Here is a 137,077-nt window from a genome sequence, read left to right as displayed (position 1 = left end):
TTGGTAAGGGAGGTTGGTAAGGGAGGTTGGTAAGGGAGGTTGGTAAGAGCGCCCTGGTTTTCCTACTAGTGTGAAGTTGGCTTACGCTTATGCAGTGTTTCCCAACTTGTTTTCAGAGTCCTAAAAAGGCCGTTACTGTGGGCATAAGAGAGCTCTCAGTTCTCTTATTCCTGACGCGACCTTCTAAAAGGCTTTACCGATGTCTTCCCTTCAGCATCTGTTCTGTTCCTGAGAGAGCATAATTGGGTGTGACCACAGTGGCAGTTTTCATCCCGTACTTTTTTATCATTTGCACCTGTGCCTTCTAACCTGGTTCTTACCCACGGGCGAGCTTGTTGGGTTCCGTCTGACAGTTCAGTCTCCACAAAGACTGACCTTTCACACACATGTGGTGGCTGTGCTTCTGAGGTTAAATTGCAAGCCCTTATGAAGATTGCCAGTTGTTCTTCTCTTTCTCTTTCTGTCTTCTTGAAGTATTTTATCATTACCTTCTTTCTTCCATTCTAATTTGAAAGCAATATGTTTTGTTAGTATCCTTACAGCTAGCGCTTTGGGAATTCCCAGAAGTACGCCTGGCATGTTTTAGGCCCACATGAGAATTCGTCTCAGCCTCGGTTAATTTCTCATCCATTCTATTTACTAACAGCAAAGTATTGTACAAAATCCAAGTTTACTTAGACATAGTTGGCTCCAGCCCACACCGCCACGTGTGAGCTCGGATGTCCAAAGTCCAGGGGACCTTTTTGAAATTCAAGAGAAATAATGACCTTTCTCCTAATTTTTTTGCCAAAAAAACGAGAGTGAACTGACATAGAACGTCATTAGCACTGAAAAGGATAAATATACACTTTGATATTTAAATATTGTAATCCTCTCCAAGTGATTGAGATACGAACCCCGAAGCACACATTAGTGCCCTAGAGCCACCATAATAAAACTCCAGACAGCCATGTTAGCCACAAAGTAGTCAGGAGGCTGCAAGTCTGAGAACCAGGTGCCTGCACGTTTCATTTCTTCTGAAGCCATTCTTTGTGGCTTTTCCACAGCAATGTCACATGGTCTGCTCCTCTGAGTATCCGTCTCTAAGTCCTAAGGAAAGCATACCAGCCACAGTGAACTAGGACCAACTGTAAAGGACCAAGATTAACTGTCTCTTTGAAAGGTCTTATCTTCTCACCCAGCCAGACTGAGATGATGTTTCCATGGCTATGGAAAAGCAAATGGCAGTAATAGCATGGTATCTCTTTGTCCATTGCTAGCAAGAGCAAGTATATGTATATTTTTTAATATTTGTTTTTCATATTAATTACAGTTTTCACTTTGTATCCCAGCTGTAGCCCCTTCCCTCATTCCTTCTCAATCCCACCCTCCCACCCTCATCTCCTCCCATACCCCTCCCCCAGTTCACTGATAGGGGAGGTCCTACTCCCCTTTCCTCTGACCCTAGCCTATCAGGTCTCATCAGGGCTGACTGCATTGTCTTCCTCTGTGGCCTGGTAAGGCTGTTTCCCCCTCAAGGGGAGGTGATCAAAGAGCCAGCCACTGAGTTCATGTCAGAGACAGTCCCTGTTCCCCTTACTAGAGTACCCACTTGGAGACTGAGCTGCCGTGGGCTACATCTGAGCAGGGGTTCTAGGTTATCTCCATGCATGGTCCTTGGTTGGAGTATCAGTCTCAGAAAAGACCCCTGGACCCAGGTATTTTGGCTCTGTTGCTCTCCTTGTGGAGTTCCTGTCCCTTTCAGGTCTTTCTCCCCCCTCCCCTTTTTTCATAAGATTCCCTGCACTCTGCCCAAAGTTTGGCTATGAGCCTCAACATCTGCTTTGATACCCTTCTGGGTAGAGTCTTTCAGAGGCCCTCTGTGATAGGCTCCTGTCCTGTTCCCTGCATTCTCTTTCTTCCAATGTCTGTGCAGTTTTGGCTCAGCCGTTGAAGGGTAGGCTCTCAACCATAAATATAAGAGCAAGTAATTTAAAGTCAGTCAGTTCCTAACAAAATGGGCAAAGATGTCAACACAATTGCCTCTTGTTTGTTTTTTTTTTTCCTTCTTTCTTTTCTAATTAATCACATGTGCTGTGACTTGAAACAGTCTTCTAGTTTCTAGAGTGCGCCCATCCCCAGTACTGGCTCTGTGTCTTGGGTGGCACCCAGGGTGGATGAATAAGGCCTTATTATTTGGATTTCTACTCAGTGAGACAAGTAAATGCAATTTGCTTTGCACACGCTCTATGGCTGTGGCAGCATTTTAGCCATGAATGCCCAAGAGGAATGTTGTGTTCTGACAGGTTACAGACTTCTAGAGGAGCCAGCCTAACTGGGGAACAAATTGTAAACTAATTACAAATGCTGTATTAAGAGTGCAAAAGAATGCAATTCAAAGTTGGAAACGTTTTCTCGGATGAGCCTCGGGAAGGGAAGTCCCAGAAGGAAGGGGTAGTGTTCAAAGAAATTGCTAACGTTTGCCCAAGACTTGATCAAACTGTGATACTCAAGGGGTGAGGAGGCTGAAGGGTTTATGAGAAACTCTTAGTTCTTAAATTTACGAATGCTTGTCGTTTTTAATTCTAAGCTGTTTTAGAACATGCTGGTCTCTAGGCCTTTGTTATTGAAAATGTGTGACAGGATTTGGTACCTGGTTACAGTTCCAGGCAAGGCTGAACTGCTGAGTCAAATCTTGTTTGACAAGGTCTCCAGGTAACAGCGGTGCAATAGTCCACACTGACAAATAAAAGCAATGACTTGGGAGACCCTGGTGTTCCTTTTCTGTGGTTTTTATGTGGGCAGGTTGGGATCCTGATGACTCACCGACGGGACAGCAACACCTGTCTCCCTGAGTCTGTTGTGCCTACTGAAAGAAACCTGGTTGAAACTGCATAGCCACTTTCTGTAAACCGACAGACCCCTATAACCTTGGACCACACTGTGTTAATCCCCTTCCTTGTATTGGATTAAAGGTGTGCCGGTGCTGTTTTTTGCCAGCATGACGCAGGCGTAGACCTATCAAACTGGAGGGGGGGCGGGGCGGGGTGGTTGTCTGTGGGCTTGTTTTTTGTTTTTTGTTTTTTTCCTGATTGCTAATTGAAGTGAGAAGCTGTGGACATTCCCCTAAGCAAGCTGAGGAGGCAGTGGAGACCCAGACAATAAGCATTGTTCCTGTGCATTCTCTACTTCAGTTGCTCCCTCTGGGGTCCTGCCAGGACACTCTTTTCTTCCCAGTTTGCTTTTTTTTTTTTTTTTTTTTTTTATAGCGTTTATCAGCGCAACAGGAAGCCAACTGCAGCAACAGGTGGCTTTAATGTTAATCTTCTGTCTCCTCCTCCCAACCCCTTCTTCATAATTTCCTCACCGCTTCCGCCTTTCTATCACAGCTTTTCCGTATTTTCCTGCCCTGCTGCAGGTTTTGTTTGTATACGTGTGTATGTCAGTGTGTGATTATTTCAGATGTTACCCTGGGTAAGATGGAGCCGCCAGCTTTGCTTCTGAGATCCAGTTTGTCAGCCAAGAAAAGAGTCAAAACTCTCTTGATATTTTTAAACTCCAAATTTGATTTTCAGAAGTTAGATCCTTGTTTGAATTATAGAATATTTTAAAATGCTTGTACATAAAAAAAAAACAGAGTGAAATTGAGAAACATATGTAATTGTTAATTTCAGGGTCCTGTGAAACAGAGATGTGGGTAATTATGGTAGGTTGTTCCAGGAGAATGGATCCTCTGTGCACCAAAACAGGCACTACTAATTAAGGCAGTGACAGTCTAGGTGGCTTGTAATTAAAAGCAGACGAGCTTGACTCAGAACTTGAAGATCTGGTTTGAACATCAAAGATTATTTTGGACCCAATAAAGCTTGGTGGTGCAGATCTATGTTTCAAGCCACTTGGGAACAGAGGCAGAAGGCTGGCTAATTCGAAGCTTGCCTGGGCTACAGAGCGAGCTGGAGGACAGGCAACTCAGTGGGACCCTGTCTCAAAAAGCAGCCGAGGACTTGGGTTAGCGCTTGTCTGTAGAGTGCCTGGCCTGGCATGTGTGAGGACCTAGGCTGGGTCCCCAGGACAGTGTCACAGGGTGAACAGGCTTCTGCCCATCCCCCGTCATGGTGCGCTGCCTCTCCACAGGACAGTCACTCCCAGAGCAGTGACTTAACCGTGTCCTGAATCCTCCAAACCTTTGCTCTTTAAAGCTGATCACCTCAGGTAATGGTTACCGTAAGAGAAAAACGACCAACACAGTCCGCCTTGGCAGACACAGAGCAACAAGGTCATTACAGTGTGTCCACACTGTGCTGCCTGGACAAAAGTATATTGAAACAGGTCCAGAGTAAAGTCTAGCCTGAACTCATTTCTCTTCGATACAAGCTTAAATATTTCAGGAGCTGGCTCGTCACTATAGCCTTCTCCCAAACTGTTCAGTGTAACTTTTGCAATGTAAGAAACTTGCCCATGCTTGGTGGCTTCCTACACCAGTGATTGTTTCTTGTTCTTCGATCTGACCCTTCTCTCATTTTTAGGTCAGGGTATTTAGTAACAGGTCAGATATTTGATCTCCTTCTGTTGGAGCACTTAATTTTACAGGTGTTCCTAACGTTAGATGCAATGATATCAATAAGGGACGGCTAGTGTGACCAATTTTGTTGATGCTCCATGAATGACCAGGGTAAATTTCAGTATTGGAGACTGTCTTAAATTATTTGCTAATCACAATGGTTCTCATGTTATAAATTAAAAAAAAAAAAATTAGTTAAGCCCTTCTGGAGGCAATCCCTCTTCCTGTCTTGGAATTTATGCAACTTAGAAAGAAAGTCAAGTTTCCTTAGCATCTCTTAATACAGGTCACTCCTTAGTAACCGGAGATTGGACCATTGCCGGAGCTTTAGTTTTACTTCTATCCTTTCTCCAGGGCATGACAAGGCAATAGTGTGTCATACATACACAATACTTTTTCCAAGTTTTGAAAGAGAGTTAAGAAAGACGCTTTATCAGATTGGCCCCAAGAGGATTGTGACATTCCTTGTCATCTGTTCTTTGAAGAGTCTTTATTAGCGTGGAAGGAGGACGAGTCTCTTCTTCCTATAGACTCCTGTGGGATCTCGGCCCCATCCCACCACACACCCTAGAGCCTTCTCACCCTAGAGATGCTGGAGTCTAAATTCACATGAAACCTAAGAATTGCCTCTGCAGGTGCAGCCTCACCAGCAGAGAGCCCTGTCCTCAGTGCAGAGAGCGTCACTGCACAGAACAAGGGCTCTTTCCTTCTGTTCATTCTCTTCCCAGAAGCTTCCTAAGACCCGATTAATGTTTTGATACGTGTTTGACAATTAGACCTTTTATCATGTTCTCCAGTGATAGTAGTGATGACCTTGGTGAATATCCAGGAGCTACAAAGTCCACTGGAGGCCTGGACTGCCAGTTTGTCTTCGCTTTGCACGAACCAGTTCCTTGAGCGTTAATTGCTCATCGTTGTGAGCAGATAAGCCGGTCAAAGAGTTGTTTTTCTCTGTCGGGAGTACACCGAGGGGCAGTAGGTTAAAGAAGCATGGTGTTTGATTTGTTTTGTTTTCTCTATCTGGGTGGTAGTTGCAAAAGTCGTTTTCTGTATTGTACTTCCCTAAAGGAAAAAAATAATCTGAGTGAAAATTTGTCACAGTTAAACACACCCTTTTTGTTTGTCCCTGTCACTTGTATTCACAATGGCTTTCACCACCTCAGTCCTGCTGACTCAGTCTCTACAGTTTGGCCCTGCTCTCTGAAGCTCTGTCTTTAATGTCACATGGTCACTTCGTATTTTCAAGGAATTTTGACAGTTCATCTTGTAAAACTAAATTCTCTACAACAATGGACTTACCTGGAAAGAAAGCAAAGGACACCTTGTCCCTTGCCCCTTTTGGAAAGTTTCCATATATTTGTATATGGACTGAATGAGAGAGAGAGAGAGAGAGCCTGGGTAGCAACACAATGAAATTGTGCACTTGGATGTGGAAACTGCCATATTGTGTGTTTGGAGGAAGCAGATTTAGAGCACTAATATGTGAAATTCTCAAAAAAAATGCTTTGAATGTGGTTCAAACAGCTTTAATGATCTATCTTCTTATGACCATATACAAACAACGTCAGTGTCTGCAATAGTCAGGATGGAAAAAGTGTGTTTCAGGAATTAGCAAAGCTGGAAATCTCGGTGACTTTCACGCAGTGAAGAGTGGCCGCTCATGCCACAATACGATACAGGCCTCATAGTGTTTGATGCTAATCCCCTAACGTGTGCACTAAGACAGGTTTCCTGTGATTTAACAGCTCTGTTTCACACTCTCTCACTCAAGCCATGGAGCTATAATCTCTTTGGGGCTTCCAAGCAGAATGAGGCATTGCTCTTTCTCATGGTCTGTTAGTGTGAATTAGTTACTTCACCCATTACTGTGCCCAGATGTGTGGGGCCTGGGGATTACTGAGCATCATTTAGAATACTGATCCAGGAATATTAACATTTTTTGATGTATTCATCTAGGAAAAATATGAACAACCCCTAGACTATTCTCTTACTTTATATTTTGCAATATATTAAAAATGTTATTTTCCATGTACAAACTAATTTATAAGATAATATATGATATATATGTATGAGAAACTCAACAAATTCTTATGGGACATAACAATAAATGATGCCAATAGACTAATGTTTTATATGAATATACAAGATACATATTAATAAAATGTCACAAAATATAAGAAAAGCAAACATTGTATCATGTTATATCTCCTTTATTCTATAAGCAAGTTATATAGATAACAGATATTTAAAAGATAGGAGCAATCACCCAGTACTGGCATAGGCAAAAATATTATGATGTTTTGTTTTAAAATTCTAGGGAGCTGGTTGACAAAGAAGTAATGATTTAGGGGGAAAAAAAAGGTGATGTCTGATGGAAAAGTTTGTGAACAAAGGAACAAATGTAAGCAATGAAAAATCTATATGAGAACGAGAAGGCCATGCATACTGGTTTGATGGTTGTGACGTCACTGTAAACAAAGCTTGTTGAAAGAATTCTGGAATTTGTGGGTAAATGACTTTCTGCCACCCAAGGATTTGGAATAGAGGAATTGCAAGCTAGAGATAGCAGGGCGCTCTAGTTCTTGCTCTTGTCCTCAAGCCCAGTCTAAATGTAGTTCTCATACCTAAGTCTTGTTCTCAAACAAAATGCTGAAGGTCTTGTCTGGGTCTGTGGACCTACTGTGGCTGGGAGCCGTGTTCATAGTCTGTGCTGTCACCATAAACCATGAGGAAGCTCATGATCTCAGCTCCTGCCGACCGTAAAGAGCAAGGAAGCTACGTTGGCAGTGATGTCAACGCACAACTGAAAAACAGGGAAAGGGAAGCCTTCTGTGACAACCCTCACCCCCACCTCAAAAAAAGTAACAGCCTAAAAAGGAAGCCATAAAGGAGAACTTTTAAAAATTGTGCTGGGATAGCTCTCCAGAATTGATGGCTCGGCCGGAGTGCAGCTGGGGAAGGACTCAGCTGGGAATGTGACCACGATCCAGTGACTGTATGGACAGCACAAACTGGACTCGACTTTGTTTGTTTGTTTGTTTGTTTTTGGTGGGGGGGTATATTTTTTTTTCTTTGTTGGGGTTTCATAAGGGTGGGGAGCAGTCATGGAAGGACTGGGATGTGGGTTTGATGGGACGTACAAGATGAAATTCCCAAAGAATAAATAAATTGTTTTTTTTTGGGGGGGGGGTTTCAATGGATGAAGGCACCTGCCACCAAGCCTTAGGACCCAGGTTCATTCCCCAGTATTCACATGGTGGAAGGAGAGAACCAACTCTCTTGCTATTCCTCCTTAACCTCACGCTTTTGTTGTTGTTGTGTTTTGTATTTTAATTGTTCTTTCCTCACAAGTCCACTCAGCACTGCCAGTATGTGTATGGGCTTAGAACCTTCACTGGAGAACAGGTAGAATCTTGGGGCCTTACCCATGGAGAAAGTTGAATCTCCTTCTCACAATGGCCATGGCTTGAGTGGGATTCGAGACCGTCGTCCTTATCCGTGATAGGTTTTGTCTGGCGTGATTTTACTCAGGTCTTATGCTTGCTGTCAGAACCCCTTTTCCTTTTCTGAGTCTTTGCTCATTCTTCAACTAACTCCCATATATTTCATACATGCAACTGCCCTTCTATGTTTGGTGCAGGACTTTTTTTTTTCTTTCAGTGTACTTAGACTCAAGCTTTGTTTGAGAAAATTTTGTTTGATTAATAAAAAGAATATCTACTTATAAGTGGACATTAGCCATAAAGTGCAGGATAACCAAACTACAACCCACAGACCCAAAGAGGCCAAGTAAAGTAACGAGCGAGGGCTCAAGGGAGGATGCTTGACTCTCACTCAGAAGGGAAAATAAAGCAGACATCTGAAGTAGATGGAGGGAGGGAGCTGGCTGGGAGAGGGAGAGGGAGGAGAACAGAGTGGAGATAAGGAGTGGGGAGGGGGAAGACTGGGCTGCCTCAGTGGCAAAGGATGTACTTAATTCTGTGATTTGATGTACCAGGGTGGGTTGGTACCCATGGGGGTGGGGGAGAAGCAGATGTAGGGGGATGGGAGAAGAGGTGTGAGAGTGGGACTGGGAAGAGAGGAGGGAGGGTGTGCTTCGGTCAGCTGTAAAGTGAATAAAAAAAAATAAAAGTTTAAAAGAAAACAAAAGACTTTTTCAAGTGCTGGCTGTGAAGTGACACCTTCTGGTGAAAATGGGTATAACTCTTTATATATTTGATAGTTTTTTTTTTAAGAATTCACATTTTCTTCATAACAGTGTGTTACATTTCAAAAATATACTATTAATATTATAATGACAATCATAATGTGTAAATCAAAGCGATTTTCTATGTTTTGTTATAATTACTGCACTTTGTAGTTAATGATTATATAGCTATTTAGAGTCATGAAATTCTACAGTGTGTATTTGTAATTTTTTGTGTTGTTTTATATTTACTGTGCATGGTACTTGGCTACACAGGATATGTTCATGCATCCGTATAATGTACTTTAAGCACACTCTCCACATACTCACTTTGCCTCATTTCCCCATTCCTTATCTGTTCATCTTACCTGGGTTACAGGATGAAGGCAGAGGCAAATACACGAATGTTGTTCCTAACGTTAGAAAAGAAAAGCAGTGCATGGCTGTTCGAGTGTATCCGTGTGCTAGGGCTGGCATTACAAAGCTGACAAATGTGTCACTGTGCTTGGTCCCTTCTGATGACTGTGTAGGAACCTGGCCCCTTGCTGTCCGCCAACTTCCCAGGGTTTGCTGGAAGTTTTCAGTGTTTCTTGGCCTTAATAAGCATCGTCCAGAATTCCACCTTCAAGTTAAAGGTCTAGATGCCTTGTTCCCTCTGTGTGTGTGTCTTTTCACAGACTTTTAAAGGCCCGTATTACTTGCTGAATTGTGCCTCTGCAACTGACATAGAGACCGATCAGAAAGCAATCAATGAAAAAAAAAAAACTTAAAGAACAAGATATATGAAAAATAGGACTTTATGAAAAGTACATATTACCTAGAAATAAAATAAAAAATCATCTGACTGGGATTTGTATTTCAAGAAAAACAATGTAAACTGCCACTGTCACGTCTAACTTTCTAACCTATATAGTGAAATGATAGATGATAATGATGAAGGAGAAGAAAGAAGAGAAGGAAAAGGGGGAGGAGGAGGAGGAAGAGGAGGAGGAGGAGGAGGAAGAGGAGCAGGAGAAGGAGAGATAATTTAAATTGGCACAAACTAGGGAACCTGGAAAGAAGGGAAGAGGGAACTGAGTTGAGGAATTCTGTCTATCAGATTGGCCTTGGCCATGGGGGAAGATTTTCTTGATTGATAGTTGATGGGGGAGGGTTGGGCACTCCCATTCCTGGTCAGTACCATTCCTGGGCAAATGATTGAGGCTGCATAAGAAAGCAGGCTGAGCAAGACATGGAAAGCCAGCCCATGATTATGATTCTTCTATGGTCTCAGCTTCAGTTTCTGCCTCCAAAAGCTTTGAGCTTCTCTGGCTTCCTGTATCAATGGACTCTAACCTGTAAGATAAATCAGCCCTTTGCTCCCGGAACTGCTTTCATTCATGTTGTTTAACACAGTACAAAGATCAAATTTGTAAATATTGTTTTTATTTCCTCAGGTGAGCAGAGGATATTCGTGCTGTTCCCAAGCCTTTCTAGCTCTTTCTGAACTCTCACTGGCTGGTTCAGCTCAGCTGTTCTGAACCAAACTCCTCTCCAAGCTGACTTATTCAAACTGGCTTCTTGTGACTTCTGACTGAATTGTTCTTCCTGGCCTCAGACTAATTTTGGCAATATGTTTTAATCTTCTGGCTCCTTCTCACTCTCTGGCTCATTCTGTCTTTCCCTGTGTCTACCTTGTTCTCTCTGCAACCCATCTCTGTAAAACTGTTCTGTTAAAAAGCTCTCCTCTCCCCCTGTACTGCTCTTAAGTAGCCACTCTTTCCTGTCCAGTTCTGTGAGGGTTGGGTGTATTCTATCTTTGACTCATTCTGTCAAATCTTTCTCTGATTTGTCAGTGGGTCTGCCTCTCAATTAACTATCACTTTCAAAGATGGCTGCTTCTTTCTATAAACTAACCTTACCTTCATTGTTGTAGTTAAAGGTACTAAGGGCCTATCTATATTGTAATCCAGGGTGTGTCTGCATTCCAGCCAGATCACATAGACCTAGAAGATCTTTGGATCTGATCCCTTGCCAGAGCATCCATGTTTCTGGATTAAAAATCCTCTGTACAACTAGCACAATTCCTTATCAAATGACTGTAGTCATAAATGACGATCTAAGCTTACATCACATCCCCGAAAATTTAGTGCAGAGTTCACCAAGGAAAGCTTGCAGAATGTGACCCTTCATAGAACATCTGCTTGATTATATACTTTTGTTGTCATAAAAGCTCCCATTTTTTTAGTCTTGTCTCCGAATGCTTTCCTTTTTTTTTTTTTTACATTCTTTCTTCCCCACCCCCACTTTCTTTTCAGCACTTCACTATGTACTAGACAAGGCTGGCCTGGAACTCGCAGTAACTTTCTTGCCTTTGTCTCCTGAGTGCGATTTATAGAAGTGCACCATCACACATAGCTTAAATATTTTGTCTCTGACTCTGGAACCTAGAGGGTCTCCTTAAACCACACCAGCCTTCCTCACCAGCAATGGATCTATTTCCAGATACACTTAACCCTTTTGTTACTGTGTTAATTCTTCTTAGTTGACACATAGTAATTATATGTATCTGTAGTGTATTTTGTAAAACTTCAATACATGCATATGATGTGTGGTGATCAGATCAGAGTAAGTGTTCTGTAGTCATATATGGCCAAGTAAATTGATGGGATTTGGAGGGGGAACAAAAACCCATTTCAGTTGGGACTTAGTTGTACACTACCAAGTTCAAGGTATCATATATTGCCTAGGAATCTTCCAGTCTTAATCACATTAAGGTTTTATCTTACACTTGATCTTTTTGGTTTTCCAAGACAGGATCTCTCTGTGTGTAGCCCTGGATGTCCTGGAATTCACTCTGTAGACCTGACTGGCCTCCAATTCACAGGCAGAGGCAAGCGCTGAGATTAAAGGTGTGCACCACCACTACCCGGCTTACTCATGATCTTTTATCTCCGAATTTTACTTGATAGATTCTATAATTCCTTCCTTTTCAGTTTGGTGCTTTCTCTCTTCACTTATAATAGAACTGATCCCAATCCTTTCCCTACCTGATATTTTTCTATCTTATTATCATATATGTATATATTATATACATAATATATTATATATTCATGCATATGATGTGTGGTGATCAGATCAGGGTAAGTGTTCTGTAGTCATATATTATACATATATGTTATACTATATGATATATTGAAAGATCCCCGGAGGGTATCTTCCGTCAGAGAGACCCCCTCCCAAAGAACAACGAGTCCATTCGGATGCAAACAGCAAGAGGCTTTTATTTTGATTCATGAGTACTCGGGGCAGCAAGGTCACTCGGGAAGCCCTTGCGCGCCCCCTAGATGGGAAGCTGGGGTTTTTATAGGGTTTTAGAGGCAGAAGCACTGGTACAGAAGCGAGAGGGCATGGTTACAGGGGGCTGATTGGTACGTTTACACGAGACCACAATTTGCGTCAAAGTTTGGCAGGGGCACCAAGATTCCAGGAACTGGGTGGTCAAGGGGGGTAGGATGACCCCTTGACGTGGCCCGCCACCTGTTATTTTGTTTTTCCCTATCTTAGCTGAAACAGTCTCACAGATATCTATGAGAGTGATTAACACAAACTGTTTTTAGTATGACTGGGGCAGCCTGACCACAGATATCCCAAGTGGGTGACACAGCTAGGATTTTTCAGTAATTTTCCAGTTTCTCATCTGGCCTTCAGAGTTTTACAAAACAGTGGTGTCTCACAAAATGGCATTAGCTATGTTTAACTTAGGGTGAGGCTGGGGTCTTTCAATATTATATATAAAATATATTACCATATATACCACAATATAAGTATATATGTATGTATGATCTATGCCTATGCCATTAAATCATCAGTCTGTATTATATAGAATTAATAATCAAAATTCCAATGTTTGCAAGATGGCCCAGTGGGTAAAAGTATTTTCTACCAAGCTTGAGGACCAGAATTCAATCCCTGGAATCCCAACGGTGTAAGAAGATAACCTACCCTTACAAGTTGTCCTCTGCTGTCTGCATACGTTCTATAACAATCATACACATGATAAATAAAATGTAAACAAACCACCAAAATCTCCCTTTCTCCACTGGAAAACTAAGCCAAAGAAATGAACCTCATTTTACATCTTAGAAAAATTCACCTCACTTGTAGGGTAACTGATGTGAGAAGCGCGTTCTTAGTAAGCCTTTGTCAAAGCACGCGTTGAAGTGTGAAAGCGCTTCAGAGCCAACGTTGGTATTCTGAAGGCCACGTGGCACTTCCTCTGGGCACTTTTTGTACACTCTGAGAGTCACTGCATGGGAATAAAACAGGACGTCTAGGTTTGTTAGAAGATGCAGCCTTCAGGCATGCCAAATGCACTGCCCACTAGGGAAGGAGGGACCGTGGTGCTGTTTTGATGTCAAGGATAAAAACAGGATGAATGCTCAGCTGGTTTAAGCAAGGAGAAATTAAAACATGAATTGAAGAATTCACCGATTGAAGCACAAATTATTCTTTACCAAAAAGAGCAAAAGTTATAAATAAGTTTGCTAGGCAGATTAAAGTTGTATCTTGTTGAGTCAAGGACTGAATTTATTAAAGATGAAATAGAAAACATTTGCAATAACACTGAATTCTAGTAGGTATAAACTGCTGCTGAAATCCACTCCTGGATGAGGCAACCCAGACTGTTTTATGTAATTTAAAATGTAACCATTCTACATTCCTACTTTAGGGGATTAAAAAATGAGGGGAACAAAGTAATCGTGTATTGATTACAATTAAACAGTCAGAGTCTCTAACTGTGGGGCAGGGGGGACAGAATCCCTAAATCAGTGTCCCAGCCTAGAGTGAATCCGAGCATATTTCTCTTGGTGGCATTATCAATGATTAAGTGGAGAGTGGTTTGATTCATTAATTTGGCAAGAAATAGCATGCCCCACTTTCACACACTGAAACTGTTCCTAGAAATGAAAGTGATGAAGCAGCTATGTCCCTAACATTTGTGGAGCTAAAAAACAGGGCTCTTAGGTTTATGATAAACTGAAGAAGATGAATTAACATTATTCTGGTCTCTTTCTGAGGTTGATATAGATTGTGTAGGCATCCAGATTGAAGCTACTAAGCTGTTGCAGGATTCAATCCTGACAGCTAAATAGAAGACGACGGCCAAGGTTATTGTAAATGCCTCTTGAATACTAAAATCAGGGATTGTCTTCATGTTCAGAAATACCTATGAGGAATTTATGTTTTTCACTTTAAATGAAATCAACCCAAGGCAAGACTTCTATGATAGGTATAAGAGTCGACGCTGACAGCTACCAATGTTGCCTCTGGGTCCCTAGAATCAGCATGGGCTCTGGGAAAGTGGAGGTCTCCTGCTGAAGTTGTGGGCCAGAATATGAAGCTCAGGTGATAGGGTGCAGTTTATGGCTATTGGGTGTTTCAAGGGGAGTTGGCAGGCATAGGGTGGGGTCTTACATGTGGCCCTGGTACTGGTGTGGCCCCCAGGAAATCAGCTGGAGTCATGGGCCAGAATATGGAGCCAATGGGATGGGGTTCATTTTACGGAATGTGCTTTAAGGGGCATTCCAATGAATGGAATCTTTTTTTTTTTTTTTTAAGATTTATTTATTTGTGTATTTGATGTATATAGGTGCTTTGTCTGAATGTACATATGCACATCAGAAGAGGGCATAATATTACATGGAACTATAGTTATAGATGCTATAAACTGCCAGGATTTGAACTCAGGACCTCTGGGAGAGCAGCCAGTGCTCTTAACTGCTGAACCATCTCTCCAGGCCCCTGATGAAGGGATTTTAAGACTGAGAGAAATTGTAATGCTATAGTGGGGTGCCATGTAAAACCCGTTTCTCCACCCTGGGAAGGCCCAGAAGACATGCCTTTCACTGATTCTACAAGACTCAAAATGAAAGGGGCAACCAGCACATTTGAAGAGCTTTGGTGTTATCCTTTTTTTTTTTTTTTTTTTTTTGTGCCAGACATCAAGGTTAGAGATGCTGCCAATAAGTTGAATAAATTAAATGCAAGAGGTTTAAATGGGCCCCAAAATAGCAGGGGCCAGGCGGCAGCACTGAATCACCAAAAGCAAGGTGATTGTAGTTACAGCAATGGGCAGCGTAGGCAAAGCAATGTCCATAGTGGCTAAACCGGTAGTGAGTAGCACAGGCAAAGGGAATTTTATGGTGGCACAGGCAAAGGGAATTTTATGGTGGCATGACTCAGATGGACCTTTGGTACTGGCTAATCAATCATGGTGTTTCCAGGCATGAAATAAGTAAGAAGTCGACTGCGTTACTGTTTGATCTATATAAGCAGGAAAGTTCTGAAACAAGCAAAAAGAAGGTTTATTGGATCACAGTAACAGGGAATCTCGGCCTGTGAGTCAATTTCCACTTGAGCCAGTTTGCAGACTCAGAACCCCTTGAATGGGGATAGCTGGGTTCCCCTGGGGAAGAACCTTGATACCATAACTCTTTTTTTTTTTTTTTTTTTTTTACTCTTAGCATTTCTCCAGTTCTACTCTGGAGGGCCCTACGGCCTTTTTCGTGTGTGCCTATACCCCAGGGGGAAGGTAACAATCATACTTTCTAGGATATATTGGACACAGGTTCTGAATTCACGCTGATTCATGGAGACCCTCAGAAAAAAACGTGGCCCTCCAGTTAAAACAAGAGTTCATGGAGCTTAGGTGATTAATGGAGTTTTGACTGAAGTCTAACGCATAGTAGGTCCAATGGCTCTCTGAACTGATCTTGTGGTTGTTTGCTGAGTCTCAGAATGTATAATTTGGATAAATGTATTTAGAAGTGAGCAGAATTTTCTCATTGACTCCTTGACCAGTGGGGTGAGGGCTCTTATGGTTGGAAAGGCTAAATGGAAGCCTTTAGGGTTGCCCCTACCAAGAAACATAGTGTCTTAAAAACAGCATGGCATTCCTGGAGAGCAGCAGAAATTAATGCCACCATCAAGGACTTGATAGATGCAGGGATAATGGTTCCCACCACGTCACTCTTTAACTCTCCTATATGGCTAGTGCAGAAGACAGGTGGACTATAGAGAATGACAATCGACTATCAAAAACTCAGTCAGATAGTGACTCCGATTGCAGCTGCTGTACCGGATGTGGTGTCCTTCCTTGGACTGATGAACACATCACCTGGTACATGGTGTACAGCTATTGATCTAACAAGTGATTTTTTTTTCTCAGTACCTGTCCATAAGGACCAACAGAAACAATTTGCTTTTAGTTGGAAAGTCCAGCCGTATACCTTCACAGTTTCACCTCAAGGATATATTAACTCTCGTGTCATGGCTTTGTTTGAAGGGATCTTGATTGTCTGTCTCTTTTAAAACAATATCACATTGATTCACTATATGGACATTTTGTGAATTGGACCAAGTGAGCAGGAGGTAGCCACCACTTTGGACTTGTTTGTAACACATGTGTACATCAGAGAATTGAAAATATATCCAATGGAAATTCAAGGGCCTTCATTTCAGTGACGTTTTTAGGAGTCCAGTGGCGTGGGGCATGCGGAGATGCTTTTTCTATGGTGAATGATAAGTTATATAAGTGATTGCACTTGGCCCCTCCCACCACCAAAAAAGAAGTGCAATGTTTCATATTCCTAACTGGATTTTGGAGACAGCACATTCCTCACTTGGCTGTGTTACTCGGGCCCGTATACCAAGTGCCTTGGAAAGCTGCTTGCTTTGAATGAAGCCTGGGACGGGAGAAGGCTCTTCAACAGGTCTGGGCTGCTGTGCAAGCTGCTCTACCACTTGAACTGCATAATCCAGCAGACCCGATGGTACTTGAGGTGTCAGAGGCAGAAGGGGATGTTTGGAGCCTTTTCAGGTGAATCACAGAAAAGATATTTGGGATTTTGGAGCAAGATTCTACCATCATCTACAGACAACAATTTTTGCTTTGTGAGACAGCTTGTGGCCTGCAATTGAGCCTTAGTAGAAACTGAACATGTGACAGTGGGACTCCAAGTTTCCATGGCTCCTGAGCTTTCCATCACAAGCTAGGTGTTATCTGACCTGTCATATTACAAAGTAGGGCATGCATAGCAGCAATCTACCATCGGATGGAAGCGGTATATACTTGATTGGGCCTAAGCAGGTCCTGAAGGTACAAGGAAGTTTCATGAAGAAGTTGCCCAAATGCCAGTAGTTTCTACTCCTGTTAGAGTGCTGTCTGCTGCCAAGCATGCATCTATAGCCTCCTGGGCTGTGCCCTATGATAGGTTGACAGGAGTGGACAGCTGCAGAATCACTGCCCCTTTCTGGGACAACTCTGAAAGACACCAGCGAAGAGAAATCTTCACAGTGGCGGAACTCTGGGCACTATATATGGCCGTACATTTTGTTTGAAAGGAGAAGTGGCCAGATATTCGATTGTTCACTGTGGGCCGTAGTGAATGGATTGGCTAGATGGTCGGGGACTTGGTTAGAAAACTGGCAAGAATTACTGGGGAATAAGTAAGTATGAGGATAGATCTCTCTAAATGGGTGAAGGATGTGAAGATGCTTGTGTCCCACGTATATGTTCATTGTCCAGTGGGCCCATGAAGAAAGTGACCCTGCTAGCAGAGATGGGGGTTATACATGGATTGGACAACATGGATTGCCATTCACCAAGGCTAACCTGGCTACAGCTGCTACTGAGTGCCAGACATACCAACAACAGAGAGCAACACTGAGCCTCGGATACGGCACCATTCCCCGGGCTGACCAGCCAGCAACTTGGTGGCTGCTTGACCGCATTGGACTGTTTCCTCCAGGAAAAGGACAATAATTTGTCCTTATTAGAACAGATACATCTTCTGGTGTGGATTTGCTTTTCCTACATGTAATGCTTCTGGCCAAACCACCATGTGCGGGCTCCCAAGCTCTGGTTCTTACCATCTTTCTGTGTCCTCTTCCGGGGTGGTCCCTGAGCCTTGCGGGGAGGGGCTGTGATATAGGTGTCCCATTTACGATGGGACACTCCTCACATACCTATTCTCTGCACTCTGGCCAGTTGTGAGTTTCCATATTAACCACTGTCCACCACATGACCACACCTCTGTCATGTGGTCTGAGAAGTATTCAAGTTTTGGAAACAGAGATATGAGTTTATAATTTATGAAGTTAGATACTGTGTTTATTTAGCATTAGGGCCGATGAGCTCCCGAACCATGGGCTCTTGTCCATACACACATTGTCAGACACGTATTTTCTCCTGTGGGGCAGGCTTGAAACGCTGTGTGATTCCGACTGTTGCCTTGCTGGGATCTAGACTCACCAAGGAGGCAGGTCTCTGGACATGCCTGTGATGGGTTTTCTAGGTTAGGTTAATTGAGGTGGGGAGATTTATCATCCCATAGGCTGGGGTCCTAGGCTGAATCAAAGGGAGAAGGCTTGCCGAGCAACCCCGTTCCTTCCTCTCTGCTTCCTGACTGCCACTGTGCTCCCCATCCAATGGGTACATCCCAATGTACCCTGAGACTCCAGGCCAGAATAGCTCCTTCCACCCTGAAGTTGCTTTTGTCAGGAATTTTGTTGCAGTAACAAGAAAACTGATATACCTCCAACCTGTTTTCTGAGCACTGTGGTTCCCCAATAAATATAATACAAAGGAACCGATGCATTTAATTTCTTGCATTTTTGCAAGAAATATTTAGTGGAGAAAGACAGGAGCACGGCATTTGGTGATCTTAGCTAATGTGAACCCATGCAGGTGGCAAGACAGACAATGGCAAGAGCTCAAAGGCTTCCCCAGGAGCAGCACCCGCTGCAGTAACCCTTGCATTTTTGACAGGATGAGCAACAGTGCAGAAAATTAAAAACACTTCTCCACCTAAATCAGGGTGCTTCGCTCAGTTCCCTGCTCCACGTGGAACAAGCTGTCCTTCCTTGCCGTGGCTGGGAGCTTAGTAATCATTTCTCCTAAATTCTGATAATTGTCCTGGTTGTTGAGAGTGCGAGTCATTTCTTTTCCTCATCATGAATCGATGGAGAACAAATGGGCAGTTGGGTAGTTCTGTGATTTACATTTCACATCCAACCTAAACATGTATTCCAGATAGGCTAAAGACTGGATATGGAAAGCAAAATTGAAAGTCAGAGCAAAGTATGAGAGGGCATCTTGGGATCTTGAACAACAAAAGCACATAAAGAACAAACCCTAAGAAGATTAATGAATTTTGTCAAAATGAAAACTTCTGTGCATCAGAAGGTGTTGGGGGCACAGGGGTTTATGTACTCACAGAGAGGCGCTGAGGGGACGTTAATCATGCAGGGGGCATCTCCTCAATGGAGGAGATAAACATCAAATACCTGCATCCCATCCAGAAAGCTGAGAGCAGAGTTTGTTAATGAGCTCTTTGCTTTCTGTGGAGGCAGATCTCACCCACTTTTTCTAGAGAGGAAGACCTTATCCAAATTCCTCAGAATGATTATCCCAGGCTTTTCCCTCCCCACACCGTTAGCCATCCTCAGGAGAGATGTCACATGTACCTATCTGCTGACCTCTGTGCTATCTCAGAGACCTCACTAGAGCCTAGGCCTTTTAGCTAGAGAACAGGCCCTCATGGTCACATTTCTTTGTGAAAGAGTTTCTAGGTCATCAAGCCTTAAGCTTTCTTGTGTACCTGGAATTGTACTGATTGGACTGATTGTTGCCTGGAAACCTTTCCCTTAATCGTACTGTGTTTTAAATATGCCGACAACGAACCACCTGGCATTAGACTCCCTGAAGTCTGATCCAGATTGATGAAATCAATCTGCACCAGGTTTTCATTCTTCCTTCTTTGCACAGCTGTCTGACAGCTTCAGGGAACCCCTCAAAATGAAACCGCAAAAATCTGAAAGAGCAAACAATCATTCAGCCTGGAGGTAGGTGGAGGTCAGCAAGTGGGAACTGATGCTCTGAAAGCTTGCTGACCGGGTGACGTCAGCACAGGTTGGAACACAAAACTGACACTAATCATCTTGATTCAGCAAGTGAAAAGAACCTAGTTATGGTTTTAAAGGACTTGTCAGCAATAAAGTCTCAATATCAAAGCAAATAGCAAGAGCCACATTTGTGCAATCGTGAGTAAGATTGTGGTGGTTCAAATGGGAATGACCTCAAATATTTGGATAGAGCCAGGTGCGGTGGCACACACCTTTAGTCCCAGCACTCAGGGAGGCAGAGGCAGGCAGATCACTGTGACTTCAAGGTCTGCCTCCTATTTGGACAGGAGCTGTGGCCTTTTGGAGGAAGTGCATCACTGAGGGTGAGCTAGGAGGTTTCAGATGCTCAGGCCAGGCCCAGTATCTCTCTTTCTCTTCCTGATGCCTGCAGATTTTAAAATGCTCAGTTCCTTCTCTAGCATGTCTGATGGCACCCCACCATGCTCCCCACCATGACAATAGTTGACTAGACCCCTGAACCTGTAAGCTAGCCCCAGTGAAACTATTTTTCTTTATAAGAATTGCATGGTATCTCTTCACAGCAGTTTAAACCCTGACTAAGACAAAGATTATCATGAGACAAAGGCAGATAGACCTGGAGCTGTCAGATCTGACTGAAGTAGCAGGAGGTGTGACAGAACAATTAAATTCTGACTCTTGAACTTAGGAAAAAGTAGAACTCTAATGAAGAAAAGCCACCTCCAAAGAGATATCTGGATGTTGTCCAGAGATGGACCACAGTGCAGGGGACAGAAGTGACAGGATCAAGTCACCTCTTGTATGAGAGGAGAACATAAGAAAGGCAGATACTATGTGAATAAAGGCATTTTGACTGCATATACACACAGTTTTGTAACTTTGGGTGATGGAGTCTCTTTTTGAACCAGCTTTCTCATTGTGTAGGCAGGATAATTCCAATGTTCGGTCTTAGCACAAGGAATGTTTATGTAGGTTTCTAGAAATTAATGTGGGGCAAAAAACTATTTCTACATGGCAGCTATACAATTCTTTTTTTGAAAATGTTGGTTACAGAAGGGGTTGTGTTGTCAATGCAACAACTAAGACATGATGCACAGTGTCTCACAGAACCTGTGTAACACAGTTCACTAGCCTTCTGTGATAGTTTACTTTGCTAGTTTTTCCTCTTTGGTTGCTTTCTAATGTCAAGCAGCCTGAGCTCATTTTCAAGTGATGTTTTGGACTTCGCCTGTAGTGTCTAGACAGTACCTCTGTTCCTGTTAGTCCAGGTTTATAATGATTCATTCTATAGTAAAGCTAAGAAACTAAAATAGTTGGAGTAAAGCAGAATGGAGAAAGAAGCATCAAGGAACAGGGAAGCTGTCCACAGCACTCATTACCCACAAGAACTGCTGTCCTGAATATAGTATAGGAGCACTGCAGATTAATATGGAAAAGGTCAGATCAAGAACAAAATGCACAAAGGGTTTGCACAAGCAATAAAGAGAGAGTCCAGTGGCTATCACACAGTTGAATACAAGACAACTTCAAACCTGTAATGTTAACAAATAAGGAAAATGTCTAAAGTATCAATGACTGGCAGATATAAACACAAGTATTCTTTATGATAAGTATGGACATTGGACTTACCCTGACTATGCAAAAAAAAAAATGTATTAAACATTGTTTAGGATGTGGACCTAAATTTGTTCTGATGAATAGAGACTGCTTGATTGCGTTAGAAAGCCATTTGAATATATTCAGTAAGGTTTAAGAGGCTCAGTCCTTCCTGTCGTTGGTAGATAGCAAAGAGTCTCCTACACACATTCAACATTTAAGATAACCTAAATTTCCATTAGCAGAAAAGCAAACAGTGGATTACGGTATAATTTTCAAATAATAGAGCGATATGTACTAGTTCAAATAAGCAAACTAGATGTACTCTGTGATACACAGAGATAAATCTCACAAACATGGTATGGGGGAAAAGTGGCAGAAGAGTTATAAGACATGGCAGGGGCATCACCCAGCTCTGAAGTGTGCTAGGATAGGAGGGAAGGTTGTGAATGATGCGTCAGTGCTATCAAAATTATTGTGTATCCTCGCAAAAATATGAAGGAAAGATTATAAACTTTGGTGAAGCTAGAGAAGGCATATACCAATACATATATTTTTCCTTTGTTTTGTTGTTGTTATTTTTTATTAATTACAATTTATTCACTTTGTATCCCAGCTGTAGCCCTCTCCCTCATCCCCTCCCAATCCCATCCTCCCTCTCTATACCAATATATTAAGAATGATGTTCAAAAGAAGCTAAAAGTCTTTAGTGTCTTACAGCCCAGATTTCAGAATGTGGCTGGCTCTGACACAGGTTGGCATTCTTAGCTTAGGCAAGTTTCTCAACCTTTTTCAACTTCATGACTTTACTTGCTTTTTGTCTGATAGTGTTTCTAAATTAATTTTATCCCTAACTAAAACACAGAATATAAAAGTTGTGCTTATTTACAGGACATGACATGATGTCTTTATAGATGTGTACCTGGACTAAATTTACATCAGGCTATATATACTTATGCCCTTAGTTATTCTTTACTTGTGATTATGAGAGCTTTTTTTAAAAAGAGTTATTTATTACATATACAATGTTCTGCCTGGCACCAGATCCCATTATAGGTGGTTGTGAGCCACCATGTGGTTGCTGGGAATTGAACTCAGGGCCTCTGGAAGAACAGACAGCACTCTTAACCTCTGAGCCATCTCTCCAGCCCATGAGAACTTTTACAAACCCTTTCTTCTGGCTTTTTGAATTGCGTTGTCCATTATCATTTTCTACCTATAATTACCTCACTCTGCAATGACACGCCAGAACGCCTTGCTCCTGTCTGACTGTACTCTGTACCCAATGACCTCTCTCTGTCCCCATTCATTGTTTCTCCTGTGATGGTCAGTCTCGTTGGCACAGTGATTGACTTTGGAATAGAGTATTCCAAAGAGACACACTGCTAGTTATGTCTGTGAGGGTGTTTCCAGGGATGTGGAAGGATGACTTGTCTCAGATGTGAGCACCTCCATCACATAGTCCGGAACTCGGACTTAATACAAACAGAAAAACCAAAACAAAACAACAAAAAAAAAAAAAAAAAAAAAAAACAGGGAAGAAGGCAGCTGAGAACCATCATCCATCAGCCTCTGCTTCCTGACTGTGGGGAGAATGTACCCAGAGGCCTGCTGCCATGACTTCCCTGCCTTGATGGGCCTCAAAAACAATGAGCCAAACAAAGACAAACAGAACCACCCATCCTCCCTTCCCGAGTTACATATTGTCATACACTTGATCACTCCTCTGGTCAGAAAGCACATCTGACCCCAGCTGGCAGCACCTCAGGGTCCCTGCGAGCTTGCCCACCTCAAAGAGTTTGTCCGTATGCCTGTATCTGTTACATTCTGATTGTTAAATGGTACCCTATTTTCCCCAGACGTTTTGTGTGTTTTTTTGTTTACTTGGTTCTGTGACAAGGGCGTGCCATACTGCTCTGGTTGGCCTCAAACTCACAATCTCCCTGTGTTAACCTCTTGAGTAGCTGGGATTACAGATGTGTCCACTGCTCCCTTTGAATGGTTCTTTTGTAGTACATCAGGACACAGAATTGTTAGGTGTTTATGCTGGCCTTTGTAATGGTTCTTTTGTAGTACATCAGGACACAGAATTGTTAGGTGTTTATGCTGGCCTTTGTAATCGGGTTTCGTGTGTTCCCCATGTTCCCAGATAACCTAAGCAGCCTGCTCTTTTCCGTTCCCTATTTCACCGGTAGGTGGTACCCTGAATCCTGGTTTTCTGTCAGTCTCTTCGTGTGCTGTCACTGTTAGCACTAGAGGGTGATCTAAGCCCAGACTTGTCACAAATAATCAATGAGTGTATTACTCAGCAGGAGCTGGCAGAGCACCTGAAGAAGGAAGTCCACCCTTGGAAGTGGGTACTAGAAGGCTCATCCTGGGGCTAGGTGAGCCTAGATGCCTCTCTCTAGCCAATTGCCTGCTGTAGGCACTGTTGGAGAATGCATGGCCCTGCATCACAATAGCAGGAGCAGCCCGGGCCCCCTATGTCACAAGGGCAGCTGTCAGTGCTGTGTCACTCCCTAGCATGACAGCCCACCAAGAGCAGTACAGCCCGGTCTCCCTACCGCCGAGATGGATTTGCGCCCCAGGCTGCCACAGTGGACACAGGTGAGGCAATCTCAGGTAGAAAACTGATCTACTGAAGCCTCGTGTCTTCATTTGCCAGGAGGGCTTCCCTAGAGACTTCATCTGCGGGTAGGCCCAGGGGCGGGGGCCACTCAGTGTTAGTTCTCACCAGTCCAAGCCTCATGCTAACCCCCTTGGTTATCCCCAGCCATTGGTGTCTGGCCCTGCCCCAGCTGCTGTTACACCCACACCATTTTGGCTGATGACACAATACAAAGCTTCCGTCTCTCTCACGAGGGTGCAGCTCCCCACTCAGCGCCAGAGTAGCTAGATTCTCTGTCGGCAGGCCCTGGCTTGGGGATTTCCCTGCCGCTCGGGGGAAGTGGGTGATGGGCAATCTGGTGCCGGACCCCTCGCTTTTACTGTGAGCTCTCACTCATGGCTAGTTAAGTGTTTTGAGTTTTTGCCAGTTTTGAAACTTTATATCTGGGGTTTCATGGAGGCCTGAATTGAAGATGTGTTCTTTCCAGGGGGGTGTGGATGTGTGTCTGCCAGCCGGAAGCCTAAGGACACTGCCAACCAGAGCCACTTTGAGTTCTGGCTCTGAGAAAGTGGGGCATGGGAAAAGAGGTATCCAGATTAAAAAAAAAAAAAAAAAATTTTTTTTTTTTTAAAGGCCAGTTGGCAGAAATACTGGCAACCCCTACCCTTGAGGGCTCACTGTAAGGTGCAGAGCATGCGTAAGCAAAAAACTATGTGATATACAAATGTGAGAGAAGGCGAGTGCTACAGAAATCTCTTATGGGAGATTGTGACACAGAGGGTCCATGGATTCTGAGCCTCAGACCTGTCTAATCCATTCCATTTTGGGGAGTGACATTCGTTTTCATAATTAAGCTATCTCTGTTTCTATAATCATACTTGTGTCCCTGGTCCAGTTCTTTGTTTTGGGGGGACACAAGAACCAGGAGAGATCAGAGAGAACACCCCTGGAATCAAACTCATGTCTAGCAAACTTTGATGAGGCCATTTTTGAGGATCAGGTCCTATTGCAAGGGCATTTTAAGACTGTAAGTTCTTACTGCTTTTGGTTTTCCTTTTCTTTAGCCAGCAGCAAGGTTTGGAACAACCAATTTTCGTTGTCTCTCCCTTGGAGAAGCTGGCCACTTCTAGCTTACTTCTAGTGGAGTTCTAGTGGAGTTGTGGCCCTGCAGGGTACCAATTTAAGTGTAGAAGATGTGAATCTCATTATCCTTCCTTTTACCTGGATTCTGGGACTCAGGCCCTGCCCTATAGCATTATCCCTCACTGTGTCCCTTTCCTTTGACTGCTAACTTCACGGCAGCAAGATAAAATGTTTTATTCTTTGTATATGTAAATTTTCCCTTTCACACACACCTTCGCCATGCCTGGCACACACTTGGTACCTTCTGAATACTCCTTGAATATGAAAAGGGAAGTCCCTTTGGAACTATAGATTTATGGAGCCTCGAATACGAAAGTGTTCTCTTTTCTTTGAGAAGAGGAACATTTTAACATAGAAACACCAGAGAGAAGCAATAATAAGAAAGAAATGCACTTAAAGTTTCTTATGCAATTATTGAATTCTTGGAAGTATAAAGGAAGGATGCTGCAAGGCCATTTTGAAGCAGAGGAGGGAGTATATCATTCTAATGTTTTCTCTGTGTGGTTGCCAAATAATTATGTTACAGAAGTCATTGCCCAGATGCTCAGATGCGGTGTGATTCTGAATCTCATTCAACTCTGCATTGGCAGTAGCTGTATAGAGCTTGTGTTTGACAGAGTAGGAGATTAAAGATCCACAAAGGCTAAGTGGGAAATAGTCACATATGAAAGTAATTTTACTTCTCAAGGTGATCTACCAGATGGTTGGGATACACAAAGACCAATAAGCACTGGAAACCCTGTTCTATTTCAACAATAATCAAGGCAAAGATAATTATACAGCATCATTACGCCCAGACTGAATAGTCAGTGCTCTACTGCTGTGAAGAGACACCGTGACCACAGCAGCATTAACGAAGGAAAGCACTTAATTAGGACTGGCTAACAGGCTCAGAGGTTTGGTCCATTATCCTCATGGCAGGAGCATGATGACACATGGGCAGACATGGTACCAGAGAAGGAGCAGAGAGGTCTACATCCAGATGCACAGGCAACAGGAAGCCAGTAACCTAGGCCTGACATGAGCATCTGCAAACCCAAAACCCACTCCTAGTGACACAATTCCGCCAATAAGACATCTCCCAAACCCTGTCAAGGAGTGGCGCTCCCTAGTGGCCAAACATTCATATAGTCAAACCACCACAGCAGATTTTTGTTTTAAATCAAAACATCCAATTTCTTGCTGAAGTTTGGAGCATGGTCACTTGAACACCAGTGCAGAAGATTCTACCAAGTAGGCAATTTAACAAAATTCTTATCTTAAAATGGTCCATGCCTCCCCCCCCCCATCCTGATAGTCAATAATGATTGTCAACTGAACAGGACCTAAAATTCCTTGAAGAGACAAGCCTATGAGCGTGTCTGTGAAAGATCATCTAGATTCAGTTAAAGAAAGTGGGCGACACACTCTAAATGTGGGTGGTACCATTCTGTGGGTTGGAGTTCTAGGCTGAACGAAAAAGAGAGCCAGCTCAGGATGGGTGGTCATGGTTCTTTGCTTCCTGAGTGTGGATGAATGTGAACTGAAACTGCTGTCACAGTGCTTTCCCTACCACAAGGGGCTTTCCTCTGAACTGTGAGCTAAAGCAAAGCCTTCATAAGTTGCTTTGGTCAGTTATTCTATCACAGCAATAAGGAAAGTGAAACACAATTCTACTTCTACAAGCAGAGTTAATGAAGTTGGTTTTCCAAAGATTTTGCTGAAAAAATGTTCCTTGCATCAAAATTGGACACAACCCAGATAATAGTAGTTTGCATTTCATGGGGCATTTACTGTATCCCAAGCACATGTCTAACACTTCATATAAAATAATTCCTTTACATTTCCTAAACAATCCTACAAGAGAAGGCCCTATTGTTATCATGATCTTAATAAGGTCTGGAGTGCAGAGCTAAGTGATAATCTAGTCATATGCCCAGAGCCTGGAGTAGTCAGCATCTCACCCAGCAGTCCAGACAGCATATGTTCCTAGCCATTCACTCTACTCGCCCTCTGACTCTCTGACCTAACAGCCAATGATGGGAAGTGTGTGGGTGTGAATGTGTATGTCAGACAGGAGTAACAGAACATACAGATAAGGACCTCATTGAAATATAATGGTCAATTAAGTACATTAAAAGTGTTCAACATTCTTAGCCACCAGAAAAAAATGCAAGTTAAAAATACTTTGAGACTCTATCTAATCCCAGTCAAGATGCCGCCATTAAGAAAAGCAAGAACAATGAAACTCTGGTAAGGATGAGGATAGCTAGAAGAAGTGTAACCTAGTACACCCACGGAAATCAGTATGAATGTCCTAAAACTATTAAAATCAGAACTACTGTATGACCCAGGTATGTCTCCTGGACATTCACCCAAAGGGCTTGTGTTCACGTCTATTGCATAATAGCAAGGAAATGGAACCAGCTTAGGTGTCTATCAGTAGACGAGCGGATAAGGAAGATGTGGCGTACATACACAGTTGAATTTTACTTGGCTGTAAAGAAAAATGAAATTTGTAGAAAAATTGATAGATCTGTAAAATGTACTAAGCAGGGGAACAGACTCAAAAACCAAGTTCTCTCCCATCACAGATTATCACTTACAGTACTTATATATGTGAATACAAATGGGTGTGATTGTGGCCTATACAACAAAGGGGGGGAATGGAAGGTGAGGAGGGCAGCAGGACACGTCAACATGAAAGAGGAAGGAGGCGCAGTGGTGGATGGCAGGAAGAAAATGCACTGGTATAGTCGTGCCTAGAGCAAAAGGGTGGTGTGAATATACATTTCTCACAAGCAATCCCTTTCTCCTTTAAATAAATGAATATTAATGTTTTTAAGTGCAGTGAGGATTTTAAGGAACAAGATTGTTACAGCCAACAGCCCAAGGTTGCCAGCATCCTCAAAAAATGTCCCAAGATTTGGGCTCCAAGGAAATTAGGCGACAAGTGTCCTGAAGAATGCTCTCCTTGGGAGCCATCCCAGCAGGGTAGAGGTGCCAGGGCCTCCTGGGGTTGGAAGCTGACTGTAGCTGAGGCAAGGAGGGCAAAGAGCAGAGTATTCCAAGTAAAGGGCTCATACAGTTGAAAGTACTCAAAAATGGAGACTTCATTTTTTTTCCAGACAAAAATCACGAAATGTTGGTGTGTAAACAACAAAACAACATAAATTTATCTATCTGTAGGCTTAAAAAATAGGAAGTGAGTAATGTCTTTCACATTCTCAAGTGTCCCTCTCTGAATCTGTTCCACTCCTCCACTTCCAGAAGTGACCACAGTTCGGACTTTTGTGTTAATGCTTCACTTGCATTATGCTTCATATGCATTATGCGTTTGCATACGAAATATGTATTCTCTATAGCAGTCATCTCCAAGCAAAGCAGGGGGCAGCCCTTCTCTTGTTGGAAAGCAGTCTAAGTTCTTCACATATGTTAACCCCAGTCTTCACAATGATCGTTTGAGGCAAATACTATTTCTGAGGAAAATTTGGCCCAGAAAGGTTAGGTGATCAACTCAAACCCTACATCTCTTAGATATAAACCTAGACAGTCTAGCTCTCACTTATGTAGCTCTAACCATGAAGCTATCCATCTCTTCTTACAATATGTTGCCAGTCTGCATGCAGTCCCAATGCATGCGCACTGGGTTTTGCTTATGTGGAAGCATGGCTTTTAGGGATGCTTAGAGGAGTAACCTATTACAAGTGGTTTATTTGGGTTGAACGAGTCACAGTCAAATTAGAAGACAGTGGGGAACTAAGATGGAAAAGGAGAGGCAGAGAACACGGGAGATATCAAAGAAGATTCGGAGTGAGAAGCTATGTCACATTAAGTAATTTTGAGAGACAAAGTAGAACCGATGCCTTAGAGTCATGCAGCCCAAGTGTGGAAGAAGCTACAAGGCCAGTCTCATTGTCTGGAGTCCCTAGCACCTCTAGCCTTCCTCTGAGCAGTTGCAGCAGAGTTTAGCAACAGAAAACCACCAGAAGTTAGGCTGGTGTGGGACCTGAAGAGATTCAGACTGGGTGAGGAAGTGTCCATGACCAACTCCATCAAATTTGCACCTTGTTGGGTTACTATTGCTCCTGATTATGGCTGCGAGAACCATCTTTGTTGGCATACTGATATGTGGGGCTGGTTTGTTCCTTTTCCTTGTATATTCAGCCACATGAATATGTTCCACACAGTTCTGGAGGCTAAAACCTGTGATCGGGGTGGCAGCATGATTAGATACTAGTGAGGGCCCCTTCCTGGCTCAATAGATGGCTGCTTTGCTGTATCCTCCATGGCAGAAGGATGATCTCAAGTTTCTTCTGTTATGGACACTGATCTCCTGCATGAAGGTTCCACCTTCACGGTTCAGTTGACCTAAAAGCCACATTTTTCAGATAGTTTCACACTAAGCTCTTTATCTTTTATCTTTACTGTATAAATTCTTGGAGGACATAAACATTCCATCTGTTGCAGTTACCAAAGTTTTGATATTTTATGAAACTTTACTCAGGTTCCTGAACTTTCTCCCACACCCACCTGTGTACTTCTTTGTAAAACCAGGTTTTAACAACAAACTCTGTTAATTAGTTTAATAACCCTCTAGCTTAGGTATCTAAGCTCCTCTTTGGTGGGTTCCTCATCCTTCAACCCTGAGTGATGTCTGATTAGCTTGGTCTGTCCTCAGCAAGAATCTATCCCAGTTTATAGCTGTTTTATCTATTTATTTCTGGCAATGTCCTTGGGAAAATTCTGCTCCTTAGCTATAAAATCCCTACTTCATAAGGCGTTCAGAACGGAGGCAAGTTTTTCCCTCCGACTGCAGAACCCCTTTATTGGTATGCTTGGTTCAGAATAAAATTTTCCTCTGGATGCTTTCCACAAGTGATTGGGGTTGGGAGCGCTGGAGGGGCTGGGGATTAAACTCAAGGTTGTGCGTAGGTTAGGCAAGCCCTCTGCTGCTGTATCATCTTCAGCCCCGTCACACAGCCACCATCACAGGACTGGAGTGGCAGGTCTTTGAGGAGGTCACAGTGTCAGAATACCTGTTGGTCGCAGTTGTCTGCCTTAGAGATTTAGAGACTGTGCTCATGTAGGTCTTAGGAGCAGGATGAGAAAACAGCATGCTGGGTAGAATAGATGAGGTTCCTCCCCTCCTGTATTCTCAGAGTTAATTCCTTTTCCCTAATTAAAGCTCAGGAACATATGTTTGCTCTCACTGTAAGTGAGTGATGCTAGTATTTTCATTACTAAGACGACAAATAACTTTAAAAAAAATTACGTATGCTGCCGCACTGATTACAAGATTATTTATTTATTTATTTATTTATTTATTTATTTATTTAGTGTGAGTGTGTGTGTGTACATGTCTGTGCAGGTGCCTGCAGAGATCAGAAGAGGCCATCGCCTCTCCCCGCCCCCCCCCCCCCCCCCCCCCCAGGAGCTGGAGTTAGAGGTAGTTGTGAGCCACCTGGTGTGGATGTTGAGAACTAAATTCTGGTCCTCTGCAATAGTAGTACATGCTCTTAACCTCTGGGATCTCTGCAAACACCACAGCCAGCAGAGCGTCAATCCTTGAGAGGCAAGAAGGAAGTCCAGTTCAACACGACTCAGTTTCGGGCACTGGTTCAAACGTCAAGAGTCTGACATTGGGTACTTTATTTTAGGCATATTTAAACACAGCGCAATTTGGACAGAAAGTCTCCTGGTGACAGTTAACTCAGTCTCCTGTATACAACAAAGCTTAAGACTTGGCTACACTGAAACTCTGTTATTTTTAACAAAATCTCAAACATTCAATTTTACCAGTAAAGTCTTGGGTGCCAGAAGCTGGGGTGAGATCCTGCTAGCTTAGAGAGGCAGAGAAAGCATCCAGCTGACCTTCCTCCTCAGCCAACATCCCCAAAGAAGGCCCTTTGCCATGCCATCTCAGAAAAGCCCTCAAACTTCTACTCCCTTTGCATCTCTTTTCATTGTCCTGACTTTCTCTTATTCTCTGTTTTTTTTTTTTTTTTGTGGTTTTTTTTTTCCTATATTCACTCTTGTCAACTGGCTGCTTGCTCTGCCTTTTAACCTAGGGTTAACTTCATTTAATCCTGTTTACAGTACTCAAACAGAAAGCTCTTGCATTAAAGCTGTGTGCTAGGACTGAGCCACACCACTTCTAGAAATAGTCCTCCCCACCCCCACAATCTCGGGGTTCACAGTGTGATCAAATATCCTGCAACAAAACTCTCACAGAGTACAAGTGCCATCTTCCAGAAAGGTAGGTTCTCTGGATGAACTGAGAAAGCAGACTCAAGGTAAACAATGCTCTAGATAAGAGGCTCAGGGAGGATAACACTGAGAAAGATTAACAAGCTCAAGATAAAGGTCTAGAAGTGGACCTGGTATGTCCTGGCCACACAGATAGGGCAGAGGTCACCAGGCTGTTAACCATCCATGTCTGCTCCCAGCCTCCTGGGTGGAAAACAGGTGTTAAAGCTCTCCCTTTGAGGAGGCAATAACAAAAGTTTAACACTCCTGGTCTCACAGACAAGCACAGACAAGCACAGGGGCGACAGGTCTACATTAACCCCTGAGCCACCTCTCCAACCCCAAGAGACTTTGTCTTTATGTTTTACTTTCCAATCTTCATATCATCCTTAAAAATTAAAAGCCTCTCAAAAGTTCTTCTTAGGAGGGAGAAAGAAACTGGCCTTGATGTTGTAATATTTTATTTATTCTTTTCTAAGAAGTCATTAGTAAAGATGGCAAAATGCTGAGTTTTCGCTCTGTTTTATTTTTCTGTATTTGTGTGTGTGTGTGTGTGTGTGTGTGTATCTGTATGTGCAAGTATGGAGGCCAGAGATCAATGGCAGGTGTCTTCCTCTGTTGCTCTTCACCTTAAACTTTGGAGCAGGATCTCTCACCGGTCCTAGACTGGATGGCTTGGCCAATGAACTCCACGGAACCTCCTGCCGCTGCCCCTGCCTCCTAGATGAGGTTATAAGCACGTCCCGCCACACTCACTTTTTATATAGATGCTAAGAATCAGAATTCAGGTCCTCCCGTTTGAGAAGCAAGCACTTTACCAACAAAGCCAACTTCCCAGGTGCTACTTCCTTGTATCTCGACACTTACAAAGTCAGTGAGCTGCACTGCGAGTCTGGCCATCTGCAGGCAGCCACAGATGAGTTCCTGAGCACAGCAACCTGGGGTGCTTTGCAGATGTCCTCCTTACTCCTTCCACACCTTTCTTCCAGCCTTATGGGTGGGGGAAGTGCTTAAGGAGTTCCACATAGAGCTGGGCAGATGCTTATTCTGTGCCCTTTGGCCCCACTGAACATCACAATTCGGTAAACAGTGCCATTTACTTCTTCGTGTTCATTTATATTTCACTATGAATGTTTTTTTTTTTTTCAAGCAATAAGGTTGTATTCCTGTGTCATCTTAAAAAATAAGCAGGTGGCATTATTCTAAGAAAAGACTTGTGACTGCACCATTGTTGTGTCTATTTGGAGAACAACTGTGTGGGAAGGAAAGGTTGCCTACAGCAAGGCTGTCAGGTTTGGGCTTCACTGTGCCGTTGCTGTGCTTCAGTACAAAAACATCAACTTATAATGGAGAAATTGCTTTTGAAAGAGACTTTAAACATGTGCCCCCTTCTCCCCCCACATACACACACACAGGGAAGAGAGGGGAAAGAAGAGCAGGGAAAGGGAAGAGAAGAGAGCACTTCTCTAAATGAGAAGAGTCTATTTGGCCATATCTGATAGTAAGACAGGGTAGAAGGAGGAGAAAGTCCCTCAGCCTAAGAGATTCAGTTTGCTTTTCCTAGTGGTGGAGAGTCAAAAAACTTGAATACGGCCAAGATTGCCTACAGAGATAATGTCCTCTTGTTATGCCCAGTTCATGAGACCCCAAAGACTATCAGGAATCGACTCTGCTGTAAATACATGAGGGGTTATTGTATATGTGTTTGAACACAAGTTACAAACTTCCTGTGGAAGCAGGAGAGGAATTCGGCCCCGAGCTCTAGGGGAACAGGGTTTTTAAAGGGAAAAACTGTAAGCTGAGAGTTTCCATGCCTTGGGTTTACAGGATTGGTTAAAATCATAGGGGTGATGTGAGCCTTTAGCTAAAGCGTACCACAATTTCTACTCTTCTTCTAAGCTATCTGAAAGTACATCTGGAACGGAGAATTTTACACCTTACCCAGATTGGCTGTTGCTAGGGGAGTTAACTCTGCTGAACTCTTTTCTGCCAAGTGTACATTCTGTGGTTTTTCCTGGAACCTGGGTTCAGCCCCCGGTCACAGGTGCACATAAGATGGTTCTTTTATTCAAAATGGAGTCATCTAGGCTAACTTAAGCTCTTCACTCTTTCCCAAATAACAAGGGAATTATGCTTACTTAGACCCAGATTATTTTTGGCCTTGTGTTTAATGTATATACATCTTCTCTCATCCCTACATCTAAACCACCTTACAGTTGCATTTTCAGAACTCACAGCTTGCTTAATTTTCAATCTTGTTGAAATTCCATTCTCTGAACGTGAAACCCGAAGGCATGCCTTGTCTGTGTGCTGTCTTGTATGTGTGTGTATCTCTCTCAGTGCCCTGGTATTCAAGTCTAAAGTCTGTACTATCACATAACCTAATGAACTTAATGATTTTGCTTTCCTCTGACTAATCCTGAAACTCTTCTGTAGCATAGTTCAGGACCTAGATTTCCGCAAGTGATGTCCCCCAGGGGTACTGCCACTGCTGGCAGGGCACAGGGCTGCATCTTTCCAATACGGCTGACAAGAGGACTGGCTTCAGTGAACATGTTTTAAAAGATCTAGTACCTCTGCAAACTTCAGTGTTTGACACGGCAGCTGGTTAGTGCTTGTGGATTTTATGTGTAGTGTCAGAAATAATGCTGATTAATTCACTCATTAAAAAATAATGAAAAATTGCTTTTCATCCATTGTGGCCGCTGGAGTGAGTAGCAGTTCACAGCATTAAAACCACACCTCACCTGCATTCCATTTAATTGGCACCACTGCCCGGGGAGAGAAGGGACTTTCCGTACTCTGAGAACTGTTCAGGGTTGTGGTTCTTAGCGTTCATCTGCCTCAGAGCAACAGGAGCTCCAGTCGAGTCTGCAGTATAGCTAGCAGGGTACCACTGAGCCTTAGCTTTGTTAAATGCCCTGCTGCTTCCTGAGATGCCCGTGTTTGGAGATGCTGGAGAAAGGGTTTGCTCGACTCTCTGTACTGCAATGTTATCTAAAGAGCAGTCCCTGAATTCTCATAGCACAGGAGCACACTTTAGATCTGGCTGGTTTTCTGTAGCCTTTCTTCTTAGAGATAAGAAAACTACTACCCAAGCAGATTGAAATCTTCCAGTTACTGAGCTGGAAGCTCAGTGGTTCCAGCCGGTGGTTGAGCACTTGCCTGCCGCGTGTCAGGCCCTGGCCTGACTACCAGCAATGAAGACGATATACATGATGAAGCTGCTTTTCCGAAAGCAGCTGCCTTGCTTGCAAGGCTGTGCAGGAGGCTCCCAGCCCTGCCTGCCTGTCTTCAGTTGCAGGCAGAGGCTGTATGTACAGGTTGTTGAGATGCCTATAACTCACTGCATCTGCTAGTCAGCTCTCCTGAACTGCCTTTTAATTTCCTATTCTTCTCTTTCTTGGGAATCCAGTGAGTGAGGCTGTGTTGGTCACAATCCTTGCAGAAAGGTTTTGAGACATTTTTGGAGAGCCACAGCAGGTTGATGAGAGAAGCCTCAGCACATTACCAGGGCATCCTTCAACACCAGGATCAGAGCAGGGTAGAGCGTTCACTTCTTCACAGCTGCTCTGAGTTGTGGTCCTGCCAAAATGCAGCTGCTTGATGAGGTTCAGTCACCAGTCAAGACTGTGGGTGGTTCCCTGGAGTTGCAGCTCAGTTGGTAGAGTCCTTGCCTAGCATGCATACAATCCTGGGTTTGCTCCCCAGCACTACCACATAAAGCTGAGAGTGGAAAGCCATGCCTGTAATTTTAGCACTAGGGAGGTAGAGTTAGGAGAATCAGAAACTCAGGGTCATCTTCAGCTACAAGATGAGTTCAAAGCCAGCACGGGCCATGTAAGAAGTTGTCTCAAGAAACCAAAACACACCACCACCACAACCAACAACAACAAAACGCAATAATTAAAAGTTAAAAAAAAAAAAAAAAAGAGGACAGATTTCATGTGGCCAGTTGTTCCTCCCCAGCGCAGTGGAACCCTCTTTACTGACAGGCATTGAGTTCCGACTTTTACTTTCACCCTGTATGTTCCCCTTCTTGGACTGACTCTGAGAACAGACTCTGCTTTTCCCTATCTTCACTTCAGTTTCAGTTTCAAAACACTTTGGCCCTTGACTATTGACAGGCCATATGATGTTACACAGGTGGATGACTTTATGAGGAAGAGGTACTTAGTCTGAAGCCTGTGAAGGTCGAGAATGCAAAGAAACCCTGTCTGTGTGGAGGTGGGCGAGCCTCTGTGATAGGCACATGCTAATGTTTGATGCAGAACTTCTCAGGATGTTTACGGAGGCTTCATCCTGCTAGTGATCACTACCAAGTCATCCCTGGGAGCTGCATACTTCTGTGACTGGGTTGTTTTCTTCTGGTGACCAGCACGGACACTGATGCTGCCTGTGTTCCCACCTGGAGTCAGCTGCTTAGAACAAAAGATCTTATATGATCTTGTAAGACCTTAGATGGACCAGGAATTTGGAGGCATTTAGAATCTCTATGTCATGAACTAATAGCATAGACTGAACATTTTTGCTATTTCAGAATATGCATTCATAACGTATGTGTGTGGGGGGGCGCAGTAAAGAAACTGCCAACATGATCCCACCATTATTAGGTGGAAGGTTTTTTGTTGTAAATAAGAGAGAGAAAATATACGGAGGCGCCTGGAGAGTCCAGAGTAGAAAGAAAGCAGAGTGGACATGGCCAGGGCTAGGGAACTGGGCTGGAGTGGGAAAGAATCGTGGAGATGGCAGGAGATAGAGAGCAGAGAATATGGAGAGAGGAAGGGGAGATAGCAAGGAGGGGGAGGGGAGAAGACAGAGAGGATAGCAAGAGTGGGAACAGAGAGAAAGGTGTGAGGTGGATAGGTCATGCGGATTATGGAAGATGAGTAGCTGTGGGGGGGGGGGAGGAATTTTCCATGATGTTGATGTGGACTTTGAAATGCTTAGCAAGTACTTGTGTGATACTGAGAAAGCCTGGAGGCCAGCTTGGACTTTGATAGGCTGATAGGTACCACGGGCGATCAGTCATATGTCTCTTTTCTCAGAGGTAAGGGAAATGACTCCTCTTGGCAGATGGGAAATGATTTCCCACATTTCAGAGGAATTCTGGCTTTTATCTAACCACCAGAAATTCTTCTGTAGTTCAGCTTGAGCTCATTCTTGGATATTTAGACCTAACAACTTAATAAATTTTGTACTGTGCTTACTTTCCCCCTATAACATTAAATGTAATTTTTCCTTCTTACAGAGGACATAAGCTCATTTTACTAGGTGCATACATCATTTGTATAATTTACAGTGTTATCAAATTAATTTTTACAAAATTCTACAAGGCAATTAATATTTGATAGTTTCACAAAAATAAAAATTAGGTTACTTGAGATATGGAAAAGTAGCAGAGCATTTACCCAACATTAGAACAGAAAAAGACTCTTGTCAGCTAAGTAACAGAAAGGAAGTATCTTAGTCAGGGCTTCTGTTACTGTTGTGAAACACCACGATCAAAAGCAACTTGGTGTGGAAAGTATTTATTTTACTTAGACTCCATATCATAATTCATCATCAAAAGAAGCCAGGGCAGAATATCAATCAGGGCAGGACTGTAGAGGCAGGAGCTGATGCAGAGGCCATGGAGAAATGCTGCTTAGTGGCTTGGTAGGCCTGAATTATTTTATGACAGAGATGGCCACACCCACATTAGGCTGGGCCCTTCACAGCAATCACTAATTAAGTAAATGTCCTACAGGCTTGCCTGCAGCCAGATCTCATGGAGGCTTTCTTTTCAACTGAGGTTCTCTCCTCTCAGAAGACTCCAGTATGTGTCAAGTTGACATGAAAATGGTCCAGGATAGGAAGGGTTCACCTAGCTATTAACTTAAAATAACTTAAATAGTGCCTTGCCAGGGGATGACCTGGGATCTGCAGTCGGTAGCAGTCCAGTTTTAACCAATGGCTTTAGATTTTGGCCAGAAATAAGAAGCATTTAGGGAGCTTTTAAAAATCAGCAATTCTGATTTCATAAGTCTGATGTGCAGCCTTAGGCCAATACATAGTTTTCCAAACATTTTAATGTTCAAAATCCAGAGCCATTGCTTTCTACCAACACAGCTCTACTGTACAAAGAAAACAGAAACACAGATAAGTCTTAACCTGAAATGAGTAGTTATTTGTATTAATTTCTAAAAATATTTTACAATGTGCACGTTTCCTGCCAAGCTGTTGGGGTCCAAGCATGTATGTTTGAAGTAGGCATGATTAACTTTGCAAAGTATATAGTGAAAAGAGTAAAAAAGCTGCAGCCCGTTGCTCTGAGGGATGGCATCAAAGAGACAAATGCACAGAGAAGATTGAGAGATGGACACTAAAAGTTAATGCAAGAGTGTTGCTGAGAGTCTAGACACGAGGAAGGCCTGGGATTGGCATTTTTACTATTTATTATTTCAGTTCTCGTGGGTGAGTATGAGACCATGCGCCTACAGCTGAAGCTGGTTAACTTGAAGTAAGGATGGAAAGTAAGGAAGTAGATCTAGTCTGTAGTACTGTACAGATCTTTTTACAGACTTTAAAAATATTGTCAATATTTATAGCTGTATTAGAAATACTAACACAAAGATGACTTAATAGAGACCCTCTTACACAACACACACACACACACACACACACACACACACACACACACACACGCACGCATTTATGCAAATGCTCACGTTTACACATATACACACCACAAAACAAGACACCAGAGGAAAATTGCAGGTCACAGTTTTAGACTGAATGTCTTCTCTGGGATACCCTTGGCAGTCTGTCATGGTCATAAGATGTTGAAATCATGTCCAGACATCATGTCCTTCCATGAAAGCATCTAGGGGGAAGTTCTTCTCAGACAGTCTTCTGATCTTTAAAGAGAACACTTTTCTGATTGCCCAAGTTTGCTTCTCTTTTGAGGTGATAAAAACATTCAGACCAACACCAACTTGGCTGAGGAAATGGTGTATTTGGCTTTCACTTCCATGTCACAGTTCATTGTGGAGGGAAGTCACAGCAGAAACTCAAACAGGAACTGAGAAACAGGAACTGAAACAGAGAGCATGCAAGAAGATGAGTTATGGGCTGGCTCCCTCAGGCCTGCTCATCTGTTTATTTTTATTATTTTTTCAAACACAGCCCAGGTCTACCTGCTTAGGGATGGCACCTAATCCACTGTCTTAGACTTTCCTACATCAATTAGCAATTGAGAAAGTACCTCACAGACATGGCCAAAGGCCATTTTTATCTAGGCAGTTTTTTAGTTGAGGTTCCTTTTTCCCCAAGTGGCTCCAGGTTGATATCAGCTTGACAGCTCATGCTAACTACAATCCTGATGCTCCTCCTAAGGGTATTAAACAGAATTCTCTAAGGAAATCCTTGGCCTAAACACTCAGTTCCTTCCTCAGCTGCAAGGAAAAGTTGAACTTATATATATATATATATATATGGATATTCATGTACGGATAGGTTCTGTTTTCAAGGAAGTAGGAAAGGGACAGATGGCTGTAGATAATCAAGAATTCCACTAAGGATGCAAAGAGAGCACATAGTATCTAAAGGAGAAATGGACTCAGTGAAAGTTTTTTGTTTCTTTCTTTCTTTGTGGTTGAAACAACACATTTCAATGCCTTTTCATAGAAATTATTTACAGGGTGAGGTGCCATGGAATCTCAAAATATGAGATGGATAGGCATGCCTTTTATTGTGATCGATGGAAGGAGAGACGGTTGTTGGGGAGTGAGGAAATTCCCATAGGATGGCTTCTGTTCTCTTTCGGTCATTAGGTGGCTGAGTCATCTGCTGAGTGGAAAGGACCCAGAGGCTTGAGAAAAGTAGCTGACGTGTCAGCGAGATTCCTGGAAAGAGGCTGTGTCTGCAAAGGCTGATTGACTGGTTAGAACTGCAGCAATGTGGAGAGGTTGGAATGTTGCAGGCCCAAATTATTAATTACCTTATCTCAGGCAAGCTTTAGCTCTCAGTTCCTTGTCCCTCTCTGTGTTAGAACTAACACCTTGTAAGGAATAGACAAAAACATTTTAGAATCTATTAATTTAACAGACTATTAGGTCTACCAACCCAGAAGCTAAGAATGCCATCAGATTCCATCTGAGGCCCACAGGAGAGATTTCCCTATATCTCTGTACCTGCCTCTCTGGTGTACCCACCCATGGGTACATGAGAGCATAATGACTTTTTATTCTTTGTTTTCTAAAACTATAGAACTTTCATAAAACTGGTTCTACATTGGAACTGATTCTATATTGATATTTGTGTTCTCAGGCCATGGTCACACAAATTTGGCTCTAGAATAAATGATCTCTTAATCCCTTTGAGGTGAGGGCTATATGTTGTTCTGTCAGGAAACAGGATTTCCATGTGTCTTTAAGCATACAGTTGAAGCTGGCTGTCCAACCAGGGAATCCCAAACTCCCCATCTTCATTAGATGTCTGGGGAGACAGGTTAATGTCTCAGGAGGCTTTCTGGACACATGAAGCAAAGCAACTAGAAAAAGGAAATGAAGACATGTAAGAAGAGAAAGTGCCGTGATAGGACATGGAATCTCAGTCAGAAGAAAGCAAACACAGCGCAGCTCCATCAGGAAAGCGTCAAAGGACCAAGGGATCAGAGACAGACTGACATGAGAGAAAGAGATGGTAAGGCTTACCAATGGTCTGTCTTGGCTTACTGTAGACATGCTGAAATTCTGGGTGCTGTAAAAGTTTCAAATGTGCAAAATACATAGCTGAGACAGAACGAAGACCAAGAATTGAGAAGTCATGTTGTTGTTGTTGGTGGTGGTGGTGTGTATGGGAAGGGGGTTGATTATGTGGCTTGAACCCATTGTGTAATGATGAAGTAAGCGATTTTCAAGCTTCGCTGTAAATCTGAATCCTCAGAAGAGTTAGTAAACAGTAAATGTAGTTTATTAGGTCTGAGACAAGAAATTGAAATTCTGACTTTCTCCTTCTTTGTTTTTTATTATTGTATTAAGTGGAGTTACAAACGGCCATTTTCCTGCAAGCACAGAATATTTGTCAAGCATAACCCCAGTCCTTCTTTCTTTCTCCTCCCTTTTGTCTCCTTTATTCCCCTAAATTGTTTCAGTTCTATTTTCATGTCATCTGTGCATACATGATTTTATCTGTCTGCATGAAATCTAGAACCAGCAACTGAGAGAAAGCATGCCGTACTTCCTGAAACTGGCTTAATTCATTCTAGGCAGTTACCTTCACTTGCCGTCATTTGCCTTGAAACAGCCTTACTTCATGTTTCTTAGGCTGAACGTAATCCCTGGTGAACACCTACATTTTCTTTCTCTGTCCCTCTGTTGATGGGCGGTTCTGTTGGCGCTAAAACTACTGTGCGTAGTGATGCAGTAAACTTTGATATGAAAGAACTTCTACATTTTCCGGAAGCTATCACACCAGCACAGCTCACCTGGGGACCCCACACCAAGTGCCAGGACACTGCTTATCCTGTTGTTGACATCATGTGCATTCTCTTCCTTCAAACACACTGCTTTCATTGTGCTGAGAGAGGTAGATTTTTAAAAGATACATTTCACCTGTTTCCTGACATTGTCTGGTGGCGGTGGGGTGGTGTAGGGGGGTCGGGGGGCTTGGGGTTGGGAATGGAGAAACGAACGCGCCCAAGAATCAACACATAATCTGTGCTGAGCTAGTGAGAATTCTTTATGAGAAGAGAGAGAGGTGAAGCCCAGTGGTAGAGCACTTGCTTGCCAAGCCTGCGGTCCAGGCTTTGATCCCCAGGACCGTAAATAAGACAAACAATGACAAAAAGTCTTCATGTATATGGTGCTTTGAATAAGAATGGTTCCCCACAGGCTAACATGCTTGGTTCTCAGTTGATGAATCCTTTGGAAGGATTCGGAGGCATGGCCTTTTTGGAGTAGGTGTGTCTTTGGTGGAGGAGGTATGTCACTGGGGGGTGGGCTTTGAGTTTTTTTGGGGGGGTTGGAAGGCTTAAGATACGGTTTCTCTATGTAGCCCTGTTGTCCTGGAACTTGCTCTGCAGACTAGGCTGGCTTTAAATTCAGAGATCCACCTGCCTCTGCCTCCTGGGTGCTGGGATTAAAGGCATGGCCCATCGTTGGCTCTTGGCTTTCAGGTTTTAAAAGCCCAGGCAGGCTTCTCTTGCCTGCTGCCTAGGGATCAGGATACAGCTTTCAGCTTCTTCAGCACTGTGCCTCCCTGCCGTGGTTGATAACGGACTAACTTTCTGAAACTGTAAGCAAATGCCCAATTAAATGCTTTCTTTTACAAACCTCAATAGATGAAGATGAGCCAAGTCCTACTAAAACTTTCTTTGCCAAGGCAGGTTGATATACATGGGAGGTCTCCCTTCTCTGAGGAGAAAGGGAGGGGAGGACATAGGGGGAGGGAAGGTGAGAGGGAGAGACTGGGAGGAGAGGAGGGAAAGGAAACTATGAGTGGGATGTAAAGTGAATAAGTCAATTAAATAATGAAAAGAAAAAAGAATATTCAAAGAAAAAATAAAAACAAAAAAACCCCCCAAGCATTGCCTTAGTCATGGGGTCTCCTCACAGCAACAGAATAATGACGGAGACAATGTGAATTGAAGTATAAAACCATACATTGAGCCTGCCAAACAGGAGGGGCCATGGAGCTATAACATAGTTCCATTTCCCCAAAATTTACCATCTAAACAAGCAAAAGCCATATGGGAAGTGTGGTGGAACTAGTCATCATGAGAAAGCTGGAATTTAAGGGGAAAAAAAAGTTGGTGACCCAGAGAAGTGGCATCATAGAGTGAGGTCATTGTCTCTGAGTCAACCTTTCTTCCCAAGGCCACCCTACGGGAAGGCCTTGATGGCCTGACTTCTTCCTCTCCTCATCTTGCTTCATACTCCCCTTTGGGGTCTTGAGTTAGAAGCCTTCTCCTGCCACTTTAGAAGCCATCCCTCCCACACCCCACCATACACACACTGTCAAGGTGTAGTATAGGACTATCATCCTAGCCAAGTCGGCATAAGGAGTTCTGCAGGGGATCTGCTACCAAGAGATCATCGCAGCTGGGTTTCTTGACCATTTACCCTCCCTCACTCAGTATCCGGCCACATCTCCCAAACAGTTGTATATGGTTCTGCCCTAATGGCACACGGACTAGGGAGGACAGCTGGGGGAAAGGCTAGAGGATCTAGGGAGGAATGAGGAGAGGGGTCCCCATTTTCACAGCCATGGGAAGCCACCATCCCTACTGAGGCAGACCTTCCAGTGTGGCTACTTCAAGGTCATTTATCTCTTTTTCGTAACCTCTCATCCGTTGTTCTATAAGCCTGATAAACTCTTTGGTTTCCTAGGGGAACTTTGGTGGAATTGTAGCTTGGTGTATCATTGGGACATTAGAAGGAGGGATAGACAATGTATATGTCTCACTAGGGAAGGAATTTATCAGCATAGGATTATAGCACACATCCCCATGTATGACAACCACTGTTTGAAAACGTATTTGCTGGTGTATTACGTATTCATATCAAATATTTTAAATACAGTTGAAGTCAGATATATTTTCATTTATTATCATCTTCATTTTTTTTAAGACAAGGTTTCATTATGTGAAAAGACATCAATTAAAAGCTTTTTAAAATTAGTTTATTTACTTTACATCTGGATTGCTGCTTCCCCTCCCTCTTTTCCTCCTAGTCCCTCTCCTCCCCCACCATCCTGCAGTCCTCCCTTTCTCCTCAGAAGAGGGAGGCCTCTCATGGATATCAAGTTGCAGTAAGACTAGGTGCATCTTCTATTGTGAAATGCCATTACTTTTAAAGCCTGTGTTTGTGCGTGGTCCTTTCCCTAGATTGTGACTATGTGTTTGCTCTGTCTTCTTCAGCCTCAAGACTATGCCCATGCTTATGTGCTGCCCTGGTGCTGATCACATAATCCAAATGACCAAAACTATAATCCCCCAGTTATAGTCTCAAAAGGTTTGCCAAGTTCTGAAACCTTAGGCTGTCTTAGTTAGGGTTTCTATTGCTGTGAAGAGACACCATGACCACAATTCTTAGTAAGCAATTCTTACTAAGGAAAACATTTAATTGGGGGCTGTTTTACAGTTCAGAGGTTTAGTTCATTATCTGGTGGGAAGCGTGGTGGCATGTAGGCAGACATGGTGCCAGAGAGGAAGCTGAGAGTTCTACCTCCTGATTGGCAGGGGCAGGAAGAGAGAGTGACACCAGACCTTGCCAGAGCATCTGAACCCTCAAATCCTCCCCCAGGGATACATTTCCTCCAACTGGACCACAACCCGGAAGACTGCCACTCCCTATGAGCCTGCAGGGCCATTTTAACTTAAATCACCACGCAAGCCAGATTTTGAAAATTGCAATTCCCAAGGAAAGAGGCTCTTGTATCAGGACTAGAAAATTTAATTCTGGCGATGGAGCTGGCCATGGCCTTCAGCAACAACAAAAATTTTAGTTTCAAAATATGTTGTTTGGGAGGCTGAAAAGGTGATTCATCAATTATAAAGGTGCTTGATACTCTTGCGGAAGACTGGAGCTTGGTCCTTGCACCCATGGTGGGGGGCTCACAGCTGCCTATAAGTCTGATACTAAGGGAATTAACACCCTCTCTGGCTTTCTTGGCTGGAAGCACACGTCTGTGCAAGCACACACACACACACACACACACACTCTCTCTCGTCATTTTTCTCTAATTGGAGTTAGAGATATTTGTGAGCCCCCGTGTGGATGCTGGGAAACAAACCCGGGTCCTCAGCATGCTTAACTGGTGAGCAGTCTCTCCAGCCCCCGAAGTTTTAGTGAACCAAAGTACCAGCGAAGTTAGTGGTTTGAAAACGATTATATGCAGAGTAGAACAAGAAGATATTTACTCTGTTCAGTCACCAGCACTATTTCTGCCCAATTTCTGATCTGTAGTCTGATGAGTATGTAGAGAGCTTTCTACACACACACTCTCTCTCTCTCTCTCTCTCTCTAGCAGCATAGCACAGAAGAGGTGGCATTTAATAGAGAGTACGCTTGTTGGTATACATGGAGAGTATATAATTTCAGAATATGGATGTTATTGTCTATTTTACCGTAAAAAGTTGCCTATGAAATGTTCTCTTGTTTCTCAAAGATATTTTAAAATATATTTATTTAAAGTCTTTATTTTTTTTTCCAGAATTATCTTTCCAGAATTTTGACCTTTCAGAATTTTAGACTTTTTAGGGATTTTGATTGTCCTGCATTTCGATTTTGGTATTAAAGCATCAAAGATTGTCTTTTGGGATCATTGCCCAAGCCCATAATTATTGTGTTATTCTGATGGATAGTTGTCAGGCACATAACAGATTTTCGAAGTATAAATATATTTATTTGTATATTGATTTTGAGATCAGGATCTTGCTATGTAGAGTGATCTGGAACTCCAGCCGTTGAAGGATTACAGGTGAAAGCCTCAAAAATATTTGGTTGAATATAGTTGAGTATAAGTGGATGAAGTTATTTGTTGGACCAGTGGACCGTTTAATAGAATTGGGTGCTGGGTTATGAAGTATTGCTGTTGTTAAGGAAAAGTCCAGAGTAAACAGCTAATTTGTAAAGTAAGTATAATGATTGGCAGATGGAGATATATATATATATATATATTACTTAGGTGTACTCAGCGCTGGAAATTCTTCGTGTATTCCGTTCCTTGTTCTAAACTGTTGCGTGGCCCTGGAACCCGTGTCTAGATTCTAAGCGTTGCGTGGCTTCTACCGATTCAACTGAGCGTCTCCTGTATTCTAACACTTTCAGAGCTCCCTTGAATCTAGGTTTTACAGTGTCGGGACAATCCCACGTAGCGATTTGGTTTTCAGTGTTTATGAAGGACTCTAAATGTGCAGCTTGTCTACTTCCATCCAGCTCTCTAAGCCCCAAGACTCCAAAGAGGCCCAAGGCGCGAAGCTCTAGCCTGTGACAGCAAACGTGCTTAGTCAGCACCCTCACGGGACCAGCCGAAGAAATAGCTTAGCACCATTTCTTCCTGTTTATGTCGACCAGGACCTCTACTTGTGCATGTAGTGCAGACTAAAACAAGGACACCAAATCGCCAACGCCTCCGGTACTCTAAAGGGTCCAAATCCAACTCCTGGAGCGGTCAGAGCAGGCGGATGGCTTTTAAGACGCCAAGTTCGAGGCCCCGCGCAGCCGCTGATCGCCGAGAGCCGGAGCAACGTGCAGCTGCGGAGAGCGGCGCCCGGGTAGGAGAACCAGCACCTCTGCAAATCAAGCTCTGCAGCCGAGGCGGCGCCCCTGCCCGTGGGATTGGCTGCCGGAGTCGTGACGCGCTCTGGGCGGGCCCGACCGGTTTGCGACAGTGGCCGCGGGTCCGGGGACCGGAGAGCCCGGAGGCACTCGCCGCGCGTGCCGGGGTCCCGCGGGGGGTCGGGGAGCCGCGGCTCGGGGTCGTAGCGGGCTCGGGCGCCGCCGGGAGCCGCCGAGGTCCAGCGCCGCGGGTTGGCGGGAGCAGCCGGGGCTGCGTGGGGGGTTTGGGGGGGGGGGGGGGGACGGGACGCGGAGCGGAGCCGGGGAGGGGCGCGGGGGCGCTCGCGCCGCAACTTCGCGCCCGCTCGCCCGCGCCGGGAAAACTTGGTCCCCGCCGAGCCGAGCGAGGCCGCCGGGGGGAGGCGGCGGCGGGGGGCGGGCGGGGGCGGCCGGCGGGGCGGCGGCCAAGCGCTGTTTGTTCCCTTTCACTTCCTGCGGCAGCCGCTGGAGATGAGGACGGCGGGGCTGGGGCGGAGCGGCCGCGGCCCCCGCGAGTGACGGTCGCCCCGTCCGGGTTTCCCGGCCCCTCCAGGGCCCGGGCCATGCGCGCGCCGTGAGGGCCGGGCGTCCGGACCCCGCGAGCTGATGCGGACTCGCTTTTGAGCGCCTGGGGACGAGCGGAGCAGCCCCAAAATGGAGGACTTTACCACCAGGACCTACGGGACCAGCGGCCTGGACAACAGACCTCTGTTCGGGGAGACGTCCGCCAAGGTGAGTGCGGGAGCGGGCCCCGGGCCGGAGGGCGCGTGGCCCGCCTCCCCCAGCCCGCTGGCTCCCGCGGCCCGCCCGGTCCCGCAGTTCCGCCCCTCTCCTGGGGTGTCTGTCCTGCCCTCCTCGCCGGGAGCAGCCTGGAAAGGAGGAAAGTTCAGAAAGTTCCGAGCAGTTTGTGCAGGGAGAGCCCCGGGAAGGTTGCAAAACCGAACTTCGCAGCTGCACGCTGGCGCCCAGAGCTACTTCGGATTGTTTAGCTGGAGTTGTTAAAGGGCTCCGAGCTGAGGTTGTGAAACAGCTGCGCGAGGGTAGGAGGTGATCAGAGGGTCCCAGCGCTCAGATAGGTAGAGGCACTACAGAAGTCCTTTGAAAGTGTAAGAGTTTTCAAGAAGCTTGATTAGGTAATGCCCTTGATTAACAATCTGTGAGAGCCTTTCTTTGTACTCAGCATTAGCTTTCCGAGAAGTCTGGGCAGGATTAAGCTGCTATGCCTACCCCCCCCCCCCCAATTGCAAACGGCATTGATGACCTTTGACCCCTGGTGAACCGCTGGCAGCCTTTGAGAAGTTGACTGTGCAGGGCTTGGGTTTCTTAAATTTGGGGAAGACTCTGTAGCGCGTCTAGGGAACTTCTCTACCGTGCTTTCACGGGCACTGTCCCGATTTTGGCAGCTGCCAGCCTGCCATGAAAAGACTCCTTTTATTCTTAAATTCCACTTAGATTTTGGTTTATCATGGAGTGTTTTCATAAGACATCTTAAGATGGAAGTCCAGATTCTTGTGGCCTTGCATAATCTCGCCTCACCTTGTTCAGGAGCTCTAGTTGAGCACTGTTCCTGTTAGTGCACACACCACTTGAGCGTCTGTTCCGTACCCGGTCCTGGGTATTGAAGGAGAGCAATTGGGAAGGGGAGGTCTGTACGTAAGACAGGTTCAGGTGGATGTGACACGTTTTGAGAACAGAGGAGAAACTGATTTACTTACATGAAAAATTTGTCCGTTTCCAAATCAGGTTCATTTTCTCCTGCATGTGGCTTTTTGAGCGCCGATTGGGAATGTGGGTGATTCAGGCCACTTTTAACTCCATAGACCCTGTAATCCAGCAGCGCTGGACTTCCTGATGGACTCGTTGACTCATGCAGACATTCTGAAGCTGGCTGGGGTGACTTTCTGCACTTGGGAGGCCAGGGTGGAAGGAGCAATTGATCTCAGCTGTTCAGGGTTAACCTAAGGAACATAGTGCAGTCCTGACCCCAGAGCAAGGCCAGACGCTTCAAAGCCAAGTAGCAACCCCACCCCCTAACAGATAAGTAGGAACTGAGAAATAATTGATGTTACTGAGCAGCCAAATGCCTGCGGCTTGAAAGTTTCTTACCATCCTTCATCTATTTGAAACCCATCCAAGGACATCAATATCCAAACATATCTCTGTTCGAGCCACACCTGGGTCCAAGCGTGCAATGGTTATAATGCTCTGCAGGACTTAGGCAGCTGTAGAACCTTGTAGCTCTGGCGACTCAAGGAAAAAGTTAACAATAATGATTTCAAGTCTCTTAAAACTGCATCGCTCAGCTTGCCCCGTGAGGTGGATGGGGCAATTGTGTAAAATCCCAGTGCCCGGAGAAAGGGGAGAGATCCGTGGTTTGATAAATAATGGGGCAAATAAGGTTTCCCATAAATTGCGATGCCTCCTTTGAAGGAGAGGCCTCTGTCTTTGAGCAAGTCAAGCGCTTTATTTGTAGGCTGGATGGGCGCAGGGAACAGGAATAGGGTCTCAGGAGTGATAGGACGCATTGCAGCGCCGCCATTGCCTTGGTTGGTAGGAGCTGCTGCAGCTGGAGGGGTCTTGGGGACTCTGAGGAAGCTGTCTCTTGTATGGGGGTGTCTCTGACATCAGGAAACTAGACACAGTCGCCACTTAAGTGGAAGCTTGGTTCTAGTGAACTGCTGTTTACCAGAGAAAAGGTAGAGAGGAGAAAGCCCACTCCCGTGTCAAAATCTCAGAGCTTTTAGTGATCTTGTTTCTTGAGAACAAGGGACAATGTGGAGGCTCGCAGTTATAGGTGTAATCTCTAGGGCAAAGGGCATTGAAGCCCAGACAGAGGAGAGTTTGTTTCCTTAGTGTGGGGCACTTGGGGTTCCATGTTTGGTCATCAGAGTCCTTTCTAAGATGGATGTTTTATTCTGTTGTACAGCTAAGGAAGGGAACTTCACAGGGTCACTTGTTCAGTCACATCTAGTTCCCTTTTGTGAGATGAACAGTGGAGTGAATAGTAACTTAATCATGTAGCCTTGAATACTCTTAGGACAGTATAGACACTCGAATACTTGTTGCCATTTCCCAGGAAGTAGGAGTGAAGTGGCTGCCCTGGCTCAGGTAGCGAGTTTTCAACTCATGACACTGGAATGCACTACAGAAGAAGAAACATAAAACCTAGTGGACCTTGAGCAGCACCTGAGTGGGCAGACCGGAAGGACCTTCTGCCTTCTGAATGTAATGACTGCAGTGAGTCCAGTGACTGAAATGACAAATTTATTCCATCTTCAATGAATATCTTCAGTGCTCAATCCACAGTTCTTGCTACATGAGGGATGACAGAAGGAATGGTGTTCGTATTTTGTAAGAAACTACACCTCATCAATACCTTTGAAAATATTATCAATCTTGCTTAGAACTTGAGAATGTTATTTTCAGTGTTTTAAGCCATTTCTTCCCAGAAAGAAGGCAGCAAGACTGCCGTGAGTCTGAGGCCAGCCCTGGCTCCATCGTTTGAGGCCCATCTCAGATATAGCATGAGACCCTATTTTAAACAAAACTAAAAACTAAAAACATTCTAAGTTCTGTTCCATAGTACATTTCTTTACATGAAAACCAAGTATGGCAGAGAGCAAAACAATAAGTATCTGGTGTTCCTGTGGCTGTGTTGTAGCTTTTGCACTTTGTAAAAGAGTGCTACCCATATGTAGACCACAAGGACAGGGGATATATGCATGCCTAGAAGGCACAAGGGTTCAGGTTTAATTCATAATTCTCCCTATCACTCCCCACCTCCTAAAAACCTTTACCTCCTACCCAACCAACCAAAACACCCAGAAAAGACTGAAGCTCAATTGTAAAACACTAGCCTAACATGGACAAGGTTCTGTGTGTTTGCTCCCCCGTCCTGCAACCCCCAGCCCTGTTCTGTCATTGAACTCAGGATGTCAGGCTTGTGTGGTGATTGCTTTTTAACTCACTGAGCCATTTTGTTGGTCTTGTAACTAATTGCTTCTCGATTTTTTTTTTTTTTTGTGGTCTTTTGGTAGTGCCTCCTCTCTCCCCAAACCTGAATCTTGTTCAGTCAGTCTTGTTTTCTGCTTTGAAACCCTTCAGCCCTGCTTCTGTCCTTGCTTCCCTCCAACAGTCCTGGTTGTCAAGAGGGGCGTCCTGGCACTGCTCTGGGTACTGGGAAGAACTTGGGTAGGCGTGGCTTCTTCTAGAGCATCTGCTCCCTAAGTGAAGGAGCTCTTGACTCTTCCTGTGTATGGTTTTTAAATATGCTGAGTTTTAACTGATGGAAAGGGTAAACATCACCCCCAAAATAATCTGTATTCTTGGGAGATTCTAAAACACAACGCAAAGGCATGTGTTCAGAAACTTGGGTGCACTGGTTGCCCAAACAGGAAGTGGTTGTTTTAAACTCTCAGGCAATTCAATTCCTGTCTGTCTTCCTGTTGAGGTATATATGGCAGAGGGTGGTGGTAAATGGGTGAATACAGTATTGTGTAAGAAACAAACTGAGCCTGCCCTCTCAGGCTCACATGGATCGGTATTCTCTGGGAAGACTGGACTTTTGCTCAGGTGTGGCAATTGCCTGGTTCTCATGAACTGAATACTTATTTTCTTAGTTGGATGCAGGTCATATACAGACAGGTGGTAGTATCTCCTGAGCTCAGATTGTTGACAAACTTGAGTGTCCTTATGGGAAGTAAAACGAATGCTTTAGAAACTGGGGCTAAATAAGCATGGAGGAGTCAGTTCAGCTCCCACTAAGCTCCAAGGAGTCTAATCAGTCCTTAAAGACTTCCCATTAGACAAGGACACCCAGCGAGGCCACCATTTGCCATTGAACAGTCACTATCCTGTTGTAAGGACTTTTATTCCTAATCCTTACAGTCACCTAGCAAGTGGTACACAGCTGGAAAACTACATCTTAAAAAGTTAAGTGTCTTATCCATGCCTGCTGATAGGTACATGGCTGCGGAGGTGGTTTGTTAAGGCAGGCTTGTTGCCTGGGCCTCCGTGTTTGTGCAGTCTGCCAGTCTGAAGCTTGAGTGAATATCATTAGTGTGCTTCTGTGAGTACCAACTGTAGTTGTTTTCTCCCCTAAAACATGTAGACTGTGTTTGTGCTCTACTTTTACTTTGGTTTCCATAAATAGTGCTTCAGTGAGCACAATCTATTTCAGGTACATTCATCTGTGAGGAGAATCTGGTAGGGGGAATGTGCAAAAATATTCACAACCTGAAGATGCTTCAAAATGTGAATATGATGAAACAAGGGGAAATTAACATGTCTGAGTTAGCTTGATAAAAGAGGGAATTGTGCATTCAGATTCACGCGAGGCCATGGAAAATGTGTGTGAAGTTGTCAGGAAACCTGCAGTGTTTGTTTTGATACAGGGTCTCTTTACATAGCCTTGGCTTGTCGAACTGTGTAGCCCAGGATGGCTTCAAACTCAAAGAAACAGGCCTCCTTTGCCTCCTGAGTGCTGACATTAGAGGAGTGTACCACCATGCCTGGCCACCTGCATTCTTGAGTCCCTCTCCCATGCATCCTCTCTGCTCATGCTTCTGTTCTGAGTTCACTGTTCCCTGGGGAGGTCTCAGAGTAGCTGTACCACTGAGCAGAGCTCACTGTTCATTAGTTAGCCAGCGAGGCAAGAAGTCTCATTTTCCACCCAAGTGGATGCTGTCTGCCCCTCTGGTTGTCTCTGGTGACCATATAAGGTGAAGACCTCATTTAAGCAGAGCCATACAGTACAGCTCAGAAGAAACAAATCCACTGATAGAGCATGAAGTTTCTTTCTTCACCCAGCAAAAGGAAACCTCCCACGGTTCATATCTTCTCAGGGCATTTCTCTGCCTCAGGGCTCTCTTACCCCAGCCATTTCCAGAGCTTGTTTGACATGAAGTCTTCCTCTGTGACTTGAAGAAAAGCAAAGTAATTTCTGGAAATCCACCTGTAACTTAGAGTTAAAGTCCTTAAGTTTGGGAAGTGTGAAGCTAGGCTGTGGCTCCAGGTCTGTCTCACTCCAGGTAAACAGTGGGAAGACAGTCTGCCTAGTGGACCTTTGCACATTATGATATTGCTTTGCTTTCCTTACTAGAAAGGACCCAGTCCTCAGAGACGTTTGTGAGATAGGAAGCTAAGAACTGATAAGATGTTAGAGTGTGTCCTTTCATAGGTGGAGTTCTCAAGAATATCAGGTCAGACTTCTCAGACTTGACCTAGAAACATGAATAGAATTTTAACTGGACATGGTGACAGTGAAACAGTGCAGTTCACAGCTGTATCCCAGGAAATCCCAGAAATTAATTTTCTCACTGTTTTAAGGGGCCGAGAAGTCCAAGACCAAGATGTCAGCAGGACTGGTGCCAGGTGAGGGAGGGTGCTTTCAAAGTGACTTGTTGCTGCCCCCTGGAGGGGAATAGAGCTGTGTTCGCAACATAGCGGAAAGAACAGAATGTCAAGTGGCGGCTTCGAGAGGTGCTAAGTGAGACACCCCTCACCTTTATGTATTAATCACTTGCCAAAGATGACATCCCTCCCTCCCTCTCTTTTTTATCCAGCAGGGCTTTCTCTGTAGCCCTGGTTGTCCAGGAACTCACTCTGTAGACCAGGTTGGCTATGAATTCACCAGAGATCCACCAGCCTCTGCCTCCCAAGTGCTGGAATTAAAGACACTTGCTACTGTCTTAGGATTTTATGGCCACGAAGAGAGACCACGAACCTCTTACAAAGGAAACCATTTAATTGGGGGCTTAGTCTTTTAGAGTGGGAAGCATGGCAGTGTGCAGGGAGACATGGTGTTGGAGAAGCCTACAGTTCTAGATCTTAATCCACAGGCAGCAAGGAGGAGACTGCAATTCCACACTGGGCAGTGCTTGAGCATAGGTAAAAGCCAGCCCCCACTGTGACACACTTCCTCCTAATAGTGCCAGGCCCCATGGGCCAAACATGCAAACACATGAGTCCTTGGGAGCCAGACCTATTCAAACCACCACAGCCATCTTGCCTGGCTCCAAAGAGGACAACCTCTTAAATCAGCTCTGGGGGTTATTTCCATATTAAATTTGGAGAAGATGCCACTATGTAAGTTGGATCATAGCTCTCCCAGCTCATTCTGTATCAGTTTTGGCCATTGCTGCACAGATTTATTGCAACACTCCTCTCTAGACTCTTATGTCTTTGTTTTTCCTTAAAAAAGGGCTTTTCAAATTTCATACTGCAGTGATTCCTCAAGCTCCTACCTGTCCCCCGGTTACCCCTCACCTATTGTTTATATTCGTAGTCAATAGAACAGAAAGTGAAAGCTTAAAATCCAAGCAGAAAGCATGGTAGAATAGGGCTCTTCTAATTTTGGAGGGACTTGAGATTTTAAGGCTAGTTTTGCTCCTCAGTGAGAACCAGTGAACACAGGGGTGTTGGGAGATGCTGGATTGAGGAAGGGTGTGAGTGCAGGAGCGACAGCAAAGCAGGCCACTCTTAGATCCTCTTTAGGCTGGAGTAGAGATTGGGCACTGCTTTCTCTCTTAGCATTTGTTTTGTGGGGATCACTACTAATACAATGGGTTCAAGAATAGGACTGAAGCTGGGCGAGGTGGTGCATGCCTGTAATTCCAGCACTTGGGAGGCAGAGGCAGGCAAATCTCTTGTGAGTTTGAGGCCAGCCTGGTCTGCAAAGCAAGTCCCAAGGTACACCAAGGCCCTGAGGAGAGAGAGCTTCCAGACACTTTCTGGAGATGTCAGGAACAGTCAACTCAAAATAAAAGACCAATGAAACACAGCGAAGGTCTAGCGGAGGACAGAAAACACAAATCTGTAGTAAACCTTGTTTCTTCCCATATGTAATCATCCTGATACATTCTGGGTATTGTGGTTGGCAAAGGAATATGACGAGATACAGTGAAGTCACTGTGAGCATCGGTAGCCTTCACAGGCACATGGCTTGGTTTTTGTCTTGAATTAGGAAAAGGTTTTCTTTTGGAAGGATGAGAACATGTGCTATGGCACAAACTTAGAAAGTGTACCACTGGGCTAGACTTCCGTTATGAAGTGGCTCAAAGTCTTACCATCCCCAACTTTGACATGTAGAGGAAGAGATAAGTAAAGTTTTAAGGTATTTTGAACAATTTAGAGGAAGGCTTAGTGCCAGGGCCCAGTAGCTGGTGGGGGTTTGGACCACATGGCTCGGAGCTCGTTTTCCCAAGATGCATTTTCTGGGGAGTCTTCTGTGCATTGCTGACCAGACAGTTAGCCTGCAAGTAAAGTCCTTAAGTCACAGCTTTGGTGTAGCAGATTGGTTTTGTTCTGGTTAATGAAAATGGTCCAGTTTTGGGGACAGGAGGAGGGAGGGAGGAAGAAGACTAGGGCTTAGCATAGCAAATAGTTGAGATGAGGAAGGGAAGTTAGTTGGTATGACTGAAAATTGTCTTATGCTGGTCTGGAAAACAAAAATGTCCACCTGGTGAAGTCTGGGATCTAGGATTGAGCCTAGGATTAGCACACATGGTTGTGAGCTGTTTTGGTGATGTCTGGAGATGAGCATCTCTGGAGAACTGTTAAGTATTGATAATGAACTTTGTTCATATGGCATGGCTTTAGGAGTGGGAAAAGAGGAGCATGCAAGTATGCAGTGTGGAGACTGACCTAGAAAAGACTGGGAACACCTGGGGAGGGGTGTAACTGCAGGGCAACCTCGAGGACTCCTCTATCCCATCTTCTCCAAGAGTAGAAAAAGTGTGGCATTCTTGGGTCTTTCTTTTCTGCAGATCTCCCTCATTTCCTCCCTTGGAGTGCTGGAATACAATGCTTAAGGATGAGACCTTTAAATGAAGCCTTGGTAGTCACTGCCTTTTCCTGCCCTAGCAGAAAGTAATTGACATTTTAATAAAGCTAGGAGGACATGGACCCTTGTAATTCCCAGAGTCCACTACTACTGTTTCCTTGAAACTAACAGCAGCCTATTCCAGGAAGCACTTGAGAGGATGTTGGGTCTGAGGTGCAGGACCAGGCCACACCTTTTGTTCTGCTATTTGCCCATCCCACAAGCAGCGAGGCCACATTTGGTTGTGACAGGTCAGGTCCCTGGTCAGATGAGTACCCTCTACTGGTGAAGAGGCATTAAGGTAAATGCTATTGGCCACTTGTATATTAATTCCATAGCCAGCCTAGATAACAGCAGTATGCAATGCTGAAGGAGGCCATGTGTCCCTATTAACTGCTAGCCTTAGGGAAACATAGAGGCGTCTTACTTTGATGTAGTAAGGGTAAAATCTGGGTAAAACCTTTGGGGGTCTTGAAGTGGGGGTATCTCTTGAGGGATGATATTCCAGGAAGGGTTTATAGCGGAAGTGATAGTTGAGTTGAGCTGTAGAGGAGGGGTAGTCACATTGGGAGCAGCATCTCAACCTTTTCACCTCCCAATTCACAGTTCACTGTTTTGGAATGTACCTGTCATGCCTTTAGCTTATTTTATAGACCGAATGAGAACTGGTTGTGTATGAAATACTTCATTTTCTATGTGCAGTATCATGTAACAGATTTTGCCTAGAGCTAATAGTTTGCCTCATTTGATGATCTAGCTTGCATTCTCTGCCAAGAACTAAAACCCTGAGCTGCCATGAATCTCAGAAGTGTCCTTTGTCTTCAAGTACTAACCATACACTGTGGCTGTACCTTACCTTTTGAGGAGCAACAGTAAAATGAGCACAAAATTTTCCTTTTGTAGAACTTCACATAGATGTGTTTGTACTGTAGATATTAACGCCAACAAACCCCTTTCTTCAATTTGAGAAATTCTACCATCTCACTTAAAGGCAGCACTTGGTGGCTTGTCTTTGGTTTATCTAAATTGCTACCCTCACTATTAAGTACTGAACGCAAATGCTATATCTGAGTTGGCTACGCCAGACAAACAGCATAGGTATTATATAGTGTCAGTATGGTGAAATGATGGTTTTTATCTTGGGCAGGATGGAGCTAGACAATGTGGTTTTATCATGCCACTCAGAACAGTCTATAGTTTACAACATATAAATTGTGTTTATGTATTATTGACCCATAGGTAACTGAAGCTACGGAATGCAACATTGCAGACCATTGTATTAGACTTAAATTTAAATCAGAAATGAGTCTATTTACTCATAAATTCTCTTACCTCTTCTTTTCACTTTTACATGTTCTCTAAACCCCTTTAGTATTTTCACTCTTCATCTTTTTATTGTTAGGTGGCTTTTACATTTAGCACAAAATCTGCTTTGGGAGTAGGTAAAACATATATTGCCACGGAAATGGAAGACTGAACACAATGTTTGTTAGCATTCTAAACCCTGCTGCAACAGGGTGTTTCCCAAGAGTAGATGATAGCCTGCTGGCTCTTTAAGTTACTTGGATGTCACGGTCAATATCCTGTAAAGCCTTTGCTACCTGAGTTTGAATCTGAGGACCTGTGCCTTCCATCAGTGTGCTGAATAATGACTGACCAGGTACGGTTGGGGAATTTTTAACCTCATAAGGTGACTAGGCATACTCTGAGCCTAAGTGTAATCTGAAGCATTTTCCAGACTGCTTGTTAAAACTATTAAGGGATCCCCTTGGGTCACACAGCTAGACAGTGGTAGAGTAAGCTAAGAACTAGGGTCAAAATGAAACTTGGGGATGTAGAAAAAGGTAGTTTCTGGGAAAAATAAACTAACACCAGCTACAGAAAGAAAAACTTGAATTTCAATTTATCTTAACAAATGACAAAAGTTTAAATCCAGAATTCATCTCCAGCTACTATTTAGCTCAGCTTTGGAGCACATTTTTTCCTTAAATGCTTTTGAAGCCTTAACTAACTAGCAATTGAATCATCCTGGTTTTTGATTTGGAGAATGGCTAGAGCCTGCTGCACCCTGGAATATAATCCTTGTCCCAAGCAAGGAGTATCTCTCCTAAGTATTGAAATCTCAAAATGGTTTGCTTAAGACTCATACCAGATTTTCTTAAAAAATTTTTCTGACTCAGCAGATCTGAAAAAAAGAAAAAAACAAAAAACAAGCACATAAACAGCTCTTAGGTGAGGCTAATGCAACTGGCCCATATACCGTATTGGAGTAGCCAGATTTGGGTACATCATTAGAAGTGAAAAGTTTCAAATGAATTCTGTGGTTCTTCTGACCTGGATTTATGGTATTCTATAGCAGAAGACCCAAAAGCAAGGAAAGCAGCACTGGGAGAAAGAAAACACTGCTAAACATTTCTGTCACCTCTTAAATAGCCAACCTTACTGCTTTTTAGCAGAGTAACTTAATTATGTTGAGTGGCTATGCAGAAGCTAGGCAGGGAAACATTAACTTAGGTATGTTTTCATTCTAATACTCAAAACAGTTATGCTATCTTAATAGGCTATTAAGACAGGGTAATAGGCTTTGTGAGGTGCCATCTGTCAACTGACAGCTTAGTCTACAGCAGTAGTGGCTGTTAGGATAAGCTGTCTTTTCCCACGTGCAAATCATACTGCAATTTCAACCTTATGTGTAATGTGTAGCATGTATGCACACATTAAAGGCCAGAGGTTGATGCCCAATGTTTTCCGTTATCATTCTCCATCTATTTTTTGAGATAAGGTCTCTTAATTCAGCTACTCTGGTTGGCCATTGAGCTCTACAGGCCCACTTGTTTCCATCCATCTACCCTGGGGAGGGACTTATAGATGCACATTGCTATGTCCAACTTTCATTTAAAAAAATTGCACACACACATGCTGTGTATGTGGCTAACCAGAGGCTGGGAGAGGTGTCTAATCCCCTAGAGTTAAGAGTTACAGGTAGTTTTGAGCTGCCTGACATGGGTGCTGGAAACCAAAGTTGGGTCCAATTCTCCAGGCCTCATGTCCAGCTTTTTAGGTGAATGCTGGGAATTGACCCAAACGCAGATCTTCTGGTCTGTGTGGAAGGCACTTTACTGACTAAGCCAATTCTCCATTCCCCTCCTCCCTAACTTTAGAAGATAAGTGAAAGTTTGGTTAGTTGCTTTTCATCAGTTTTGTTTTTTTCCTTTCCTCTTGATTTTAGGCATACAAGCTGCTGTGACATTTGGAAACAGCTACTTACCTTGGTCATTATAGACCTCTGTTGGCAACAGCTGTTCAGATATGCAGACCCATAGTGAATTTCTGCAAATCTCTAAGAGCAGATATTCCCAGAATACAGTTGAAACTTCCAGACTTGTACAGATTTTATCCTTACACACTTTGTTAAATACACATTAGTCATGTGTGGGAGGAAATTAAGTGACCAATGAGGTCTCTTCCTTAAGAAATGGTCTTGATTTCTGGTGGGTTGCAGTGTTAAAAGCTGTTGAATTCTTAGTGCAGTTACGTGTAGTTTAGTTTTCCTTTCTAACCTGTGATCACTGTCCTTCATCTGGAGTTATGCTTTGTCCCTGCACAGGTCAGGCATACCCCAAACCTGGCTTTACTATACTTCCAGCTTTGGCTGACACTTTAATTTGTATTTTTCAAAAGTAGAGAACTTGGAAAAGAGGTTTTGGTGTGTTGCTGTTTCCACATCCTCTAGTCTGTTGATACTAAAACAATCCTCTAAGAGCCAGGGTGGTGCAGAGCTTGGTAGCACCATATGCAAGGCTCTGGGGTGGAACCCCAGCAGCCTCTGCTCTATGAATATGCATTCATGACTTGGCTTTGGATTCTCACAAATAAGTGGCCCTAAAGTACTGTTTCCTGATCAAGTCTTAAACCCAACCTTGTAGTAAATACAATTTTCTCCCCGCTGGGGATGGGCATATTGGAGAATCAAGCCTAGAGTCCTGGATACGCCAGGCAAGTGCTGTATTATTGAGTGAAAACTTGCTGGAGTTGTTAACTCTGTAAGTTACCAACTTTCTTATTTTGTAACATAGTTACACTTGGTTGCAGAGTAAACTCTCAAGTTTTGGCAAGTACTTTAAAATACACTGGGTCCAAATTTACCTTAACTTGTAAATTTTAGGTTACTCCACTTCAGATATTTAGATATAGAATAGGTTGGATTAGGAATGAAAACCATAAGAGAAGCCTTTGGTCAAATGATTGTTTATATTACTGAAGTCTAAGTAAGTTGTAGAAAGGGCCAGTTCTTGGTCTCTTCATTCTATAAGATTTCAGCTTCCATTTTGACAGCACCTAAATCCAAATCATCTGGTTTACAAACTCTTGTCTCTTTCAGGACCGAATCATCAATTTAGTTGTTGGCAGCTTAACCACCTTGTTGATTCTAGTAAGTATCTTTGTCTTGTTTTGCCACATTTGTACTGTTGACCGGTTGTAAGAACTTTTAGTAACAAGTCTGCCAAAGAAAGACTTTTAAAGAGGGTACGAATATGTGGAATATTCCAATTATAAGTCGAGAGTAAACCAGTCAACTGAGTTTGCCATGATCTAAATTTAAAATAAAAATGATAGTGGCACTAATCAGTTCCTCTGACAATGACTATCATCTTTCCCATTTCTTTTACTGCAAAAATTTACTCTGGCCAAGTACTGTATGTATGTATGTGTGTGTGTGTGTATATATATATATATATATATATATAATATGTATGTGTGTATGTGTATATATACATAGTACTGTGTAGCACACCAGAATATATGTGATAAACATTCTTTAAAGGTCTATCAGAATAAAAAGATAGTTTCTAAAATCTGATAAACAAGGGTAAGTTTGCCTTAGTTTGTCCATTGTTTTTTAGAAACAAAATGGGAACTAGAAACCTATCTTGCATTAAGTAAGCCAAACTAATTTTGCTTATATATATATATATATATTTTTATAATCTTGTCATTTTCCCATAGCATGTTGTTGAAAATAAATGCAAGGATGTTAATTAGCAGTATATGCATGACTATGTGCCATACGATTTATGGGGTATGGTTTTTTTTTGATAAAAATGGAATGCTTCACAAATCTGAATGTCATTCTTAGGATTTTATGGTGCAAAAAGTACTGCCTTGCCTCTCCGCAGCCTAACCAACACCTCTGGATTACTCTTACGGCCTAACCTAATTTCTCTCCATATAGGTAACGCTCATCAGTGCTTTTGTTTTTCCTCAACTACCTCCCAAACCACTGAATATATTTTTTGCTGTCTGCATCTCTTTGAGTAGTATTACTGCCTGCATACTTGTGAGTACTATAAATGGTTGTAAGGGTCTAATATGGCAGTGCTTAAGACAGATTTCTAGCCCCTGGGTCTATATGAGAGTCCATCCTTTAATCCTTCTCAAATACTGGATTTGCGATCAGAATTACTTTTTCTCCTCAACCCAAATTAAGAAGTCTAAAGAAAATTGTTCCTTTGATGGGCAGAAATGAAAGTTTAAAGAATTGTCAAAATACTTCAAATGGTGCAAAATCAGATGGGACTTGTTTGCACACAGTGATTATACAATAGGGCTCAAACAGGCATTGAGAAAGTCTTCCAAGAAGACAGAGGACTCTGGATTTACATCTCATAATAAGTGATCTACCTAGAATATATAAAATTAACATATTTTTCAGGAAGCAAAGTTGCAGTTGTACTTGTAACAAATCTCCTTTATATGCCCAACCCCCTTCCCCACCAAAGGATGGCAGTTGTCTCTTCTCTGTTTAGAGATTTACTGTTGGTCATGCTTTTCATCTTCTGTGGGGCTGTGGCCCACAGAAGGAGCCCTAGGTTTGACCACCAACACCATTTTAAAAAAAGCAAATCCCTTAAAACATGGGTTTTAGGAACTAGTCCTAGGTTGTTAAATAAATTAGTTACATAAATCTATGCCCTCCATTCTAATAATTCAAATATACTAAAAATCAAGTTCTCATCTAGCTTGACCTGCATACTACTTTGGTCATAAAAATAACAAAAGCAGGAATATATATGATCTTGGACCATGGAATCACTTGTAGCACTACTAAAATCATAAAGAATTGGCTGTATTGGCCTCAGGAATGAGTAACTGAACCACCATCTCAGGACAATAAAGTCTAATGCTATCCATATTAAAAGCACTAGTTGTATTTTTACACTGTAACAGTTGGTCATTAAATTTTTATTTGATTCTTCTTTTAGATCTACTGGTATCGACAAGGAGACTTAGAACCTAAATTTAGAAATCTAATTTACTATATATTATTTTCTATCATCATGTTATGTATTTGTGCAAACTTGTACTTCCATGATGTGGGAAGGTGAGGCTACCGAGAAGAAATACTTACCAGGACTCTTGGAGACTGTCTATGTGAAATTAACTGCTGTCAAAAAGTATGCTGAAGAATCCTCGACAGAAGTCTGGTACATGATTTTCATGTTAATTGTACATTTGAATTCCCTCTTGCAAGGGAGCTGTATTTTCCTTAAGCTGAAACATTCCAGCCCTCAAATAGCAAAAATTTTCACTTTGAAATTATTATTTTTTTTTTACAATTTAATTGCATGGCTCAAAATCTTGCATTTTAAGACAAATACTCTTTTATTTCTGTTAAACTGAATAAACAATTATTGTTCCCTAGGCAACCAACTTTTGCTTATTACTACAGTTCACATTAATAAAACACAAATGGTGAAAAGACAACTTTGATTGTGAAGATCTAATTACAATAATAAATAAAATAATTTATACAAGTTTCTTTTTTTTTTTTTTTTTTTGGACTTTTCTATAAGGATCATATCATTAAAGCCCTAGAGGCTAGTTTTGGCTTTACCCTTAGGAATGACTCTTGATTTGTTTTCTTTTGATAGAGAAGCAAATTTTGTTTTTTAAAAGTGCCTGAGGGAGAAGCTATACTGTGCTCCCACCAGGTAATGCACTAAGTGAACAGCATATGCTAATGCCCCCTCAACCTTCTGGGCAATTTATATAGTAAAACATATAATGAAAAGCCATGGTTATCAGAAACGGGTGATATTACCTTTCCCCTCATTTAGTTTTACTTCAAAGTGCTAACTGTAAACTAATGACTGGTTTCTGATGAGGGGTGATAACTGCTTTGCTACTAGTGGGTTTTGTTACTACTTTATCCACATTCCCTTTAAAAATCAAAGACCTGTAGTGAATTTTCTTGACTCTCTAATGCTTTTCTTTACCCCATCTCACTCAGCTCCCACTGCCAGCAATGGGTTAACTAAAGTAACTATCACAGCCACTTCCCATGATCTTCTATTTGGATGCTGGTCATGGCTAAGTTAATCTTTCTGGGGGTCACTGCTAACTAAACTGGACCATGTTGATAATATAACCTGAACTATAACCAGACCTACTTGAGTCTGGACAGAGCCTGGAGTCTAACTATAGAAATGAATATTACTGCTCATATTTAAGCCTGAGCAGTTAAGCTTTGGTGATTTAAGTAGCTGCAGTGAATGCAACTCCTCTTGTCACAAAACTTAACAGGTCTGGGCAATGAAAACTTCCTATACTTCATAACACATCGTCAGAAAATTGGACCTCAGATGATATACTTAAAAGGAGGTAAAAAGTGACAGCAGCAACAATGTGCGTGGCTTAAGCACAGTAGTTATGGACAAGCCAGAGGAATGGCAACTCAAAACTCTTGGGATGGCTCCTTTCTTTGGAGATAATAGTCAACCATTCTAACAATCTAGTGACAGTTTACCAAGTCCTCAACATCCTTTGAGTCTTCAGAAACGGGACTGCCCAAAGATGATCCAATTATATTTGATTCTTCCTGTTGCTGTTGGAATATGGGATCTGTAATGAGTAAAGTTTAAATAGTCAGCATTAAATGCATGTATTTGATTCTCCTCCATTCAGTCCAAGTATTTTACCAAAGCGTAGGACTTTGCCAATAAGAGAACACTTATTCATCAAGAGAAGATGAACATGACTGGATAAAACAACTGCCTAGTTTCCCCCATATTATTACCAGGCTCATGATTAAGAGTCTTGTACAGTACCTGTTAGTGTTGTCAAAGGCAAGACAGATTCAGTATCTATAACATCAGATGCCTGGATAAAGCCATGTGGTGAAGGAACGATAAGTATTGTTTCATCATCAATTGTTTGATGAACTTGGTGTACTATGGTGGGAGACTCTAAATCCTAAATAATATTAAAAAAAAAAAAAAAAAGAAAGAAACAAAGAGATACTGACTTATATTCCCAAAGTATGTCCAGGTTTGTTAGTACTTAGCTCACATATATATTCCATTTTAAAATTAGAACATAAAGATTAAGACCTTAAAATGATGGTGCCTATGAACCTCAATAATTTCTTAATTTAGTAGTGAATATTGATAAGGTAGAGCATAAACCAGCAAATTATCTCATATCATTTGAGTATAGAGAAAACAATTATGTTGCACTGTGGGTATATGTAGTTCCAAAAATGTAGTATTACCCATACCACCAAAAGGTGATCCAGGAATGGATGCAACAAATGCCTCTCAATCTGTTGCCTGTGGGAGAGGACATTTTGGCAAGGAACTATGCCCAAGTGTGTCTGCCTGCCATTTCAGCAGCAAGAACTGATTCATGGACACCTTTTGAGGTTATACTTTGTGAGTCTAAAGAAAAAAGGAAGGTACTAGAGCAACAGTTCCCAACCCCTGGGGGTTGCATCAGATATTCTCCATATCAGACGTTTATATTCCAATACATAACAATAGCAAAATTAGTCATGATGTAGCAATAAAATAATTTATGGCTCGGGAGTCAGCACAACACGAGGAATTGTATGAAAGGGTCGCAGCATTAGGAAGGTTGAGCACCACTGTGCTAGAACCACTCTCTTTAAAGTAACTGTGAGGTTCAAGGCAAAACACAGGCTATAATCTTCTAGCTTACCTCAGTAACATAAGCACTGGCTAAGTCTGAAGGCGGTTCTTCCTGCTTAAGGTCAGTGTCAGCAATTTCTTCTTCTGTTCTGACCATAACATTGTTCATAAGTTCTGTGCTATTTTGGTCACTAAATTTAGACACATGAGCATTATTAAATGATGGCTGCATGGTCATTTTAGGCTGAGGAATTTCATCTGGGAAAGTGTCTGCTTCTAGTGCATCAGGAGGCTCAGGGAAGTCAGATGAATGAAGATCACTATCAACTGTCAGTTCTGCTTGGGATACTGAAGAAGCAATGTCCTCTGTAGCAACAGTTTGAATGATGACTCTTGGTGTGTGACACTGCACTGTGACATTGTCACTCGTGTTCAACAAATGTTCTGGCTATAAAACATTAAAGGAAACCATCAGTGACAAAATGACAAAGAACTGACAGTCTCTCTTTCCAGTACCTTTCACCTCTACAGCTATTTTTACAGTAACTTTTCTAGAATCTGCTTGCTACCCATGGAGTCCCTCAAATTCCCTACTTGAATGGATATCAATCTACTAAAAAGGAAATAGTGGAGCTTTAGGTGCATCCATTGAAAAATTACATGCAAAATACTATACCAAAGGCAAGTGGTACAAGAAATACTGATACCCACACTACATTTCTATCAACTAATCCTGACCCATAAAAGGCAATCAGATATTATGATGTAACATACGGATAAAGCATGAACAATGATCTGTTCAGGAGAAGCAGGAGCAGCAGCTGCCAGGGTTACTGTGGGACTTGTGGTCAGAGTCAGAGGAAGACCCTGACTTGAGCTTGTTTGAAGAAGGTAGGTGCCTGGAGTACCAGTGGGCTGTAAGTGGAAAGACTAAAGAAGAAAAAGAGATTCAGCACAGGTACAAAAGCCTATGGATTAAGTACATCTGTTAGCATTTAAGAAGGCTCATTTGAACTTATCAGTTAGTACTGTACTTTTCCATCATGAAAGGTACAAATGATAAAGGGAATATTCTTCATTATGTAAACAGTCTCAAATCAGAAATATAATGAATAAAACATTTATTATGTCTTGTGCTCCCATTCATTTCTATGTTCTTGTTTACTAAATATTGACACAGTAGGTTCATGAGCTACCATAGGCAATGCAGAAACCCAGTTCTCAATTATCTCTTTAAACTTTTTGCTGTAAATAAAAATAAAATAAAAACAATCTCTTGTTTAGGACCAGCAAGATGTCTTGGTGGGTTAAGGCATTTGTCGCCAAACCTGAGTTTGATCCTCAGGACCCACAAAATGGAAAAAGAACAGACTCTTGCAACTCTATCAACACTAAGGCATGGTACCCCTCATAAAAAGATGTGCCACTAATAACAACAATAGTTTAAAATAACAAGTTTTTGAAAGGCACACCAGCAATGTTTATTTACTTGAATGTTATAGAATAATTTTAGGAAATATGTGTTCAAGAAAATGAAGAAAAGATGGCTAACTAGAAAAACATGTATCTTTTGAAACTGTCTGTAAGAGAAGTCTGGGTTATCCTAACAAATATTTTTATGATTTAGGTAGTGGGTAAACCGGACAGTCTGTTTTTAGTCTAATACTGTTTTGGCCAAAATATGTTTCCTGTATCCTGAATCCCTGAATACAGGTTTTCTGAACAAGGAAAGGGCTGGTAGAAATAGAAATGATTATTAAAATGCCTACCACCCACTGGGAACTCAAGTTATTCTCAGCTTTCCCTAAAAGTGAAAACCAATTATTTTTCTAAAGGTTACAAGTACTGACCATGACAGCTAGGAATCACTGCCAGTAAGCACATACATTTCAAGTATTTTAATAAACTTAAGTCTTTATATACTTGAAGAAAATTACAGGTATGGATGTTTTGCCTGCTGTTTGTGCACCCAAAACATGCCTGGTGCTTGCCATGATCGGAAGAAGGTTTTGAATTTCACCCTGGAACTGCAGTTGAAGATGCTTGCGTGCCATTGTGTAGGTACTGGGAACTGAATGTGGGTGCTTATGAAGAGCAGCCAGTGCTCATACTGCTGAACAGTTTTCTCCAGCCCTAGTCTCGTCAACATTTTGTTGTAATTTCATAAGTAAAAAACCTTAGCACAACCACCATACATGTGTTTATTTTCCCTTTTAACTCCTTTCCCCAAGCAAAAATAAACAAGCATAAAATAAAGTTCTGTTACTATCACTTGATAAATAAAGATACTGTATATTCCTATATGAGACTACTGTAGTCAAGTCCAGAGATGGAAATAGAATCTGTAGATACTCTGGTGATCTTCCAACTTGTATTTATTATTTAATTCTTCAAAATAAATCAGTCTTGAGGGAACATAAATCGTGTTTACATTTTCTTAATAAAACAGGAACTACTCTACGCTTGCTTTAAGAAGGACATGAACTGTTTTAGGTTTTCATTGCCCCCAAAAGAAACCGTGTACATCTAAATTATGAGCCATTTCTTCTCCCCAGCTAGAGCCAACCCAAAATTTACTTGCATCATATCCATATATTTATTTGGAGGAATTTCAAATAAGTGAGAGCCACAAAAGATTTTCTTTTACTTATGGAGCTACATGTAGATAAAAATACTGTTAAGCCAAAAATATTTTTAATGCACTGACTGAGGCTCAAGTTGGTACACTGTGGATGAGCACTTGTGTATCATGGTGACCGTATGGCTGACTGAGGCTGCAGCCACCACCCACATAGTAATCACACTGCTAGCCCGAAATTCAGAATTGAGCATTCATGCAGGAGTTCTTGTGTCAACAGGTATTTTCCTTTCTCTCGATAAACTTGAGTTAGAACTCAGTCATTTGAAAACAAGTATATAGTGTGCGCATGTGTGTGAATGCCAGAGGTCAACATAGTTCTTTTCCTCAGTCTCTCATCAAAATGGAGCTCACTGATTTGGCTGGACTAGCTGGTCATCAACTCCCCAATGGAGGACTTATATCGGTACCTGTGTGCTTCATGCCCAGGGTTTTTACATCAATGTTGGGAATTGAAGGTCCTTATTCTTACACAGAAAAACTTTACCTATGAGCCATTTCCCCAGCTCCTGATAACTGTTTAATGTTCTTACAAGTAACAAGAGTTTGTAAAACTATTACGGATCCAACTAAAAATTTTGTACTCAGTAGCTTGTGTTAACTGCTTAGTCAACATACTCAATAAATGTTACTAAGAGCCCATGAAGGGTCTACCGACTTTTTTTTCTTAGTAATCAGTCTGACGTAAGAGTCAGTACAAAGCTATGCCATTTATTTATGCCATTACTGTCACTTTCAGGTATAAAGAAATGCACTGATTTACATACACAGGGAAAAAAGAATGACAGTGACATAGAAGTGGAAATCTAATTTATGTTGTCTATCCATCTGGCCTCAGACTTCTAATTTTACCTACTTCTAGAATAACAATTGTATAAGATACCCGATCTTTGTTTTGCATAAGAACAGCCAATAACTATAATCTGAAGCATTACTCACTGGAAGAATCTCAAATGTCTGTAGTGTTCCACTGTTTAGTGTTATTGTTTCTGAGTCAACAGAAGCAGCAGGGGAGTCTGTTGAAGCTGTAGTAAGAACAAGCACAATAATAAAATGCTTTGTGATGTTTCTCCAATGGATGCAGCTGTTTTGAAAGAAACTGCATTTTGAATAATGCCTGCAAACCTGAAGTTATAGCATGGACTTATCTGGGATGGCACAAAGATCAGACATACCCAAATAGCTAACTTTAGCCCACTGCCAACTTTACTAAAACAGTCATGCCTACCATTTATTTTTTAACATGGTTGCTTTCATACTTTATAGAATGCAACAGTGACGACATAAGGCTCATAAAGCCAAAGATACTGTTGGAACCATACAAGAGGTTTGCTGATAACTCTTGGTGTGTATCAGAAAGTGTTTCAAGTGTCAAGAAGTAAGAGGAACACACCAAGGCTAATCTGGAAAGAGAAAAAAAAAAGAATAACAAAATTTTCTGGAAATTTTAATAAGCATTATCGATGTATAACATTAGGTATTTAGTTCTAGTAACACTGCCTCTTCCATGGCCAAAAAGTAATTTAATCCAAATTTAACATTCAGATTTTATCTGTCCTACTTATATAGAGTTGTTATGAGGAGCAAAAGCAATTTTAAAACCAAAGAATTTATGATAATATTTTTTTCAGAAGACTATATTTGAGAGGGTCTAATGAGCAGAATCGAGAGATGGTGGTCAGAATGCTAACAATAATGACAGGATACAGTACTCTTACTATACTCAGGTATCTTGTTGGAAGTAAGAAAATTCTATTAAAAGATATGGTATGAATTATTAGGTTCCATTTACAAAATATTTGCTATCTTAATAGTGTTATCCTGGTGGTGGCTCATACTCTCCACGTATGATTTACAGTCAATAATAACTCACATATTTATTTAGACTAGAAACTTTGTTACTTTGCAATTCTTCAACTATAAAATAAACAAAAAGGAGGGCCAAATAATGAGTAATTAGTTTAAATGTTTCTAAAGTAGCTTTGTTTTGTGGTACTGGTGATCAAGCACAGGGCTTCACCCACTCAAGGAAAGTGCAGCCCCAAAGGTAACTTGGATAGTCATTGAATATACAGACATATGGTGGTCACAGTATCAATAGGTGTCCATTGTTTCTCAACCAGGGCATCAAGAGGGTGCATTTGGAAATGCTGTGTGTTTTTACGTTTATCCTAATGACAGAAAGAAGTATTAAGATCATATTAATGAAGTCAAGAAACACTGAGCATGTTGTGATAGGAGGGTGTCCTGCAAAGAGCTACTCAAAGTGCAGTAAATAATAAAATGCCCAGGTGTAAATATCAAGTGTGTACTATTGGGCAATAATCTTTTCATAGGCAAACAGCATCATGTAGGACCACCACCACCACCAAAAAAAAAAAAGGGGGGGGGGGGAGGGAGGTCTATGGTGAAGAAAGATGGTTCCAAGAACTGGAACTTGTTTCTGTTACTATAATCAAAGAAATGTCAGAAAGGGGGGGAGGAGGAAGGTAAACTTGGAGTTTAAGTGAAAAATCATTCCTCATGCTATATTGCTGGGTTCCTGCATTTTTCTAAGCACAGAACTGATAGACAAATATCTGAGAGACTAGAAACACTTCCCTCTATCAAACTGGCCCTTTACTACCTTAGTTTTTTTTCAACCTTTATAACAAGCCTATTTTAAAAATACACTATCTCAGATCCACCCTATGTTGTTTGCATTCTGGATAAATTATAAATGGCATGTCACAATGAACACTATTTTTCTGCTCGGTGACTAATTTTTTAGTAATTTTTTTTTTTTAACACAATGATTTCATGTCATACTGAACACTATTTCTCTGCTTGCTAACTTTTTAGGAAGTTTTTAATCATCAGTGAATTAGATGTATATTTAATTAATTTCTATAAAATCCTTAAGTATAAAATCTAGAAAGATGATTTAGAAATACTTAATTGCTAGGTGGCTGAGCTTCTTGTCACATTCATTCTTGTGTAAATGTTAACTGAGTTAAACATAAAATGCCTTAGATCTCCCAATTCAATTTCCATCAACACTCTAGAAGACTAAAAGGCATTGGAGCCATTAACTAGATCATATAAGGCCCAATGGCAAGGAGTCTTGAGGTGCCAACACTTACAGACGTGGGCGATCTGGACTGGAATCTGCAACGCTGCCATGGGGCTTGGAGAGATGGCTGTATTATCTTCCAAGCGGGCGACTCTGATCTGAACATGCTGTACACTGGAATTGCAATTACTGTTTGGAACTCCAGATCCTGATTTAGTCTCCAAAAGCACTGGGTTGTTTTTTTGGTTCTCATGTAACTGTTTAAGACCTTTTATTAAGACTGAAGGGAGATGGGTAGACAAAAAGAACATTGACTCTCTGACAGACCACCATCTAAGCAACAAGGGAAGTAGGGTGGGAGGGGGTAAGGAGGGAAAGTATTTGGAGTAAATAATTGTATACTGCATGTGAGAACTGTCAAAATAATAAAAGTATTAAAACTAACATCCATCTAACAGATTAAAAAGGATTAAAAATTTTTTTTGGAGATGGGAGTGGTCTTGCTATGTTGCCCAGGTTGGTCTCCAATTGTTGGACCTATGGATCCTATAACCCAGCCCCTCAAGCAGCCTGGACTTAGAGACATGTGCCACCATGCCTGCCCAGATTTTGAAAATACTAAAATCATACTGTTCTTGCTATCAGAACTATAACAAAATGGAAATGGGTGGACATGGTTAAGGGAATGGAAAGAGACCATCTTCTGTATCCTAGTCTTCTGGCAGAATTATTTAGGAAGACTACTGGTGATGCTAACACTGTTTTATTTTGAAATGAATAGTGTACATTCTCCCACCAATGACTCAAGGGCTGCACTTGACTACAAATAGTAATATGTAAGGTCTTTCACTCTAGATGTTGCTCTTTTTGGCAGGTGTGAGGGGGCAGTGTATCAGCCTATAGTGATCGCTTGCCTTTGCTTTCTAAGCGCTGGGATAACAGGTATGAACCATGATGTCCAGCTTTTGCTCTTTCATGATAATCTACACTGATCTTCTGTAACTGGGAGTTCAAGTCCCTCAACACTGAATTCTCCTTTGAAAACTGCAAGTTGGAGTGCATCAAGAAGAGAAACGAGTTTGATAACCTAGAGCAGACTCTGTAACTTAGGCTAGCACATAAATACAAAAAAAACAAACGTCTTTAAGCAAATCCAATTTAAGATCCCTGGGTTTACTAACAAAACTAGAAACCCATAGAGCCTCTTTTCTATAAAATAGGGTGCCAGATTTTTCTCCAAATAAATTTAGCCAAGATATTTAAAAATATACAACTCATTTTTGAGAAAGGTTTGTACTAAATGAAACCACGTAAAATTTGTTTCCTTTTTATAGTTTATGTGGAAGAACAAGAACATATATGTGTAAATGTGCCCTCCCCTTATAGGATTTGGGAATTAGAAATCACATGTATTCTTCTCCAGGGCAGAAAGGACAACTACTCAACGAACCAGGGCAGTTTAAGTGAAAATCTGCTGTAACAGCCTTTACTTGAGGTAAAGAGCTCTAACTACTAATTTTTCTCCAGGAGTAATACTGTAAGCAATTAATACATTACCAGGAAATGAAACATCCTTATGGTTTGCAATTTGCCTTTTGATGGTCCACCATTTACTTCGAAGCCACTGTGGTGAGCGGACACTGCTCCATCCCTCAGCTAGAAGATCCCAGTTTATGTCATTTTCATCGGCTACATCAAGCTCTGCTATCCTACAGATTATAAAATAAATTTATCAGATCTTAAATAAATTCATAAATCCTCCTCTTAAAGGTGATAAGACCAGCAATACCGCAATGGTAGGTTATGCCAACGAGGTACCATTATTAAAGAAAAAGGACTCCAGCAGTGCAAGTAAGCCTAAGAGCTAAGGAAAGCTAAAGTGCAGCCAGGTAACTAAACTGTAAATGGCTAGAAGCAGATTGAGCACCGTGAAGGAAAGGGAGCAGGCTAAAGATTATAACCAGATAAAGAGCAGGTTTAGTTGACAGTGCTGCAATGTCTTATAGTTTGCTTTTAATAAGTTATTAGTTGGCTTTGAGCTTTTCCATTTAGAAAGAAACCAAACATGTCTAGAAGTTCACTATATATAAAAATAACTCAGTTGAGAAAAATTAAAAACAAAACCAAACAAAAAACAAATACAATTAAATCTGAGGTTCTAAAAGTCTATTTCCTAGGTTTCTGTCACAATGACTTTGATGTCTGACATGGAGCAGTCAGAACTCTAACTCCGATGTTCTGAAGATTTTCCTGCCATGTTTTGTTCGTTAGTTTTTATGGTTGTAACAAATTGAAAACCAAATTTATGCCCCTGCCACCCTTATCCCAAAGCTCTCTTTTGAATTTGTGTGAGGCAGGGGTATTTACTTTGATCTAACTTGATGTGTGTATGTGTGTGTGACTATTAAGACTAGGTCCTTCCTGCCAACCTTAGCATAGGAACTGAGGACTGATACAAAGACTGGAGACCCCTTTATCTACCATGTTCCCACAGGCTAGGACTGAGTACTGGCAGGACAGTGGAAGAGCTGCGCTGCTACCACCTAGTCTCTGCCTCTTCAACCTGCTACTTTGCTTGGGCACTAACTAAGTCAACAATAAAGGAAGGATCTAAGAGCTCAATATACAGTATGCAGGATCATAAACATAGCTGTCCATGGAAAGGCTGCTTTTCATTACGAATTCAAAGAAATCAAGAGGAAAGTCAATCAAGTAGTGTCTACAGTAACAAAGCAGGCTCTTGTTGCTGAAAGATTTGGGATACCAACCTTAGAATGAGATTGATTTCATCTTCCTTGGTCCATTCAGTACCTCCACTCTGTTTCCAGTTCAGGTAGTTGAGCCATTTAGAACGGCACTGCTTTTCTGAGCGGGTACCCACTCTTTCAGCTACAGCTGCCCAAGACACACCCTGTGTGACAATGTCACCTGGCTCCGTGCTTGTTAACTCATGAACTACTTCTGCAAGTCTCTTCTCTTCTTCTTCTGTCCATTTCCCTGAAAAGGAAATCATCCAGACTACATTGCTATCTTCTCAGTCATTCAAGGACCCAGCCCTCTATGTGCAGGTACAAATGCAAAATATAAGGAGTTCTGTTGATCTGCTTATTTTGTAACAGCACTCAGTTTAGAAACCACATGTATTCACTAGAATTATAATTTACTGGCTTTTGAAGGACAGAAATATTACCTAAAACATAACTACAGAAAATTATGTAGCCTCAGGTTGTATCAAGTCCTTTATAGAAAAATAAGTGGGAGGAGCTTCATTGATGGCTCTCTGCATTGATATTCCCCCTCCACTCTGGCAGCAACAATGAAACATACTTAGACGTTGTTCTTATTAAGAGTAAATAACAAAGGATAATGGAATTAACATCGATGAACTTACCTACTTCAGTAAAAACTAGATTCTACCATTATTTGTACCATCCCACTTCCAAGGCACTGTGACTATATATTAGTCAATTACGACACTGATCATGCACATTTTCATTCCTGCTTTTTTCTGAATCTCTAAGCTTAATAAAATCTAATGTTTCTCTTGTCTTTTTATGTAATAAAGCTTGAGCAAAAATATAGAAATGAACTTAAAAAAATATTCTTTATTTTTGCTTTTTTAGCCACCAGTTGCTAAAATTTTCTAGAAATTTAAAAAACTTTATGTCTAGACCACACTCATAGAACAAATATTTGCTGAGTGTTCATTGGGATAACATGGATGGACAGGGCAGAGCTCGCTCTCCCAGCACAGTGTGGCAGGAGGGAAGACACGATAGTGCTGTCTTGTGGCACAGGGAGAGACGTCATCCAAAGCCATGCTGTAGGATGAAAGGGAAGCTGGCAAGCCAGCCTGTGAGGCTGCTGTCAGAGAATGCCCACGCTGTGCTAACACACCGGTAACACACTGCCTAGAGCGTTGCAGAGAACCTCTGGAGCCTCATCTAAACACAGCGCCTGCGTCATTCCTTAAGCCAGCACAGTAAAGAACGAATGCCAGCTAGTGACACGCATATTCTTGCTATCTTTTTGGTGGTAACAATGGTGAGGGAGATAGAGGTAGTCTTGATTTCACTTAGTTAGGTAAGGGGGGGGGGGCTAAAGAAAGACTGCTGAGAAGCTGAAGCTAAGCTTGAAAAAAACTTTTTTTTTCCCACTGAAAAGGCTGAACATGGCTTATGGATCCTTTAGGAGACTATGCAAGCATCTACTGTAACCTGTTTAACAGAGGAAGTAAAACTCAGAAAGTTAAGAGACTGGCAGAGTTCCTATATACCACTGTTTATCACAAATATTAGGCTTGACACATCATCAGCACACCTGTATATATTAATAGGTATATGTGATTTTGCCAGGACACTGAAATACTAATAATCATTAATTTATTTATGGAAAAATATAATTCAAGTTTGAGATCCACAAAATATATACAAACCCCTAAAATATGCACAGGTTCTTCCTGACTGACATAGGACTTTCCTGTACCTGGTGTTTTCACAAACATAGGCTGTTGTTGTCAATTCAGTTAGATGGGTTTACATCAAACTACTTCTATGCCTTAAGGAACATGTTTCCAAGTGGAACAGTTCTGAATTGATACAAAACTGAAACATGCTACACTCAAATTCTTTGAAAATGAAGTGTTGCTTGCTGTATCCTTGTTAACAATGTTCAGAGTTACTGTATTTAGAAGCAAAACACCTAGTTGGCTCTATCTATTAAATGGGGGGAGAGAAGGGGCAGAAAGACTAGGAACTGATTATTTGAATTAAGGTGAGTGGCATACAGTATCTGCAGAGGTAGGAGGCTCACAGAGTGACAGGGACAGGCCCCAACACACAGCAGCACAGTACCTGTGTTGCAGGTATCCTTCATCAGCCGGCAGCGGTCTTTGACAGAAGAGGCACTTCTTCCTAGGGCCGCCCCTATTGTTGCCCAGTCATTGCCATGTTTTATCCGGAGCCTAGAACAAGAGTCTGCCAATCAGCATTTGGTTCAACTGTTTTCTCCCTTTTAATTTCATCATTTATTCTTCATTCTTCTTCTTCCCTTTTGACTGGTTTGGAAGTTGTGGGCAGCAATACTTTTGAGAGTCAAAGTTTGAAAGTGTGGCCTTTTATTGGGGTCCACAGTTGTCTGTGGGTGAAAAAAAACAGGCAGCAATTGCCCTTTTCCTGGGTCAGAGAAAAAATAGATAACTTGGATATGTGTTAAAAAAAAAGAAAAAAAAGAAAAAAAAAAAAAAAAAAAAAAAAAAAAAAAAAAAAAAAAAAAAAAAAGAAAGAAAGAAAGACCAAATTTCCCCTTAGGTTATTGACACAATTCCCAGGCAAGCCCCAGAGCTTTTCTGTTAAAGCATATTCCTAACAAGCATTTTCAGACACCTAAAAAAGTCCAACAGATCCTTATAAGTAGACTCTACTTTCAATCTTCAGATACACATAGTCCATCATACCATACTTTATATTTCTAGACTTGGGTCAATGAAGCAACATGCTTCTGGAGATCCAACAGCCCTTACATGGTAGAGGCAGCCCAGACATTCAAGGGAACATTCACCAGGTCATAGTTTTATATCAAGCTTTTGATCCTGGTATAAATTTCCTAAATGTAGTGTTTAGGCCACTGAAAATATCCATTTCATTTCTTTGGGAACCCCTACTAGTGGTCTCAGCAAGCACCTGGTGACTGACAACAGGAGACTAATTGGTGTATTATGGACAGAGCTAATATAACCTTCTAAGAAATTCATGCTTTTAATAGCTAGATGAAATTACACTAGTCTGTTAAAAAGCCAACAATTACAATCATAGAAATAGAATTGAAAACTTACTCCTTGAGCTTCTCAATTTCTTCAGGGGTATATCTAGAAATTCAGAACAATGGAAAAATAATTAAATACAGAATGCTTAAAACATTACAAAAAACCAGCTTTATTTAGAGACCTGAACATTAAACCACACAGCATATGGATAGTATCTGTAAAGTGTTTTAAGGTAGGTTCTTAAAAGTTAAAAGAAATGCTTCTGCATTCTTAAAAGAACCCCCACCCCAGTAATTTTAGCTATGGTACACATATATACTATATCATTTTCTCTATGGAAATCCAACAGTTAAAACATCTACCTGCCTTGAGTTACCTAGACACTCCTTTATTTCAAAGTTAGATCTCTGAAATTACAAGCGCCCCAATAGACTTACAGATAACAGTATATGATCAGCAAAGAAAAAAAAAAAAAAAAACAAACAAAACAAAAACAACTTTCTCTAGCCAGGCATAGATACTATACTGTAATCTCTTTCTTTATTTTCCCACAGCCAATGCATTTTTTTAAAAAAGTCATTTATTTGAAAATTATATAAGGCTTTACAGCTTTGTAAAAGTTACCAGTTGTACTATATGGAAGGTTTTTGAAAAGTTAGCTAAGTCATTCATTCTTGAGCCCCCCCTCCCAAAATCTTTTTTTTCCACCATCATAAAATAATAAGACATAATTTGATTCCCTTCAGGTTTCAAATGTATTCTCACTGGCAGCTCGCTGTCAGGCTAGAGGAAAACCTGGATTGGGAGCTCGACAGCGTATCAGGCCACATTACTGCCATCTAAAATCCCAGGGATGAAAGCATCGGCAACACTGCAGAAGCATTCCCTTGAACCATCCCGACCCTTTTCCGTAAATGCCACTTTTGGCAGAAATCTAGTCATCATTACTACCTAAGTTCTTTTCTACTCCGGCTTTATTTAAAAACTATATTCCCAAATCAAATAGGAAACAAATACTATCAATGAATTTGGAGTTTCTGTAACACTTCCTACAAACAACCCCAACGTTTAATTTCTACAAAGCAAACTCTGACATAGTCATTTCAATCAAGTTAACCTAAGTAAGGTAGTTTATATTCTAATTCATAAAAAAGTCCTTATTATGAGCTTTTACCACATAACTAAGACTTATAGGATAATATATCAGCAATGATTCACAGATGCTTCTTCAGGAATTAACTCTAAAATGTGACAGTTCCTTAACCATTCCCACTTGTTACATGAAAACATGCAGCATGACAAGTTTTCATACTTTCCCACATGGTTCCTGTCATCATACATGCGCAGCACTCTTCTATAAACTGCAAACAAAGGCCGGTTCAGCCCCCACGCTATAGTCCTGTAGAAATCTTTTCTTTCGTCTTTTGACATCTCAAAGATGATTTCTGTAGCATCTTTTATTCCGCGAGCCTAAATGGGTTACATTTCTTTGATTTAGGGATTTCGGATACAATGAATGTGGATATACTATGCTTTTAAACTAGTTTTAATGTTAAAGGTCAACAATGACATTCCGAGAAAGACTCTACTGATAATAATTCAAATATAAGCTTAAAAATATTGTAATAGTTATTCAAGTAAAACTTAAAGGCACAAAAATAAACTATCCAATTCAAACAACTCAATTTTTGTTTAACTTATATAAAATTATAAAAAAATTAAAAACAAACTTGAAACTGGTACAAGAAAATCAAAGAGAAAAATTAATCAGCAGCAGTCAAATATATTGAAAAGTAAGTTTAAAAATTGGCTCTCAGAAAGGATGAATTAAAAATAAATTTTGAAATGATACATTTCTGGCACAAGAAAAAAACACAATGAAATGAAAAAAGTCTGGCTTAAGTAGAGATGCTGCAGAGATTGAACAAATGAGCAAACACCTAAAAACAGTCAACTTACCAAAACGGATTCTGGAAAACAAACAAAAACCCAGAAAATAAAACCAGATAATTAAGAAAAAAAAAACCATTACTACTGATCTTTCCATAATGAAAGTGCCAGGTCCAAGTGATATTATCAACAAACACTACAAATATTCAAGAGAAAATAACTGTGGTGATAATTTCTGGTTTTGTTAGGCTAGCATAACCTCAGTACTAATTTCAGAAACTAATACTGGGGCCAGGAGTAGAGCTCACTCATTAGTATAGATCTTGAAATCCCACTATATTAGAAAGTTAATATAGCAATGGCAGTCTATCCCAGCAGAAGAAGCGTCTCTGAGTTTTAAAACAATTATTACTCTGATGACTATCAGCACATTCACAGAAAATGACAAATTTCAAAATATGAAGAAAATACTCATAAATGATAAAACTTGTGCTGAATCAGGGTTAGCTGCTGACCTGATAAAAGTACATACTAGAAATACATACTTGAAAATAATTTATTTGTAGAGAATGTTATGGGTATAGATAACCCATTTTTTCAGAAAACAACAAAGTTCTGTATTAGACTGTCAAATATAAAATCAACCAACAAATAGACATTTGCATTTCTATACAAAGCTTATAAAAGTCATGGTACATAGAATTAAAAAATATAATTCTTGTACAAAGTCAGTGTAATTCCAATAGAAATTGTATCAGGATTTCATTCTGTACAAACTAAGTTTTTAAGAGAAGAGGGCTAAAAATAACCAAGACATTCATGAAGGAACTTTCCCTGTCAGGCATTACTATTTAAGCAAGCATTATACCAGTACAGGGAATAAAAAAAGATAGCTGGAAAAAAGTTGGGGGAAAAAAAAAACATTTCACACCATACACAATATGTTGAAGGAACTGTCATCTACACATAAAAAGAACTGAAACCCTACCTTACATTAGTTGGGAGAATAAAATCAATATTAAATGTAAAATTATAAAATGTGAACAGGACAATAAATAAGAAATTTCATACATATGAAATGCTATCTTATAGAAGCATGCAAAACAAAGTAAAAAAGACAAAAACTGATACTGAAATTAAGAATGTTTGTCCATTAAATGTTATTAAAAGAGAAGGAAGAGACAGATCCTAAATTTTGACAAGCTATCTGTAATGAACAACCTATAAATCCTTAACATATATATGAGCATCTAGCAGAAACAAAACAAAACCCACAGCAAAATGGGTAGGAAATACAAAGAGAAATTTATGAAGAAATATAATGGTCAATTAGTATCTAAAATTATTTTACTTGAAAATCAGCATAAACCTAAAACAGGCATTTCTATGTAATGAGCAACCTGAAACATATTTGTTTAGTGAAATATGGCTTCCCAAAAGCACAATACTGAGCATGTGAAACAACTTAGAAAATACTATCTTTTTACACAAATGTCAAGTATATATAATTTACATAGATCTTCTAAAAAGTTTAGTCTTTTCTACCATTTATTCAGTTTCGTATCTCAGGGCATTATGCCCAGGATTTAGCAAACACCTATGCACTTGGCACTGTGGGACAACATGAATCAAGCATGTTTGCCCTTTTCATTTTTGCTTGTGACAGTTACTTTTGTTTATTATTTTGCCCAATATATGGACTATCAGACATTCAGCAATGAGAATGCTGTTTAAAAGTGGCTCCTCAACATTTTTCTAAGAGCATCACATTGTGAAAATTAAAAACCAATTATCTTTTCCCCTCCCAAGACTGACAAATCTTTTCAACACTGCCATTCCTATCAATTCTATTCTCCAAAGGACCTAAAATCAAAATTTCGTTCTAACTGTTCCTTAGCATCTCCTCACTAGGACTCCAAACAGAGTACTGGCGGCTTATTTGCTTTCCACTGGCAGCTTGAGTTCCTGTCATTCTCACTTAGCCTACTGATGTGCCCATTTCAAATGGCGAATCTTAGTCAGGATCACTAAAATGGAAAGGTCCTTGGAGATCGTGTACTCAAATCTGCTAGGCTTAGAACCATTTTAATTTTTCAAATCTGGTGTTTCTTAACCATGTTTTACTGCTGTATCTAAGCTTTTATCATTTTCTGGCACCCCATGCTACCTCCTACCAGGGAGGCATTGATTACTGCCCTACAGCAACCCCCAGCTTCACTTTCAGTGTATGTGAGTGACCAGTGGACAACTTTTAACTTAGTCTCAACATTTACTGACTTTGTTTTGTTATTGTTTCTTCAAAATAAACTTGGCGAAAGAACTTCCATTCATCAATTGTAAAGAACTGATAAAGAAAGATTTTTTAAAAGCTCTTTACAGTTTACAAAGCTTTCCTTAGGAAATCTGCAGATAGAATTCAGCTTAGGAATATAGATGTGGTAGGCAACAATGTATTTATATGTGTCAAATAATGACAACAGCTAAATAAAGACTGCATATACGCTGCTACCCCAAGCAGTGCTGGAGATCTACAGCAAACATCTGAATCTAACTCCACCTCAAGGGTAAGGCAGCAAGGCTCTAAGGAGGATTCTATAGTAGAATATGGCTATCCACCACCAATCTACCACTTAGCTAAACCACCAATCAGCTTTTCTTTAGCTTCATTACTTCCCATTTCTATAAAGTTCTAATCATTTGACTTGACCTTGATGCCAACGACCCAGAACTACTATCTTGTTTCCATTTAAAGGGTTAATGACATTAGCAATGACAACCCTGAATTCATGCACACCCTGGCTTGAGTGCTTTGCATATGAAAACCTCACATAATTCCTCACTGTTTTCTTTTCCCTAGTTAGTACCTGTTAAGAAGCTTCTGTCTCCAGTGACTCCTCAAAATTTCAACATTCAATGGACATTTAGTAAAGATGACATGGATTGCAAGATAACAAGCTATGCAAATGAACTTAAGGTTGCTTATTTTAAAAAGCAATGGAACTACTATGATGTAAACTGAAAGAAGATGCAAACCCTTGGGCGTGGACAAGCCCTGAAAAAATGGCTTTCGGGTAGCCATTTTAACACGAACTTAACAAATCAAGACGGTATGAAGATTTCTGTCTAAATTTCAGCTAGTAACTAACGCTATTTTATGGTTAAAATTAAAAATCAGTTTAAAAATATAATATTATAATCACAGACCTCAAAATTATTAAGGCATCAACCTTCTGTTATGAAAACCAATGAGACATTCATAATAATCACACAAAATACTACCTGGATATTGTTGCTATCATCAGTAAGCAAAGTAATGAACCATGAAAACTCTATCATGGGTACCTTCAGGTAGCGTTCGATGTTGTTCATCAAAATATCGATTTCTTCCTTGGACCACATCCCCTGCTTCCATTTATGTCCTTTGAAAGGAATATTAATATAATATAATTCAAAGAAATATTACACAAAATGTTACCCTTTGAGAGGAATAAAATACAACAGATTTCCTTGTGAGAAAATTGCCACTGGGACGAGACCTGGGCTGGTCTAGCTTTCCATTCATCTGAAATGTCCGCAGGTGGTAACCTTACTGAATGAAGTTAATGACAAAAGAGAAGTACTACTTCTCTTTCAGAAGCATAAATTGCTGAGACAAAGGGAAGGAGAGTCAAATTATATTCAAAGATTTCTTTCATTAAAAAATTATTTTTACAGGCAAAAAGAACAAGCAGTAAAGATTCTGCAGCTAAGTAAACATACTAAACTGGACGCAAGGTGAATGGGTCGTTAATAAGTATTCACTGTATAGCAGTTGAGATCATTCATGCATCTCTGCTTCTTTTCCTTAGAGTAGGACAGATACTGCATTTCTTTGGTTTTTGATAACAGCTTACCCCAGCTGTGCTGGTGAGTAGCAAAGCATTGAAAGTGCTACCCCACCTTAAGCTTCTAAGGGATTTCCAAAGTAAAGACTGACCAACTTTCTCCTCTTAAAAAAGTAATAACTCGTAGCCTCTTAGATAGCCACCATGCTATATGTGTTCAAAAAATAATAAATAAAAAACTTACTATAAAATTTACTGTAAAATAAATGGCCTTATGGTATCCTTCAGACTAACATTTAAACCCATTAGAAAGATTACATTACTCAGTCCCACCAATAAATCCGCAATTCAAAATCTTGATGTCAACAAGCCTTTCTAGACCTATGGCTTCTGGTATTAGAACCCAAAATTCAGTCTGCCTTACCTTTGTTAGTGAGAGAATCCTTGTCTTCTTTAGTTGTAAACCATGCCTGGCTAACTGCTGAAACTTCCTCAGTACCCAATGGAGATATTTCATCTAGTTGATCATTCTGTAATATCTTTGAGAGATAGAGAGAGAGAGAGAGAGAATGGGGGAGCTTGATTTAATAGCCAAGTTGAGTCACGTATGTTGATTCCAGGACTTATTAAGTCTAACATAATAATTCACTTTTGTGTGCATACCACCTTTTATATTCCAGGCTAATACTGCATTACCTAAATCATTATAGGAAGATGGGTGTTGTGACATATACCTATAATCCTGGCATCTGGGAGGCTGAAGGAGGAGGATTTTGAGTTTGCCAGCCTGGGCTATATGTTGAGATCCTATATCCAAAAATGAAAACGAAATGCTCCAAGCCAGGTGCACTGGTGCACACCTTTAATCCCTGCACTAAAGAGGCTGAGGCTGAGGCTGAGGCAGGAGGCGGGAGGCCAAGGCAGAGGCAGGCGGATCTCTGTGAGTTGAAGCCTGTTCTATATAGTGAGTTCTAAGACAGCCAGAGCTGTACAGTGACAGCCTCTCTCAAAAAGCCAAAACAACCAACCAAACAAAAAAAGATATTCCAAAGTCATTGGGCTATCTTTGTATGCAAAATGAGCTTTTCCTTATCAGATTTCTTTCTTTTCTTTTCTTTGGTATCAGATGTTTTCAGAGAGGATAAAGAGCTCTCCTATCTTTGGGTATTGTGACTGGCTAATGTCCTCAGAGGTGATTTCCTCTATAGTCTACTTTCTTCATGAAACATTATCAGACTAAATAAAAAAAATACTGCAAAAATCACTGTCTACTTTACCTACTGGTAATTTTGTGTTGGCCTGTGAAGATGATTCATACCTTTAATAGTATATGCTCCTCTCAAAGAACTATGATGTGATATTATCACTGTGGCTATAGAGATATCTATGCACTCATCATTGGCTACAGTTTTAATATATTCAAATTAAGTAGACATAGAACACAGACTTGACTGTGGGCTTAAAGGGAACTATACTGTAAAGAGGATAAACCTGATAATAGTGCTACCATATGTACGGGACTGTCACAGACACATAAGGGTAAGGAAAGTCACAAGAATAACTGTCATTCAGTTTAGTTTCTGGATTGAATAAACTACAAGGCTAAGTCACTGCCTGGAGGGAAGTTCCAAGAATGAATGGATTGTTTCTTTTATAAACAGAAACTGAACTTGTAATCTGAAGAGGAACTGAATCCCATTTTTTCTCAGAAACAGACAAGCTGTCAATGAAAGATCAGAGCACAAAGAGAAGAGCCATGTCTAAGCTTGCCTTCTTTTCAACTGTCTGTTTGTGGAGGTGATTTACATCTAGCTAGAAGTCACTGGACATGCAGTGGGATGGCTCACAAGGTAAAGACTGTTTGCCACCAAACTTGCTGGCCTGAATTCAATTCCAGAACGCATACTGTAGAAAGACTCTACTTCTACAAGTTGTCTTTTACTTTCGTATGTTTGCTGTAGCATGCATATGTGCACACATGCATATAACAAACAGGTACATTTAAGTATGTGAGAAAACTAATGGAACAAGGATAACAAGTCTTAACAGTTTTAACTTGTGTCATACATTTAGTTTTTTTTTTAAGACTAAAAGGAAGTTTTATAAAGCTGAGAACTGAGATAGACTAGATATCACCTAAGGCAAGTAGAGTTCGTTAAGATCCAACATAGGTACTATACACTATTGAAATACCTCTGAAAAGACCTAAACACATATAATGCCCAGTTTTGAGAATTGCTCATGTCTGTTATCCTACCATGTGAGACTGAGGGAAGAGAACTTCTGCTAATTTGAGGTCAACCTAGGCTCTAGAGTGAGACTCTTCTCAGAAAAGAGCACAAAACAAAAACTCATCAGTTCCACAAGAGTTGACTCCCCCTCTAAAAACTAACTGTAGAGCAGAACTCACTCTACCTAAATTTTAGGACTAAGTCTGTCATGGATTAACTGCTTTCTTGGGGCAGTTAATACAGTACAGTTCAAACCTTCCTGATGAAGAGTTAATGTGATGAAGTCATTGTGAATAACTACCAGGGGAAAAATTATTAATTGGTAGCTAGCAATTGGTAGCTAGCTTCAACACTGTCAGTAACAATGAGTTTACTAAGTAAGAACAGAAAGAGACTGAAGTTCACTAATATATTCTCAACATATACATATTAAGTTTTGTAACACTTTGCTCTATTTTATACTACTTTGTAAAGAAATCTTAAAACTACCCAGGTTTTATTAGTGTGCTTTTGTTTTTTATTTTTAATCAATTTTTTGATAATTACAGGATTAGGGTGGAACAACTTAAAAATTACTCTGCTTGGGGCTAGAGATGGCTCAGGAGATAAGAGCACTTGATGTTCTCCAGAGGATCCAGGTTTGGTTCCCAGCATCCACATGACAGCTCACAACTCTATGTAACTCTAGTTTCAGGTATTCATCAGCTTCTGGCCTCCAAAGGCATTCCAAGTGCACAGTTTACCCTTATACACACTAAACAAACAAACAAACAAACAGATAGATAAACAAATAAACAAACAAATAAATAAATAATAAGGACGAAAAAAGAGAGACATACAAAGAGAGAAAGAAGAAAAGGAAAGGAAAACAAAGAAGCTGGGTGGTAGTGGTGCACACCTTTAATCCCAGTACTCAAGGAGGCAGAGATCTCTTTGAGGTCAACCTGGTCTACTTAGCTAGTCCCAGGAGAAGAACCTATCTTGGAAAAAAAAACAAACCAAAACAACTCCCAATAGAAATTAACAACAACAACAAAAAACCCAAGTACAACAAAAAACAAGCAAAGAAAAGCAAAAAACTTGTCAATATGCAATCTTACAGTAATCAGGTTGCAAATCAAACCACATAGTTATTTTTATCATTCTGAAACTGAACAGAAAGTGAGCTTATGTAGTTTTTAAATTTAGAATGCTGATGGACAACTAGGTTGATTCCAATTCTTTGCTATAGGAAGTGAGTAGCAATAAACATGGGGTAAATACCTTTATGGTTCAGTATGAACTCTCTGGGTATATGCTTAGGTGTGAAACAGCTGGGTCAAATGAAAGTTCTATTTTGATTTTATTTTTTTACTAATCTCTTAACTAATTACCACAACAGCTGTATTAATTTATGCCCCTACTAACAGTGAAGAAGAGTTCTTTTCTTTCCAAATCTCCCTGGAATGTATTTTTTTTTTTTTTTTAATAATCTTGTGAAATATGACATCATTAATTCTATGAATTGATTTTGGTAGTATAGCTACATTCGTGGTATTAATTTGGCCAATTGGGGAACAAGGTCTGTGTTTTCATTGTCTAGTTTTAGTGACTGCCTTTTCCCAGTATCTTAAAAGTTTTTGTTGTATAAGTCTTTTACCTTTGGTTAGATGTAATGCACTCAATAGAGTCTTTTAAGTAAAAAATTTATGTGAGGAAAGTTTGATGCCTTCCCTTTCTATTTCCATCCTTTCTGCCTTTCTAACAGCTGAAACTTCAAGCACTCCACAGTATAATAAAGGGGAGTTGGCATTCTTGCCTCATTCTAACTTCAGAGGAAATGATCTGTTTCTCTCCATTTAATATAAAGTTGGCTATAGGTCTGTTGTATAAAGCTTTTATTTTTTTCTTGAAGTGTGTTTCATTTTAAGTGTATTCCTAAAGTCTCCAGACCTTTTATCATGAAGACATGTTAAGACTTGTCAAATGCCTTTTTAACATCAATTGAAATAATACTAGATAATGAAAATTTATAATAGAATACTATGCAGCTCTAAAGAAAATGAAAATAACAAACTCTGCAGGAAAATGGAAGGGCTCTGAATGTAAATCAAGTGAGACCATACAATCTCAGAAGAATCTGGCCAATATTATATCTAAATGAACATACATGTCAGTAAAGTATAACATAGAAAGGAGAGTAAGAAAGGCCGAATATAATGAGAAAAGACGAAATGCAAGTAATGAACATGAGTTATGAAAGAGGATATAAAGCTAGTTTCCTATTCTCATTCTGATGTAGATTTTTTGTTTGTTTGTTTTTGGTGGTAAGTACATAAAGTGTAAAATCCACCCTGAAGCACCACAGCTCAGAATGGCTGTTCCAGCTAGACAGAAGTTCATCAAAATGTACAGACTGTGCATCTGGTTAATTTTGGTATGTGATGTTTATTTTATTTGTAAGATTTCTTATATAAAGTTCATAAAAATACAGATAAAAAAAAAACGAGTGATTCGACAAGCTCCATTCTGAAGAAAGCACTTTTCTGCTAACTTAAGAGAGCGGAAAAATGTCCTGCTAACTGAAGCAGAGCACGGTCTGAGGTGTTCTCTGTTCCTAACATTACATATCAACTGGAATGCTTATTCTTAAGTGAAAGACTACTGTGATGTTTCATAAAAATATTCAGATGTTTCTAATTCAAAATTATTAAATAGTTTAGTAAGTGAAAATATGAAGTCAAAGAAGAGGCCCAGCTAAAAGCAAAAGGCACAATCAGGTAGACATAAATTTAGAATACATACACATTTAAGATTCAGACCATGTAAGACAGCAAAGAAGCTCACATTGAGAATAGTAAGGCCTGGCTACTAGCTAACCTCACAGCACATGGGAAAGCACCAGATGGAACTGTATGACCATAATCACTGCTATTAACAGCTCAAGCAAGCTCTCTAGACACAGATGAATGCAAACCCACCATGTCCTATTCCAATAGTTAGGAAATGCTCTACAGGGAACAAATATTAAGAATCCATGTTTGCTTACAACATGTGGGGACTGGAAACCTGAATGACAGATCTTACATTAGTTTTACTGTTGCTATATTGTCAAAGTTTATCTTTATCAATTTTTACTTAAGCTGTGTGTATTAACCATGTTCCTCACTGAAGCCAGTTTAAAAGATGTACTATACCTGAATTTGTGTCACAGTTCCCTCAGAAAGTTCATCATCTGCCACCTCTGTGGTTGCCGTCATGGTCACCTCAAAGCTCTGATCATTTTCTGAAACTTCAAGAAAATAATGATTCATCTCCACAATAATAATCGTAGGATCTAATTATCCTAATAAAAAAAAAAAAACCCATGGAGAAAATGTGATCATCTAACTTCCTAACATGCTTCTTACCAATCATTATACTGCACATTAAATAGCTCAATGGACATGAATACCAGGTAGGAAACTCCTTTTATGGGGCTTATAGTCTAGTAATGAATAGTATATTGTGTTGGGTGATATTCATAAACCTAGAACAAAATAAAGCAGAAAAGGGAATGAGATAGAGTGAAGCAGTATGTTTGAAATTTTAGATAAGAGGTAGGGTGACTTGGGACAAAGGAAGGAAGTCTTGCCGGTGTCTTCCAGAAGGCACTTTAAAACAAGCACAAGGCTTTGTGATAGGGTGTGCTTAGAATGGCACAAGTATAATCAAGTTCATTGTTGCTACAGCAGATGAAGGAAATAGAAGGGACTGTGTGAGACCTTACAGGCCACAGCAAAGATGACAACTTTAACTCTGAGACAAGAAAGCACTGGATGATTCTGAGCAGGGAAATGATACAAGCTAATCTTCATTTCAACATGATTCCTCTAGCTGCTGTGAGAAAAACAATCTGAAGGGTAGAAGGGCTCGAGTGAGAACAGTGAGGCTAATGATGTAATGAAAGAAAGGCCAGTGGTTTTGGACTAGGTGGAAGCATAAATAGTTCAAATTGTGAATGTATGTTGGTGATGGAACTGTATGATGTGAAGACAAGATAAGATGTGTGAGAACTTGAAAAGACAAGGATGGCAGGTATTTTAACTCCCTTTTTAAATCTAAGCAACATGAATAGACTACTATTAAGCATTCATAGAAATTTCAGGAAGACACTTCTAGAAAATGACTGAGATATCTACAAAATTCAGAAATAGTCTGAAGGTGGCTCTACTGTACCAAGCACTTCTAAGAGAAGTCTGGCTAAAATAAGCGAGGTCATCGTCACTGGAGAGAAAAGCCACAATTTAGACCACCTAGTAATGAGTAAGAACAGAAGAGGCACTCTGAGAGCTGAGTCTGAACCCTGAAGTATTCATATTTAAAGGTCGGTATGATGTACACAAATCAAACTAAAAGATAGACACATAAGAAGAAAAACAGAGAAAGGTGTTTCTTGAAGACTGTGAACAAAAGATTTTAACTGAGACGACAAAATCAAAAGGAGAGAGGGAAAGAAAGAAAAGAAAGAAAGAAAGAAAGAAAGAAAGAAAGAAAGAAAGAAAGAAAGAAAGAAAGAAAGAAAGGAAAGAAAGAGAAAGAAAGAATACTAGATTTAGTACAAGACCTCTGGAGACCTAGGAACAAGTTTTGGTCAAGAATAAAACTCTGGAGTTTGTTTAAAAAAATAAGAGAAGACATGGACAGGTGACTGGACAGTAGTCAAAAAATGACTTCAGGGCTTTAGTTTGCAGAAAAATGTGTTTAACACTAATGGGAGTCATCCACATAGAGAATGAGCAACTAGTGATTCAGAAGACAGACCTACAGACTGCAATAACATCCTGGAGTCTGCAAAGACATGGAGCTGGTAAATGGAAGAGCAAGCCTTAGTTAGCTAGGGTGAACACTGGGATGCATGGATAGGCAAAGACAGATGTGGTAATGGAAAGTACAGTATATTTTCTCTGAAATAGAAAACAAGGCTGTCTTCTGAGTAATAAGGATGGAGGTGTCAGATTTTGGGATATATGATACAGGAAAAAAGAATATGAGTAAGTCTCTGTGATATCTCCTGATAGATCACATATCTCATTTGTGAGTGACAGAGTCAAGTCAGATTGTTCATCTTACCTTTCTCTAGGGCCATTCAATTATCAATAGTTGTGTTAATCATACACTGGCAAAGGCCAATTTACACAGGGTTATAGTTTTACCACAGAACAATGAAAGGAAAGGAGGAAAAGGCATCTGAAAGCAATTGCAAGACAGTGAATATAATCATTAATCACAAAACTGCAACTGGGTAAGGAGAAGGGAGGAAGGACACAGCAAAAAAGGGACAATAAAAATAGTCAGTGGGTTCAGTACTGAGAAGAATGATTGGAGTACTACATAGGGACTGCACTGGAAAGAAAAAGCAATAGGAGGAAACAAGTCTGAAAGTCCACAAATGCACACCAGTAACACATGACCTAAGAGCAGAAAAGGGAAAAGGAAATGGAGAAGAAAAAGAGTGAGTTATTGGGGTCTCAAAAGGATCACCAAACCTACAGGGAATTAACATGGCACTGTGAGTAAAAATGGCATATGTGCACTGGCAGCTGAGCACAAAGGAAGCAGTGAGCTAGAATGACTAAAATGAGAACTTTCTCATCAGCTTTAAAAGGATGTAAAACCTGGGTTTTTAGTTAAACATAAGGCTCAATACTAATTGACCTGTATAGAGTATAGCAAATAATGCTTTTAGTGTGAGATGCAGCATTTCATGTTCCCCCAAGTCCAGTACAGGAAGTATCCAATTCCCTGCACAGGGAACACCAGTGTTCTACTTCATCACACAGCACTACAATCCACACCCTCCCAAGTAATTGCATCCTGGTACCTTTTTCTCTACCTCCTCCCTATTCCCACCCTTCTCAACTTCAGCAGCCTTCATTTTTCTGCCTACATGCAAGAAATCAACCTTTAGCTCCTGTGCCTGGCTTACTTCACCCAAGACATGCTGCTGCTTTAAACGCAGCCACTTTCTTTTCTGTCTAAATTAGTATTTCACAATGTCCATGTACCACATTTTCTTCACCTGTGGGTGGACACCCAGGCTGAAGCCATATTCTGGCTACTGTGAACAGTGCTATAATCATGGGAATGTGAAATTAAGGCATCTCGATAGATCAATCACCTATTAATTCTACTCCAGGAACCACCCTCACACTGTTTTCCAGGATGGCTCTACTTATAGTTCAACCAACAGTGTGCAAGAGCTCCCCTCCCCCTTTTTCTTGTCAACACTCTAATTAGTCATTCATTCTGCTTGGTGTGAGAAGTGTTATCTCATTACCTGTTATTGGTCTGTTCAAATTTTCTTTCTATAAGTTTTAATTTTGGTATATGTGTCCACAAAGTTTACTCACTTAGAGGTTTACCCTTTTCTTGGCACAGAGTTGTTTACAAACAGTTATCTCTAATTCTTTGTATTTCTGTTGTGTCAATTATAATTTCTCATTTGGTCTCTGATTTTGAGTCTTTTCTGATTAATCTAATGATTTATCAATTCACCTTATATACATGCTTTCACAAGTTAGCTGTTCACCTGAACTTTTATATTGTTTTTTTTTAGGATCCAATTTGTTTCTATCTGATCTGGTACTTGTTATGTCTTCCCTTATAATTTATTCTTGTTTTGGTAGGTACTTAAGTGTACCATCTGGTTATGTGACTCTTTCTTCAATGTAGGCATTTTCTGCTATGAACTTCTCTCTGAACATTACTTATCCTGTGGGCCTGAGTATGCTGTGTTCTCATCTTTGTAAGTTTCAAGACATGTTTTACATTGTTCCTTTGTTGACACATTAATTGTTCAGTGGTATGCTGTTGATTTCTAACTTCATTCACATGGTGGTCTGATGACTACATTTGAAATTTGTTGGAATGTTTCGTGGGCTGATGCATGCACGGTCTATTTAAAGAATGTTTCTTGTACTGAAGACAGTATGTAGTTCACCAATGGGTGAAATTATATGTAAAAGTCTATTAGGGCCATTTGATTTAATAGTTTAATGCCAATGTTTCTTTCTTTGTTGATATTGTCTGACATTCCAGAGATCACAGTGGGAAACTGGAACTCAACCATTACTTTATGCAGTAACTTTCTCTCTTTATGCCAACATTTGCTTTATGTAAATGGGTGTTCCACTGATGAGGGTGTATACATGTGTGCAACTATTATTTCACCTTGTTCAACTGACCCCTTTATAATTACGCTCACCTTTGTTGTTTCTTAATCCATTTTACCTTTAAATAATAGCTTCCTGTTGCTTTTCATCTATTTTTTTTTTTTTTTTTTACATTCCTTGATTTTGGGTCTTTGGTGTGTCCTTATAAGTAGGCTAATGACTTGAAATTTCTGTCCATAAATCCACTTGCCATAATAAACATTTAAGGTAAAATTGAATCCACTTATATTTAGCATTAGCATTGCTAACGTATATTCTTGTCATTTTGTTAAATTCGGAGTTTGCTTTGTATGTGTTAGTTTCCCTTCTCCCTCTTGGCAGCTTGTTTCTGTTTTGGTGAGACCTAATTATAGGGTTTGTGGCTTTTTTTTTTTTTTTTTTTTTGGATAGTTGTTCTTTTGATTCTGGTAAAGGAATACTCCAGTATTATAAAGCTGGTGTGGCCTAACAGCAATGGATTCTCTGGTTTTGCTTGTCTTAAAAAGGTATCTTCTATTTTTTAATGTTAGCACTTTTTTAAATAATATTTACAATTTATTAATTTGTCCATCATCCATCTATCTATTTTTACAACTTTGACTATATCTCATTCTTTTTCTGCCCTGTAAGGTTTCTGCTGAGCAGTCTGCTGCTAGTTCAGAAAAGAGGATCCCTTGTATGCTGGCACTCTTGTTTTGAGCCTTTGTTAATTTTTTACTATAATATGCCTCAGAGAGGACAGACCTACCAATCCACCTCCCTTTTTTTCTTGTTTTTTTTGAGATAGGGGTTGTTCTCTGAATAGCCAGGGCTGTCCTGGAACTCACTCTGTAGACTACACTGGTCTCAAACTTAAGAGATCAACTTGCTTCTGCCTTCTGAGTGCTACCACAGTCCAGCATGACAGGACTTTTCTTGAAAGAATCTATTAGGAGTTTCTGAAGTTTAAGGCCCTTGATGTAAACATTAATTCAAGATCTGAAATATGTTCAGCTGGTAGCTTACTGAATTCATTTTATATGCCTCTTTCTTTTCCATTACAAAATACTTATAGTAGCATTACTTGCTTAATGATGTCTTTCAGATGTTTTCTTCTTTTAATCTGAGTTATTTCTACATACCTACTATAACCTCAAACTCAGAAATTTGGACTTAGAGGTTCTTACTCTGCTTTATCTAGTGTGTTAAAGCTCTACTCTATCTTATACTTCTGTTTACTAAGTTCTTTAGCTCCAAACTTTGTGTATTTTGGTTGTTTGTTGAGACAGGGTTTCTTTGTGTAACAAATCCCTGGCTGCCCTGGGCTCACTTTGTAGAGCAAGCTAGCCTCAAACTCACAAAAGATCCCCTTGTCCCTGCCTCCTAAGTGCTGGGATTGAAGGCGTGCACCACCATACACATTCCTTTGTGTATTTTTATAATGCATATCCTTGCTAATTTTTTTATTTACAACAAAAGGTTGTTTTCCTAATTTCATTGAACTGTTTTCATTCGATTGTGTTTTACTAAATTACAATTACTGTTTAAACTACTAAACTTTTAAAGAGGCAACTGGTTTATTTCCTTTTCTTTGAACCTGTTGCCTTTGGCTGTGTTCTTTCAGCAGTAATGCTACCTTATTTTTCATTTCTTTGTCCCTAAATATATTAAAACATGCAAATCTGTACATTAAGTTGCTTCTACCAATTTTATAGGTAGAAGAAGATTTCCCCCCTGGAGCTGTGCACTAAGCATTAGCAGGGTACTGTTTGGCTCTGCATCCAGGGAGGCACAGCAGTTAAGTATTCATGTAACTTCTTCAGCCATAACCAATACCTGTAATACCTACAGGTAACTCAGTGGCCTAGAGCAGAGTATGAGTGGGCTTATCCTATCTGCTATGTAAGATACAGCTCTCTTAGACATGGTGTGCAAGCGCATCTAGGCACCATGTGCTCACTGTCAGTTTCTGTGTGTTGATGCAGTCAACTATGATGAAGCCACTGTGGTCCCTTTTAGGTTCAACATATACCTGGTGGTGTAGCAGAATGTTCACTAGTGTCAGATGACTATGTGGAGATAGGCTGCTCTGGTTGGCACACGCATGGACACACGCACACCAAGAATGCCCATAGGTGTATACAAACGGCACACATTCACAAATATGTGAGGATTTATGAATTAAAAAAAAAAAAAAAAAAAAAAAAAACGACACAGTTACCCACACAGAGCTGCAAGGGTGACTTGCTTGCTTTCTAGGGTGGTGGGTAGGACCAGCTGGCTGCTTTTGTGCTTCCACTTTTTTGGACAGGCAGCTTGGCTACTCGTCAGAGCCAAGGAACGAGAGGGGACTGAGTGGCCAAACATTGTATGTTTACTATAGCTTTTATTTTTATTATTTTTTCTTAAAATCAAATCTTGCCAAATGGATTTTATCGACAATATTTACAAATATGGAATACAAATACTCAGAGCCCTACTCAGAGCCCAGGTTAACAAGTTCACACTCCTATTAGATTTCAAATTATGTTCCATATGTAACAGGCAAACTGTGTACCACATGCAATTAGTGTTAACATCTCCACTTATTTATAAGGTGATAAAGGCAAAGATTTAAACCATAAAATAGAACAAAGTGCCAACTACAGACTGGACCTATGATTATGAACAAAGCATTTTAAATAACGAACTAGTCATAATTTAGTCAACTCTGGCTTATAAAATATCCATGTAGAATTATATCTGTATAAATAAGCCAACTAAGTTTTAAATCAAGTGACAAAGACACAGTAGGAGACATTTAGAAGCAAGAATCAACAGAAAGAAACTTATTTAGTTCAAAATTTTAGGCATGGATGGTATCCTTGAAAATAATACTAGCAGAGTATTATTGCAGAGTAATAATACAGAGTATTTTATTTCCGTTTAATGCAGAGTAAACGAAAATAAAATGGTGTCTGTTCAATTTGAGAAGCAATTAGCTCTGTGCATACTACTTGTAAATACACAATTTTCCATGCTAGTCTTAAATTCACTGACTAGATAAAGATATGATTTCACCTGATGCTATGTGTAAAATCAGAGTTCTCAAAAAAGTGGCAAAACTCACTTATGTTGATGACACCATTAATAGTGGTGTGCTTATTTCTACCTGCACAGATGAAGGTATCTAATAGGAACAGGACTCCATATTCTCCACTAAGCAAATAAAAAACAGGACTTAATGTTGTTGCTAGTATGCCTCTGCCAATGGCATTTCATCTGAAATGCTCTATCTTCTCTGCAATCTAGCCATACTAAAAACCTTATTAGGGTAAGTAAACTAGGCATCAACCTAACTTCCATGCAGATCAACATTAGCGCTACCGCATGTGCTGGAGGAACTAGACTCCCTGGAAATGTCTGAATGTCCTGTCTCTCTTAAGCTCCAGTTTCTTCATTTCCATGTACAAATGATAATCATACCTACTGCATAGCCCTGGTGGAAGGGTGGGCTTAAAAACTGTATACTCCTGAACAAAGCAGGGATGCACAGGCAACCATTTAAAAAATGAGGACAGCCTCAGTATGTATAAGACACAATAATCAGCAAAACACTCCTTGAAAAGACTCACTATAAAGCTCACAGCAGCAGGTCTTGAGTAAAGAAATGTTGAATAGATTGGACAATATGTAAAGACATTCAGAGTTGCGCTTGGTATACAATAAATACTCATTAAGCATTAGTTTAAAAACTGATTTTTTTTTTTTTTTTTTGCATAAGCAGGGAAAAGTAGAGTTCAAGTTTCCCTAGAAATGCCAATTGTCTCTCACAGGCTAAAATTATATTCAAAAGGTAACTCTATGTTCCTTAACAGACTTACGTGGGAGGGCAACAACGGATATGCAAGGAGTAGAGTCATCAATGCTCTGATCATCCTCAGAGGACAAACAAAGCCTCTTATGCGGAGGTTCGGTACTGTCTTCTGAGTCTACTTCATCAGGATCTAATGGAAGGGGAAAAATAAACCAAACAAAATGCTTAAAACCTCAAATCAATCATGAAAACAAAAATCTCCACCTAGTATATCAATCTCTGAAGCAATTTTCTTATTCATTAAAACCATCCTTCCACCCATTTGCTCACAAGTTCATCCAGCTGCTACACAGGCTCAAAAGTCATTGCTTTCTCCTTGCTTACAGTACTACCCTGCTCTTGTTCTTGTAACAAGAAATGAACAAAAGTGGCATCTTCTAACTAACTTGGTTTTCCAAAGATTTCATGTACAAAGAGAAGGGCTAATTACTGGAGTCATGTCTACACTCTGTTCTAAGTGCCGGGAACAGAACAATGAAGGATACCCTATCAAAGAAGTTATGGTGCAGTAATAACTAAACAATTTCAAAACAGGGTACTCAGAGCTGTGAAAGTAGAATGAAGAGGTGGTTATGAGAGCACAGAGGAAATACATTTAGACTGAAGTGAAGGGAGGTTTCCTAAGGAGGTATCATGTACTTGGAAAACAACGAAGCACGGAAACATGTTTGTTCCTCCTGGAAGTAAGAACAAAATGTGCAGTAGAACTGAAGGATGAAAAAAAATATGAAAAAATTTAAAACAACTGTGAAGTACTAAAACATAATCACAAGAACTGTGACAACTATGGCAGGAGGGAAGGCTCAGAAGAAATGAAGTAATAAAAGTACCCAATTATAGATTCTAAAAAACCAAAAAACTAAAGAAAACACACACACACACACACACACACACACACACACACACACACTGAAAACAAAACCCCTGCACTACCAAGTGGGAAAACTGGATAAAAGGCAAGAGTTATCCAGATGAGAAAAGGTAATCTGATCTAATAAAAGGAGACCCAAAACAGAAATAAATGGAGTTTTTAGAACAGCATATCAGCAGTTAAATCACAAGATAAGGAGTTTATCTCTAACTATGACCAGAGAGTCTAAGGAAAAGGGAAAAGTGAAGAGTGGGAAGTATGTGACGAGAACCCCTTGGACTATGTCAATTTTAAGGTGCCTATAAGCAGCACAGAGAATTCATAATAAAGACAGAAACATGAGCCAGTGGAATAGGTAGATGCTAGCTGAATGAATGAAATAATCCAGGGACTTCACATTAATGAGACAAAGAAGATTAGCAAAGGACACTAAATGCACACATATGCACTAGATTAAAATTCACAGTTAATTAAAAATACTTTTAAAAGATAAATTATAAATTAAGATTAATACATAATCCAAAGACACCAGTGCCTTTTCGACTACACTAGTCTAAATTCTGATTATGAGTGATGGATAAAAGGTGAAATGGAATTGAGAAACCCCTGTTTTAGATGTAGTCAGCAAATTCTCCTACCATTCTGAGGGCAGTGAAGAATGAGGTTCCCGTCTGTGTCCTGAGTCAACGTCACCGAGTTCACAGTTTCTACTGTTACTGTGTCAGAGTCCTCTTCAACTGTGCTCATACTCAAATCTGTGTGAGAAGAGACTACTTAGGTTTTAAAATATTCTTTCCTGTACATGAAATAGTACTGGAAATATAATTTCCAGTACATGAAATGGATCTAGATTATCACTTACAGTCTTTATAGGAAATTGAAAAGGAAGTTCAGATTTTAGAAACTGCCTTGTATAGTTTCTAACCACCGTTTAAAATTAGGTTCAATCACCTGCAAAAATCTGACCCACACTGAGTTGCTCGAACAACTTTCTTACAGTATTTTCACCTGTGACGGTTATCATGGCTGAGATTTAGAATTGTCACAGAAAGAAACATCTGGGTATGACTGTAAGGAATCTTCTAGAATAGCCTGAGTGGAAAACTCACTTTAAATGTCAGTGACATCATGCCACAGAATGAGGTCTCAGACCAAAAAAACCAACCAACCAACCAACCAACCAACCAACCAAACAAACAAAAACACGGAGCTGAGCAGCAGCAGGCATGTTTCCCTGCTTTCTGGCTAAACATATAACATGGATGCGTATGAGCAGCTGTCCCAGGCTCCTGCCACATCCTCTCTGATGGATTACACCCTCAAGCTTGAGGGACCTAACCTTTTAAGATGCTTTTGTAATATATTTTGTTGCGGCAATAACCTCCATTTGCTTTTACAAGTTATTTTTACTATAGCCAAAGAAAGAGATTTTTAAAGTTGTTTAGCGTCAAAACTCATAGCGATTTTTAGTTATGCTTTAGTATTTTTACTGGTAGCTTTTCTCACAAGCTTTTAACATTTGACTGTCATGCTTTTTGAAAGAGACACAATGGTGTTTGATTTCTATTTATACTTGGCAAATGGTCTGCTAGTGAAGCAGATTCCAAGCCTGGTATCTTTAGGAGGAAATAACCCAAAATGTCCATCTTGATCTAATAAACATTATTCTAACGCACCTTTTATGAGTATTTAAGTCCTGTTACCTGAAAAATAAGAACACTAAGTAATTCCCCCAACCCATAGTATTAAACAAACACATTTAACCATCACAGACCAAATGCTTTTGTCTGGGCTCTGGGCCTACTATTGAAAAAGAAAATTCCTGTTTAAGTGCCCACACTTGCTGTTTTATATGCAACAGCACATTTGCTGAGCTTGTTCTCAGTCTAAACAACTGGAGTCTTAGAACAAGGTCTTGTGGCTAGCAGAGATTAAGACTGGGCAACCAACGCCTGATTGAAGTCTATAGAATCTTACTGTACAGTCCTCGTCTCAGCAGTTTTTCCCCACATACCTTTTCCCAACTAATATAGACAGTATTTCATTAATTTCGTCACTCAGTATTTGACCCATAAAGGTATTAGTCCATTTACATACAGTTTAACGTCATTTAAACAAATATTTTCTTTTGGCAAAAAAGACAGCTATATTAATAAATACATGGTAAAGATCCAATGAGTAGCATAGACTTATATACAAAAGAACATAATTCTACGTTGTAATGACACCATTTTCAATATAACAATGACTGGAAATAATGACATAGTTATGACTAAGTTCTGCAAACCATTAGGTGGATTTCTGCAGTAAAGGCAGGCTTACCTAGACCGCGAATGGATTAGCTACAGCCCTTCCCACAGAATCACGTCTCTGTGCTTTGGTCAGCAGCATCACTCTCATGTTATCCGGACTGTTTCTCCTCCATGCTTGTGCATCTGCAATACTCTAAAACAGTAACTGCATTATATGAGGCTTAATAACAACAAACAGTATTTGAGAGCTGGGAATAATGCTTTTGCACTCTGGCCTTACACTTCCGATGTCTCACTCAGAAAAGGGAGACAGAGTACAACTTTCTTTGGAATACATTTTATGGAAATCTGCTTCAAAACCCGTATTATACAAGCAGAATGAAAACAATTCATTCTTCACCTACATAGTTATAGGAAAGTTTCTCAACCCAAGGTGTTGAGAACCCAATCATGAAGCAGCCAGATATCCTCTGAACACATAGATTTAGGCATACAAATGGTTATGGTAAACCTTGGGACTGTTGTGCAAATTTACTTCATATTAAAAACTAAATAACATTTCCAGTTAACACCTTCTTTCATGACGACTTACTAACATTTCTAAAATGCCTTATTTCAAATTACTTACATTATCTATTCAATCAGAGGACAGGTGAACAACCCTATTTAGGAATCTGTAGGAACAACTAACTAGTCTCTTTATATTATCAGGACAGAAACATTTCCTGGGGATAGTTCATTTCTAAGAGATCACCGAGTACGGAGAACAGAGAAGGGTGTAAATCATAAGGACGTGTGTTTAGGAGGTGACTGTGGTTTGGAAACATCATAGCACCCAAGGAGAGGATGGACAGAGAACATCTTATGGTTTGGGGGCAGAACCAACTAGGCTTTATGACTGAGGAGACTGACACCAAGAAAGGGGACGCCATCTCAGGAAGTCCTGGGCATCTGGCTTCAATTTAAGACAGGGTATTTTATCACAGGCTGTTTTTATTAATATTAGTACTAATGATATCTAAACGTAAGATACATGGTATTTAAATGAAGGAGCCAAATGGATAAGTTGAATATTTAAGTTGTGCTCAACATGCATAAATAACAGCTACAATTCTGACTTAACAGGGCATGCAAGTTATTTTTCAAGGTACACAGAAACTGGAGACGACAGCTTAGATTCCAGTTCCAGGACATTCTTACTTCTATATGGGAGTCAAGAGGGAGACAAGGGCTGGCTCAGGTTGAGAGAATCTGCTGTTCTCCGGAAGACCTGGGTTCAGTTCCCAGCACTGACATGGCAGCTCACAAGCTTCTGTGATTTCACTTCCAGAGTCCAGCACTCTCTTCTGGCCTTTGGTACACAGACATACATGCAGGCAAAAAACACCCATGACAGAAAAAATCAACTAATCTTTAAGAAAAGAAAGAAAAGAGGAAAACAAGTGGAGGAGACTGGGGACTAGTTAGTGACACAGAAGGAAAACGAAGAAGTGTTCGATGGGCATTAAAATGAGTAACTGTCAGTTAGATGACAGAGAAGTACTTATTTGATCTGGCAATATAGAGAACACTTATGACCTTAACAGGAGTCATTTCAGTGGACTGGGGGCAGCTGGCAAACAGAGAATCCAACATATAGACGACAAGACACACTGTGAAGGTAAAGAGAGTAGGAGAAGAAAGTAGGGTCATGGTGTTAGAGGAGTATTTCTGACTTTAAACAGAGAAATGTTGGTGAATAAATCAAACTAACTGGGAAAAAGTAACTTGGTGCTTTTATTCTAATTCATTAGACACAGACTTATGTTTGACAATGGAACCTTTTCTATTCCCAACACTATCACGAACTTTTTAGAGCACACACACACACCATCAACCTCTTTTGACCCCCTTCCCCAAATCATTGGTGCTATCACTTTTACACTAATTAGAAATGAGAAGATACAATGGAGGAAAGGCAGATAACATTTTAATTGGCAAATCGACATTCTGGTATAGTCCCATCATTGATGAATTCCCTTGAAAAACAAATACTTAATAAGCTGAAAATGGTACAAAACATTTATGATGGCCTTCTTACATATGTGCAAATGTGAAAGAAAACCCTTCACTTATAGCTCCTAATAGAGATGACTGGGGGAGGGAAGCATCTAACAGGGTCCAATAATGTAGCCCAGGCTGGCCCTAAGTTGATTATCTGTCTCTGTCTTCCTAGTACTAAAACAACATGCTTCTATCACCATGCTGACTCAAGATGACCCTGTTTCCTAGACTACAATAACCTGGTGGTACAAGCAGGGATGACAGTTGTTAAAAGTAGTATTTGTTATTGAACAAAGGATTCAATAAACGAAGGGAATCTCGTATGCTCCCCTTCATTTCAGTATTGACTTAGCTCTTAGGTTCACATGTCCATTAGTCTATTGCCCTGAATTTTGGGGCAGTTAAAATAATAATAATAATAATAATAAAGTTTCATGTTTTCCCTTAGGTCAGTGCTGCCATTCAGAGAAACCCTGTCTTGAAAAACCAGAGGGAGAGGGAGGAGAGGGCAAGAGAACTCTACAGAGACATGTAATTTAAGGGAGCAAGGCCGTATTTAATTGAGATTTCCTGACCCAATATAGTATTAACAAACACCCATTTCTCATCTTCCCCCCAATACAAATGTTTCCCACCATTTTAATAAGCATATAATACCTGTCTAGACAGGAAGTGTTAGGAGGTTTTGAGGGCATAGTATATACAAAAACTCCTTAATGAACACCTAATACACACACAAACCCTTATGAAACATTTAAAAGGAAATTTACCTAGTAATGTGTAACTTGGAAAACATATTTAATATGCTGTTTTCCTAAAAAAAAAAACAAAAAACAAAAAACAAAACTCTGCCAACTAGCAAAGTCTTGGCAGATAATAAATTCCTCAATTTCATTCATGGGTACATACAGTGATATTAGAAAACATACCAGCCTACAGAATAACATCTTCAGGAATACTGACTATGTCAGGTGGGAACACTTTGCACTTGGAGAATGCTTTGGAAATGGTTCTGAGACAGATCAGCCAGCCACCTCTTGGAGCACGGGGTTAAGAGTCAAGCACTGTAAATATTTAAGCATGAGTTGTAAGCACCCCTTTTATTGTTTATTTTTCTTCAAACAACCTAAGATGTAGGGAGCTGGAGCAATCTGACTCTCTCATTTGACAATTATTTAGCTTCCCTAGTGTCTCCACTGCTTTGAGCAAAGGACTATCAACAACATAGCCAGCTGAGTGCACTGTGGCATCACCAACTGCTTTGAACATTGTATTATAAACAGACAGGTGCTCTGAGAAAGGTTCACAGCAACCAACCTGCTTGCTTGAACTACAACCACCAGACTTTTTGCCATCACAAGCTTTGATGAACTCTTCATGACCCCACAATTGTTCCAACCCAGGTCAGAAGAGGAGCACTCCTCTGGTGGTCCAGCTAAAGGCCAGTGATTGGCAGAAGCAAAGTTCCTCATTTGCATAAGGAGCTTTGCCCTAACTCGCACAAACATTTCGGAATTTGTATGGATTGCTATGAATGAAACACCCCTACCACATTTATGAGCCAGCTGGAGACATTCCTACACTATCACCTGCAACATTAGGCCCAATAAAAGGCTTCTTTAGTGTCATCTTCTCTTACTTTCTATGTTTATTAGAACAGGCTTGGTTGGTAACACACAAAAACAGGAAAGTTCAAGTGGAAGTAGAGGCCAAGAAAGTGACAGTGGCAGTAGTAAGGATACCTGAAGGGTTCCAGAGCTAACAGTGCAGAAATGACAGGGAACAAAGGAGATCCTGGCTCTTTAAAGAGGCCCAGGAAGCTGCCATTGAGCTAGGACTCTCAACTCTCTGGCCATTGAGAACTGTTAACATTAGTCACTGTCAGCAAGAAGAGGGTCCCATTCATCTTTAGGCTTGAGAGCTCTAAGAGTTGCTGCGGAGTCAAGAGTGTCAGCATCCAATACCTGTAAGAAAGCTCTAAGACTGCAAGCACTGCCCACCTCTGCTGTTCAAGCCTGCCCCAAATCATGAATTACAAAAACTGCCAAGTGTTGGGTCCACCTGCAGTTAATACAAGCGCAATCAGTCTCGAACCCGAAAGCCTAGTAGAGCTGTTGGTCTTGGGTTAAAATACAAGCCTGGGGCAATAGGTCTTTAGTGCTTGGGGTTCTTAACTAAGCTTACTGTACTGTTAGTAGACACTAGGTCTTGGGTACTCCAGGACCCAGCACTGCTGGCAATGGAAGAGATTCTCTTTGCCTACCCAGGATTCCTATCCAGGTAGAGCAAAAGTAACAGTAGCAGTGACAGCTCTGGACACCTGGGAATCATTTTGTATACTTTGTGGGAAAGTTTAAGTAGATTTAAAAATCAGGATAAAGAATATTGAATTAAGGTACATGATTAATGGCTTCATTAAAAGATGGTAAACCTACTATTAAGTATAATACATACCATTAAGTGTCAACAAGTTAATGGCGTTTAAGGTAATGCTTCAATTGCTTTAAGTGTTGATTTAATTATCAATGATGCTATAATTGAATAAAATAAGTTATATGGCAATAACGGTCATTTTAAGTACAAGATTTCATACATAACCTGGCAATAAAGTTGTATTGCCTATCTAATTAATGACGATATAAGAGCTTATGTGTTTGGTTACATTGTTACATATCATCCTCTCAAAACAGCACTTTTGTAAAACACCATCTGATTTTTAAATACAAATTATTACCATGTTCTTTCCACTAGTTTATTTTAAAATTACATTTCCTTACTAAATACTAAAGCATACTAGGCACATATTTCTTTTGCATAAAACACCTTACAGTGAAGGAGGGGTTAGCTCTAAACACCCATGCTAGAAGAACTGGCCTGTTTGTATAGCCAAAAAGTGATGTTTTAAAAGATATAATGTAAAAAAGTTTATATAAGATCTTCCAACACGGTTGTTCTAGACAACTTTTGGAATTTAATCATGAAGTAGGCTTTTTTTCTACAAGCTTGAAAAAAGCAGACACAATAACGATTCCTTTTATTGAAATTGAATCAATTTACTTGTATGGTTTCAAAGCAAGTAAACAAACTGTGTTTATTTTTATTACAAGAATTATCTTCACAAAACAAAATCACCAAGACAAATTGAGAAATGACACAAAAGCCAACAAACTCCACACACCTCTGCCCTTCATTCAGTTAACATTTGGCTCTCAGCTTATGCACTACATTCTTGAAAATACATATAATTTAAGTGTACAAATTCCACATCCTTTCAAGCAGAGAAAGTTCTAAAAATTATGAGAATGAAACCAACCAGTAAAAGCAGAGCTGCTCTGACTGGGTAGTTAAGCAGACAGTCTCTACAAACACTGAAGCTGGGTGCATGGCTGAGAGGGTCGCTACTGAATCCTTAGCCTCGGTGCGCTTCAAAAATTTCCGTGTTTGCAGTCAGACAGGTGCTTGAAATAAGTTACCCAGTTCCTCAATACTTTTTTAAAGTAGGCTCTCTCTTTAGCCTGATGGCTACAGCCAGGCTGTAGCTACTTAGTTGGGGTGCTTTTTTTCTTAGTAGGCATTGATTCTCAGAGATTTTAATTTAAGCCACTAAACTCAAGAGACTAAGACAAAAACCGTGGGGCTTTCTGAGAGTATCCTGTCTCTGAAGAGACTGGATTCTTGCTAGACCTTGCACCCAAGCTAATAACATGCCTTGAGATCATGGAAGACTATATGCTGCTGTCTTACTGTGTGCTCTGCCTGCTTAAGTTTAATCTGCCTTTATGAAAACAATGTGACAAACCTTATGATGCTGCTGGATTTCCCATGCAATTAGCTTTTACAATCTAAGCTAAATGCAGCCAGTTTTAATCTTAAATTAAGTACTTGTCCAAGCTCCTGACACAGAATAATTTGTGTACATTGTGACAATCGTCTGCTGAAAGCAAAAAGGTTGAAAGCAACCCCAAACAAACCATTTATCTCAATACTGAATGCTAAATATGGATATAGTTTGATAACAGGGTTGGTTTCGCTCCTCTGGGTCACTAAAGTAACTTTTGCCCTTGTAAAACTGTTTCTATAAAACAGTATCCTTCATTTCTTTCCCATACCATGTTTTCTGTGCTATTTAATAAATATAAAGAAAAGCCCCAGGGACACAGAATGTCACAGGCAAGCACAACTTAAAAAAAAAAAAAAAAAAAAAAAAAAAGAGACCAGAGGACAATAGTAATCATTTCCCAGACATAGTTCAAGCTCAAACCTTAAGTCCAAAACTTTGATTTCCTCCCTCAAAATACTGAAACCTGAATACTGAGCAAAAGGTTCATGTTGTATGTACTCCCCAAGCTGCTAACGACACAGATTTAAATTCTTAAGAAGCATGCAGTGCCCACCACTTTCCAAGTAAATGCTGAAAACAAGAAAATGGTAAAGATTCCAGGTGGCTCTGCTATTTAGCTCAACGGCATCCAACTAAAAATATTCAGTGGAACAAGCAGTTTTCCCCCTGAACAAGTTTGAGGTAAGTCTATCATCTAAAATAATGAAGAAACATTAGCTCATTTGGTGGTACACAAAAGCACCCCTAGAAAACAGGGTAAAGTAATGGAATAAAAACATACATTAAATGCCATCTTAACTTTAACAAGTCACTTTTTTCACATGGGATCAAGCTCTTATTTGTAATTTTTGAGTGTGGTGGGAGGCAGCATTACTCTCAACAATTTAGTACACTCAGTATAACAATCTTTGAAATGTAATTTAAAATTGTTCTAACCTTAACCAAACGTACACAATTTTATCACTTCTGTATCACAGTATGAGCCTAATAATAAGACTTTGGTTTGTTATTATAGTTGTAGCTTTAAATGTTATAGTAAATCACTCGAATTACTAAGGTACCTTTAAAACTGGCTTTAAAAATTTTTGAAGTATCACAAAAGAAAACCCTTAAGGAAAATGGCTTTTATGTTTGAAAAACTTTCAACACAATCTAAGGTTCTTTCTTGATTTGTGGCCTAAAAGCCACAGAAGTTATTTACAAAATAATAATATAGGTCTAATTAATAAAAGTCGCAAATAACTAGTTTAAGACATAAAATACTAGAAACAGTACTGAAATGCTTTTTTTTTTTCTGTCTAGGATGTCCCATTAGGAAGTTCTGCTGTCAGAAAGGGGTACGAGATCTGAGAAAATGCAATCACGGGAATTCAGCCTGGGAAAGAGAAGTAATGTCCACTGCACAGGGTATACCCTTTTCTTAGCTACGCCCAGTCTCTTACTACAAAAACAAATGCTGTCTCATTCAACAGCATACGGTGGCACCGGACCACTTCCCTCCCAGTGAAACTCTTCAAGGTTCCCGAGAAGATCCTCAAAAAGAGTTCTTGCTAGAGGACCAAAGGGGGTTTTGAAACCGTTAAGGTTTTTTGCTCGGCACGATCGTGTCAACTACTAGTTGGCCGGGCTAGGACTGTCCCCGCACCTCAGGCCAAGTCCCGCGCGGTCTTTAAAACGAGGTACGGCCGAGCAACCTCGACTCCCTTCGCTGAGCACACCCGAACCCTACAACCGGCGAGGGGCCTGCAGGGCAACCCAGCCAAAGGGACACGGGTGGGCTTGGGGCGACCCCCACCCTCACTGCCAACCGCACCCGGCCCGGAGGGGCCCCCTCGACAGCGGACCCGGCCAAGCCAGGCTGGAAAGCCGCCGCCAAGCAGGCAGGCTCCCGAGGGCCGCCGGCGCCGAGCTCCGCGGCTCGGCCCACCCCCAGGGGTCCCGGCGCCATTTAGCTCCTCCAGCCCGCCGCCATTTTCCGCCCCCGCCGGCTCGCCGCGGCGCCCCGGCGCTCGCTCGGTCGTTCCAGCCGCCAGCGCCTGCACGGGCCGGCGGAGGAGGCCTCGATCGCGGCGTGCGGGGCCGGCCGGGGCCGCTAGGCGAGAGCCGGGCTGCGACCCCGCCCGTTGTACCCGGCCGGCGGGAGCCGAGGCCCGCGAAGGGGCCGGCCCGGCCGCACTGGGCGGAGCGGCTGCGGCTGAGGCCCGGACCTGAAGGTTCCATCGCACTTACTTCCTGTTTTGGGTCCGGGCACTTTGGAAGAACCAGGATGGAGGCTCCAAAAAATACCAGGATGGAGGAAGCAGCCACGGGAGAGAGTGGCTGCAGCTGGGGTGAGCGAGCGCAACCAGCCACCGGAAACGGAGCCGCAGCCGCGCCCCGCCCCTGGCCTCCCAGCACCTCCCCCCTCCGGCCCGCCTCTCCCGTGGGGCGGCCCTGCGCGCCACCCGAGACGTCACTTCCGTCTGCGTCGGCGCGCTGGTAGGTTCTCCTGCCAGTGTGGCTCGCCGCGCTGTGGAGCGCTCCTCTCAGCTGCAGCCGGGCCCTCGCTGCCCAGCTGTTGCGAATGCCGTGAAGGAAGGCCTCGACAGGTCTCTGCACCGTCTGTCTCTGGCCCCGCCGGCGGAGTCTCTTAGTTCCCGAAGGATCAGAGTGGATCGGAGCGAGCGGTGTGGCCCGGCTCGTAGGGGCCTTAGGGTGCAGAAGAAAGCAGGGTGTCTCTGAGTGTGATCTCGCTTTTAGGCAACCACGGCTCTTCGTGCATTTAAAGAGCTGCTTTAGAGATGAACAAAATACAAGCCCTGTCCTCGTGCCAGTCTTTAAAAATCAGATTCCTTAAGAGAGTTGCTTGTTTGGTTTTGAGAAGTTTAAACATGAGTAAATGGATTTTGATGTATCCACCCCAACTCCTCCCGTGTTCTGACATTCCCCTTCAATCAAAATTATGTCCTGTTAGTCTAGTGTGTGTCTATTCTGAGTACATATGTAGCCCAAATGTACCTAGCACTTACTGGGACATTTGAGACCAGTCTGGTCTCTTCTGGAAGAAAACTGACTCTTCCTTCAGCAGCTTTGACTGCTTGAGCTAGGGATTGAAACTTAGCCATTACTCCATCCATGCTGAATGTTGACTGGAGTGTTGGTGTGCAGGAGACCGACCATAGCTGCTGAGTGGTGGCAATTTCACACAAGTCTTCCCATTCTCCTGGCTCTTTCCTCAGTCATGCTCCCATAGCCTTCGTGTGGGGGTTGTGTTATAAATGTCCCACTTGGAGATGGGCACTCCACAGTCCTTTAACTGTGCACACTGACCAGTTGGGCTTTTCTGCTATAAACTCTTCTAAGTGCAGACTGATGAGAACATCAAAGAAGCTGCTTTTTTTGCTTGCTGTATTTAAAGAGCCCCAAGTGGGGCACAGTGGCCTACATCTGCAATTTCAGCACTGAAGAGATTGAGGCAGAAGGAAGACTGGAGTTTGAGAAATCATTGGCTACACAGAACCCATCTCAACAAAACAAAAGTTCTAAGATCTAAGGTTCTAAGCAGTGAGGTTCTTTTTATGATTTCAACAGCATTTAACTTATTTGTAAAACAAAGATATATTACACTCTGCTTTCCTTTCAGCTTTGGTTAAAGAAAAATTTAAAACTGGGCTTCTGAAAGTCCAAGCAAGAAAGAGGGGAAGTGGACACAAAGTCCCACCCCCTAACCTAGAAGCCGTTTACAAATGATAGCTCTAGGGAAAGGGAAAATGAGTTTTCAGTGGAATGAAGTTGGCTGTATCAACCATACTCTACGGCAGGTCTGGTTCATAGGAATAGTTGGCAATTTTTACTCCAATTTCTTTACAGTAGCTTTATTCACAGTTGCCAAAACTGAATACAATCAACCAAGATGTGTTTCAGCAGGTGAATGCATAAACAAACAGGCACGACTGTACAACGGAATTTTATTTAGTACTAAAGTTGTGAAGAATCAAAATACATATTAGTAACTGGGAAAAACATTCAAAAAGCTAAGCATGGTAAGACTATGATATTGTGATTGTCTTACTTTTCTGTTGCTGTGCAGAGACACCAGGGCCAAGGCAACTTAAAAAAATTAATTGGGGACTTGCTTACAGTTTTAAAGGATGACTGTGTAATTATCATGGAGGGGAACATGGCAGCAGGCCGGTAGGAATGGGCTGGAGCAGTAGCTTACATCCTTATCTGCACGTTGAAGGCAGGGAGCTTATTGGGTAATTTGTGGACTTTTGAAACCTCAAAGCCTGCTCCCAGTGACATACCATTTCCAACAAGGCCATACCCAATTCTTCCCAAAGAATTCCACCAACCAGAGACCAGACATTCAAATATACAAGCCTGCAGGGGTCATTCTCATCCAGTCCACCACAGTGATATTCTGTAAAGGACAACACTATGGAGACTGTAAGAATAGTGGTTCCAGGGCTTGTGAAAATGAGTAAGAGTGCAGAGGTTTGAGTGCACAGGTTTCTATAGCAACAAAGGCTCTGTGAAATAGTAGCATGCCTTGATAGTTGTAGCAAAACCTATGGGTCTTAGAGTGAATTCTAACATAAACTTTTTTATTAATGGTTGTTAACATTTTTTTAAATGATGCCACCACAGATCTTATATGAAAGAATTTATTTGGGGGAAAGGAAGCAGAAGAGAGCACCTGAGTAAGCCATGAGGGCAGAGACAGGGACAGAGATGGAGGAAGGGTCCGCCCCGACAGAGAAAAGGGGAGAGAGCAGAGAAGAGAGCAAGAGAGGAAGAGAGAGAGGGCAGAGGCAGGGGTCCTTTTATCCTGAGGCCCTGTAACATTGCAGGTGCCTAAGCAACCTGGGAATGGGCTAAATGCATAGACTTGTGAATTAACAATGGAGTGTTAGTGTAGGCTCATTCATTATAACAAATGCCCGTTCTGATGTGTGTGTTTGTGTGTGTGAAGTCATGAGGCATGTTAGAATTTTCTGTATTTTGCTTAATTTTATGGTTAATGTAAAAAAAAAAAGTCCAAAAGAAAGCCCTAAATGAGAAAAACAATAAAATGACTGAAAGAACAATTCTCATGAAAAAATAATTACATCTAAAGAATAATTGACAAATTTATGAGAAAGTGGTTCCTCACAACAGTTTTTAGATATAGATAAATATATATATTTTTTTCTTCACTAAGCCAAAGTAGTCATTGCAGACATGCAGCTCATTCTTGTCCACAGAATCTTAGGTAAGCTTGCACTCTGCTGATGCAGAAAGTGTGGAGGGAGAGAGAAGCGTGAAGGAGAGGGTGCATAGCTTCCACACCATGTTTAGATGTGCCGCATTCCAAGGTTGTGTACTTGGTCAGCCATCCGGAAGCCTGCCCTGGGTTATGGAGGCAAAAGCATGATGATGCAAAAGGGTCTGATGGAACGCTAACACCTAGCAAGTGGGAAAATCTAGCAAAGCGTGTAGGTTAGATTCTTTTTGTGTCTTTGTATTGCATTATTTTCTTATGGGCTTACGACGGAATCCTTTCTGGTAAGAAAATGGTATTTCTGTCTGGAAGACAGAAAGGTGAGGGAAGATTGTTTCTATCACCCGCTGTTGGGAAGACTAGTTTTTACCAACTGCCTTGGATTGGGAGACTAAGGAAACATAACAAAACAAGAACAGTCGAAATATTGATATTTGAAATGTAAATCTAGCCTCTTACCCTCACTCCCCTGATCTCCACCCCCTTAAAACTCTCTGCACACCCTCTCCTACCTTGTTCCCTCTCTTCAGTCACTTCCTCTGTCAATTCTATCTCCCCTTCCAAGTAATATTTATGCATCCTCCCTTGGATCCTCCATGTTACTTACCTTCTTTGGGTCTGTACCTTGTAGCATGCTTATCCTGTACTGTATGGCTAAAATCCACTTATAAGTGAGTACATACCATATGTGTATTTCTGAATCTGGGTTACCTCACTTAGGATGACCTTTTCTAGTTTCATCCATTTGCCTGCAAATTTCATTTCTCTGTTTTTAATGGCTGAGTAGTAAGGACTGTAAAGAAAAGAGAAACTGAGGGTGGGGTTATCTCTGTGACAAGCTGGAGGCCTACATCAGGGCAGGCTCCTGGGAGGATATGAAGGGATCTTAAGTAGAGACTCAGTAGCAGAGGCCAGAGAGACTGCAGAAAGGGGAACACCAACACATTCACAAACATTTTGACCCAAAATTTATCTCGTCTACAAGATGTACAGGGATAAAAATAGAGCAGATAGAGCAGAGATTAAGGGAATGCTCAGCCAAAGACCCACCTATCACTGTGCCAGCCCCTGACACTATGAACAATACTGTGCTAAGCCTGAAGACAGGAGCCTGTTAGAGTTGTCCTCTGAGAGGCCCTACCCAGCAGCACCATAAAACAGATGCTGACACTCAAAGCCAAACATTGGTCAATGGTAGGGAGTCTTGGGGAATAGTAGGAGGAAAGAGAAAAGGACCCAGAAGTGACAGGAACTCCACAAGGAAAACAACAGAGCTAACTAACCTAGACGGCTTTGCTGAGACTGAAGCATCAACAAAGGAAGGACCATACATGAACTGGACCTAGGCTCCTCCAAAGATGTAGCATGATGGGAAGCTTAGGCTTCATGTGGGCCCTCTAGTAAGGGAACTGGGGACCGCATCAGACATGGACTCGCTTGACAGCTTTTTGATCATTTCCCCATGGTGGGTCTGCCTTGCTAGGCCACAGGATGAGGACATACTCAGTCCTGATGCAACTTGATGAGTTGGGGTAGATGGGAAAGGGAGACCCCCTTTTCTGAGGAAAGGGGCAGGGGATAGGGAGGGTAGAACTGGGAGGGGAGGAGGGATTGGGCTACAACAAGGATGTAAAGTGAATTAAAAAAAATGTAAATCTGTTTTCACAGTAACACCTCTAGATCTTTAACCTGAATAATTATTATAAAGATTTCTAGAATGTGATTTGAATCCCAGAATTCCTGTCTGTAGTTACACCTACTTCTCTTATTCGGTGTGTGCTTAGATTATGCATGAGATTTTAAGAATATTGGAATTTACTTGGCATTTAAATGTCTTGTAGAAAAATAATCATGAGACATATTACCTTCTCTAACAAAAGTTATGGCATAAAAACATATACAGCACATTAATGGCATTTGCTTTATGTGATTTCCTGTGTTAGGCTCCATGTGTTATGTAAGACTCATAAACTTCATTGTAGGTTCAATATTGGTGAAATTTCCTCCTTCCCTCTGTATTTCCTTTTCCCTTCATCACCCCCTCACTCCTTCACCCCTGCCGCCTTAACTTGAGTCATACTCTTGCTGCAGAGCTGAGGCTGCACTCAAACTCATAGTCCTCTTGCTGCAGCCTCCGAATGTTAATATTATAGGCATGCATCACCATACACATTAATTTTCTTTTTTTGAAAAGTTAATGAATTAATATAAAAGCATTTGGAATACTAAGGTGTGATTTCTGTTTCCTGTTCTCTACGTGCTCAAACATGGAATTAGATGATGTGCTTCAGAAAAAGATTTTTTATAGTAAAAGAAAAATATGTAATTTTTCTTTCTATACAGTGTATTAATCAGTTGACTTTCTAAAGCTTTGAGAGAGCTGATGCTATCTGGCGCTAGGGGATCCTAATGCTAGTGGAGGAATAGGCAATCTGTTCTATTTAGTCCTGCCTTACTTCTGGCTCAAACTTATCTCAAATTTTTCTTGAAGACTTTGCTCTGGGTCATAAATGCATTACAGCTCACAACCCTTTTTCTCAAAGTCCATTTTTGTTTATGTCTCATTTCTGTGCTCAGTTTAATCCTTCAACCTGGACACCACCATTCTGTACCTGTTTCAGACCATTTTTGACAGTGATATTAGCAAAGGAAAATTCCAGTTGTTAGGAGAATGGAGGTCTAAGGTTTCACACACTTCTATCCAGTAAGGATCAAACAGGGATTCTATGGAAGTAAACTTTACACATACAACTCACAGTAGGCCTTGCTGAGAACGTATTTAAGCAGAGCCTTAAAAAAGTGAGCACAAACATCACAGTAGGGTCTGGGAGGTAGAAGGTGTTTGTCTATATTAGTGCAAGAAAGAACATATTTATAGAAAGCGACTTTCCTATATAACATAAAATAGCTAAGGCAACTGATAGAGCAAGTCCTGCTCAGATGTTAACTGACTTTACAAGTTTATTCCCCTTTGGAAAGAATGCAGCATAAGATCAACCTTCTTTCTAAATTCTTAAGTGTATGCACATACACACAAGTGTGTACAATCTTGTACAGAAAGTCCCTTTAGCCAATGAAGATATTATGCCTATGAATTAGTGATTTCCATTTCTTCCTCCCCTCAATCCCTGGTGACCACCAGACTGCTCTTTGATTTCATGAATTCTACAAGTTTCACTGTTTTATGTACTTCATCTAAGTACAATAATGTGTTTGTATCTGTGACTGACTTATTTCATTTTGCATGGTATCTGCAAAGTTTATCCATGTTGTCAGAGGTTGCAGAACTTTCTTCTGTTTTCAAGACTGAACGGTATTCCTGTCTAAGACTGGAGCCAAACATGGGCCCTGATAGAGCCAAGAGGATACATCGCTTACTTCCATCATGTCAGAGCTTTAATTTGCCAGCATATGGCACAGTATCTCAACTTAGTAAATACTTAAATGTTCACTGATACCAAAAATAATCAATTCTCTTTAACCAAAAGAATTAGAAGCCAAACATTCTTTTGTAGTAGCAAAATCCTGTCTGCAAGGAGAGCACAGTCTTTTTTTTTTTTCTTTTTTGGAGAAAATTATCATTACATGGATAATTTAAAAAGAAATAAATGCTGGCATTTACTATTCTTTAAAAGGAAGGAGGTCAATTTTAACACTATATCATATCTGGTGTTACTCTAAGTCTGATACTCAATTCTTGTTTATTTAGATGCAGCATTTCAAAGCATATCATTTAACCAGCAGGTGTCTCTATTGTTCAGCAAGATCTTTTTTATCTTTTTACCAGTAGATGAAAATTTGGGGGCTTGAATTATTAGTGAACTGTATAGCAGATCACAGACAAGAATTTAGACCCAAATTTATTAATAAAACCCCAAGAGTAGGGATTTTGAATTCAAATATGACAAAGCTTTCTAGCATTTAAAGATGTGTTGTAGATTAATGCTTATTTCTTTCAGTCAGTGTACATGGTGTTTCCTTCACTGAATGTGCAGCAGAAGAAAAAGAAACGAATGCCTTCACCACCTTCAGGAGTTCACCTATATATGATATGTTTACTCATTCTGTTAAGCAGATATACCCAAGAACCTACTTTGTCTGAGCACTATTTTAGACACAGAGAATATGGTTTGCTCAAGACAGACAAAATTTCCGTCTTAATAGAATCTGTGTTCTAAGGAACAGCTCACAGTGTAACTTTTCTACCTCACACCATGCAAAATCTTAAGGTTTTTACTACACGACTAGCACCTGTCTATAAACGTTTTCATAATTAGTTTAATGAGTGGTGATGACAACATAGAAATCAAACCCCTTGCTATCAATACATCAAGCAAAACTCAAACATTAGGAAAGATGGTCAATGTCCATTGCTCTTGTTTAGTCAGTGTGTTAAGAATGGTATCTGCAGGGGTCTTTCCTGAGACTGATACTCCAACCAAAGCCTATGCTGGAGATAACTTAAGACCCCTGCACAGATGTAGCCCATGGCAGTTCAGTATCCAAGTATCTGAATACTTGGATAGTGTATCCAAGTATTCAGTGGGTTCCACGGTAATAGGAACAGGGACCATCTCTGACATAAACTGATTGGCCTACTATTTAATTACCTCCCCCTGAGGGGGAAGCAGCATTACCAGGCCACAGAAGAAGACAATGCAGCCACTCCTGATGAGACCTAATTGACTAGGATCAGAAGGAAGGAAAAGGAGTCCTCCCCTATCAGTGGACTTGGGGAGGGGCATGCATGCAGAGGGTGGAGGAAGGGAGGGATTATGACGGGAGGAGGGAGGGAACCACAGGGGAGATACAAAGTGAATAAAATGAAATTAATAAAGAATAAAAAAAGAATGGTGTCTGGTAAATATCAAGTGCTCTGAAGTATTAGAGATTTTTTTTACATGAAACATACATCATAGGACAAGAGAACTGTTGTGTTTGATGATGGTGAGGGTGATGATAATGGTGTGTGTGTGTGTGTGTGTGTGTGTGTGTGTGTGTGTGTTCATGCATGCAGGGGGTTAAGTTTGGTATAGGTGGATGCATGTGAAGGCCAGAGGTCATTTTTTAATCTCTAATTATTTTTTTACAATTTATTCACTTTATATCCAGATTGTAGCCCTCTCCCTTATCCTTCTTCCCTCCTTCCTTCCCTTTTCTAGTCCACTGAAAGGAGGAGTCCTCCTCCCCTACTATCTGACCCTAGCCTATCAAGTCTCATCAGGACTGCCTGGATCCTCTTCCTCCGTGGGCTGGCAAGGTCGCCCTGATAGAGGGAAGTTATCAAAAAGCAGGCAACCAAGTTCATGTCAGAGACAGCCCCTGCTTCCTTGACGAGGAGACTCACATGGCTACTAAGCTGCCTATGGGCTACATCTGAGCAGGGGAATCTAGGTCCTCTCCATGCATGGTCCTTGGTTGATGCATCAGTCTTTGCTCACCTTCCCTCCACCCAGGCCCAGATTTTAATAAAATTGCATGGTACTGACATAGAAGCAGACTGGCTTCTATGGAATAGAATCAATGGAATAGAATCAAAGACCCAGAAATAAACACACACCTACAGACAACTGATTTTTGACAAAGAAGCTAAAACCATACAATGGAAAAAACGTGGCATCTTCAACAAAGTGCTGGTCTAACGATGTAAAAATGCAAATAGATCAATATTTATCACTCTGAACAAAATTAAAGTCCAAGTGGATCAAAGACCTCAATATAAAACCAGACACATTAAAACTGTTAGAAGAAAAAGTGGGGAAGAGCCTTGAACTCATCGACACAGGAGACAACTTCCTGAACAGAACACCAACAGCCCAGGCTCTAAGATCAACAATTAAAAATGTGACCTCATGAAACTGAAAAGCTTCTGTAAAGCAAAGGACACTGTCAACAGAAAACAATACAAAACAAAACAAAAACCAAACAGCCTACAGACTGAATCTGACAGAGGGATAATATACAGAATACATAAAAAAAAACCTCAAGAAATTAAATACCAACAACCAATTTTAAAATGAGGTACAGTACTAAACAGAATTCTCAAGTGTCTTTCTCAATCACTTTCTACTTTGTTTTTGAAAATGGGCTCCCTCATTGAACCAGGAGCTCACCAGTTTGACTAGACTGACTAGTTTGTGAGCCCAAAGTTCCTTCTGTTTTTGCTTCCTCCACATTTATAGATACCTATTAAAGGTGACCTGCCTTAACTCCCATGTTTTTTTTTTTACATGATAGTGACAATAAAATTTATGTCTTTACACTTTACACTTTACCACCTAAACCATCTCAGCAAAACTCAACCTGGTTTTGAATACTTCTCTAATAATTTATGAGTCTCTATGCTGTACTGAAGATAACCATATGAAATTAAACTATCATCATATTAAGCAAAACTGTTATCACATTAAGCAACACATCACAAAGCATTACACTTTTGTTACACGATATCTTAGGTAGGGCTAGTTAAGGTAAATAAAATAGTCATTTAATTGAATGAAATTTATACTAACAGGATTAGAAATATGGAGTTTCAATGGGTTATTTACATATAATATGTATTGTAAGTATAATATTATATGTATTCTAATACATAATATGTATAATGTCATCCTCAAGTCTAAACAAATACATAATCATATTTAATATAGTCATTTTAGCAGTACTATGTTTTAGTAAGCCTAGGTAAGGAAGTATGTGAATTCAGTAGTAAGACAAACTGCTCACTTTTCCCTCTATCTATTATACCTCACTCTGAAGGTTGTATTTGTAGAACTTTGCCCTTCGTGTTGGCTCAACCTGGTGCAGAAAGATAGAAGGTTATCTGTCATAGGCATTGCCTGAGATAAGGTGAAATTTCTCTATTCCACCACCACTCGATAGGCTGTGGCTTTTATTGTTGCTGCTGTTTGTTTTTTACATAGCCTCTTTTCACTTGGTGCTCTAGTCTTTTCTTTCTTTTACATCATCATAGAACTCTATGTGGTGGAATCATTCTCTATTAAGGACATTATTGATCTTGATTAAACGTTCTTGACTCTCTTCTGAGAAGAAACCCATTCCACCTTACCATGGAAAAAAACATATCTAACAGGAGAACGATGCTCCATACATAATGCTATGAGAACTATGTTGTTTGAAGTGGTAATAGTAAATAAAGCACTCCCTAACGGCTGTCTGCTGCAGTACTTTACCATAAGAGCACTATGATAAAATGAAGAACTTAAGAATTGTATTTCTTACCTTTGCATACTGTACGTGGGAATATAAATTAGATTTACGGGTTAGGGAGAACAGAATGGATCAAGCAGTCCTACTAGTGGCATATAAACAAAGGAATGGTAATCAGCATGTCAAAGTGACATTGTTGCTCTCATCTTTATTGTACAACTATGCATAATAGCCAAGAAATAGCAACCAGCCAAATATCCATAGAACAATAAGTGGATAGAGATAATGTGGGACATGGAGAGAGTAAAATAATATTCAACATAAAAATTAAATTCCTGTCATATGTGACAACATAGATGGATCTGGAAATCATTACGTTAAAAAAATAAGAAGACACAGAAAGACAAGTACTACATGCTCTCAGTCATATGTGGACTTGGAAGTAGTTGCATGAAATAGATATATAGTAACTATACATATTTATGAAGTATACTGTAATATGTGGATAATAGTTATGTCAGGGTAAATGGCATATCTATTACCTTAGACATGCAGCATTTTTTTGCACTGGAATTATACTCAGTCTTGGAATTCTTGTTAATTCTTGTTTTCAGCATTGTATCATAGAGGTGGAGGTTGGAAAAAAATATGTACCTGAGAGTTACTAGTGGTTTTAGAAGATAAACAATATGTAGAGTATCCCAGACTATAGAGATACCTCTGAATTCCCAAAGGGCATTTACCTGCATCCTTTTCAGAGGTACAAAGACTGGATCCAAGTGGTCATAAGCATAATTCAGTTAATATTGAGCCCACTCACAAGATTCTGGTGTTATGTCTGAGAGGCTTAAAATTATTACATATATTTTGACATATTTTAAATATAATTGACACAAGCCCCTGCAAACCATAGTGTGTGCAGAAAACGAAATACCTGGAGCACACTAGTTATACCTACCTTTATTATGTCACTAAAAATTCAAGTGTTCACAGAAATTACCTGATGTCTGTAGGCTAATAATTAATAGACAGAAGTTACCTGAACATCCAGTCAGAAGAATGAAGACTCATTAATAGTGCAAACAGGTCAGGATGGTGTCCTTGTTTCATAGTTGATGGTCCATACTCAGTTCCTCTTCTACAGTGTACTTAGCAAAGACTGAACCAACTTGTCTAAATCTGAGCATCTAAATGACGGTCTTGCCTGGTCAATGTTCAAAGATCACTCTTCTATCACAAGAAACTCAAGTAGGGTTTCCTGATAAAGCTTGGTTTACATTTCTTTGAGTTTAGCTAAGCTTTCGCCTTGAGAGCTTCTAAGGGTAATGAAGCCCATTAGGCAATGAATTATTTTGCAATTAGGCATGTCTCAGTCTGTCAGAAGTGCATGTTTGTCCATCTGTTATATAATTTTCACTCAAAAATAAACTATAGTCTGTTTGGGCTCTTTTGAAAAGAGTAGAAATTTACTAACTTCTTTTCTTTTCCTGATTGATGAATTATGATCAAAACACAAAATACAGTAGTGAGGAAATTTTTGAAGCATCTTTAAAATCTGGCTACATTTAGTCTACATTTCAGCCAAGAAAAAGATTCATACCTGATATCTATTTTCAGTGGCCAACATGAACACTTTGTTAATCCTAACTGAAAGTGCTCTTAAATTGCTGACTTCGCGGCTGCTATAAGAAGTATAATTGGGACTTTGTACCCACTTCCCCTTCAGTTATACTTCTTATTTAACTGGTGGGGAATTCGTCAGTTTTCTTCAACAGAGTGGCACTGGCCATCTCAACCATACTCCAGGGCAGGCTGTGTGCTCAAGAGTAGTTGATCAAAACAAAACAGACTCCATGATATGTTTTATTTTGTCTTTTTGTCTTTTTTTTTTTTTTTTTTTTTTGGAGAGAGAGAGAACATGAAGTTGGGTAGGGAGGAGGATCTGAGAGGACTTGGGGAAGAGGAAAGAATATGATCAAACATATTTTATAAAAATTAAAAATAAAATGTAGAAACTATAATTGGAATGCTACACTTAAACTAAGTTTTATTTGTACTTACTCCTGCTTTTAGTGTTGCCGCTTGCTTAAATGCTATGAGTTTAGATGATATTCAGTGTCAACCAGTATCTTACATCTCTTGCCTCATGAAATTAAGGTGAAATTTTCTTAATACTTAAATCAAAAGTTCAGAGTAACTCTGACTTCCACTGCTGGTTTTTAAGGTTTAATGGGGTCATAGATGTCTTCCCTCTAATTCTTGCACTGAGGCATAAATTCTGTCTTAACTTGAAGAAGAGAGCCTTTTTGTTTTTGCTATGAAGCTGCTCATTGAGAGAATTTAGAACAAATTTATAAGAGAACCAAACTCTTTAAAGAGGACCATTGCCTCCTACCACTTGTCTTGCTTCTTTCTTGATGCTCCCACTCTCTCAAGAGCAAGGCCTGTCCATCCTCTTGCCTTGTCCCTGGCATTTTAACAGACTGTCTTACTCTGTGGAATAATAACCCTACTGATTTCCATATTTTACTCCCTTCCACAGTAAGAGAATATTTGAGTTCCATATGCTTAATATATTCTGTAACCCCTGTGAATCTAAGTAGAATTGTCTGACCACTGTGATTTAGGCAAAGCCGAAGAGCACAACATGATTTTCTCTTGAAGAAATGTCTTTGCCCTTCTATTCACTTTTCCCTCTTTTTTTTTTTTTTCTGGCTGTAATGTAATGTAGCTGTGGCTATAAGAAACCATCTTATACTTTAAAGATAATGGCACCAGGAATAAATGGCTAGATTTCTGGAGTCTCATATCATCTTTGGATGATTATATCTTGCCTGTTATGTAAGACAGAAGTAAATTTTATCCTGTTTTTTTTTAAAGTGTTAAATAATCTTCATTTGGTATCATCACAAACCACAGTCAGTGCCTTTCAGTGGTAAAAGGCAGCATCCTTGAAATAGGGAATTCTAATTAAAACAGCATCATCAAGAATGCCCATGGCAGCTCAGTCTCCAAGTGGGCTCTCTAGTAATGGGAACAGGGACTGTCTCTGACATGAATTCAGTGGCTGGATCATTGATCACCTCCCCCTGAGGGGGGAGCAGCCTTATCAGGCCACAGAGGAATACAATGCAACCAATCCTTATAGGCTAGAGTCAGAGGGAAGGGGAAGAGGACCTCCCCTATCAGTGGACTGGGGGAGGGGCATGGGAGGAGATGAGAGAGGGTAGGATTTGGAGGGTGCTACCACAGGGATACAAAGTGAATAAACTGTAATTAATAAAAAAAATAATTAAAAAAAGAATAGACAGTTGCTTCCTGATGTTTAGCCACTGCCTATAACAGAACAGTGAGCAGAAATTGAAACACAGGTGAGCCTTCTTGTTTTTGAGACAATGATAGAGTTTTCCCAGTTTTAAAACATATTCATATGCCCAGTTATATAAATATAAGTATAAAGCCATTTAACAGGTTTGAGGTGACACCCCATCTTTGTGGAAAGTAGAACTTTACTAATTAAGTCCAATCTTATCTTGAGAAAAGGAGAGCAGAGATAGTATGTATGCAATTGGATTGTTATTTTTTAAAAAAGACCATATCCACTTTACTACAAGTCAATTTTACTTAAATCAGGACTATCCAACAAAAACATTGTTAGCCATTCATGTATGAATTAAATCATGGTACACATTAAAAGCCATGAGACATTTGCTTTTCAATAAATAAGGCAGTGGAATTACTTGTTAGTAGCCTTTAAAAATTAAGCTATTAGTTCTGCCCTTTCTCCCTTCTTAATTCCAGCAAAGATCATTTTTGTTCCAGGGATGTGCTTTTTGGGATTCTTCGAATATTCCATCAGGGTGTCGTCTCCCCAGGTGATACCCTTGTTATTGTGTCTTCCGCCCAAAAAGACCGTGGAGATTTGGCCCAGTCTCATGCTTGCCTCCCTTTTCCACAGTGTAATACTCTTCTGAACACTTCTGAACAAAAATCTTCTTGCCTTTCTCAGCATCATCCATTTTTTAATACGCTCTGGACTGGTCGACACCACAAATGTTATAACCTGAAGACCGACGTCTCCCTCTGTCACCCTTTTTTTAAAAAATTATTATTTATTACAATTTATTCAATTTTTATTCCAACTGTGGCCCTCTCCCTCGTCTCCTCCCTCTTCTCCTCCAATGCCCCTCCCCTAGTCCATTGATAGGGGAGGTCCTCCTCCCCTTCTATCTGACCCTAGCCTATCAGGTCTTATTGGGACTAGCTGCATTTTCTTCTTCTGTGACCTGGCATGCTGCACCCCCCAAGGGGAAGGTAATCAGATAGCCTGCCACTGAGTTCATGCCAGAGACATCCCATTTCCCTTACTAAAGTACCCACTTGGAGACTGAGTCTCTGGGCTACATCTGAGCAGGGATTTTTTTTTTTATATTTTCATATTTTGAGTGTCTGTGATTGCGTTTATATCCTAGTCAATGCAATGGCCTTTAGATTAGCTCTCTTAACAGCAACATGTCTCTTAAAAATAGGGTTTTTATTCTAAGAGGAAATCATGAAAATTAGGCTTTTTAAAATATGTATATGCTACTTTCCATGAGTAGGGAAGATGAACAATACTTTCTTTAAGATACAAAGGCACTTCATAAAGAAAGAAATTTCATAAGTGAGCATCTAGGAAGGTCAAATAAAAAAAGGAAAAATAGAGAATGGGATCATGAAATCCTACCCCTTCTGTACATAGCTAAGGCAATGTACCAGAAAATTACCAGTGCTGCTTTTAAATGTTTGGGGAAAGAGTTTTCTTCAGGGAAACAGGCTCTGAGAAGCTACCCAGGTTCCAGCTGATGGTTGAGTACCCATGTACAGACAGGCAGCACTAAATGAACTCAAGTTTTAAAAGGGGAGAGAGAACATGAAGGTTTTAGCATGATATGGAAATTAAGCAAAGGATCAATACTAAGATCTTGAGCCTGGCACCACCTAATCTACAGCCAACTTTCACTGGCATGTGAGATACTGTGAAGCGTATCTCAGAGTATAAGGGTACACGGATGAAATAGAGGGAACTGAGGGCGTGGTGTGATGAAATTCAGAACCAGAGATTTTATCAACAGACAGGCTCCACTCCATGAGTGTTTTTAGAATATGATTATACTGGAGGGCAGGCGTAGAGAGTAGTTGTCAGGGATCAATATATCAGCCCATAAAATTAAAATAATCAACATGGATGTTAAAGTCATAGGATAATGGTGCCATGCATGCATGTGTGAGAAAGTCTAAACTTTAGCATAAAATGATCATTGGGGACAGTTCATGTTGGAATTTAGTAGGCTGTAAGTACATTTAAGTCTTCTACTGTCTCTTGGGGCCCAAGATTTTTCTCCTAGAAATTTTATAGGTAAACTGGTAGATAAGTTCACCTTAGGAGTTTCAAGGATGATATATTACCTGGAGTGAACTAGATGGAAGACAGAACAAAATGGAAGACACCATGTGGTAATTGTAACACATATGGTAGCCACATATGAAGCCACCAAATGGAGACAGTATAAAAGAAAGGAAAATCTAATAATCAGCTAACAGTGGTACAAACTATTGTTATTTGGGAATAGCCCGAGTTCTCATTACATCACCATAGGAATAGAAGTAATGGGAATTATATAAGTCTCACACAAATAATAAGCTTGAAAGCTAGAGAGCACAAATACAAGAGAGAGGTGACACAAGGCATAAAGACAACTAAAAGGTAATGGCAGAAAAAGGCTTTGCTCTTTTAACATGATTTGGTGAAACTAGATGATTATAGCATGTTTCAAGGCTAAATGCATCAGCAGGGAGAAAACAGATTTTAACCATTATTACATCTGAAAGAAAGATTTTAGAAATTCTTGGAAGTAGAGAGATTTTTATGAATGAACAGAAATGCAATAGGATGTAAAGAGAAGGAGGTAGCAGTGTTTGACAGTGGTAGAGACTGGTGAAAGAGGGAAGGAGGAAGGGAAGGAAGGGCGAGAGAAGGCCAAAACTCAGTACCTTCAACCAAAAGGATGTTTGTAAGAAGTTTCAAGGCCTCCACAGGGGCCTCTCAAGAGGGATTTGATAGTTAAACACATGAATAAAAATGTCTTCTGACAAATGGCAAATTAGTGACTAATAATTGCTCAAATAATTATTTGGGAGAATAATTATGAATGAAGAGCATATGCTGCTTGTTTGAGCTGTCAGCACTAGGATGAGCTGTCAACAGAAAGTAAGACAAAGATTGCACAGACTGCATTTGGTGCTTTATATGTTAAACTGATGAAATCAAGTGCAAATTACTTCTCCCCATTTATTAAACATAGATTCTTTTCTCATAGATATAATCTGAATACAGTTCCCCTCCTCCTGTTCCTCCCATTTTCTCTCCACCCCCTCTCCCATCCTTTAATACTGTGTAAAGGGTATAGAATGACAGTGGGCTAAATAATTTTCATTTCATAAAAGAAATACGGTGCTGTTTTCTTCTGTAGTTTTCTACAGTCGCCATACATTCTGGTGTCATCTTCCACTTGAGGGGTTTCATTTGGGGAAAATAATAGAAAGCAGAGTGTGTGAACATATTGTAAAAAACGTGAGACTTAAACTGGAGAGAAAGCATCTTCCCCTACTTGCATCTTTCCCTCAGGTCTCTAGCCCTTCCCTCCATCACTGAAGAGCTGGATTTGGATAAGCTAAATCCAGCGAGATAAACTATCTCAGTATGCCTGCCTTGAACAACACAATGAGACTAGAATCAGAATCTCAATTTAAACTCAACTTTGAAGAACAGAACATTTGAAAATTTTGAGATGAAGAACTGGACAATTTTAAGTGACCCCAAATAATATAATGTAATTATCTCCTGCAGTGAAATATCTTTACAAATCTAGTCTAGAAATGCCTAATGGTTATTTAATGTTCCATCTTGTCGCACAACTAGCTGTGTATCTTTTAATATGTGTTGTTAGTTATCTATCCTTATTAATTCAGTTAAAGTCAGTTTCCAAATTCATGCAGTTTTGAAGACTTAACAATGATTTATGTGTATAGATTTCCTCCATCTAAAAGTTAGAATAGAATCAATACTGTCTTGTAAAAGAGTTGCCAGTATAGTATAATGAAGTATACTATGTCAGCATAGTATAACGAACTATGCTATGAACTATACAAGTCATTGGAGACTAAGTTGCTGATTTCCCCTCTCCCTGTGAGTACCAACACATAATTACTGCTACAGTTTTAATTGCTACATTACTATTAAATTCTCAGATCTCAGTCTGGTTTCACTAATTATTCTTTACATTTTCTAATAAAGTTTTTGGTGCAAAATCTCAGATGTTAATTGTTACACCTCTTTCTTTAGAGTTCTTTGTCTCTCACATCCTTGACATGAAAATTGCCAACGTTGTTTTGGAAAATGTCCTTCCATTTGAGTATATTGAGGTACTGCAACTTTGTCAGAAGTCTCAAAAGTTCTGTCCTTGCATCCTGTTAACGTGTGTCAGGTGGCACAGAATTTTTGTTTGTTCCTTTGCACTCACTTCTTCCACTGCCATAGAAATTGATTACAAATTTAGTGGCTAAAACATCAATGTTTGCTCTATATCTATACACATGAGAAGACTTCAGTGAGTTTACTAGGCTTAAATCAAGGTCAATACTGCATATTTCTTCTGGAGACGCTAGGCAGAATCTGTCTTTTTTCTTTTTAACGACTGCTCGACTTATGTTCTCCCTCTGTCTCCAGAGCCAGTAGCCACCTTGAGACCATCACTGCGTTTACCACATCTCCTTTTCTAATTCCTGATTCCTCTTCCATGATTAAGGATCCTGTGATGCCTTGAACCCACTGACCAACCAGGACGGTATCCCGTCTTATGATCCATAATCACATCTGTACAGCCCCTTGTGCCACCTCGCTAACACACCGGCACTTCCCGGGCAGGACGGTGTGGGCATCTTATGAATTCTGCCCACCATGTTTTCCATGATGTTCACTGAATACACTTTATGAAGGTGCATGCCAATTTTCTGTACTACGAAGTTACTTTCCCCCCTCACTATTACTAATAACTTTCTGGAGGAATGTCACTTGGATTGTACAGCTATCCTATTTCTTACGTTTTGCTTAGTTTTAGACTCACATATAGCTTTATGGATTATAAAAAAAATAAATGCTATTTCTAAAATAATTATCTCAACAAAGAAACAAATCTCTTACTCCGGGCTCATGTCATATTTTCTCTGTGACATTCTTGAATGGGCTGTTTCCCTAAGAAGCAACTGCTTTTCCTGCTACTTGAGAATGCGATTTAGAAACACGTAACTGTAGACACAATCTCACAGCAAATCCCCTCATTCTTTGTCTCTTACAGTCTTTCTAAGGCTTAGGTATCAGAGTGTTTTGAAACTATAACCATTGGAACCCGGCTCCGCAACTCTGCATTTGGTTGATTGTGGTTTTCTCTAGGAGTCCTAGTCTGTTTCATAGAGAAGTTTCCTTGATGAGGAATGAAGATCACACTTACCTATGGATATAATGACAAACGTTTTTTAGATTGTCGTTAGAGGTTATTCTGGTTTAGTAAATTAGGGGTTATAGAGTCTCTTCCAATAACCAAGACTTCACTAGCACTGAACAGTTAGTTAGGTGTCTGGCACTAGTCATGATTTTCTTATTGTTGAGTCTTAAGTCCAATTAGAGTGCTATTGGTCACCGACAGAGTATGTGTACCACAAATAGGGTTATTGTACCATGCTGTCTCACCAGCATGGCTCCCCAAATGTGAGCTGAACAAGAACGACACCAATGGATATGCCAAAAGGGACAGGGAAAAGTCCATGAGACTTCAACCCTATACAAAGGAAGATGGACAACTAAGAAGGCTGGGAGCAGGAGAGGTCACCCCCAGGGAACAGCACACTAGCTGATTGTCCAGAGCCTAACAGCCAGCCCTGAAAAACAAACATATCAGTAACATTATGTGAACTGAACAGGTTATATTTAGAAATATGTATGCATATGCATATATACATACAGTAACAATTAGTGGAAAAAAGAGGGCACGAATTTGAAGAAGAATGGAGAAAGATGTTCAGGAGGGTTTGGAAGAAGAAAAGGGCAGCGAGAAATGTCGTAATTGTATTCTAATGTTAAAATTAAAAAAAAAAGAACTGGGAACGAGGTATGATAATTATACTGTCATTTTCAGGCCCCCTGAGTGAAGAGGACTTTAAACAGAGACTTTGTGGGAATAGATATGCAGCTTTATGTGCAGAACCTCAGGGATAACATCACCACTGTCTTCACCAGGAGAATGTATGAATATTGTGCTGTCTTCATACAATGGAACATTGCAATACTGATTAGTATCAAAAGCTGAGGAGACGGCTCTGTGGGTCAAGTGTTATCTATGCATCCTCGGGAACCTGAGTTCTGATCTTCAGTGCCCACATTTAAGCCAAGAATAACTACACACATCTGAAAGCATAGCTCTGGGAGGGAGGAGAAAGGTGGATGCAGGGGTCTCATTGACCAAATTGGCTACCTTACTAAATGGGTCAGCTCCAGGTATAATGAGAGACTCTGCCTCAAAGAACAAGGTTCAGAATGACAGAAAAAGACAGCTGACATCAGTCCCTAGTCTGTATATGTGCATTCATGAATGAACAAACCTGTGCACCCTGTTCCTAAAACAAACACAAATAAAGAACAAAAATGATGTATACCACCAAACAAATACTTCTCAAATTCACTATGTTGAGTGGCTTGACTAAGACATGAAAACATTTTATGAATCCGTTTATATGATGCTGAAGAGTAGACAGATTTAAACTCTGGTACCATAACAGTGGTTGTCTGAAGACTGCAACTGAGTAGAAGGAGATAGTAACTTTATTACCATTATGGAAATATTTCTATTCTTTAATTGAGATGTTGATTACACATACGTATACTCGCGTAAAACTTTAAAAAATCACCATAGAAGGCAAATTTTAATCCAATTGAAGTAAGCCTGTGATAGGCTGATTCAGCTTGGACGTCAGCTTTTGTGCCTTGTGTGTCCTTTCTTCTTGACCTCTTATGTCACTCTGAGGGCATGTACTAAGGCTCTCCTGAGAAACAGACTCCTTGAGTGTTTGCCTGTTTTTTCACACTGAAGAACTGACTTCTGAGGTGACGGGAACTAAGCAGTTCCATTGTCTATTATTTACAAGAAAGAAAGAAAGAAAAAAAACTGGTAGTACAATTTAGGCAGTGTTGAAAGGGCTGGAAACCAGGACTGATAATGTAAATTCCAGTTCTTTCATGGATAGTGCCTGTTCATACTGAGAGGGAGCTGTACTGTGTCTTCTGATTGAACTGTTAACTTCTTAAAAACAACAGAAAACCATTCTCATAGCATACCGAGAAGTAATGCTTAACTTGGTGACTCCACACCCTGGGTAAGTTCACAGATGAAGTTAATCATCAAAGGCTGGGTGCTGTAAGAAACGGTGAAATATTTCCACCTTCTTTTCCTCCCTCATTCCCTTTTCATCCTTTTACCTTGTTTTTTCCTTCCATTCTTTTCCCCTTCCTTCCATCCTTCCTTGTTTCTGCATTTCATCCTTTCTACCTTCTCTCCTCCCTTCTTTCCCCTCCTTCTCTTTTTCTGTCTCCTCTCTCTTTCTCTTTCTCTCTCTCTCTCTCTTTTTGTTTTTTTTTTCTCTCTTGGTTTTACTATCTTTCCCATGCCACTTTTCATGTTTCACCCTTCTGAATTCTGGGCTTACAGACATATGCCATTGTGCTTGGCAAGAATGGTGAAAATCTAGGTAAGTGAGCAGGAACTACAGATGCAAAAATCACCAACAGACTATAAGAGATGGAAAAGAGAACATCAGGAGTAGAAGATATGATAGAAGAAATTTATACATCAGTCAAAGAAAATGTTAAATAAAGTTCCTGACACAAGACATCCAGGAAATTTGTCCTGCCTATAAAATGTGCAGGGATAAAGATGGAGCAGAGATTGAATGTAAAATTAAAAGTGGGGGCTTTTCTAATACCCATCCTAGCTCTGAAATTATTACACTGAGACCCAATATTTATTAATAAGCTTCCAGTGTTATAGCTGGGCAGATAGTCATCTATTCTAACCTGACTGTGCTGGGATGGGCTACTCCCCAGCCACAGGGCCCATGACCTGCCATCTTAGTCTCATTCTGGAACCTTCTTGTTCATTTATTTCCTTTTGGTGACTCCCTCATGGTAACCTTCTTTTCTCTCTCTGTTCTCCACCTGGGACCTCCTCATGGAGACTGGAAATCCTGCATTAACTCTCTTACCCAGCTGTAGGCTATTCATCTCTTTACTAACCAATCAGAGGTGATGAAGAACAATTCTCACACAACATTGAGACAGGAGATGCTTCAATAATAATGACATCACCAATGTCCACACTGCAACCAGATCTCTGGTACAGAAACTACCACTTGACTACACAATGCGCAAAATATTCTTCAACAATTGAGGAAATGGCTAACCAGTGACTGGCCTAACTTGACACTAATTCCATGGGAGAGAGCCAACCCCTGAAACTATCAATGATATTCTTTTATACTTGCAGACAGGAGCCTAGCATAACTGTCATCTGAGAGGCTCCATCTAACAGCTGATGGAAACAGATACGGAGACCCACAGCCAAACAATAGATGGCGCTCAAGGAGTCTTGAGGAAGAGTTGTGGGAAGGATTGAGGGGGCTGGAGGGATCAAGGGCACCACAAGAACACCTACAGAGTAAATTAACCTGGGCCCTTGGGGGCTCACAGAGATTGAACCACCAACCAGAGAGCATGCATGGGATGGACCTAAACCCCCTACACATATGTAACAGATGTGCAGCTTGGTCATCCTGTGGGTCCCCTAACAATGGGAGTAGAGGCTCATAGGAGAAAGGAAGGGGAGAGTAGGGGGAGGAGTGTAAGGTTGAGACTGGGAGGAGAGGAGGGAGAGGGCTGTGATTGGGTTATAACATGAATAAATTAAAAAACTGATAAACTCCTAAACTTAAACAAAAAAAGAATAGTGAAATATAATGACAAAGGTTAAATTCCTTATAAACTGGTAGGCCCTCAGAGTCTTTATGAAGCTCATGTTTCTAGAATGAGGAAGAAGTTGACGACGTTTTAATGGGGTTAGCCCATTGTAGCTGAATCTCAGTAGCTCAAAACAGTTCCTTACTGATGTTAAGCTTCCCCTAACATCATTTCCTTTGGTTGGGAAGCCCAAAGGTACGCCAGTTCTATGAGAGAGATTTAAGTAGTCATCTCACAGGACAGTTACCAAAATGGTAAGGTGTATGCAAAAAAGAAAACTTTTACTTTTTTGGTTAGGGATAATGAAAGATTATTGAGGACTGTAAATGTCTACGTGAGAAATACATTATACTTCTTTTCTAACCATTTCCTGGCCTTTGAAGAATTTTTTTTTTTCCAATGACGTATCAGGCATGGACAGGACATGTGCTCAGCACCATCACCATAGTCCAGCTGTGGAACTTGAAGTGAAAGACCAACCATAAACAAATTTTCTCATTGGGAGTGGCCATCATTCTTACCCAGCCTCTTTTCCCTCCCACCTCTCCTCACTGCTAGGGTTATCATTTGTTTCAGTTTATTATTTCAGACCAGTTAGGCAATGTCTTTTTTATCTTTGTGGAACTACAGGAAAGCCTCCTAAGTTAGACAAAGCATGTGAACTTTTTAGTCCTCTTGGTGCCATGGCCTCATGACTTCTGTTCAGCTTTTCATCTTCAGTTCCCTTGGCTGCCTTTATACCTAATTATCTGAGCCTCTGGTCTTTCTCTCCTGTTCTGTAACATGGTGCTCATAAGCAGTCAAGACTTCACAGGCTCCATTTACAAGATCCCCTTAGAACCGTCCAAGAGGTCACTCTAATCCTCCTCTGCCCCCTTTGTTCCCCACGTGTACCGCTTTTCTGACTGACTTTATATTCTGGGTTTCATTGCTCATGGATCATGACTTCTGGTTGCTGTCTTATTGATTTTCTTATCCTTACTTTCATCTTGTACATGCTTTTGAACTGCTGACCCCTTGGTCTGGGGACCATCTATGACTAAGTTAAACTGGCATAGGAGTGCCAACATCTCCCACATTGTCTTTTGTTTTGTTTTATTTTATTTTTCCTGAACAGCTCTTTCAAGGTATGAGAACATTAAAGAAGAAAGTTTTGAAATTAAACATTACTGCCTGTTAAGACTATTTGGCTGTGAAGATCAGCTTCCTTCCTTCTCAGATACACTTCAGTCTACCCATGGAAAAGCAAGCTTAAAACAGATCACAAAATAGCAACATCTTCTCTAGGAGATAAAGATTGTTTCCTTGGCAGGTAGCGTCCAACTGCAGTCTGCCTGAATGTGTGTGGTAGATAAAGAAAGAATGTCTTAGTGAGATGATTTGGAACTCGGCTATCCTTGAAATTTCCTAAGAGGAGGATTGCAGTGTCACGGGGTGACTGTGTTTAGAGACTGGAGACATCAGCTTAGGGACAGAGTCAAAATGACGTCACTTTTTCAAAAGCTCTGGCCACTGAAAACTCTTTCGATTATAATTTAGCTTCCACGGTAGTAGTTCTGTAGATAAAGAAGGGGTAGGCCACGGGAACAGGGTAATACAAACTTTCACTTGCAAATCACTGTACATTTATTGGAGTTTGTATGTCAGTCTTGGTGAACTGCATTAGAAGGTGTAGTGGGTGCTCAGCTTACCATGACAGTGAGCACTGAGGGCTGGGAGCCAAGCGAGTCAGAGTTGAAGGCAATACCACGATGCTGGAAGCAGAACAGGCAGCTCACCTCATCTTTCTCCAGATCCATGCTGTGGTGTAAACCCAGTTCTTTCACAGTTCACAGTAACAGGTTAATGAATCCTGTCAATGCCACAGACTTCATAATCTCCTCCCTGTTTCCACTATAAGGTGAAAGTAGCAGAGAACAAGGGGCATTAGATAAAAGGAAGGATCACCAAAAGAAAGCTGCCCTTAAAAGTTGCTTAATATTGAAAACATCATTCTGAACAAAAGTTTCTGCCAGTTACTGCTTAGCTTATGCGGTCAGTGTTCCTCTTACAAAAGGAAGTAAAACATCTCTAGGAAATGGAAATTGAGCTGTCCAACACTTTTACCAAAGCGTAGTGGGGTACCTTGGTCTTGACAAAGGGCATTTGATAGCATGTTCTGAAAGTGCTCCAAGGAGGAGCTAGTCCCTTGGAGAGACTCTGCTATTACAGGCTGCTGCAGCCTATATAACACATGTCTGTTGCAGAACATACAGTCTGCCTTGGGTTAGGACAGTCATATCTCATTTTTATGACCATAACTACTTTAAATAGCAGTGTATGAGCAGACCAGAATAGTAATATTTAAAAGGCACCAGCTGAGCTCAAAGAAAGGTAACAAAAATGCAATCTAGGGAAAATGTCAGAAGAGACATCTTTTATCTCCTAGATGTCGAGATCTGACATAAATTTGGTTTTATGGTATCCATATTACTGCCGCTAGTAGGGAAGGATATAGGTTTGAGAATGAGACCTAATTTACACAGGGCAGAGTGAATAGATGGAGAGATTGGGGTTTTGATAACATAGATTTCTTTATTGTTAAAGCCAAATTGAGTTGGTGTCCTTTTTATATGAAAGGATTGTTAATGGACTCAACAATTAAATGACTTTAGAGGATGAATGTGATATAGTTCTACTTGATATCACCTGTGTATTACTGTTAGTATAGGAAAGAGCCACTTGAAATGACTGGCCTGAGTTCTTTAACGCCCCTGAATAGATCTTCTCTGAGTGTGCATATCTCTCTTCCTTTGGATTTTGAGAATTCTTCTGAAATTATTGTTCTTCCATTTATTTTACTCTTGCTGGAGAACCCCTACAGGCCAATTACATAGAATCCAATGTGAAATCTGATTAAGAAAGTGTTTGTTGCAGCCAAACATTAGGCGGAGCTTGGGAAATCCTGTGGAAGAGGGGAAGGAAAGATTGTAAGAGCCAGAGGGGTCAAGGACACCACAGGAAAACGTACAGAATCAACTAACTTGGGCCCATTGGGGCTCAGAGACTGAACTGCCCATCAGGGTTGCCTGCACAGGTCGGAGCTAGGCCCTCTGCACATGTGCTATAGTTGTTTAGCCTGGTGTTCCTGTGGGACTTCCAACAGTAGGAGCAGGGGCCTTCTGTGACTCTGCTGCCTGCTTTGGGACTTTTCCTCCTACGGAGTTGCTTAATCCGTCCTCAAGAGGAGACGATGCATGAACCCAGTCTTACTGAAACTTGGTACACCAAGGCTGCTTGATATCCATGGGAGGCCTCCCCCTTTCTGAAGAGAACCAGAGAAGGAGCAGATGTGTGTGTGTGTGGGGGGAGTAAGGGGAAGAACGACTTGGAGAAGAGGATGTAGGGGGAACTGAGGTTGGAATGTAAAGTAAATATTAATTGATAAAAAATAAAGTGTTTGTTGAATAATAATTGTTTTTAAAAATAACATTTAGATTCTTTTAAGGACAAGAAGATGACTTCATGCGGGCCGTTCTTAAGTATCCATAATTTGGAAAGCTTTCATCCTGTGTATCAACAGAGACCATGGGGGATGGTTTCTGTTGAGCACTGTAGAAGTCATTAACAATCTGGCTTTTCTCCATTTTTTTCCCAGTCAACACTGTATTTCCAGTATGTTCATGTTTTCTCAAAACAGCTATGAAATCATGTAATTAGCCTCCAAGTCAGCCTTGCTGCCACAGTCACTGGCATAAGTACAGAAAAATTGATCAGCTTATTTCTAAGAAAACACTCCAAAACAGCCAGGACTGCTTCCAAACGGCAAGGGGAGTCTCCTGTGCGTGCTTACGCCATGTTTCTTTTATTGAGATGGGAAAGCGCCACTGAAAGCTATCCTCACGATGACTCCAAGAGTGCTAACTCCTACATGCGCTGAACACGGCATTGACTCACATTTCTGCACACATCACATGGTTTGTTCATTACTTAGCCAAAGTGGTGGACCCCGGGGAAGCTTCCAGACTCACAACAAGTGTATAGAATAAGGTGTTTTATGGAAAAAGTGCTGAGTGCACGGGTGAGGGTGATAGAGGATTTCCATTCAGAATGAATGGCAAAATACAGAAAATGAGATTTTCTTCCCCCTTTGAAGGTTATAAAATCGATGCATACTGACTCAGGATTAGACGTTGAAAAGGTTATGCAAGAAGACAGAGAGGCTCACAAATAAAAATAAGATAATAATAATAATTGGTGATGCATATAGTGAATCAACTCAGTTTTTATGGCAATGCTATCAGTAATTATTTCACAGTGGTTTTGGAGCGTTGAGTGGGATGAACACCAATTGTGTCATAGCTCAGTCCCTTCTGCAGGTGATTAGACGAAGGGGGCATCCAGGCACCTATATGTACAGGTGCTGGACCCAAAGGAACGAAGCTTAGCCACGTGCGTGGGCCTGAGTAAGTGCAGGGGGGTAGGGTGGGGGTAGGGATAGCTGTCTTCCTCAGACACAACTCTTCCAGTGGTACAGCCATTTTAGTGGGTCTTCCAAGAGACACAGCTCTCATTGGGGAAGGGAGGTGGAAGGGGATAAGGGATAAACCTTGGGGGAGTGGGGAGGAGATCTGGGGTGAGGTGCTGGGACCTCATTGTCTGGGGCTGAGGTGCTGGGAATGTTTCTTTTGTATGGAGAGGAATTCCAGGTGCTAGGCTATGAGACTCCCTAGAGAATTATGGAGGTGGGAGTTGCCAGACAATGTGCCCAGGGATGTACAGGCACAGAATGGGCGGGGGGGGGGGAGCAAAACTTACTCCTGCCGGTCTTGGGGTTTGGACATGGCTCAACCTGACTCTAGCTCCAGGCTGGTTTTCCCAGCTTCACAGTCCACGTGCCCCTCAGACCAGGGAGCAGGAGGACACAAAGGTGCTATCCGCTGGTTTCCTTTCTGCAGAGTCCAATCTCCCCAAACACTGCATGAGATCTGAGGAAGCTGTAGCTCCTTTATCTCACCAAAAGTCCTATGCAAGGGGTAGTGCCGTATTTCCATTTTTGTAAATTAATAAACTGGCACCAAAAATGTACTTGTGAGTATTTCCAAGATCAGAGGTAACAGGTGGATAGAAGTTGGACCCAGGAGGGATTTCAGCCTGCCAGGCAGCAGAGTCTGAATCCCACATCACTACCATCCCCATGTCTATGCAGTGAGAGCTGCCTGAGCAAGCTTCCTGGATTCCTTTTTGGTCAGAGCTTTCCTGTTATGAATTAGGAAATCTCATGTTTTTTAGTCTGTACGACTATTTATAATCACACATTTGCATAGTTGTGGCTTTATAGGAGACCACATTACTTACCTATTTTAACATTTATTTAATTGTATGTGTTTGTGTTCCATGTGTTTACAGGGCCTACAGATATCAGAAGGCTGTGAGCCAACTCATGGATGCTGGGAAACAAACCCAGGTTTCTCTGCAGGAGCAGTAAATGTTCTTAACCACTGAGCCATCTCTCCAGACCCCGACCACATTTTAAAAGCCTTTACAAATCTATCTAAAAAAGACCTTATGGAATTTTTCATGAATGAAGTTTTGTTTTTTGCATAATTTTGTAAACTGCCTTTTTATTTTTAGAGATCACAGTATATATATTTTTCCTCTACTTCAGTAAGGTGGTGAGTTATATTGGTTGACTTTCAGTGTTAATAATATTCTTGCTTTTCTGGGATAAACTACATTTGGTTAAGTGGTGTACTTTTTATATATTGCTAGATTCTTCTTTTATGAAAGACAGAATTGTAAAATACATTATTGCACGAATGGGGCTGTTCACATCATTTCTTTACTGTGTTTTAAAGTGTCTGTTAAGATCTGTGGTGCTGTTTTTTCTATCATTCTCAATATTTATTAAACTATTAAACTGTCAAGTCAGAAATTGTGAGACATTATAACAAGTTTACATAGATTCTGGAGGCCTCTAGGTCAGAGATATGGAATGTATTATATCAGCTTAGATTCTGAAGTATACAAATACATATACCTTTCTTCCTTTCTTCCTTCCTTCCTTCCTTTCTTTCTTTCTTTCTTTCTTTCTTTCTTTCTTTCTTTCTTTCTTTCTTTCTTTCTTTTTTTCTTGTTTTGTTTTATTTAATCTATTTTTTTAAGACAGAGTTTCTTGGTATAGCCTTGGCTGTCCTAGACTCGCTTTGTAGACCAGGCTGGCCTCAAACTCACAGCAATCTGCCTGCGTCTGCCTCCCCAAGTGCTGGGATTACAGATGTGTGCCACCACACCGGGATCATGAATACGTTTCCTGGAGATGACTCTAATAACTGCATTCAAATATTTGTCTAATCATCTAGCACCGTGCATCTCAGGGTTGCGATTTGATGGTAGCCGTGTCTCTTGAGATACGTTTGATTCCCTCTTAATAGGAAGAACTTTCAGTTCAGTACCTGAATATTTTCAGTCAAAGTCTCGGAGTCTTGGAAAGAATTTGCTGGAATTAATGAACGTGGTTATTTTAGCAGGAAGCTGACCCCGTGAGGCTGCCTCTGTGCCAGCGGCCCGACTTTTGGAACCTTTATAACTGCCTGAATCCATGCCTTGTATGCCACTGAGCACCAGGCTGTTACCTGGGTGTGGTCTACAATGTCCTTCAGCTCTAAAGCTTCCAGCATTTTCTTTTGGGGCTGTCTTGAGCATATGCATCTGAGGAGTGCGCCTAAGAGCTGTGATGGCTCATAGAGAAGTACACAGGTCTGGAGAGTCTCCTTTGTTAGCTTCCACGATGTCCATTTCCAAGGATTTTAATTTATCTTAGTTTCTGGCTAGAAGAACTCTCTGCACTCACAGAGTTTTAGCTCCCCCACAGCAAGTCAAATTATTGAGCATTTAATAAGTATTTGCATTGGCAAAAGTGAAAGGAGAAAACCTCAGGCTTCCTCCACCCTTTGAAGACATTTCAGGGCACGCTCTTCCCAGCTTTCTGATTAAGGCGAGTATTTCTATTAGAGGGTTTCCTACACATTCCTACTGAGGTTCCAAGAGTTGGAGTCCACTTGGGACTAACCTGGAAAGCTGAACATGTGCTGTTTTTCCTTTTAGTTTGAGTTTATTCATCAATACACCTGGCCTTATTTATTTTCTTTCTTTTCAAATAATATAAGTGTTCTTATTTTTCCTTTTATTAAAGATAGGTTCTTTTCTAACACTATATACTCTGAATAGAGTTTCTTGAAATTCACCAGGAAATTATTGTTTTTAAATTCATTTTCAAGAGTTATAATGAGAAGAATTAAAGTATAGTGGGTTCGCACCATTTTAAATGGAACCAGAAAATTCTTCAATGTCTCTTAAATTGAGATATCTCCTCCTAAATGATCTGATAAATTCAACATGATGCTGGGCTATTAAAAAAAAAAAACCTTAATCCATTGAATTGCTGACTCATTTATTTCTTAACCAAATGCTCAAGGGGCAACTATATCATATGTGTCCCATATTTCATACCTATCTCTCTGTTGTCTGTTTTGTTCAATAATCCCTTGAATCTCTTGTTTCGTGCCTCGCTTCTAACTCATGCATTTTCCTATCGTCTGGAACACAAGACAGTTGGACCAATAACTGTAGTACAGGACAAATGCTATACTGGATTTTATATTTATGTATTTGAGAAATACTAAAAAGCGAATTTTCTGACTAAGCGCTTTAGAACATTTTTTTTCAAATATTCCTTTTCTCTTACATGCCTCCATTTCTTCTTATAGAAAAATGTCACTTTGATATTTTATATAAAATATAAAATATCACTTCTTGTTTTATATGCCTGTCATTGATTAACAAATTGTTGCTAAAATAAGGAACATTATATCATGCTTTCTGTGAATCAGATGTTAAATGTTTTGGGCTTAGGGTTCTTTTTATGTTTGGAAGTTTTTATACATTTACACACTGTGTCTTAATCTGAAACACCTCCCTCTGTCCCTCTCCTTTCAATTCTCTCCAATCCCTAAAACACACCTACCTCTCAGGCGCATGTCCTTCTTTTCCATACCCTACAGCAGTCCAACTAGTGCTGCCCATACAGGCATTGGTGTGGGGTCATTCAACAGAGCATGGGCAGCCTACCACTACCACTCCCCGAGGAAAGTGACTCTCTCTTCTTTACCAGCCATCAACTGTTAATAGCTTCTCACTCTCCCGGCCCCATGCTGGTATTTTAAACCGCTCTAGTGTCTTATCACTATTGTGCCAGCATGCGCATCTTGCCTGGCGGGTCAGCGTTGCAGCGTGAAAGGTCTAGAGCCCGTGAAGACCACCGATTTCTTTTCTCCTCCAGCAACTTGCATAGCACCTTCTAGAACTGTGAAATCTAGTCAGCACGGAGTGAATGTCCTAATTGGTTCCAGATTACGTTGTAAGGAAACAGTGCGGCATCTTCAGCAACAGGCTCTTACCACATAGTTCTAGTAGGGCCATATGTGAGGGCCAGGGAGATGTCTCAGCGGGTAAAGGCATTTGCTGTCAACCCTAAGACTTGAATTAAGACCCTGGGTCACACCTAGTGGTAAGACGTTCCGGCTTCTGCAAGTTGTCCTCTGACCTCCATATGTCTCCCCCCCCCCCCCGTGTGTGTGTGTAAGTACTGATATGAAGCACTTATATTGCATTACAATATGTCTTATGTGCTTCCTGTTTGGTTGAAACATCCTTAGACATCAGGTAAACGCATTTTTTTTCTACTTATGGGAGAGTGGGATATTTTGTCAGAGTACAGTATCTTTCACCTCTCAGAATCACTTTGGATAAAAGTTTTAAGTATATAGGACTTTTCTGGGAGAACTCTATGAATTCAAAATCATGTAATCATATATCTGTTAGCACATAGCTAGGCGGGGGTTCATCAGAACGACAGCAGGGCATTGCTGTCACGAAAAACAAATATGTTACATTTCCATTATGGACTCTGCCCCACTGGGGTTATCTCCAATAGAAGAAATCAGTGACTGCAGTATCTCAGCATTATATGAATCAGAATGAGAACACTATTCACGATCTTCTACTCACCAAATTTGCGCCTATTTCTCATTTTAATGGATAAGCATATCTTACCCAACAAAATGCATTAGTTTCCTTTTCCATCTGAGTTCATTTTTTTTTCTACATTTCAAAAAAATAATAATAATAATCGTAGTCTAATAGGACTAAATGTAGAGTCCCTCTTATGTTTGTTTAGGCAATAATCTTTTTTTTTTTTTTAAGATAATGAAGGTAATTGTCTTAAGTGATACAGGGGCACATGGCGCTTCTGCTGAGAGCCGTGTGAAGATTTTCAGCTGAGGACTTTAAGAATCCTGAGATCAAGAAAAGACAAGAAAACTGGGCACAGAAAATACAGAAGCGGCAAGTTCAATCTCACTTTATCCTTCATAAAAATTTCATTTGCTGAACAAAATCTATTTGTCTCCTTGTTTGTCTGTCTGTCGTACTTCTATCTGCTATTTCAATACTGAACCAAGTCATAATTTTCTTCAGGGGTTATTATATAGCACAATAGAGAAAATAGAAGTAGATACTAGAAATGTGTCCCCCTTCTCTCTCTTGTTGTTCTTTTGAGACAGTCTTGAAATATGGCCTAGGCTGGTCTTGATCTCTCAACCCTCCCTTTTCTGAGTATTGGAATTACAGGCATTCTAACACATCCAGTACAATATTTTTTTTTAAAGCCTACCTCTGTTCTTTTAAAGCTCAATATACAGGTCACTTTCTTTAGGGAGTCTTTCTGTCCACCCACAGAACTTTTTTCTTTCTTTCTTTCTTTCTTTCTTTCTTTCTTTCTTTCTTTCTTTCTTTCTTTCTTTCTTTCTTTCTTTCTTTCTTTCTTTCTTTC

The 137,077-nt window shown here is 40.7% G+C and overlaps 2 protein-coding genes and 1 pseudogene across 8 annotated transcripts; 1 reads left to right on the top strand and 2 right to left on the bottom strand.

Moving 5' to 3' along the window:
• Positions 1–45,590: 45,590 nt before the first annotated feature.
• On the top strand, positions 45,591–79,916 carry Tmem243 (transmembrane protein 243). 5 transcript variants are annotated; one of them, XM_055612576.1, is made up of 5 exons: positions 45,591–45,728; positions 46,084–46,262; positions 58,733–58,783; positions 59,585–59,689; positions 60,615–61,166. In XM_055612576.1, exons 2-5 carry the CDS (start codon positions 46,185–46,187, stop codon positions 60,735–60,737), a joined length of 357 nt encoding a protein of 118 aa, XP_055468551.1. In that variant the 5' UTR covers positions 45,591–45,728; positions 46,084–46,184; the 3' UTR covers positions 60,738–61,166. The 5 variants fall into 5 exon arrangements, with proteins under 5 accessions (XP_055468551.1, XP_055468550.1, XP_055468552.1 ...); XM_055612575.1 differs by having other exon boundaries at positions 45,993–46,262; XM_055612577.1 differs by having other exon boundaries at positions 45,591–45,742.
• Dmtf1 (cyclin D binding myb like transcription factor 1) lies at positions 60,991–105,000 on the bottom strand. 3 transcript variants are annotated; one of them, XM_055612570.1, is made up of 18 exons: positions 104,921–105,000; positions 96,878–97,000; positions 95,194–95,310; positions 93,692–93,814; positions 85,854–85,948; positions 80,871–80,985; positions 79,965–80,041; positions 76,045–76,202; positions 74,802–74,834; positions 73,822–73,931; positions 71,737–71,965; positions 70,526–70,677; positions 69,039–69,248; positions 66,856–66,941; positions 64,053–64,208; positions 63,349–63,726; positions 62,460–62,604; positions 60,991–62,253 (listed from the first exon to the last, which is right to left on the bottom strand). In XM_055612570.1, the coding sequence occupies exons 3-18, from the start codon at positions 95,300–95,302 to the stop codon at positions 62,144–62,146; spliced, it is 2,286 nt and encodes a 761-aa protein (XP_055468545.1). In that variant the 5' UTR covers positions 95,303–95,310; positions 96,878–97,000; positions 104,921–105,000; the 3' UTR covers positions 60,991–62,143. The 3 variants fall into 3 exon arrangements, with proteins under 3 accessions (XP_055468545.1, XP_055468546.1, XP_055468548.1); XM_055612571.1 differs by lacking the exon at positions 69,039–69,248; XM_055612573.1 differs by lacking the exons at positions 95,194–95,310; positions 96,878–97,000; positions 104,921–105,000 and having other exon boundaries at positions 85,854–86,002; positions 93,692–93,740.
• Positions 105,001–118,839: 13,839 nt separating this feature from the next.
• Positions 118,840–119,122, bottom strand: LOC129680824 (cytochrome c, somatic-like; annotated as a pseudogene).
• Positions 119,123–137,077: the final 17,955 nt, after the last annotated feature.

The sequence above is a fragment of the Psammomys obesus genome, unplaced genomic scaffold (genome assembly GCF_907164565.1).
Source record: "Psammomys obesus unplaced genomic scaffold, mPsaObe1.curated_primary_1811, whole genome shotgun sequence".
NCBI classification, from domain to species: Eukaryota; Metazoa; Chordata; class Mammalia; order Rodentia; family Muridae; genus Psammomys; species Psammomys obesus.
This window is presented reverse-complemented; position numbering and strand designations above follow the sequence as displayed.

Coding starts and splice junctions, on each gene's coding strand:
- Dmtf1 (XM_055612570.1), bottom strand. CDS start 95,302: ATGAGCACAGTTGAAGAGGACTCTGACACAGTAACAGTAGAAACTGTG. Junction 74,835..76,044: donor GACAGGAACCATGTGGGAAA/GTATGAAAACTT, acceptor CTGAATTTCTAG/ATATACCCCTGAAGAAATTG. Junction 73,932..74,801: donor GAAATTGAGAAGCTCAAGGA/GTAAGTTTTCAA, acceptor CTCTTGTTCTAG/GCTCCGGATAAAACATGGCA.
- Tmem243 (XM_055612576.1), top strand. CDS start 46,185: ATGGAGGACTTTACCACCAGGACCTACGGGACCAGCGGCCTGGACAAC. Junction 46,263..58,732: donor TCGGGGAGACGTCCGCCAAG/GTGAGTGCGGGA, acceptor TGTCTCTTTCAG/GACCGAATCATCAATTTAGT. Junction 59,690..60,614: donor GTATTACTGCCTGCATACTT/GTGAGTACTATA, acceptor TTCTTCTTTTAG/ATCTACTGGTATCGACAAGG.